Genomic DNA, 115,652 nt, shown 5'->3' with positions numbered 1-115,652 from the left:
TGCACATTTTACGTGCAGGACCTAAAGATATTGTATATCATGTGACATTGTGAGAATTACTTCATCGGCCCAGATTAATTTAACTTATAACGCCATTAATGGTAGCTGTGAAAGCAGGTCGGAAACGAGAAGCATAATTGTTCAGGGTGATATTTTGCTTGGGTGTTTCACTAACCCTGGGACCAGGTGACTTGACATTGATTATGCCCGCAGCACCTGTGTATCTGCCATGTAATAATAATCGGTTGACACATATTCGATTTTTTGTGGTTTATTTACGAGTGAATCAAAAGCACTCACAACCTTGTCACGCGCTGCATTCATTGTTAAATAGGTTGCTAAGCGAGTTGTAGATTCTAATATAAATGTCGTTATTGATCGATTAAAACAACTGGGCTCGCAGGCAGCTCAGACACTTCGAGATCAAATACGACGATATGTAACACAAGCACCATCATCAAACACGGTTCTAGTTACATTGCCATAGAGAAAATCAATGCCACCTACAACATTTAGTAAAATCATTAATGAGGTCGCTTAGCAGAGATTTTCATATTCAGCAACTGCAGATCTGGCAGTGGGGAATATATTTGCATGGTATTATAGAAAATAAAAAATGTATAATGGCCCAGTTCAAATAGGTATTAGATCCAGCATTTGACATGGGAATGCTTGTGTTAGCGGATCGAAGCAAAGCAATTTTCAGTATTACACATATCCAGCTGCAGACCTCAATCACTTATAAATATAATTACAAGTACAATACACGACTTGTTGAGAAAGGAATTATGTTGTTGTTCACGTTACTCCATCGATAAAACGGAGATCGAATCGATTTTAGATAATGTTGGTGTGGCCACAAAAACAATTATCTGCCTTACCAGATAAAATGATGATTACACGAGAACCGCTGGCCCAACAATACAACTAATGACGCAAATCATATACAAAATATGATTAGACGAGTTCGAAAGTTTGGTAGCAACGCTGATGCAGCTGTAGAATATATGTCATTTCCTAATCATATTTTCAACCCTGGATTTGCACAATGTAGATCACAACACATTCACTGAGGTTTTCGTGCGCAATTCTCCTCAGTCACATCTTCGGTTTTTTGAAGATTTGTTCGCAAGGTAATATTTGGAGCCCGAAGTGCAGTCACTTTGTAACATAAAAACTCCTCCAACCATGCAGTTGGACACATAGGGATTCTGAAGGTAAAGTTGTATTAGAAACGGTAACATTGTGGATGTCTGTGATATCCTCTTCACTTTTTACAGAAACACGTTTGTTATAGTATATGAAGATGGAATCCACTTCAACGTCGTCATTTTTTGCACATACCACAGTCGCACACTCACCGACTGGTATTGCGGTACAATTCACTTGGCAAATAAATAGCTAGCATGGATTTAATGCACAAAAACATGTGATCGTGGCATTTCAAAATGTAAATCGAGATAATATCCAAATCCATAAGAAAATTATACTTGACACGTTAGGAGTGACCAAGTTTCCTTGCGGTTAAATGGCCATCAAGAACCATCTGAATAAATTCAGCTTAACATAACAGTAGCCACTCCTCATTTTCCGTGTGCATATCAGAGCCTGTGGTCAGATATTAGTCGACATCAAAACAGCCAAATGTTCCTACAGTCCGTCGTTGAAATGTATTTTCATGCACGTCTTGCCCCCGCTGGCACTAGTTACAGATGTTATGTTGTGATACTTTAGGATAAAACACTGTTGTTGGAGCGTGCCGGTGGTGAATGAGAGTGATCGATGTACCAGTGGAAATGTCGCGGAATTCATAATTAAACCTGCTACATGTTTGAACAAAAATACTAATGTCCTGTCACAAAGTGAGGGTCGGTCTTAATGAAAATTAATTTGTCAAAATCAAAAACGCAATGCAAAAATAATTGTGGGGTCACACTGAAACTTTATCCAGCAAAATTAATTGAAAATGTCACCGTCTAGTTGACCCCAAAACAGCTTGCTCAGATTAATGCAGCCAAGAACAATAACACTTCAGTAACACTGGGATCATTACAATTATCAAAGTCAGCGGTGACACAAATGTAAAAGACTGGTGATATATTTCCTTTCCGTACAGCGATTTCAACACTGTAGGTATCAGCGGCTCCTACGGTTGCAAAAGCTTCAGCGATAGGGGCTGTCGAAACTGCATCTGGGATGGCGCTGCAAAAGGCGGTTGGTGGTCGTAAAGAAAGGAAGAGGCCTCCAGTTACCATTTAGAAGTCGTCGAATATCCTTTGGCAGAGGACTTCGATATCAAGCTGCAGAAGATCGCGTCGTTGACCCGTTCATTGATGAATCTTGATTTACTGGCGATGGCAAAATTAATTAAACATTTTCGTGGTGTTTTTATGCGAGATGAACTTACGTCGATGGTGCATGCACTGAAGCGTTCACCGATCCAGCAAACACTTATTGATTTTACATTAAAGTACGTTTATTATCATGCAACAATGTCCATTAAAACTTACGATCGTTATTCTGCTCGACGAAGATGTGCTGATGCGGATCGGAGCCGATTTGCCACTAAATTGGATTTGTCTGAGTTTACTTGTCGTGTTTTTGTTGCTGCCGATCCAGGTGAGCGTTGAAACTGGTAAACTGAAAACGTCTAATGTGGACATTCAAGATATAAGTAGCAAGCTCAAAGGCAGTATAAAATATGGTTGAGTTTACCAGCGATGGTAAAATCAGAGACAGCGGCGTGTTGGTCACGCTTATCAAAGACTATATTGATACAGCCAATGGTGGGAAGAAACAATAAGTGGATCATCAAATCTCTTAAGTTTCTATACCTGGCGTAGTACCATTTTGGAGCAAAATTACAGGAAAGAAAGAGAAATCCCAATTGAAGATACAATCATAGCGAATGGCTTACTTGTTTTCTATACTGGTATAAATGGTTTTGATAAACCTAAACCACACATCTTAGAGATGCGCAAGTCATGAACATATTTATTATCATAACCGGAAGCAAAGGCACGTGTGGTCGAAAGGCAACGTAGATAAATTATAAGCGGCATCCTGGAACTTCTTTTGTGCCACTAATATTGTATATTATGAGGCCAGATAGTAAGATAATACATTTTTACACAGTTGCAATACAGCATTATTAATCATCGAAGATGAAATTTAGTTCGAGGCACTCGATGTTTATCATGACAAGTACATAACCGTCCTTGGTGTTTAAGATTAGATTTTACCATTAGTATATAAGTAATGGAATCGAACTGCAGTAATATGGTTGAGGATTTTACTACAGACAGGATGCAAGACGTGCAGTCAGCAGATGTTAATATCAATGACAATTTTGCTCCTTTACTCGAGGAAAAGCTGCGTCAAGTGGTGTTATCAACCCCTCATATTTTATTACGGGTCAAGTAAAAATTGTTATTTGTAATCACCCTGATATAAGACAACCAACTCGAGGCCAGCTTGGAATCATCACAAGTGCACTTGAAAACTGCAGCACCAGGTGCGAAAACACTTCGGGATTGTTTTGGCAATGACGATGTGGCATTCACCGATGTATCCACCCCAGTTACGTTTACCATGGAATATTTTAAAACCAAAACCAACTCAACTGAGGGAAGACAAGTCTCGACTGGTATTTAAATGAGCGCACTTGTTTGCATCTTCGCTAGCCAAGGTTCTGATATGTTATCCATATCTACACCTTGGCGGATCGAGCAGATATGTATGTGCTTCCTGTCTGCGAATTTCACTGGATGTGGTGCAAGCCACCGTATCCAGTCAAAATTAAGTTGTTCAGATTTGAACACTGCTCCTACATGATGGAGACCAAGGGAGCACACACGTTGGACTCATACAAAAGTAAGTTTCCACTGCATTTCCGTATTAGTGGAACTAATTTCACTCAAATACACCTGTAATGACTTATCTGTGGTACGTCGTCGTTCTTTCGATGTTTAACTTACAAAGTATCCTTTTGAAATTGGTTGCCTCTACCATTTTCGGCCGATGTACAATGCACCGCTGTTACACGCTGTTTGTCTGTTGGCTTTACATACTCAGTGAGGCAATTCATGAAATTCAGTAGATGTCGATAGGACAAAGCACTAAAATATCTGCTCGATGCGCTAAAGTGTAGATAGGGCTAAAATATCGGAACCCTAGCAAGAGAAGAGTACTTTTTCGGTTAACAGTTATTTGGCAAAGATGATCTTAAATATGTTAACGGTTCTTGCGTAATTCGTTTGATTTTGAATCAGAGATGTGCCAAACCATCAGAATGCGCAATCTCGGGAGATTTAAAGTATTCCCGAGGCATAGGTTTTATTTTGTTTTATGTTTGTATAACTGCATGACGGTTGTACCAGTAAAAAGAGAATAATATGATAGACGAGATCGTGCGCATTGTGCCAGCGCGTGATGATGGGACTAGACAACGTCTGCCTTTCGTCCAATTAAAATACGTGATTATAATATTGATTGAGTAACAATGACGGACCCTCAGTGTTACCGAAGATAAAAATTAATATAAGCGAAACAACAGCTGCGAAATGAAATCATCAAGAGAACTGCGCTGAGCGTGAAATATAAACAAACGATTATCCGATAAAAGTTTATTTTTTTAACCTCTGACTGACATGTGCAAGCATTGTCAACTTTGATATGACCCCTATTCTGTGCCATGTTCTTCTTCAGCTTGCTGTACCAGACGTCATCATTTCACGAATGCACGAATAGCCATTTTATGCAAATAGAGATGTTGCAAGCGCTGTGACCTTTCAGTATTTGTACAGCATGAACAACTTATGGTGACAGTTACACAATTTAATTTTTGTCTTGTATGCTTCTTTTACAGAATACTGCCAAATTCGTCAAATAAACAAACGAATGTTCGAATACCAATTTTCTAATGGAATATTTGTTATACGCATTCTGATTAAAATGTTTACTTATACGTTTTCAACTCTTTTGAAATTAAAGCACCGTTTAGTTTAAGTCTTTATCTTTCTGACCTAAAGCAATTTATTATTTCAACCTGAACCTGACAATGAAAACCAACTTTCTATAAGAAACGCATCGCATCAACCTCACTACCAATCACCCATTTTAGAAAAAAAAAGATTATATATATATATATATATATATATATATATATATATATATATATATATATATATATATACTGAAGAGGCTGACAAATTTTTTCTATCTTACGGGAGGCAACTCAAACAACCCATAATGATGTCAATCTTTTTGTTACCTCTCCTACATTGAACATGACCGACATGAACTGGTGCATTATTGAGAAGATGGCTCGCTCTTGAGCAAACAAGGAGGAATGATAGATTCAAAGGTCAATGCAGCATCTCTGCATATTCCACTACACAATGAATACAGAGAGTGAAAAATAATAAGAACCTAGGGAGAAGATAGAACAAAAAATGAGCAGCAGCAGGCTTTATAAACTCAACTCGAAAGGTCGTAAAATTATAAGGCAAATAAATCTAAGGAATGTTTAAAGCTGTAAACAGGATGGAATCAGGAGACGTCCTGCAGTTTCTAATAATACAGTCGGAACTGAGTTGCACTGATTTCAACAGAAACAAATACACAATGTAAATTCCATCACGCTTGCCGACAATGGCGCAAATACAGAAGCAATGGAATTTGTATCTTTTGATTTTCTGTATGAACACTCAAAAAGTATTCTCCTCAGTGAAAAATGCTCTTTCTGGCTTTATCCAAGTAACACCAAAATCTGAGCGAAATAGACTCAAAAGAGAAGGTTCACACATTCATAACTGTATCAACGTCCAAAACACAGCCCTAACTTTTATACATGGATGGTATTTCGTTGTTGTTAGCGATCTGCTTGCTCATATTCCAAGTTCAAAGAATACTTGATACCTTTCAGTTATGTAAACATTATAAATGAAAATATATTACCAAGAGTGCATGATTATACAATGACACTTGGATCTTTTAACAGGATCCACGTCAAAGATTTACCCAGAAATAGACCTTATTTCTACCCAGTTTAAGCATGTACCGTCAATAAGAAAGAATAAGATATATAAATTAGAAGAGAGCAGTGATGCAGTATTGAGGCAGTTTGTCCCGTGATTTCATATAAAGTTCATCAACAATGTACACAAATGGCTTAAACTAAACTTTATGGCTTATATATATATATATATATATATATATATATATATATATATATATATATATATATATATATATATATATATATATATATATATATATATGCATGCATATCCAATAAATACTAATTACTCGAATTACACTTGTACTGTCTCTCTCTCTCTCTCTCTCTTACTGTAGGTAACACAAACCTACCAAAAAAATTTAGTTCATACATTTTATAATTCCAATTTTTATGAATTGACTGCGTTTTCTACGCTTTGATTGGATGTAAAGGGTCACGTGATACTGATCTGGAATTTTTTACACATCGGTCAGTTCTGCGGCTACTTTTGGTTCTCTGCTAGCAGATCATTTGATGTGAAGTTTTATCTATATCAACGCCTTACACCCTAAAAATAATAACAACATGCTCCCACCCACCCTGTGATTTGCGATTAAAAATTACAATCCACAGCTTAAAATCGATCATTAGAAGTTAAAACAGTGTAATTGTACAGACCTTCCTGCACTCCAACACTCACCCCTTTTGCCGAAGAAGGCAACTTGCAGGCTTTAGAAGCCAATCTTCGGAAATTATTGCATTTTACCTCGACAACATGCTACAGCAGCGGTTATTAAAGGTCAGGGTCATATGTCATCCAAGGGATGACACCAAAAATGGACACGATTTTGCTTTTGAAAGATCGAAATGCGTAGAAAGTAACAACGACGTTGCTATAACAACACGTGCCATACGCAAGCGTAATTTAATAAAAAGAGAGGAATATTCCTAGTTTAACAGCAACAACCATTATTCATATATTAAAATAATGATCATAAGAATATATCACTGGCATGACCAGCTATGACATTCTACCCAGTATCACTGTATAAAGAATCGAGGAATCTTGGCTAGCGAAGATAGGGCTATGTATTATATTGAAGTTGAGAGGCTAACGAAAGAAAACTTCGATGTATATAAAAGTGAATGTTTTGTTGGTTAAATCTCCTGATCTGATGTTAGGAAGGACGTACATTGGAATTATACGGATAAAATAATCATGGTTGGGTATTTATCGATGTGTAAATTTTTCCTAATCACTCACAAAGTTTACATGAAGTCCTTCGGACTTTGCTTACTTTGTGAGTGTTTAGGTAAAATGTACACATCGATAAATACCCAACCATGATCATTTAATCCTATAGTGATATTTTTCTTAACATTCTGACTCTGATTCAATTCTAATTACGCACAATATTTAACTAAAAAGAAAACGTTTTGTTTTCGATTCTGAAATAGCAAGGCTATTGTATATTTTATTTGTATTTTATTTGCTAAAACTAGGTTAATCACCAATATACTTTCAATCTAATATTATCCGTTTCTTTACAGGTTTAAAGTCAGTATTATAAATGTTAGCTTCGTATTAATAAGATGTTCGGGGGCCAGTTGTCGTGGCTTTTGCATCGTATTCTCATTTATAGGGGTTGAGAGTTGGCTGTTATGGTATGTTTATTCGGCGTTCGTACAAAGTGGATATGCTCCAACTTGTGTAGGAATTGTTTCCTTTTTCTTTCCTATTGCTTTTCAACGACGACTTAACCATTTCTTGTGAATTCACTTTACCCATGAAATCAACTTGTCTGCACCTAGATATTGTTGAACCAGAAAACTATTTCTACGGTTCCTAAGTAGTAAAGTATGACACTTGGGTAATATTGATTAGGAAGGGAAGCCTATGCTAGAAACGGTCTGTGGATTATAACCTCAAACTAAAGATCATATGTTGACAATGTCCATCAGATTATGATGATGGGACTGTTTGGCGGGAAATGTAACATTGTGTCGTTATCTGTCTGTTTGGCTTCAAACGGGAAATCATACGTCTATAAAGGTCCATAGTTTTAACATGCCTGGACATGTTTAGGGCACAGTAAAAATCTAAAATGTAATAGCACCCTAGACCCAGATGGAATTTAACATGGATATGGTACTTTAGTCTTTAACGGGAACTTAAAGTGGATATTCCACTTAGGCGTAAAAGGTAATTATGAGGCACGTCCGGATTAACCCATAACTAATAATGATGAAGCCTTATTCCATCATCTTATGTATTTTATTATGTAACCCTAACCCCATTCCATATTGAAGTAAATGATGAGTGATAGTACCCTCTTTGTTGCCTTAGGCCCCTCGTGACCAAGGTCTATAGAAATTTAACATTAACATAAAGTGTAGCTTTTGTGAATACGGGTTTTAAGAGAATAAAGGTATGACTACGGTCCAACGGAAAATGTAATGTTAAAACAACACTTAATAATCAAACCACAATTACCTACTATCCTTTATCGCAACTCATACTATCCAATAATCCAACACCTATTCACCCTCAAGCCGTTTTCACTGACCAAAACTCACAGTTGCTCATGTGCACAGGACAGGTGTAGGTTGTGAAAGAAACGGGTATCAAAATAGAATTTGAGTTCCTTATTAACCAAACTTAACTTCCGTGTCCCTTTACCTACCTATTATCCCCTTTAAACAAAGTATAACTCCGATTCCCTTACCATTCCGTTTTAAACAAACTTATATCGCCACGCATGATAAACTTATCTGCAGAAGGTTTTGATAAAAGAAAACAAAATGTCAAGCTGACCTGGTTTACCTAATCTTACATTTATCGTCCTAGATTTCATACGCTGAACAAAAGTGTTATTTGGTGAGAAACTTACATTGGCTACAACGTTAAAGGAATATGGAATCTGATCTGAAGGAAGCCAAGCAGAGCTTAACATAGGATTATCCATTAGGGGCCAACCATGCTTATAATATTTCACTGTTACCTTTCTAGCCACCCAGATGTTAAACCTTAGTGCATTTTCACATACGATTTCCTGTCTGAGTCTATAATGGACAGATCCTTTATAATATATAATTCTCCTTATTCCCCAAAGTGTCAGCCTATACTACTTACCTGACCCTTGTATAGCTCACGTTATATTGTTTACAGAAGAAAAAAGGCCATTTTACATATGTTGCAAAATATATCTTACTTAATGTATGCTCATTTTTTCCCCCGTTAACTTTACATTGTCAGAATCGTTCAGTATTCGCGGATACTGAACGCGCGCGACAATACACTTATAGCATTCACGTGAATAAAGGAACTACTTTCTATTGTAAACAAAAAATGGACGCAGACGCCAGCACTTTTGATTTGTAAACAAATCATGTACACTCGCTTAAGAGGCTCTTTACGTTGTGGTTGTTTATATTTGTTTCTGAATGAACTAAAACATGTTTCGTGGACTGCCAAAAAAAACCCCAGCTGTTTTGGCACATTCCGCGTTGATACAATGGTACGGATTTAGGCTAGCTATATTATATAAAAGACGGAAGATTAGGTCCTTACAAATAACATACAAGTGACAAGTCATATACTCTCTTCTTTAGCTGGTGATAAGAATGGTAAAATAAAATATACTTACAGTTTTACATCCTGAATTTCCTCAAAATGTTTTTTCTTAATTCTGTAAATCCGAATTACATGAGCCGTGTCATAGGTTTTCAATCTGGATTACACATTTCGAAATTGTGCTGTAATTTCGATGATAAGTGCAATTGCATCCTCCTTACTCCACTTAAAATGAAATAAGCATTAAATTCCATAGCGTCTTTTTGAAAATTGTAATTGAAAGACTTCATATTTTTTCCACGTTATGATTTCAAACATTCAATGACAGAAACAGAAACACATTTGCAGACGTAAACACGCTTCTCCCGCGCCACTTCAATCCGATGTATTTCATGTATAATTTGCACAGATGAATCCAGTCCAAAATCACAAACTTTCGTCGAATCGAAACAAAATAGCAAAATATATTCATTCCAGATCAAATGGAAGAGTTGTTGCAATGCGCATTCATTCACAATGTGACTGCAAATTTCAATTTTAACTAGACACGCCATTTTCTTTCGAAAGTTATGTCGAGCGCGCGACCAAGTTCAAATTTATCTGGGCGGAGTTATGTGCGAATTAATAATGATGTCATTGTGTAATGACAAATCTGCGCTTGTGTATTTAGTTTGGAATACAGTATTCATTCATTTACGTTGTTTCTTGTAGTGTATTTTGTTTATATAATTAAACCTTAAGTAGAATTAAAAAATGAGCATATATTAAAATGGTTACTGCATTTGTATGGGAAAATATGAACTCGTTTTGTCGGAAGAATATACTGCATTCCCAAAGTCGTACAGTATTCCATCCCAAAACGAGTTCATATTTTCTCATACAAATGCAGTAACCTATAAGTATAGGATAAGGATTATAATACCTGTGGATGGTGATAGGTGGGTTTTAGGAATGCAAATTATTTAAGAAGTCTGAGTTTCGTTTGTCTTAGCGCAAAATATTGACGTTCGATTTGAGCAATGTATAGCCTGTCAAAATTCTTTCAAACATGTAAGGCATATACTAGGATGACAAATACTAGAGACCTGAAATCAACATATTCAAATTGAACTAAATTAAATTTGCCACATGTCCGTGTTATTCTGACTTTGAGAAAAACGCTTCCCACAGCAAGTTATGAGATAATCACCTCATTTTACTGGACCTGTATTCAATTTATTTGCTGTTTACCGACCGTCATCGGCAATGTAGAAATTCCTTTGACTGTAGAAAGATAAATAAAGAAAATAACATTCACTCATTCAGCTGTTCCTCTGAATTCTAAACCAGCTGACTTAAGACCCTACATCGCATTTATATTAAAATGACTTAGTTAACATTGTTTTCAAAGCACCTTGACACTGTGTGTGTGTGTGTGTGGGGGTGTCACTTGATTTCAAAATCGACAAAAAGGTGGAAGGTGTTGATACCGTTGTTAACACCGACAAATATTTGAATACTATTTGGATACATTCAAATAGTATTTAGCTCTATTATAAATTGTTCACTTCCTCAAGGTCGTGTGCTCTCGACGGTCCTGCTGTTTTCGTGAGATAGTCTTTGAAGAGAAGGAAACCAGATTAGTCACAGAAGTATACAGACCTTGGAGACAGGTATATATTTAGCCCTTGCGTATGTGTATCTGCTATGTCTTGATTCATTTCCATTTCGCAGTGCAGATATCAAAATCTCAGATCAACACTTAAATAAGATACTTTATTATCACTTAGACCATTTTCAAATTTGTTTTGGTGTTTGAATACTGGATAATTGAACGTGTACACACACACACACATACACACACACACACACACACACACACACTCAACGGGTGGTTTGTAAGTGTTACAACTAACTCTTGAAGCAGTAGAGACAGGTTGAATGCGCAGTTATTTCCCTTACCCAATACCCACCCCCACCCCCCTTCGAATATTCTTGTCGACGGCTACAACAGTGACAACCACTGAAAATTCTAACTTTGAAACTTAATTCAAGCACCTTATGAATATGATCAATCAATCAATCAGTCTGTATACGTATCCAATCATACATAAATATGTATTTAAAAAAAGATGCATGCCTCCATCCAACAAACAGTCACAGTTTGGTCAATTGGATGAGAATACTTAACGCTACGTTTTATTCGTTTATCTCCATTCGAATTTTCCTAGATTAGTACAAGAACATCTTTGGTCGAATAATATGAGTTTTGCATTGAAGAGACGATTTGTATCCAGACGGCTATAATCGTTATTTGATCTTCAGGTCAGAACTACCAAGAACCTCCATTGTTATAAAATGCCAAATATTCTTGTCAGGTCAGATGCTGCAGAAGGACCGGCATCGATGCTGGATATGTAAGGAGTATTAGCTTTCCAAGATGACGTCCAGAAGAACTTATGTGAGAAGTCTGTGTCCGTCGTCCGTCATCTTTCGCCAACATTTATTGTCATTGTTATCGATACACCTCCTAAACTACTTGGACAAAGTCACGGGACGTGGCACGAGACTTGGCAAACAGCATCATCGCACTATTAGTATGTCCCCAATGCGAATAACGCCCCTTAGACATTCGACATGGCAACCACGGGGATTTTAATGAAACAGTTATGACTTGATTTAGTAGTTGAAGATATTGTTTTCGTTACACATCCTGAATGGGCAGTCTTATCGACATGGGATTTTTAGTAAATTAAAATCTTATGATGTGCATTTTGGGTCCGAAATAAAAATTAAAAATCATTCTGATCTTGAACGTCTTGTTACTGCTCCATAACTTAAAATACTTCGTATAAAATGACTTTATTAAAAATCATATACTTATGACTCCCAAAGTAGCCGTCCTGGAGGCTATTTGAAAATATCTGTATCATTGCTGCCCTCAGTTTACACACACACACACACACACACACACACACACACACACACACACATAACAACAACAACAACAACAACATTTCTCATTATATGATGCTAGTTCTAAACAAAATGGAGCGGATCTGCCATCCAACATGGCTGCCAGATCATTGGCCAACACTTATTGGAAATTAAATTGCTTATAAATTAAACAATTCCTGCAAACGAAAATTATTGATTTGAGCCAAATATGAATCAAGGAATGTATTTGCAACATCGTGGAGAAGTTCAGTGATCTAGTCATGACATCAGGTTCAATGCAAAAGGTCATGACCTTCTTTCGCAATGCACTTGCCTATTGAACATATCACTCAATATTTTTTTTAAAACTGAGTCAGTATGTTTAAGTTTCTCAGGAATATCTTATATTGTATCAATATTCAGCAGTTAACAGGAATAAAGGGAGGGAAAAAGGTATTTATCGCCGATTCATACTCATTCCTTTCGACCAATGAGTAATAGAGCAGCAGGGAGGGCGAACCGACCAAGGTATTCCGACAAAACGAAGGCTTCTACGAAAACTTTGTTCGAAGAAGGGCTGAATTCCATAAATAAAGGCTTCTACGAGCTATTAATTTTTGCCTTAACTTCTGCGACCAGTATAGGTAATGGGTCCGCCCTCCCTGCTGCTATAGTAAAAAAATAGTTTATAAAATTACTTTGATAGATGGAATGCGAACAGACCAAGGCCATTTTCCGAAATAAAGGCTTCTACGAAAACTTTGTTCGAAGAAGGGCTGAATTCCATAAATAAAGGCTTCTACGAGATGTTTAATTTTTGTTCCTAACATTTGGAAACCAACTATAGGTAGCGCTATCCCTGCTGCTATTTTTTTTGTTAAAGCATGAGTCAGAGAATTTTACACTAGGGGTTTTATTTCTGTTAAAATATTCTATCTAGACCTATTCGATATCTTGTTCTAGGATCACATAAATTTACTGTTACAAATCCATAAGGGGTAGCTTGAGCACGGCTGAAAAAGTTTTTGAATTTATTTTCATCCATGTCGCCTCTGCACCAAGTTTGATGAATATTTCTCAACGTGTGTGCGTCAACACCGTTAAAAACGACTAAAACGTTACAGTTATCTCTGATTACGTTTGGAATTTGAGTGTACCGCTGAGTTACATAAATAACGTCTGTGTTTTTATGTCTGCCTCGGGAAAATATTCTGGCTTGATTTACTTGCTTATCTAACATTACGTCGTCGTAGACAACTAAATCATTAATCGATCCATCCAGGGAATCGATCGAAGGAGCTTCTTCGATGTCTGTTATAAAATCAATAATATCATTCCCATCATTTATCAACGATGCGTTCTCGTTGATAAATGATGGGAATGATATTATTGATTTTATAAATAACATCATCCGGCCTTAATTCTGCACCAAATCCTTTATAAATCGATTTTATCTTCTCGATAATATTTTTTGTTGTGATTGTTGTTGTTTGTAATCTGGCCTCAGGAAATATTACTGAAAAATGTTTTATAAATTTTTTGTATTTTTCTACGTGAGCTGGATTAGTTAACGTCGATTTGATATCAGATACAAGTTTTTCTCGATTAATTATCACCGACGTCGTTGAAAGATTATCAGGAACAATGTCGGGTAACGAAAACATTTCAAGAACATCTCGAATAATTATTAGTTTTTCTCGTGGTGATAATCTATCTGATCGAAATATTTCTGTTATTACGGTACCGTAATTGTGCTTATCGACTATAATTCGTTGAGCTCGTGATATCTGTGTCGACTTTTTATAAAGATGTTCAATTTCATCTGAATCGAGCTTGCTACATTCGCATTGAAATAAGTAATTTAAATATTTTAATTTCTTCTGATACGGCTCCAACCGATCATTTGACCTATAATGATAATATTTTGGCATTCTATCACCGGCATCAATATTTTCACCGGCATTATTATTTTCACTGGTATTATTTTCGCTGGTATTATTTACATCAGTGTCATTATTCTCGATGTTATTCTCGTTAATATCATTATTCTCGATGTTATTTTCATCAGTATTATTATTTTCACTGATATCATTTACATCAGTATTATTTTCACTGATATCATTTACATCAGTATTATTTTCACTGATACAAGAATTTTTTATTCTAGCACCAATCGACATCTTAAGAAATTCATCTACGGCGGGATCATCATTAATTTCATCACCAGAAGCTCTCTTTAATTTTTTTTTTTTTGTCAACCAGATTTTATATTCATCAGGTTGTGTTTGAATTATTTTATATCCGGTATTGCTCATTGACGCGATTAGCGTGAAGTGAAGTAAGTTTTTCAATTATTTTCTTCGATTATATTGCTGATGAAAGCAAATCCGAATGCGGTGTTAATTTCACCAGGAGTTGGTGTTCTAAAGGACTTCTCGATCTCAGTAAGGTTTTTCTCGTTATCAATAATTGTTGCGATGATATCTGATCGAGTTAGTGGTAAATTTTTGTTACAAGACCGTGGTATTGTTGAATAATGAATCTCATCGACGCACCTGAAACGATGAAGAGCTTGTTTGGTGGCTTCTACGGATCCAATTTCAGACGAGAACACAAATAGCGTTTTAAATCGCTCATCAACAATACTAACACCAGCCTCAAGCGTGTGATTGAAAATTACAACATCGACGTCGTTAAACGCATTAATGATGTCAGCGAAATCTTTTGTTTTTTCTTCCAAATTTGTATCGGCGTGATAATATTTTATTTTATATTTCAGGTGCTGAAGTTGTTTTGCTAATCCCTCGACGGAATAAGAGCCGTTAATTTTATTGTGTGTAAATATTACTGCGCGATTGTTGCCAGAAATATTATTTCTGGATAAATGATTTAATAATTTAATGTAATTGTCCTTGTGAGACGGCTCCACAATAAACTTTTTGTCGTGATCAGGTTGATAATTATTGATAACGAATTTTATGTCAGACCGCGCTAGTTTATCACGAAAAAGTACAAGATCATCATTGTTAGCATCAGCATCGGCGACAACAACTCGTGGAGCCATTGTTATTAATCCAGCGAACTTGTCAAAGATATTTCTATTGCAGCTTGAGAAACACTGACGCATTAATCCGTGTAATTCATCGACGACTATAACATCAGGGACGCCTCGAACACGACGTATCAATGATTCCAACGGAACTATAACTTTTCGGGATCCAGCAATAATTATATCGCCGGTTACATCCGAACAAGACTCAAAATTATAATCTGACTTTATCCTTTGTGTAAACGTTTTTCGATAAGATAGATATAATACTGATTTATCTAGCTCGATTGATGAAATTGCTGCAAATGATTTTCCCATTCCACATGCTGATCCATCAAGATAATCACCGCCAATAATTTTACAGCCCGGACCGGATTCATGTAACGGTAAAGCAATATAAGTAAAACCAGCCGTTCTATCAATAATGGTTCCGGGGCAATTTCTACTTCGATATTTCGATGACATCAAATATTTTATATAATCAGGATCTCGTTGATGTTCTGGTAACGTTTTTACAACAGCATCGACAGCGTTATTATTTGATCCATTAAAATATTTTTGTATTTGATCGCCATAATCATTTTGGACTGTTATTTTACCATTACCACGAGGGCAGACAACAATAAAACAATCTGCATGGACATAAACGAGACAATTATCACATTTATCTTCGGGATGGTCATGAATATTATTCCATCCATGACGACGTTGACATATTATGCGAAAATGTCCTGGCTTTCTTTGTACCGTTAATCTGTTTTTTAATGCCGCGGTAACAGTAATTAATTAATCTGGTTCACCTGTCAGTGCCAGTGATATTTTGTCTAAATCCTGTTGAGTTATCTCGCTTGAATAATTATTAAGGTCATTTTCTTGTTGCTGCTCGTATTTAACCTCGCGGGGTTGGATTAATGTTGGACAGATTAGAAGATCTCGCGCGGACGTTATTTGGTTGGTGATTAATTTCTTACAAATTGAATTTATTTTATTCGATCTCGTTCCAGCTAATTTTATGCTATGAAGTCCTGCCTGCTTGTCAATTTTCCACAACGGATTATCGTTTGATGCTTGATTTGTCAATTTTACCTGCTCGTCAAATGATACCGGCGTGGATTTAACAATAACATGATATCCATGCTTCGTCGTAAATAAAAATATTTTATCTCGGTCACAATCACATAATTGTGCAAAATAATTAATAATTTCTTCATGAGTAATTAATTCGTTTGATTCTGTTAATGTACCCTGTTTGTCAAATTTATTTTCATATTCGCGTTGAAGATTATAAAACGAATCGATGTCAAAGATTGGATATCTTAACCTGAATCGCGGTATAATTTCTGTCACTGATGTCTGCCCGGTAAATTTATCAGCGACGCATTCAAAATCATTATCGGACGGGAAGATGTAAAATTTATTAAAATGCTGGATTATTATGCCAGGTAAATAATATTCATTATGACTATCTGATCGAAGCGCGCGAATAGCTTTTTCTTTTGAGGTTGTTGAAACGGATTTATCTAACGTCGTTATTGAAAAGACATTGTAGTAATCACGCAATATACAATAATTGGCCTCAGCAAGAACTTGAATATCTTCTTCAAAAACATTTTCAAATAAGTTTTCCAAAATAAACTCTGGGTCATTTTCGAGGCAAAGATAATTATTTTTCTCAATTGAATATTTGTCTGAAATATATACAAGTCCACCACAGCTATTTTTTTTCTGTCATTATATATATCTAGGGTTAAAATATCACTCTAATTAAAAATTGAAATTTAAATTAAAGACATAAATATATATAATCATGAACAAGTGCTCATGGTTGATCATGAGCTCGACAGAAAAATGTGGCCGTAGTTGCCGTGGCGACTATTGCTGGCTTCATAACAAATCCATTCGGCGAGGTCATTACGGTCCTCGTCCATGCAGAATCTGTCAAAAAGGCGTACGGGGCCAAATAGATCTTTGTAGAGATTGTGGCGGACAGAACTTTAGGGCTCTTTCTTGTTATTACACAACAAGGGATCCAAGTTATCTACGCCGGCATAAACCACTAACTATGGATGAGTTCATCGAGAAGAACACTAAAATGACATGAATTGACCTTGAATTTCAACCGGCGTCAGATTAATGATTTGAGCCTTCTATGATGATTGGCGAAACTATCAGAAACCCTATAAGTAATATTGTTTCTGATAGTTTCGCCAGCGAGATGATGATAACGAAAATAAAATGATCTCGCAGGGTCCAAAAAAAAAAAATTATTTCGCGATGACGAGCCGGTACAAAATGTTCACGAACCATCAGATTGTTGATTTGACCCTTCGATGATATTTGAGGAAACTTTACAAATTCCTATAATAATATTGTTTCTGAAAGTTTCCTCATACCCGTCATTGATTTTTTGTTACGTATCGGATTTGTCACGTCAATATTGAATCCAGATTGTTGTTCAGGAAGGGTTTCATTTATCAAATTAACAATTATTTTTAACTCGCGCGGGTTGATGATCAGCGATGCTATCAAATTCTAAAAGAATTTAACGAGAACGCATCGTTGATAAATGATGGGAATGATATTATTGATTTTATAACAGACATCGAAGAAGCTCCTTCGATCGATTCCCTGGATGGATCGATTAATAATTTAGTTGTATACGACGACGTAATGTTAGATAAGCAAGCAAATCCAGCCAGAATATTTTCCCGAGGCAGACATAAAAACACAGACGTTATTTATGTAACTCAGCGGTACACTCAAATTCCAAAAATAATCAGAGATAACGGTAACGTTTTAGTCGTTTTTAACGGTGTTGACGCACACATGTCGAGAAATATTCATCAAACTTGGTGCAGAGGCGACATGGATATAAATAAATTCAAAAACTTTTTCAGCCGTGCTCAAGCTACCCCTTATGGATTTGTAACAGTAAATTTATGTGATCCTAGAACAAGATATCGAATAGGTCTAGATAGAATATTTTAACAGAAATAAAACTCCTAGTGTAAAATTCTCTGACTCATGCTTTAACCAAAAAAATAGCAGCAGGGATAGCTCTACCTATAGTTGGTTTTCAAATGTTAGGAACAAAAATTAAACATCTCGTAGAAGCCTTTATTTATGGAATTCAGCCCTTCTTCGAACAAAGTTTTCGTAGAAGCCTTTATTTCGGAAAATGGCCTTGGTCTGTTCGCATTCCATCTATCAAAGTAATTTTATAAACTTTTTTTTTACTATAGCAGCAGGGAGGGCGGACCCATTACCTATACTGGTCGCAGAAGTTAAGACAAAAATTAATAGCTCGTAAGTAAAAGCCTTTATTTATGGAATTCAGCCCTTCTTCGAACAAAGTTTTCGTAGAAGCCTTCGTTTTGTCGGAATACCTTGGTCGGTTCGCCCTACCTGCTGCTGTAATAGTTTCGAGACGGACTGTGAACGCAGGAAAACATTGCAGTAACTCTTCATGCATTTTATTTTAACACAGTATAATAGTAAATGTCATACAAATTGGATATATTACACATATGATCAATATACCTTAGCAGCGCAGTGATAGAATGTAGTGCCATCAAAATACACAATTTATTTCTGCTATCACCTTGATCAAATGTGCCCTACATAAAAGTCTAGAGTGATATGGCACTGAATATCGTAAGTCTTGGATAATTCATAATAGATGACATTGTTTGAAACACAACATTTGATTGACCAAATTTATAGTAAAGTGGATTTTTTTGTCTATTATAGAATTTTTAACTTTTTCCAGCGCTATGCAGATTTGGGTATTGCAGATTATTTGCACGATAATGTGGGATCTATAACAGTTGCTTTGCAGGAGTGACTCAAAACGAACTGACCATAACCACACACTTTACAATTATAAATCTTTTTTCTCCTGTTGAAAATACAGCTGTACGGGATACCTGATTACAGTACAATCGAATCAATCACCTATCATTTGATCCATCAATCCTTTGGCACTTAATAATACTAAATATGAACGATAACAATGCAAAATTTAACAGCATTGGTTTTTTTTCTAATATGTATGTACAGTGTCAACATAGTACAGTTACTTTCATCCACTTTACAAATAATTAAAACTTTGTAACAAAACGTATTTATATGCATGATATAAGATGAGAATGAATTGCAAGGTGGACATACGAGTACGTTTACTATACAATGAATATGTTTACTATCCAATGAGTATATTTACTATGCAATGATCATGTTTACTATGCAATGAGCATGTTTACTATGCAATGAGTATGTTTACTATTCAGTGATCATGTTTACTATGCAATTAGTATGTAAACTATGCAGTGATCATGTTTACTATGCAATGAGTATATTTACTATGCACCAGTGCATATAATACCGTCTATGTGCCATCACATTTTGGTGATGTGTGTTTAGTAGCGACGGTATATGAACTGGCGCATGCAGGCAAGGCAATGAGTGCCGTTTACCTGCGTTTGGTTTGAATCACTGTAGAGTACGAATTAAACATTCCCTAACCCGTATGATAGCATTATTGGTAGTAGATATGTATTCTTCCTTGTATTATCAAGCATTCTTCTGTAGAATAATGGGACATAACATTTCGTTCTGTTTCTTTTCATTAAAAAGTGGTCCACAAATGCTCGTAGCAATACAAATTACATATTGTGTTACAACATTATAGCACATTGTGTTACAACATTATTACACATTGTGATTGTGCATTATTGCACGTTGAGTTACATCATTAATTTACACTGTATTATAGAATTATTACACATTGTGAACAAACATTATTCCACATTGAGTTGATGCATTATTACATACTGTATTACAGCATTATTACACCTTGGTGGTAAAGTATTATTGCAGGTTGAGTTAGAGCATTCTTACACACTGTATTACATCAATATTACATGCTGGTGGTAAAGCACTATTGCACGTTGAGTGACAGCATTATTACACACTGTATTACAGCATTATTACACATTGTGATAAAACATTCCACAATGAGTTGATGCATCATTGGACTGTATTACAGCATCGTTACACATAGGTGGTAAAGCGTTATTGCAGGTGGAGTTACAGCATTATTACACACTGTATTACATCATTATTACACCTTGGTGGTAAAGCATTATTGCATGTTGAGTTACAGCATTCTTACACTCTGTATTACATCATTATTACACGTTGGTGGTAAAGCATTATTGCACGTTGAGTGACAACATTATTATACACTGTATTACAGCATTATTACACATTGTGATAAAGCATTATTTCACATTGAGTTGATGCGTTATTGCACTGTATTACAGCATTATTACACATAGGTGGTAAAGTATTATTTCATATTGAGTTAATGAATTATTACACCCTGTATTACATCATGATTACACATATTATTACAACATTATTATACACTGTTATACTGCATTATTACATAGTGTTACAGCATTATTACACATAGTAACCTACATTGTGTTACTGCAAAATTATAGAATATTATGCAAGTTATCACTCTTTGCTTCGTGCCAACTAATACTTGCTCTTCGTTTTACATCTCTCCTCTTTATTTATATAGCTCTCGTGCAAACTTTGTATTAAACAGACACCAGTTTGCAATAATGTAATAGGAACGTAAGAGCCCACGTAGCATTATTTCACTTCACACGAAGGTAGCATTGTTCAACAATTGACCATTTCTGAAATTTGCTAGCTCTGTCCAGAATCATACAAGCAGATTATCCTGCATTTTTGTTCTTTCCTTGTCTATCTGCATATATTGATATATAGATAGATAGAACGAAAGAAAGAAAGTATGTATGGGTATATATATATATATATATATATATATATATATATATATATATATATATATATATATATATATATATAGATACATAGTTAGAAAGAAAGAAAGAAAGAGAGAAAGAAAGAAAGTAAAAAAGAAAGAAAGAAAGAAAACAACCGGAAACATCAATATTCCCAAAATATTAACGCATAACGACAGTTCCATTAGAACGTGTAACTTGTAACAACGGCGTACACGAGATACATACCTAATTTTTGCAGTTTTATTCGCACACCTTGACACGAACCTTTCTTAAAAATATGTTTTTATGTTTTGACTTCCGAAAAAACATTACTGTTAAAAATAACATTGTGAGGGATTTTGATATTATAATATGTATAGTTTCTTCACATGTCAGTTGGATATAGTAAAACCGAAATATGAGCAGATTACGCTTAAAGTAATGTTTGCCTGTCTGTCTGTATGTCTCCCTTGTGTGCAACGTCATCTAAATCAGGTACAAAATTTAATCTATCACCCAGTCCTACACCCATAAGATTAAGTAAATAATACATTATATTGTTGACTATCATTACTGAGGCACAATATGGATAATATATAAGTATTCAGAGTCGATTCAATTTGTCACACGCTAAAAATGTTGCTTTTGGAACCTCAATCCACTGGACGTCTATACAAAGCTATCCTCACATTTATCCTACGTTTTCACAAGCGCGAGCGTATACATTTATCACTTATAATAATCCCACATCTGAAAATATTTGTTTACTTTATGCACGCAAGTTACCGACACCTTATTCGCATAATATAAGCCAACATGTTTTACCTCGCAATATACAATACACGTATAATGCTATCCAGCTACAAAGTAATGGCCAAATAAAGGTCACACGGAAAATGTCTTCTGTGTGCCTTTGAGGTATCCGTGGACATTAATTGCTAGCCAGCGCACGAAGCAGACGAATACACGAAAACGTACAATATGTGTCACAAGACTGCAATCCCACCTTCGTTGCCATCGGATGAAATGCAAGTACACCTTGAACATAATACATACACTGAACTGTTAAAGTCGCTAATGCTTCTAAGACGAAAAACATCCTGTCATGTGACTGTGCAGTAAATTATGAAGATAAATAATGCTGTGTATGGTAGCTCGTAATAATGGTAACGTGCAACTGAGTTCCGAATGGTACTCTCCCTTGAATTGCTTCCCTCTCCCCTGTACACCGTGGCGTCTGGGTTTTCAGGTACGACGTACTCTGGCTCGCCTTCTGGAGGCAGATTTGTCGTATACGTTATCCGTTTGCTCTCTGTTGTCCATGTCACTGACTTTATCGTGGGGGCCTCTTTACAGTATTTTGTCTTCTGGCCTGCAGGTAGATAAATATATTAGTTTTTAAGCCAGTTTTGTATTCGTTGCAAACACTATAATACTCATCAATAGTGAATACTTATCATCAGGAATTATTACCAGTTTTGCATCGGAATTACTTGAGTCAATTTAGGCCAATTTCCACGTGCGAAAGGCTTCGAAAATGCATAATTTCCAAACTAAGAGAAAAAGTACTGTTGCATAAAATACTTTTAAATGCCGCCTCGGATGCGAGAGGTCGCGGGTTCAAACCCCTGTTGAGCCATACCAAACGACTTGCAAAAGTTTTACTAGCTACTGCCTCGCGTTGCGTTCAGAATTAAGAGAAGACTGGTCGGCTTGGTGTTAGGATAATGTGACTGGGTGGGACATGATGCTACATGTCTCCAGCATGATGCCACAGTGCTAGACGTCACTATAAACTGACACACACACACACACACACACACACACACACACACACAAGCACACATACATACTTTTAAGTGTTGTGAATCGATTGTGCCGTCGTTATTAACAACACGATTAAGAACACGATTGAAACGTCGCATTGACATCATTCAAGTGTGTTTCCCATTTATGTTAAGCTAGTCAAAAATAAATATATTGCATACAATCCTCCAAGGTGAAGAGTTACTTAATGCAACAAGCAGCTAAGTTAAATTTGATACTTATCTGTCAAGTCTCACCTTGGACCTGTTTCAAACATTTTATAAAAGAGTAAGAAATATATCTCTTCAAATCCATAATCAGCAATTAAGCAGAAATTCCTCAAATCATAATTTTAATTCTAACCAACATGCTAATGTAAGACTCTTTAGCGTTTCTTATTGGTCGAGTGTCTGATTGGTCGAGTGTCTGATTGGTCGAGTGTCTGATTGGTCAAACGTTAAAATTGTTGCGGTAAAATGTACGACATGCTGCAGTGTCAAAATAAGTTTCATGTGCGTGAAACTATTATGCCCTCTTCTTCTAGTAACATTTACACCCTGATACGGGACACCTTTATTATAACCCCAATGTGACCACAAATGTAGTGTTACCAATACTAGTTCCACTTGCAAGGTATAACCGATGTTCTGTACTTAATCTTTTAATTGGTCCATTGGCTATATAATCACTGCGACCTTGAAAGAGCAATTAATAAAGTGCTACGCGTTGTGGCACATTGGGATCTCACTGTAATCATTTTTAGTTCTGAAAAAGATTTTAAATGCAAACTGTATAATGCTTATACATTTTATGCAGCCTCTGTGATGGACGAAGGGAGCATACCATTCTGCTGTTGTCAGTACATCTGTACTGATGTAGATCTGAAGTCCATAGTTCGGGCCCGACTTTCTATAAACACGATATCACAGGCATTCAAATTCTATCAGCTTTTAAACAGTCATTATAAGTAAACAATTAGAATATATATGCAGACCAATACAGCATATTTGAAAAATATCTTTTTTAACATTCTTTTCTCTAAGTTAATCAAACATTGTTTGCGTGCTTGGGCACAAACTACTTGAGGCAGACAGATGAAACGTGGCAGGACTATTTGCATTTAGATCTATAAAAAAAAAACCCTGTATAGATTTTAATGCAGTTATTCGTTTCCTATATAAATTGCTTACACATTTTCTGATTTGTGAGACCTTGGTAATCGTGACTGAAGAGATTTCTTTATAGCAATAGTTGACCAAAAAAATACCTGATGCAGATGACCTGATAGGATTTCATTTAACGTTCGTTTTTGTTATGAGCATTACCCAGCCACGTGACATGTTTGATAACGAATATGCTTATAGTGTGGAAACATGCAGATTTATTTGTATTTTTACTCAGGATTATTACACGTAGCTATGTCTTTATACATCCAGGTATGTAGCAATTTTCAATTGTTCCCTCCAAAGATCTTTTGAAAGGCAAGGCTAGTGCTAACCAGATATCATTATTGACGGCCATCACCAACCCTGACTTAAGACAAAGAACCGAATTCATCAATGTCGCCATTCTATTTCAGAAGTGTGATAGATCATTACAGTTGACACAACTACATTATATTTGTATTTGTGTCCAGTGGCTTGGTAAATGAGAGTTTTAAAAAATCAAACTCTAATGGACAAGTCATGGGCGCCCACACATAGGGACAAGAGGGTGGCACACGACCCCTTTCCCGCCCCGATTTCATTCTTAACAAGTTTCGTCCTACATACATATAAATTAATAGCTAATAATTGCATGTCCCCCCCCCAAAAAAAAAAAAGAAAAAAAAAAAAAAGAAAATAACAAAAAAAATTAATAATTATGCCGGAGCCAATGGGATAAATGGAGAGAAAGTCAAACAAATGGAGTGAAAGTCATATTATGCATTTTGCCTTTTTATATTATATTCTAATATTTAACTTTATATACTAAGCGGTTGAAATGTTTGAATTAAATTTATTATATATATATGTACTAATGGCAAGGAATTCATCCTGCCGACATCATATTCATAATTCATTGTGTCGTGCATTATTGATTACTTTGATTAAATTACTTACGTTCTGACAAGAGAACTTTTCAGATTGTTCCCTAACAGTGAAATGTAAAAGACTTTCTGCAGATTAATGGAGGAACAAATGCAATTCTGAAAAATTTATTTTTCATTTTCAGAATTATTGCCTGTGGTCAGAATGACGCGAAACAATACAGTGTGGCTATACCCACACTTGTGCGGATATCTTAAGATGCTTCATGCTCGGCTTTTTTAAATGTATTCCCATGCTTTACGTGTGTGTGTCCGTATGTGTGTATGCATGTGTGTGTGTGTGTGTTTGTGTGTGTGTGTGTTGGAGGGGAGGCAGAACTAAACGTAGAATGCCGCCCCTACCCTCGAGTCAGTCAGCATCTGGATCCGTCACTGATACCGTCAAAAATGTTGACACCACTGTGACGTCAAGCCTTTCTTGTAAGGTATTGTCAGTAATAAATACATTACTAACAGTTTAAGAAAAATGATTTTGAAAGTGTTAAAATGAGATAACAGTTTTATATCTGAGTACGTCAATGCCAATTTTACTGTCCTAAATAAGCGTTTTACTGCCACGTTCATGTGTCGACTCTAAAACAAAAACAATGAAAACTCCGGCAAACATGGCTAAAAATAAAATTTTTAAATAAAAAAATATATAATAAAAATTTTAGATTTCTCAGTGATCTTCAGAGATAGAAAATTTCACTGACCATCATTCAGGTACATCAGGGCCTCTGGGGAGCGGTCAAATAAACATGCCGACTCGGCAAATGTGGAACACTGAGGGCTACTCAGTTTATACATGGCGCGGTATTTCCACGTTGAGTTGGTACAAAGAAAACTCGTGATAATCTGTGACAAAATAGATCAGCAACAAGAAAAGATAAATAGAAGTAAACATGTCCATAGTTTCCTTAATACATTTAATGGCAGTTTCTGCAGAAACATAATCGCACTTTTTTTCCAAAACGAATTTACCATATGAAGCAGATAACTTCAAGTATAAGATAAATATATACATACATTGTTGTCGTCTGGTAAAATATATAATAAAACAAAAGGTTTTGCACATTTATATCATTCTATAATATTATATAAATCTGCATTTATTTAAGAAATTACTCGTTTTAGAATTTAATGTACACAAAACATGCTTCTTCTCTGTGAGTCGTTCCAACGGAAAAGGCTTATGAAAAGCGTTTCTTTGCATGGAATTCAGAATACCTTTTAACATTAAAAGAAAAAATCCTACCCAACAGTTGTAAACTCCTGCAATCGTTTCCTTGGTAATTAGATACTTCTCCAGAAGATTGTCTTGAATTACGGCAAGACATTGGTACACTGTAATAGAACTTATATCAATTAGTGGGTAAACTGTCAAAAGTTACATTAACACTAGTATTATTAGGGGTTTGGGATTTCTGGTACTGATATAGGTCCCAGACTTTTATACTCTATGAATGTATACTTCCGACACACCCGGATGTATAGGTATGGCTAAAATTTAGGAAGAAAGATACAACGCTGACCCTAGCGTAAACGTTTTTCTTTTGGGAAGCGAATTCAGCTGAAGTAAAAAGTATATAACTATTATTAATTTTAGACGAATATCAATAATAATTTTTGGGAAGAAAAATGACCCCATTGCTTGATCGCGTAAGCGATTTTTCAAAGCACACTCTGATGGCAGTTAGACCAATACAATATTATTATTGTGACTACACAACATGTGTCCAGATACGTTTTCTTTGTTACTAATATACCACTGGAAGAATAGCATAATTGATCGCCACTATAGGGTATAAATATATTCTGTTAAAATACTAATATTAGTTTCTTTGTAAGGATATATATATATATATATATATATATATATATATATATATATATATATATATATATATATATATATATATACGAGTCCACTTTTGATGACATTGTAGAAAGGCATGTTGATTTCACTAAAGACATCTTAAATGTGAAATAATACTTGAGATTTAAAAAATTTCAAAAACATGGGGAATTTATATTGCAAATAACAAAGTCTTCTGAAATATTTTAGCCAAAATTCATATATCCCAGACGAGCCCCAATTTTCTGTCACGAATCAAGGCTCTTACAAAGAGTAACAGAACAGATTGAAGACAACAACCTCTGTAAAATTTAACAAATAATGTATTTCCCTAGAATTTAAACTGAAAAATAAAAAATAGCTTACTGTTTTACAAATCTAATCCAAAAATAATCCAAGATTTAAAAAGAGTCCTAGTAATAAAAAGCCCTGAAAGCAACTGAGTTCGAATCCCGATGAAGTCTAAAATGAAAGACGATGACGTCTGTTGTAACCTGCGAAGTGCTGTTATGTCAACAGTGTCTTGTTGAATCACAGAAAATGTTCCAGCTTTGAATTTTGCATAAATTTCAGTGAGTGTCTTTGTCCAAGAATTTTGTAGGAACACTTAGGTATTTCCAGGAATAAGAATCACTTGAAATTCGAGAAAGTAAAATCGCAACTCAAACAGGTCTCAGCATATGCTCGGAGCCCGATTGACTATTCTTTATCATAACATCAGTTATAAGACGAACTACAACGCAAAACAGATTCCCGGATGGGGGGTCAAGAATTCATCCTTCATAAGGAACAGAAGTTTTTTACATGATAATTATCACTTCGTCCAGGTATGGCCTTTATATAACTTAATAATTCTTACTCTGAGAAGAAAATTAAAAACGAGTTGTTTAAAATAAATTTAAAAAAGGGTTGTTAACCACAATTATTACTGGTTCTCAATCAAGGTCAGAAACTAGATACAATGTTTCTATAATTAGGTGTTTATAAATAACAATGAGATCGAACAGAATTGAACTGATTTCTGGACAATGTCAAATCCAGTAAAGATAGTTACATTACAATAGCATGTAATGGAATAAAATAATTTAAAGCTAACAAACTAACAATTAAATTAAAACAATAATACACAACATTTCCCCATAAAGGAAAACGAAAGATTAATTTATGAAGCTTTCTTTTTACTATAGGTCAATTACACATGTGGCTTATAAAAATAACGTAATAAGAAACCTCTTGAATAATGCAAAGTATCCATGAAATAATATATTTCTATACACGTGAAAGTGGATCTGCTATTGAATCATCTTTTCCCTTGGTATGCCTGATGTCAATATTATATTCCTGTAACAACAATTTATACCATTATAATCTCTGATTTTCATTTTTTCATACTGCCGGTGAAAGTAGGGGAGTAGTGATCACTAAACACAACAATCGGAGACGGAGATGAACTAATATAAAACCTTATGAATAATACAAAGTATCCATGAAATAATATATTTCTATATACGTGAAAGTGGATCTGCTATTGAATCATCTTTTCCCTTGATATGCCTGATGTCATTATTATATTCCTGTAACAACAAACTCTACCATTATAATCTCTTGCCGGTGAAAGTAGGGGAGTAGGGATCACTAAACACAACAATCGGAGACGGAGATGAACTAATGTAAATTTCAAAATGTTCTAATGCCAATATTAAAGCCAAACAGTCCTTCTAGATCGTATAATAATTTCTCTGGTGCTTATTTAATTTTTTAGAAAAATAGCACACTGGATGATCAACACAATTGTTTTCTTCTTGAATTAATACTCACCAACCCCAACATTTTTTTTTGCATCGATATACAGTTTTATACAGTTTAAATGATTGACTGACAATTGGAGCTGTGAAAACTGGTGCACTCTTAAGTAAAGCATTTAACGTATCAAAACCCTCCTGACAATTTTCAGTCCAAGAAAACTTGGTTTTATTGCTCAATAAATTTGTCAGCGGTCGAGCAATTATGGAAAAATCGGAACACAATTACCGACTGTATCCAGACACACCTAAAAATCGCATCAGTACTTTTTACTAACGGGCACAGAGAATTCAGAGATAGCCTTGACCTTATCATCTATAGGTTTAACTTGTGGATGTCCCAAGATATGTCCTAGAAATGTTACACGAGCACGGTAAAACTTGCTTTTGTATAAATTAATTGTCAAACGTACGTCATTTAGTCTGACCAATGCATTTCCGAATTATTGCTAAATGTTATTTCCATGTGTTGTTGTAGATGATGAAAGCATCACACTTATCTTGAACAGAGGTAATCATGTTCATTAGACGTTGAAATGTACTTGGCAAACCTTTCATCCCAAACGGCATCACTTTATCTTGATAAAGTTCATCTGGAGTCACGAATGCAGACATTTTCTTTGCTCCTTCCGACAGCTGAAGCTGCCAAAATCCTTTAAGAAAGTCAAATTTGGTGACACACTTTCCATTTCCAATTTTATCAATGCAGTCATCGATTTTAGGTAATAGAGATGAACAAGTATGCATTGGTGAATTCCAGACACTTTCACTGGGCTCTATAAAATCATTCTCCAACAAATACTGAATTTCTTTTTTCAAGTATTCCTGTTTGAGAGCGTTCATCCTGTACGGTGTTTTTTCATAGGTTTGGATTTTACATTTTCAATCTCATGATATGTTTCGTTTGTTCTTGTAGGGACATCTGGAAATAAGAGCTCATTTTCAAATAATAAATGTTTAAGTTCATTTCTTTCTTGTTGTTGCAAATGTGAAAGTTTATTAATATTATTATTCATAATGTCTGAATTCCGAAACTTTGTTACTCCAAAATCAGTAGAGTCCGATTTCATCCCGTTGCTTATATCCTCACTGAGTGGGACAGGTACAACTAAATTAACTGCATGATTAACCTGGCTATCTCTCCCAATATACTGGTCCTCCTTTAATGTTATTTTTACCTCCCAGGAGTATTATTATTATAATGTAACTTTGTAAGGACCGTAACACCTAATCTGAAGAAAAATTTTAAGAATGAGCAGGAGAGACAACTCTATTACCAGACTAAAAATGTCTCTCCATTGCAGTTCCGTCGAACCAAAATTTCATTTTTGACTTGAATTGCCGGATGCCCAATCCAGCCATAAGTGGCTGGAACATTCCAGACCTATAATTTGACCCTTGATCAGATTGGACAGATTTGGGAAGGCCAAATTGGACAAAAAGCTATATCACAGCTTTTATTATTGTTTCAGATTTAATATTCCTCAAAGAAATTGCATCTGGGAACCTTGCTGATGCACACATTATGGTCAACAAGTATTGGTAACCTGACTTGGTCTTAGGGACCAACACAATATACTATTATTCCGCTAAATGGTTTCATCAAATGCAGAAATAGGTTGCAGATGAGCCTTAGGTATCTTCTGATTTGGTTTTCATATCATTGGACAAGTATGATACTATCAGTAGTATTTACAAACATCACTTTTGGGTCTTGGCCAAAAGAAAAGATTTAAGATCTTGTGATGAGTGTTATTAATCACTAACTATTCAATGTCGTAATCAGTATGGCTTTATATGAACGTAAGCTCAGGCCCAAATAACGCACAAGCGCCGGAAATGTAAATATTCCATTGCTATATATCTTTGACTGTATGGCAGCTGTACCAGTAGACATAATTAATGGTTAAAAGCGTATGTGTTGCAACTGAATACGGCCAGCCCGTCAAGCAGTTATACTTCGTAGTTGCATTATTCATTGAAGGACTGTGATATTTCCACAATGTTACCGACGCGAGAAAATAATCGAAGCGGAAAACAACTTCAAAATGGTATCATTAAGAGAACCGCGCTGCTTATGAAATATAAAAGCGTGTGATTGGAGATAGATGCTCTATGCGGACACACTACCGCGATCACCGATGATAATGTATTGCTGGAATTGTGACCACACCAACCATTATAGGCAGACCAATCGGAGTTTATGAACAATACTAGCGTCTCTGACGGTACTGATAAAATGATTTCATTACGGCTGCATTCACCAAAACGTGGTTTTTTTTTGTTGGGTGGACTTTATCCGGCAGCACATATTAGTCTCAGCACGATCAATGAACTCTACTCGATGGCTATTGAGGATAAAGCTATTAGCATGACTCAGTTCGAAATGGTTCTGGTGGAAATGTACAAATAATCGGCGATATCGTGCACAGAATGGGAACCGAGGCTTTAGTAACCCAAAAGAGGAGCTTGATTTACAGTGAAACTCGAGTGTATACTCATCTGCCCAGTCGTGTATTATCCTAAGTGCAAGCATAATTTTCATTGCAAATCATTTACCTGACCAAATGGTAAAGTAAATGTACTTCAAAGAAATTCATGATTGTTTTGTTTGTATTTTTGAAAAAGTGCTGGTTATAAGAATGTAAGTTAGCCGCATTTGCTACTCAGAATGGTTAATCCTGCCGTTAGAATAATTTTTACTACCTAAATCTTAACTATACCGTATACAATCTTGTGTAACAGAATGGTACAGTCACGGTGTATAGAAGCCGTTGATCTATATCAGTAATGAAAATTCAAGACCCCCATAATGATACTACTATACTGAATAAAGGTGACAATACACTGCTATCGTCAAAGTTAAAGCCATAATCAAGGCAAACATTTTAATTACATAATTGATTTTCGGTGAGCTAGAAAAACAAACATTTATTAAAACCTCGTCTGCTAATCCTAAAAAAAACATTCATTTTATTGAACACTGCAAGAAAAGCATTATAAGTAATGCAATTTAAACATGGATTTTAAAATTATTTTGTACAAACATTTTGTAACTACTGCAATACATGCTAATTAGCTCCACTTGTATCTAGGATATATCATTTTACTGATCGTCTTCTACCTCTCAAAATTGAAGCGAATGCCCGCCCACCAAATAATGCAGTTTCTTTTTCTTTAAATAAGTTATGTTTCGAGAAAAAATAATGGCATTTTACAAAGGAATTTATTATATGATTAAAATTTTGTGACAATTAGTCAACTTAAAATTGCAAATGTTATGCAGTACAACCAAAATTGGTACTCCTCCGTCTCTTGGCATACTAATAGACCTACCAACTAATGCGATCAACTGGGTTCCTGAAACACTACTTGACCTACCACCATAGGCTATCCACTGGGCAGTTGGACTATGACTCATACACCTGCAGCAGAAACATGGGAGCAGCAGGGAAGTCGTACAGACCAGGTGGCTCAGATAAATTTAAGCCTCCCACACAAACTTTATCCGTAGAAGCCTCAGAAAGCAGAAATAACGCCTCCTGCGCAAATTAATCCGCAAAATTTCAACCCAAAGTGCATTTTCAGACATAAAAAAAAGGCAGCTTTTTTGGGGGGGGGGTATTGTAAAATTTGTGTGTGCCATAATGAATTATGGTGGGTTGCAATTTTATGAGTAAATTTGATCAAGACCGATTCGATACCTACTACGTGGATCATGAAGATTAATCGTGACAAAACCGTGCGGTGTCGCCTGAGCGTGACTGAAGAAATTTTTAAATTTATTTATATCCATGTCGCCGTTACACCAAGTTTGATGAATATTCCTCAGCGTGTGAGTATCAACGCCATTGAAAACTGATAAAATATTACAATTGTCTCTAATAACCTTCGGAATTTGCGTATATCGCTGCGTCACGTAAATCACATCGGTGTTCTTATGTCGGCCACGCGAGAATATCCTAGCTGGGTTAGTTTGTTTATCCAGCATTACATCATCAAAAACAACAAGATTATTAGCATCACCATCTAAACTTTCCACTGATGGAGTTTCATTGATATCCGTTATAAATTCTATTGTGCCATCCTCAGTATTATCGCTAAATTCCTTTAGTACTTTATAACATCGCTGATCGTCAACAGACGGCGCAACCAAATACAATTTGTCCCATTTTAACCATCGCATTATCAAATTCAACAACAATTGCGTTTTTCCAGATCCCGACGGTCCAATGATTATCATTCTAATCGAATTTGGTAATGCCTCGATATGTTTTACTTGCTCGCGTTTTTTTGTGGCTGAAAAATCAATTACATTCATGTTATTAGAATATTATGGATTCATATTGTGTTAAGTGTCGCACTCGAACTGCTACGATAAATCCAATCGAAGTCGTTACACGCAACAACAGAAATGCAATCAAGGGAGAATGTGAAGTTTGCAAGACAATTAAGTTTAGATTTGTAAAAAAAAAAGTAGAACCGGAGGAGACATCGCAACCTCCTTAACAAATCTGCCTGGAGCTCCTTGGGCGAAATATCCCGGAGAGAAACATTTACCAGGATATAATTACTGCGGACCTGGTACAAGGCTAGATATAAGACTTAACGATAATAATCAACCAAATCCTGGCGAAGATCCAGTAAACGCTATCGATAACGCGTGCTATTATCACGATCTTGCATATCGCAGCGGAGATTTACAACAAAGACACCTCGCTGATATTAAATTAATTCACGCAATAGATGCTGTTCCTGATAAAAATTTCAAAGAGAAATTGGCAACTTGGTTGATAAAAGGAGCAATGAAAGGTAAATTAGTTCTCGGTGCTGGTAAATTATAATGGAGCAGATATATTATTCTCCGCGAGGTTTTTGGCGAGGAAAATCAGCAATTGCCAAACTTGCCAAGGCAGCAAAAGTAAAGCAATCTGTCGCTGAATCGTGGCTATCGAGACAAGCAGTTTGGCAAATTTATCTTCCTCCGCCTAAGAAAATATCATATGCGAGTTTCTCTGTCAGCGTCCCTAATGAAGTCCATCAGGCTGATCTTATGTTTCTTCCTTACGATACCGTTGACGGAGTCACATACAAATACGTGCTAACTATTGTTGATATTGCCAGTAGGTATAAAGAAGCAGAACCATTATCGAATAAAACAGCAACGGAAATAGCAAAAGCATTTGAGAAAATTTATTCACGATCTCCATTAACATGGCCGAAGCTTCTCCAGGTTGATCCAGGTCGAGAATTTCTTGGCGCGGTTACTTCACTGATGAAAAAGAATAATGTTAAAATCCGTCGCGGTATTGTAGGTGTTCATCACAATCAAGCTATCGTTGAAAGATTCAACAAAACACTAGCAGAAAGATTATTCGGATATCAATACGCGAGAGAATTTATCCAAGATAAACGATCTCACGATTGGGTAACAAGATTACCTCACGTGATTAACGCACTAAATAACGAAGTAACACGAACAATATCAATGAAGCCCGCAACTGCAATTACAAAACCAAATATACCACTAAAGCGAGATTCTACTATTCCACCTGTGCTAGGTAGAGTCACGGTCAGATATTTATATAAGGAGGGGGAAGCCGAGGGAGGAAGAAAAAGAGCAACTGATCCAACTTGGAGTGTTACGACACATAAAATATCAGCCGTAACAAGATCATCAGGAAGACCAGCAATTTATTTCTTAGATTCATTAGCGCCACAACGAGGGTTTACCAAAGAGGAATTACAAATAATACCGAAGGATACTCAATTACCGCCATCGTCGTTAATGTGAAATCTAATTCTACCCAACTGAGATAATTTTCTTACTCGAGACACTGCTAGATAAACTAAATTTGACCAGGAAATTCTATCATCGACGATCCAAACTTGGCCATCTACTGTTAATCCCTGCGATGAATGTATCGTTGCTGCGTATCCAAGTTTCCATGGTGATCTTTCCGCGTTTATTGCATCATTGACAAGATTAATATCAACGAAAATAATATCATTCAAAACTAATATTTTTTCTTCTCCGCATGGCAAAGTAACATTAATATTTTGTTTCCTGGTATCAGCGGGCCTATAACACAACGGTACCTGCAATGTTGGAAATTTCTCACAATGAAGCTTGAATAACATTTCCTGAATAACATCGCGAACAATTTTTCTGCTAGCAACAATCAGATGATCTGGACGCCACAAATTTAGAAAATTATCCATCGGAGTCTCGTCGATTATTTTTCTCATCACATCGCATTGAAACTTATTCGGTTGCAATCGAATTATTTTTTTGAATTCGGTCAGTAAATTATCATTGGATCTATAATCAGCGTCGATTTCTTCATAATAGTCAACGAAGTTTCTAAGCCATTCATGAGGAGATTCGCCATCAATAGGATCGGGCTGACCATGATCTCCGCACATTATCACAGCGGTATTTTTTCCTTCCAGCCAACCCAGGAATGATTTTAACACAACTAAATTTACCGTGCAAATTTCATCAAATATTATAATCTTGTTGATATATTTGTTTCCCATGCGAGCCGAATCCCACAATCCACCGCTGTATTTGAAATAACTGTGATACGTGCCAGAATTAACGCCGCGTTGTCTTATTTCTCGCGCTAATCTGTGAGTTGGAGTCAACACAACCATATCAGAGTTTGAAAATAAATTTATCGCTCTTGTTGTTTTACCACTACCGCCAGGACCGTTTATGTATACAAATTTATTTCGTGAAATCGGATCAAATACGGATGCAGCTGTTGATACTTCATCGCATTTATCTTTATGAAATTTATCGCAATCTTCAACATCGGCGTCTTCACAATAATCTAGAATATCCTCGTTTTTTATTCTCCAAGTTCCCCATGAACCATCAGCGATTAAATTTTCTAATCTGCACTGATATTTTTTATCAATATAAAATGAATCCGTTGCAACCCTTACCGCGATATCAGAAAATTTATTTATCATCGACAGCAAATTAATACTCACATAAGCGAGCATTGATGATCTTAAATGAGTATACTGTGCTGATTCTCCATCAAGATAAGTGATCACTGTACCTAACTTCGCTCCATCAATAATAATATTTTCTCTGTTACAAAATATTCCACGCGATACTGTATCGGCAATAATAAAATCCATCTCGGCATCATTAATAAATAACCTAGCGTGTCGGTGTTTATGATCAACTGATCCTCCTTGAGTAAATTTACCAATTATTTTTCTTCCGATATCTTTCGCATTTTCACAATCCGTCGGCAACCACACCTTGGTCTGCTTTCTATACGATATAATCGCCTCGCTCACCGTCAACGATATTAACATCGACGAATCCAGCATATATCTCAACAATACCGTAGGGACCCATCTTCGCTGAGATAAATGCCGACCAAACCAAATATAACAAATTTTATGCAAATTTTCAGCAAGTTCGAATGAAGTAACATGAGCGAATCCGGTCATGACAAAATCGGGTAACGGTCCGTTAATTGCAACTCTAGTCATCTCGTTGGTGGGATGACCGAATTTAGCAAAGTAATCTGCACAATCGCCATACCCAAGGAAACTTCCAGGATAGCATGCGCTCATATCAACGGAAAGCATATCCTCGAAATAATATTTGGTATTCCATAATCCTCCATGGCCGTATTCGATACAACTAAGTTGAATATCATTGAGAAATTCATTTCTTGTAGGTTTCCACGAATTTCTTTCTCTAGCAGCATGAGCAGCAACAGACGAAATGGTAAAGCAATTTGTCAGTAATCGATCTGGATTTGACGAATACTTCTCCGCGATATTTTTCATCGATTCATGTAATATTTCATCTCGGTAAATATCTCCGCGTGGTAAGATAAATTGATCGTATCTTTCTTCGCTAGAAAATAACCAAATCGATATTGGATCGGACTTGGCTAATAGTTTGATATATCTAAACATTGCATCGGAACTATCTTTGGATTCCACGGGATAAAACTTAACAACACGATCTCGCGGGAATATCATTACCGACTGACTCCACGCATGTGAATTATGATCAACAATTTCGATTGGTGTTCCTCGAGAATTATACGGCGATGAATATAATATTTCTCCCGATAGTGTTTTAACCGTAATAGGAAATTTAAGTTTCTTACTTAACGCAGCAACATCATCGATTGATGCGCCATCAGCAACTGTCTTTGCCCATGAATTAATTTTATTCAATCTCAATTGAGTCAGACCAGATCCGCGACGGGCATTCCTCATATGCTCGATAACTCGCTCAGCTACACAATTTATCATCGGAGATTCCCTCATCGCAGGTAGATTTTTCACATCAGGATTATTATTCAGCCGATAAATTCCATAAACAACAGCACTAGAAGGATACGCCCTAGCATAATAAGGACCATCAATCCCCAATAATAATCCCGGTTTCGAATTTTTATCAAGAACAACATTTTTCTTACCGCCGCGTACCGGATCTCGTTTATCACGAATAATCCAAATGTCATCGGGCATTTGTGCAATAAATTTTATTCCGAAAATAAATCTCTCTTCTTTGTGTGAGTTTTTTATATGTTCGATTATCTTTTTCGCTCGCTCCAAATTCATCGTAGCATCAACAAAGTTAGTTTTCCATGTCGACCAAACATGAATCGCTCCATCATCAAAAAATTCCTTCTTCGCACTATCAACTTCAGGAATGATATATTCTGCCTCATCGAGATCAAATAAATCCATTATTATATTTTAGACAAATATCTAAATATAATGAAGCAATGCGCGTGGATAACAGTTGGATCAACAAAATCATGTGATAAATCCTGCAGAGGTGAATATTGTGGCGCTCATATATACGAAATTCGACGAGGTAACAAAGGACCACAGCGATGTTTAGTTTGCCAAGTTGGTATTCGAGGAAAGACAAGATTGTGTTTCTCCTGTGGAGGAAAGAAATATCGTGAGTTACGAAGATATTATGAAAAAAGATCCTCCTCGGTAATAAAATGCGAAGAAGATTATATTAATCGTTTCAAAGCAAATTACGATTTAAACAAAGAGAATATCATATATGGAAATGAAATCAGCGATTCCCACAATGAAAATCACATGCGAGTATAAATCGCATCCCATAATCGAAGGTTACGAAGCATCTGAGGATGGTAATGTCAGAAACATCAAAACAAAGAAACGTGTTGGTAGTATTTGTAATTCGGGATATCTCAAATTTACAGTCCATAAAAGAAATGAAAGAACAGAATGTTATTCGAATCATAGATTTGTGTTCGAATGCTACAAAGGACCAATAGAGATCGGACTTGTTATCGACCACATTGACGGTAATAAACTTAACAATAAACTTTCCAATCTGCGCGCGGTAACCCAGAGTGAAAATTCAAGATTTGGTAATAACCGTGGATTTCCTAATTATTCGAAGACTGTTAAATCAGTGAATCAAGCAACAGGTGAGGAAATCGCGTTTACATCGATGAGTGCAGCAGCAAAACATTTCTTTATTGAACCACGATCAGTACAATTTGTGGCAGAAGGAAAATACAACGCAACATTTTCTTATGATGCTGATTCGTGGATCAAATTCTCCTATGTACCAATAATATTTGATTCGGAGAGTGACGAAGAATAATTGAATATCTCCGCAAAACAAAAAAAAAGATTAATTTTGAAAATTTCCCTGGATTTTATTTATTTTTTTCGCCCATTTTTCCCACGGAGACAGATTTGGAAAATCTCACTTGCGATTTAAAAATCTATGATTTCACCAAAAGATTGATACTTACAGTTTCTCCTCGTATATCAAGTAAATTTCCTTTCTGATCCGTTAGTTTGAAATTTATTCTTGTCAATAATCGATTATGACATCGCAGGTAAAACGGATTCATTGGTTCCTTGATTATCAAGTAACCAGGAGATGCGCTAGGTGAAAATGAATACAATACAAATCCCTGATTCGCTTGATTCGACACTGACGAATCAACATTATAGCTACCCTCGACAACATCCGCGTGAAGATAAATCGCGATAACTTCCGTTATATTAACGATACCCGGCGATATGTGCCGTCCACCTTTGTCAGGATCGTTATTGTGTTTAAGAATCAATTCTGAATGTATTTTTTTGGTCCATGCGGAATGTAATTTCGGAAATAAATCATCAATGGTATCAGTGACGGATTTTCTCATCGCATCAAAATCAGAATTAGGAAATTTGAAATTTGGCAGTGTTTCCTCGGTTAATTCAAATACTCTCATGAATTTTTGTTTCTCACCCGAGTTCTTGATCAACTCGAATTTGCTAATAGGAAGAACATACTCGGCAATTGATATATCGTCGACTATCGCCCGAATAAACATATCATGATAATATTCAATATCATTCGCAAGTTGATTTAAAATTTTCACGTGCTTTATAATTTCGCTACATGAACCAGATTTATTTAGGATGCATTCATGAAATGATCCTCGCAATAAATTTAATTGTAATTCGTGTTCTTGAATAAACTCGTCTAGTGTTCTTCTTACCAAGATACCGTCTATGGGGGCTATTATCCTGTTAATGTGGGTAGCGTCGAAGATTTTCACATCTGGGGGGATTTTAGGAAGAGGCAGCCATGAGAGAATTCTTTCGTTAATAAAAGTGAAAGCGAATATTACTAGGTTAATTTTGTGGTTATTCATAAGATTGATGGCGCTGTGGATCAGAGGCTTGTGTTTGATATCTCCATACCATCCTTCGTCGGTTGTAAAATCTTCCTTTTTTGGTTCCGGTAGTTCTGGAAGGGTTTCATCATACCAACCTGGAATAATAACATCCGATTTCTTTGGTTTTATCAGAGGTGCGACCTCGGGCCAACCTAATATATTCCTGATCGATGATTGGTAAATATCTACCACGTACGGTGATTTCACTTCTATCATTGACGATAGTGTTGGATCATGTGCAGATATTTTTATTCCCGGAGTAGCATCGCCGGTTAAATTTGATATTCTAGTGGTAAACTCATTATTCAGCTGATCAATTTCGTAACTACCGGTTGGTATACCAACGACGATCCAATCGGGTGTTCCATCGGGTTTATTTTTATTTGCAAAAACAAGTGAATTATTTGGCATCAAATTACCGAATGATTTCGATCTAACATTAGGCCAGCTATTGTAGACGCGCAATTGTGTTAACGCAATTTCATTAACGCTAATTGGTGTTGAAAAATTAATACTAAACTCGGGTTTCGTTGAACTTAGCGATATTAACGTTGTTGTTGGTGGTGTCGTGTTTGTCACGATCTGGGCTAACTCGGACATTATTAATATTCATTTGTTCAATCTCCGAGTAAATACTGATCATTGAAGAAAATTCTAGATCGGATATAATACCATCGTTGAGACTTTCAGAAAGTAACAATGATAACTTCGAGTACGCATCATTGATCTTAGTTAGTTTATTTTTATATGATGATAATTTCTCACTTGTGCACGAGGATATCTTTTTTGCGATGATATTAAGAACACCCGCGATTGCTGTTGTTGACGAGATTATTATTGTTGCTACGATTGGCGCTATCATTGTTACCGCGGATAGAATTATTCCTGCACCAGCGACCACAGCAGATACCGCGTAAACAGCAACATCAATGATAACTAATTTGCGCTGGTACTTATTTATTTTTATCTGATAATCGTCAAGTTGTTTTCGCAACGAATCCTGCCATGATCGCGCCTGATTGTAACGGTAATCCGATGCTGTCATTTATTAGTTATTTATCATTCCAAATCAAAAGGGAAATATAACTCTTCATAATCCTGGGGTAGTTCGGATAAATATTCTAAAATTGCAAAAAAATGAATTGGTTGTGTTATGGTTCTATTTGGTGGTTCCAGATTGATGATAATCCTGTCTCCGTGCTCTGCGGGTGTAATAATAAAACCGGGATAATTTTCAGTGAAAAATTTAGAATGAGTTTTTACACTAAATTTTATCCTGGAGATAATATATATTCGATACATACCCATAATTGGCACTTGAAAGAAAAATGGGTCAACCCCAGGTGTCCATATACCTTTATGTGTATTTACCACAAATGGTACACTACAGGTAACATTATTTGTTTCTGCTTCTTCTGGTATCGAAATTCGCGATAATCTTCCAAGGTTCATTGACGATATTTTTGTGTTGATATTGTTAATTTTTGTGGTTGTTTCGATAATTTCCCTACCTAATTGCTTTACGTCAGTGGCGTGACCAGTTTTATCGGCGGATTGATCAATTTTTGCTGTTGCAGCAAGAAGTTTCGTGTTTAAATCTCGAATTTCTCCGTCGTACGTTGATGTATCGACTTTTTGACGAGCCAATTCACGTACCGCGTTAATTTCATCGTTGATGGATTTTATTTGTCCTTGCATCACGTTAATCCCCTTGGTAAATTCAGGAACAACAACATTGCCGAGTTTAATAATTTCCTCGTTGATTTTTTTGTTGAGATCGTCGATGGATGGTTTCTGACCCATCGAGATATTTACTTCGTTAATTTCGGCAAGAATATTAGTAATTTCCTCGTTGATTTTTTTTATTTTTTTGTTGAGATCGTCGATTGATGTTTTATCGATTTTCTGACTCATCGAGATATTTACTTCGTTAATTTCGGCAAGAATATTAGTAATTTCCTCGTTGATTTTTTTTATTTTCTCGCTGAGATCGTCATGTGATGCTTGATCGGCTTTTTTATCTGATACGGAGGAAGTATCACTGGATGTTTTTATATTCTCGTCAAATTTTTTGCTAAATTTATCTAAAACATCGTCAAGTTTTTTAAGGTCGTTATTTAGCCTATTAAGTCTTTTTGTCATTCTATCCTGAAGATCGTCGTGTAATGCTTTATCGGCCTTCAGGGGTAACTTTGCTATAATATCGGCGATATCAACAACAGATTTTAATACCATCTCCGATTGGCGAGTAAATTGACTAATGTGATCGCGGTATTCGTCTCGCTTGATTATATCAGTTATTTTAACGTTGCTAGTTTGTAATCGCCCTTCTGCATTTTGAAATACAGCAACTTCGCCAGGATCCACCTCTGACAGCGATAAAAGATTGTTAATATCGCTCTTAGTTGCAAACTTTGATGTATCGATGTCGACTGCTCCCTTTTTTTCTTTTCTGAAGAGAGATCTACCGTAAATGTCAACCATGATATTTATCTACGGTATATTCAAATAAAATTTTGCGATAAGGATTGGATGATTTTGAAATTGCATCAAGGACATTAATTGACTCCGGGCCGCATATTGGTGGATCCGCTAATGTTTGTGTTGGAAGCGTTGAATACCAAACCGGAAGTTTTAGTTTTGACACATATTTGATAAATTCATTTGGCGGTGCTAATCCATATGAGTCGAAGTAGATGATTTCGCGAGGATTAATCGCGTAAGCAACCCAGTGAGTGCCAGGGCCGGAATTTTTATCGAGGTTTATTATTCCTGTCTCGGTAGGATTTGGTTTATCCGGTAGTTGATCTCGCATAAATACGCCCCTGAAAAATTTTATTTTCTTTTTTTTTGCTTCACTGATTAAATCTAAATTTGAGGCTGGTAGGCTCGACTTAGACCGGATCCGTACGGGGGTCGTCTTAGGTAAAGGCCTGATCCTTGTTGCGGTTGCATCAATTTTGTGAGAAGGGGGAGAAGGGGGAATATCCCTCCCTTTTTTTTGCGATATCTTCCTCCAACGACCTTTTTTCCTAATGCGGAACCTATCCCACCAAGTGCACCTAATCCTACTGCCTTTGCAATCATGGGGGCCGCTGCAGCTATTAATCCTGGAATAGCGGCGAATAAAGGAAAAATACCACCTACTTTGATCATATCTCTGATTGCACCTATCGAGAGATTCAAGCGAATACCAGTATTTGCTGATCTGGCTCTGGTGAAATGTCCGTGTTGATTTTTAGTTAACGATAGTTTGTTAGGTCCACCGTGAAGTTGATTACTTTTTAAGGTTAAACTTAAACCTCGTCGCGCTGTTGTTGCTGCATGAAGTTTTTTCACCTGACCGGGGGTCAGAGTTACGCTGACGTGATCGTATGGCATATTAATAATCACTTAATCTAAATTTAGAATTTATTACATGTTCTCTACGGGAGCGTCGATGACTCTCATTCTTCCACTGATGCCTTCCAGGATCATCGTTCTATCACTAAGAATAACCGCGATTGCTCTTGCTGGTCCATTAGTGTTAATTCTGGCTTTGAAATGAATATCGACAACCGACTGCTTTACCAAATCAAGATGTTCCAGGGAAAAATAATAGATAGGATAGAGTGTATTAAAATCTAGTTGTGATATTTGCAATCCGGTATCAATATTTTGATCGCGTCCCATAAAACTTAGTAATCGATGATACGCGCGTGCCGTCGAATTGGTGGCATAATCGATGGCTATTTCCTCGGTTGGCTCCTGTTGGCCATTTATTCTTAATGATATGTTTGTTGCCCCAAATCGATCAAATATCATGTGACTATGCAGTTGATCATTTCTATTTACAGATTGAAGGGCAACAAAGATATGTCTAGGTGCGGAAGAACCTTGTTGTGAAGCAATTCGCCAGGTAAATATTCCGTTAATATCAATATCGTAGGAGTCGGTCATAGTTGTCAACCAGGACATAACGGATTTTCCACCTTGATTCATAAATGATAATAATTTTTCTTCTATGATCATCGATGGTGTTATTGCTGGCATCCACAAGGTAATTCTTTCAAGGACAACTTTGCCGATATCAAGGGGATCTGCACTTGCACCTCGCCAGATGGCTCTGTCATCATTGACATCTCGAACGAAAGATATCGTATGCTTCGCTCCGTAAATAACTTTTCTGAAATGTCTGCAAAATCCAAAAATATGAGATAACGGAATTGCGCAGGAAAATCTTAAACTCGGACCAACCAACATAAGTTTTCGCGTGGCAAATCCGAGATTGTAATCGTCATTGACGCCAGTTATTAAAGCCATCTGAGTAGCTGGTGCAGCACCAGTGTTATCCATTGGTATAGCGATGTTATACCGATTATGTTCAGCTTCATTAGAATTATCCTTGGCAAACATCATACTAGGACCGGCTGATCTGGTAAAATCATCCGAGTATCTTGCTAATCCTATGATCGTCGTTGCTATATCAACATTATTCGTGATTGACTCAATCTCTTTTCCATCGATCATGTAAGTGGCACTCTTGAATAATGACATAATGCCGTTATTGACAAATCCAACTTTAAAATCTGCTCCAAAGTTGGTATCGTTGGCTCTAACAATTTTACCAACAAATTCGATATACGCCTCAGATGGAAGAAAATATCTTGTTGTATCGTGGACTTGAATTTCCTTCCGATTTCTTGAATCTGGCTCTACTACCTCGTACGAGAAATACTGGAAATCTCGCACTGATGTATCCCTACCTACTGGCTCGTCCATGTCAAATACTTCATTTGACACTTGTGCGAACATTTATTATTAATAATATCGTCTAAAACGAAGACCATCACCTGAAACAAAACTTGTATTTGCTAGATTTGTCCTAGCAACATTCTGCGCTAGATTTGTATTAGCAACTTCCTGCGCTAGATTTGTTATAGCAGCTTCCTGTGCTAGATCATTTATTTTTTTATTTGCCGCATCATTTATGGCCTTACTGACTTCGGGTGGCATTTCGCTGGTAATGGGTAATTTAACAGGTTGCTTTTTACGTACTAAACTTAATATTTTATCTTTGATAGCGTTGAAGCCTTTACTGGCCAAATTACCGATACCAGAAATGGCAGTCTCGCCGATCTTTCCTATCGCTTTCAACCCAAATTGCTTAATCACGGGTCCAATTTTAGGTATTACTCGCGTGACAAGACTTCCAACGATATCGCCGAATCCATTACCGTGAATATATTTGTATACTGGCAATCGAGAGTTTACTATGCGAACCTGATTAGGTCTGCGTTGATGTTTATGAATAATCATATTATTTCAATTGTGTTGATTTAATCGATGAGTTCATCGACAAACTCTTTATAAATGTGAGAATCGATGATACCACCACGGAATAATCGCTGACAAATATCTGATGCTTCGTTGACTATCTCACGGGAGTTATTTCCGGCTCGCTTTCCTCCGATTAATACTTCAAGGCGAGATACATCGTTGACAACACTATCGGGACAAACTGAATATCCGCTTCCTGTTTTTTTTGTTTCTGGAGATTCCAATGGCGTTACGTAGAATAAATCGTCTGACGGCGATGAAGATGTCCCTGACGATGACTTCGGTGGCGAATCCCCTATAGGAATATCTTGTTTAGATTTTATTAAAGATAATGCTATTGCTTTTCCCTCTGATAACTCTATTCTGTAATTACCAACATCCGATGAAAATTTCGCAAAACCTTCATCAGAATATCTTACTGGTTTTCCTAAACTACCAAAATACATTATCGCATACCAATCAAGTGTGTTAACTTTATCAGCATTAATTTCTTTTCGTAAAAAGAATCTTTTATTTTCCGTAGAATCATTCGCAGCTATTTGAACTACTGAATCATAGTGGCTAAGTAAATAAAATCTTCTTGGATTCAAATAATTATCCGCTGTTACACTAGGATCAATTTTAAACACACTACTAGCCGGTGATGATTTATATTCGGGTACAACTATCGATTCATCACTCTGATCTTTTTTCTGTGGTGGAATATCTTCCTTTGGTCTAGCTCCTAATTCCTCTGGTTGAAATATTGGCTCCTGTGGTTGAATATCTTCCTGTGGTATTACTTTTCTTCCTCGTGTTTTAGTTTTTTCTTTTGGTCTAGCTCCTAATTCCTCTGGTTGAAATATTGGCTCCTGTGGTTGAATATCTTCCTGTGATGTTTCTTTTCTCCCTCGTTTTTTAGTTTTTTCCTTCTTCTCCTGTTGTTTTCTTTCTTTTTCCAGTTGTTTTCTTTCTTCTTTTTCCTGTTGTTTTCTTTCTTTCTCCAGTTGTTTTCTTTCTTCCGCCTCTTGCTTATTAAATCTTTGTGTATCTCTTGCTGTTTCTAAAAATCTTCTGTAACGCGGATCCGTTGTCTTCCTTATTGATGTTGTTTGTGTGTAAATTTTATATACCATATCATACCAACTATCGCGAGTTGCATATCTTTTTTTTCCCACTGCAGTCAAATATTCAGTTCGACCACTAAAATAGTCCTCCGCAAATTGGCCAACCTCATCTATGTTATACAATGTCGAGAGGGGCTGCGATATTATTTCCCATCCCTCATCGGTGAAATTTTCTCTTAAATTATCGATATTAAACTTCCCTTTTATCATTGAGATTTTTCTTCCTCCCGGTTTTCCACCTCCAGGTTTTCCTCCATCAGTAATTGCAAGTTGTTGCGCCGCTGCTGCTATTGCTAATCGCTCGGGTAATGTTCGTGATTGATCCTCAATACCTTTCAACATAGGAAAGATTCCACGTTTTCTAGCATCTGGATCTTTTTCGTCGCCATATACAACCTGTTCAATTGTTCCGGTCACTGGCTTCAACCATTTTGCCGAAGTTTCTGAAATTCCATGTTGCATATCTTCGTAACCACGAACATTTTTCTTAAATAATTGTTTTGTCGGAATAAACTTCTTTAATGCCGCTAATTGCTCTCGCGCTAATCTAGCAGATTGAGGTTCTCCAACTGTGCTAACTTTTCGACTCATCTTATTTTCAACTATATTGTTTTATTGTGAAATAAAATTAAAATCCGCAGTCGGAATTTGCAATCACAAACAAATTTTACAATACCCCCCCCAAAAAAGCTGCCTTTTTTTTATGTCTGAAAATGCACTTTGGGTTGAAATTTTGCGGATTAATTTGCGCAGGAGGCGTTATTTCTGCTTTCTGAGGCTTCTACGGATAAAGTTTGTGTGGGAGGCTTAAATTTATCTGAGCCACCTGGTCTGTACGACTTCCCTGCTGCTCATGGGTCAGCAGGTCATTAAAATTTGTGATCTGCTAGTGATTGATGATCCACGATATGACTAGAGAGGTCAGTTGCTTAGAGACTGATGATCCACGATATGACTAGAGAGATCAGTTGCTTAGAGACTGATGATCCACGATATGACTAGAGAGATCAGTTGCTTAGAGACTGATAGTATTTATAATATCTCACCTCTTGGTAGCATCAGATTTCGGCAGCTCTCCGAACTAATCCGAATGGCCCCGGGTTCTACACAATCTATCTCGTCCCAGTCCGATATGACACCTTCGCAAGGCTCTCCGAACACCGTTCCATTAAAGGGAATTGTCCCGGAGAATCCACAATAAGTGTCCCACAGATTGCCATCCACTGTTAAGAGAAAAGGTACTTATTATCTGGTATCGATGGTTCAAAATCAAGAAAATAGAGCCCAAAAGAATAGCACAGTAAACATTCAGAAACATTCAAAACTTATTCTGATATAAATTATTTCAAGTATCTCTACGCATTTCAATTTTCGTAAATACACGGCACATAGAGATTCAGATGCACCCCTCTGTCACTTAAACCTTCCTGTTTTAAATTGTTACCCACCTATCCCAAAAAACCGATCCCAACAATAACGCACAGACACACCAATCGAACTTACCTGTAAAACATGCTCAAAACTACACCATATTTTATGGTATCAGCATCTTGTCTGGAGACATATTTCTCTTTGGTTTTCAAACGTCTGTCAAACAGGCTTTGTCTTTTTATATTTTGTCCCGTTTCACATTATATCAAACAAAAGATCCGGACAAGCTGAATCAGGACAACCTGTCATTTGGTCCTAATATTATTGGTATATCAAATTGTGATCAGCCCATGGCGCAATAATACACAAATATAGACATTAGTGCAATTGTGTGCTGTCGATTTTAGCCCTATAGATCAATGATGCATTTCCATTCATTAATCATTAGTGACGTATGAAAATAACGATAAAAAGTATTAATAATCCCCGTTTTCTAAATGAATTTAATAAGGTACGCAATTGCATTGCAATCCTTTCTGCTAACCATTCCCTCCTACCCTCTCATGCATATTTGATCAAATACGCAGATATTAGGAGTGAGAGAGAAAAGGAATCCTTGAAACTGAACTTACACGAAGTAACCTACAAAAAGATGGTTCGTCGATACGGTATGTGTACGCCTTCTTGGAATTTATATATAGTGTTTATATAATCAATGATACAAAGTTGAAATAGCCCGTCGACTCTACGGTAAATTGCTCGGTTAAGATGCACAAATACAGTACGTGAATGCTTGTTGTTGTTGTTGTTGTTATTTCTTAAACCTATTATAATGTTATAAATTTCGAATATTATTAATGAATATGAAAATGTCCAAAGGTCCCCCCCCCTCTCTCTATACATACATATATATATATATATATATATATATATATATATATATATATATATATATATATATATATATATATCTGTGGACAAATTGTAGCAAGATACGGGCAAAAATCCGTGACAAGAAGAGAGAAGATTTTTGCTTGTGTCATACAGCAATGTCTCTGGACCTGTGAATTGTGGTAAAAGTTAAGTCAAAACGACCAAACGAAGACACAGGCAGCAGAATTTGTCAACACTTGATTTCTGATTGAAATCCTGCCTCGTGTCACATAGTTGAATCAGGTTAGCTTGGTAGAGCCATAAACATCGATTTCGATGCGAATGTTTACAAAGTTTCCACCGAGAGGGAATCAATTTCATTACTAAGCTCTCCCGTTCTTGAATATTCTCATGGTGCAGAAATTCCAGATTTACTGCGATGTATATTATTCAGAGTCGGAATTGCATCACATGATCAGAAACGTTAGTTCGTTGCAGCTATTGTACCGCGTAAAGCCGCTCTGGTTGGATGACTTTCTGTCGTTTGGGAGACTGGCATATGTTCACATTCTTCACTAAATAGGTGTGTGTGTGTGTGTGTGTGTGTGTGTGTGTGCGTGTGTGTGTGTGTTAGATACTGAAAGTTGATATTTAACCCAAACTCGGTATAAAGCGGGGTCCATGCTAGTCTTTTCCCCCATATCTTCCCCAACATTCTAACCATTGACCAATGATCTCATTTTTATTTTTAACCAGTCTTTTGGGGGTAAATTAGCCATGTTCTGATAAACGCAATCTTTTTTCCTTTATGTCCGTTGGACAACCAATTAAACAATGGTCGCAAAAATGTTGATGTTAGTAGTAAAATAAAAGTTCCAGAAGTCGTGGAAAGGATTAGTTGCACGGTCGCAGACAATGAGTACAATGAGCTACAATTTCATAGGCTTTTGTTGGCCAATCCGATTCACCTATAAGGATATGTTGAGATGTTGAAATTTTAGACAGATATTAAACTGCACACCCTGTATGTAAAGTATACCATCTATGTAGTATGTACCTCGGTACTTTGTCACTCTTTACTTTGATAGTTTCCGTTGGTAAGGAATGTACAGAATTACACTAGTAATCTTGCACGAATTTAAAGATCTATTTACAGCATGTTTTCGTTTTTCATGAAAAAAATAATTTCAAAATCATTTTTCAGTAACAAAACAGTTGTATTTGTTACATTAATTTTAAATATTACAAACATATTATATTTATGTTCCATTAATGATGGTAGACACGTGTCATGTAAGGCAACGTGGTGGTTTATTGAGATGTGAAAGAAATAGTGGCCATGCAAAGCTTTTGATAAAGTTTTGGATTTAGAAGAAAAGAAGTCAATTTTTAGTTATTTACTAGCGTGTGCTAATGAGTTTAGTATATGCATTCGGTTGTAAGACTGCGTGTGTTAATGTGTTTAGTATATACATTCGGTTGTAAGACTGCGTGTGTTAATGTGTTTAGTAAATGCATTCGGTTGTAAGACTGTGTGTGTTAATGTGCTTAGTATATGCATTCGATTGTAAGACTGCGTGTGTTAATGTGTTTAGTATATACATTCGGTTGCAAGACTGCGTGTGTTAATGTGTTTAGTAAATGAATTCGGTTGTAAGACTGTGTGTGTTAATGTGTTTAGTATATGCATTCGACTGTAAGACTGCGTGTGTTAATGTGTTTAGTATATGAATTCGGTTGTAAGACTGCGTGTGTTATTGAGTTTAGTATATGCATTCGGTTGTAAGACTGCGTGTGGTAATGTGTTTAGTATATGCATTCGGTTTTAAGACGGCTTGTGTTAATGTGTTTAGTACATGCATTCGGTTGTAAGACTGTGTGTGTTAATGTGTTTAGTACATGGATTCGCTTGTAAGACTGCGTGTGTTATTGAGTTTAGTGTATGCAGTCGGTTGTAAGACTGTGTGAATGAGTTTAGTATATGCATTTGGTTGTAAGACTGCCAAAAGTCTTACGATTTTCAGTAGAGCTTTTGTTTTATGTTAGAATGTTATGCAATTTCAGTAGTCCAAAAATATTGTATGCTTGGTTCAGTAAGTATGTTTTTATGTTTACTGTATTTATACTGACTCTCCCTTGTAGATATATTGTCCGGGTGTTGGCATTTCACTTAAACGTCCCTAGTCTATTATAACAATAATTTAATTAGTAAATTAATTATAGACTTCAGTGCTTATAACTCATACTTTTAACAACATGTTCTCTAATGTCAACACTATACCTTTCACAGTCTGTTACCATAAATGCCAGGTTAAGTATCCCGTTTTAGTCAGATTTTTAATTACAAATTATACAAATATTAAAATACAGATATAAAATACATTTACTAAAAATCGGGGAAGGGAGGCTAAGAATATTCTTTGAATTGGGATATTTTTTCAAGGTAATGTAAAGGATATTATATGCTGTTTTTTGATAAAACAACGCAATATATTTTTTCAGGTTATTGATCACGCGGAATTTCTTTCATTAAAGTGTAATAGGTCCTGTCAAAAAAACTTAAATTATTTGTCCCAAATATAACCGTGGTATACCGTGGTAAGTTTCGTTTTACCCAGCTATATCACACACACACAGATACACATAAACACACACAAACAAACACACACACACACACACACACTCATATATATATATATATATATATATATACTGACACCAAACACAAAAGCACTGAAAGTTTTAATCAATATTTCACAGGAAGGAAGCAAAGCCCAAACATTTCCATTGGTAATCCTAATAAGAAGAGGTATTCCAAAGTTTCGAATCTTATTTTTACCGAACATACACAAAACCATATACGTGCTTTGTTCCGAGTCGGCGGAAAGAACGAGTTCGATACGGCGTACAAATACGTCGAGGCCGTCAGACATATATGTATTTATTCGCTATAAATGAGTTATTTTCGCGACTGGGAACAAACGATACGTATGATTTTGTATTTATTCCATGCTTCTTCCTGAATACTTTCCATAATTTTTGTTTGGTTTGAAATATGAAAAGCGTTTATGGAGCTTTAATCGAACTGATATTTATAGATTTTCAATTCCGTACATCTAAGGCTACTGAGAACGAGACCAGTTATAACACCTAAATACGTACAGTCTGAGTACGCCATACGAAAGTATGTATTTAAACATCCATATCACACCGCAAATCAAATAAATAACATGAAATGGACATACAATAAAATCGGTGAAATATAACTTGCATTACTTGAGTCGTTAACGTCATTGAGGACGTGTATATTTTAGACTGTTGATGTGATGCATAAAACAAATCAAGTACTAACTTTCTGTGTAGTGGTTTAAAGTTTTCTTATAAATCAGAAACAAGCACCTTCTACTAATTACTCTTACATATTAAATTCTTCCAATTTGCACCCCGATATGGATCATTTACGGAGAAGACCGCCTCATCGAAGTCACAAAGTTCTTCAAATCCCACGTCAAATCGGAAACTATTTCCTAAAAAGTGAAATTTATTGACATTTTATAAGACCCTTCTAAAATCGCATTGCGCAGTTGAACACACACACACACACACACACACATATATACTCGTGGATCGCCACTTGCACAAATATTGATAAAGTATATCCGTTTTTCAATCGTTTAAAGCAATTATCCCCTCATTAGTTTATATTACATAATGATATACTAAAATATATCAGTGAAAGAAAGATGATATCGCAAAAGTGACGATATCACTTTTGAATTTACTTTTGTTTTCCACGTGGGAAATGTTTCTTGCCTTGCGTATCTCATTCAAACCCGTATTTCCATAATTATCACTATCTCGGTTTTCTTCTTCTTCATCTCCCCCAGTTTATCTGTCCACAAGGATGCACAGATCTTAAAATGTGCCAAAAATGTAGACACTCTAACATAAATGTAGGTAAACTGTTAGGAGGTGCCACCAAGAAATACCTAAAACGAACTCCAAAACAAAAACAAGTTGGCTTTAGATTTCCCGACTGGTCCGAATAGATTGCCGCATATGGCGAAACCAATTCCCGTAAGTAAAATTTATACTTGTACATTCATTTGCTGCACCTACATGCATCCAAATCTTGATTTTTGTCTCATATATACACAGGGACGGTCCGAATGCCTCTATGTGACCTGTGCACTGAGAACTGGGGAGACGGAGTATATATTTTGTATTCACATATCAAAAGACTAGTAAGCTGTTTTATATACTATACGTTAAGAACTAGAGAAGACATTAAGGTGCCAGACTCATATATTCCATATAATATTGATTCGATACAATATTGCGGGTCGGCCGGTGCGTATTCAGCCCAAAGAAGTAGTGTTAGTACAGAATGTTTACTTGCACAATGAAAACTTCTATGACTATTTTTCATAGCAACAATGATAATGCAGATGTAATATCATAAATCAAATTAAGCATACCATACTTAAAGAATAAGCTGAATTGTCTATTTCTTTATTCAAAATGAGCATATAGTTGAACATGTATAATCGAAAAATGCTGCTGAGGTGTTTACAATAATGGGAGATCGATGCTAAAAACATATAGCAGCAACCTTTTCTGAGAGCTGCAGTCAACCTTTCATCTGAAGGAAATACTAGTCGACGATAATTTGAATAGTGCGCACCTAAGTTTTAGTATTGTCATTTATAATTTCGAGAAATGTTTACAATTATGAGATATTCTTACCTACTCTGAATTGTACTATGTTATTGTTGAGTCGATGCAATTCCAAACATGTATACCGCATGGCGCTGTAAAGAAATATAAAAAAACAGAAGAGTTATTTCTGAAATAAATCAGAGAAGGAATTTTACAAACCTCTCATATAAAATGTGTGATAAATCATTCAAACGTATGAATTAATTGACAGATTTTATCAAATCTAAATAATGTCAGAAGTAGTAACAGTCTGAACTGGGGTGACAATAACAGTACACCAGTACAGATCCCTATGCATGATATGTCTGAAGTCTGAAAAGATGAAGGCAGGGATATTAAAGAGTATAAACTACATAAAAGCTTAGGATGAACTACATAAAACAGTATAAAAAACTACACAAAACAATAGTATAAACTACATAAAGCATAATATAAACCACAAAAAGCGTAGTATAAACTACATAAAATCATGGTATAAACTACATAGTGCATAGCATAAACTACATAAATCATATTATAAACTACATAAAGCATTGTATAAACGACATAAAGCATAGTGTAAACTGCATAAAGCATAGTTTAAACTACATAAAGCATAGTATAAACTGCAAACAGCATAGCATAAACTACAAACAGCATAGTATAAACTTAAACAAAGCACAGTGTAAGCTATATAAAGCATGGTTTAAACTACGCAAAGCTTCGTATAAACTACATACAAGATTAGTATAAGGTACCTAAAGCATATGAAAAACTACACAAAGCATAGCTTAAACTAAAAGCATAATATAAACTATATAAAGCATAGTATAGACTACATAAAGAATGGTATAAACTACATAAAGCATATTATAAACATAAAGCATAGTGTAAACTACATAACGCATAGTATAAACTACTTATAGCATAGTATAAACAAAAAGCATAATATAAACTACATAGAACATAGCTTAAACTGCATAAAGTATAGTATAAACTACATAAAGCATAGTACAAAGTACATAAAGCATATTATAAACATAAAGCATAGTGTAAGCTGCATAAAGCATAGTATAGGCATAAGCAGAGTGTAAACATAAAGCATACTAAAAACTAGATAGGGCATAGCTTAAACTAAATAATGCATAGTGTAAACTACTTAAAGCATATCATAAACTATATAAAGCATAGTATATACTACATAAAGCATAGTATAAACTGCATAAAGCATATTATAAACTACATAAAGCATATTATAAACTACGTAAATCATAGTATAAACTACATAAAACATAGCAAAAAATTACATAAAGCGTATTATAAAATACATAAAGCATATTTTAAACTGCATAGAGCATAGTATAAAATAGAGCATATTATAAACATAAAGCATATTATAACATAAAGCATAATAAAAACTAGATAAGGCATAGCTTAATCTACATAATGCATAGTGTAAACTACATAAAGCATAGCTTAAATTATATAAAACATAGTATAAACTACATAAAGCATAATATAAACTACATAAAGCATAGTAAACTACATAAAGCATAGTATAAACTACATAAAGCATAATATAAACTATATAAAGAGTAGTATAAACTACGTAAATCATAGTATAATCTACATAAAGCATAATAAAAATTACATAAGCATATTATAAACTACATAAAGCATAGTATACACTACACAAAGCATAGTATAAAAAGCATAGTGTAACTATTGCATAGTATAAACGTAAAGCATAGTATAAACACAAAACATAGTATAAACCACATAAAGCATTAAAAAAACCTACATAAAGCAATGATAAACATAAAGCATAGTTTAGACTACATAAAGCATAGTAAAAACTACATAAAGCATAGTTTAAACTAAAAGCATAGTATAAAGTACATACGCATAGTGTAAACTACATAAAGCATAATATAACCTACATAAAGCAATGGTAAACATAAAGCATAGTTTTGACTATATAAAGCATAGTAAAAACTACATAAAGCATAGTTTAAATTACATAAAGCATAGTATAAATTACATAAAGCATAGTATAAACTACATAAAGCATAGTAGAAACTACATAAAGCATAATATTAACTACATAAAGCATAGTAAAAACTACGTAAATCATAGCATAAACTACATAAAGCATAGTATAAATTACTTAAAGCGTATTATAAACTACATAAAGCATAGTACAAACTACGTAAAGCAAAGTGTAAACATAAAGCATAGCATAAACTACATAAAGCATAGTTTAAACTAAAAGCATAGTATAAACTACATATGCATAGTTTAAACTACATAAAGCAGAGTACAAGCTACATACATCATATTATAAACCACATAAAGCATTTTATAATCTACATAAAGAATAGTATAAACTACATAAACCATGTTATAAACTACATAAAGTATATTATGGCCAACAGCTATTTCAGATATATGCGCAGGTGATTTAGAATGAGTATCGGGATTCATCAACGAAGATCGGGTATGCTGGTGGAGCAGGTTTTGCCAAGCAGAAAGTATCTGATGCTTTCCGCTTTCCGTAGGAAGGAGGGAACAAGTTTGTGATGAGAGAGCCAGAGGACGATATCCATTACGTTATTGATTCAAGGTACATATTATACATAAAGGCTTTAATGATAAAACTGTACACATTGGGGAATAATCAGCATGGAACAAAAGAGGTTGGTTTAGTGTTTATTTTAACTCGTGTGTGTGTGTGTGTGTGTGTGTGTGAGAGAGAGAGAGAGAGAGAGAGAGAGAGAGAGAGAGAGTTCACTGTATTGCAATCTTGGTTGCTAGATCACGCCGAGGTGTCAGCATAAGAAATCAAGATAATTACGAACACTTGTAGCATCGAGACATAATCCGGATTTTTTATGCTGAAAACGAAACGTCTTCCAGCAATCAGAATCGCATTAGTGTGATAATGACATTTTAGTTATATACCTATAAATTTTGAGGTGATATATATATATATATATATATATATATATATATATATATATATATATATATATATATATATATAGATAGATAGATAGATAGATAATTTCAGTGGGGAAACTCATCAAAGTTATCAATTATGAACTTCTCTAAATGGGTTGTACAAAGTGACGCATTGTTACCGTTAGGCCACATTATATACTTTTTAAAAAATGAATGACTATTTATTGTGGTATTGGTAAAATGATGGTTAGATATTTTACATATAATGCTAGACTTTTTTTTAACTAACGTCACTGTGAGTGGTTTGTTTACTGCTTGCGCTAGCCATTGAACCTCAAAGATAAAATAGCTCCAACCTCGTTTGAGAATAAGTTAACATGGAATTAGACATCGATTCTAGTTCTTCTGGAGTAGAAAACTGATAATTATATAATACACTTAAAGACAAAATTTATTACTTGTAAATGTGAATGGTTAATTAAAACACCAATTTGGACAGCGTAACAATCTGTGCAGGCGAGCGAAAATAATGTCCATATACAGTTTAGGGAGGAAGTGATGATGAAGTCAAGCGTTTCCTCATGAAAGTACACGAGGATCTTAGTTATCAGTATGAGTGATTAGCGTGTGAGAAGAGATGTTAGCTGGGAATTTTACGATGCAATGCAGAAATGTCCAAAATATAATTTAATTCTCTAATGTTGACCTGAGTGGCTATATTGCTATATCTATAATATTGACCTGAGTTTCTGTATTGAGGTGATAGTTGCATACCATGTTTGTTTAATATCCAACATGTAATAAGAGATGCATTGAGGAGAGCGAAATAAATGAGCGTTTGACAATCAGGGGCCATAACTCCGCTTAAAGACTTGCTAACATGCTGAAAATCTAACTCTGCAACACTGATAATCAAACTCAGCCTGGTACACATCAATAACAATCTGCCTAAAAGTAGTCTAAAATATAATACGGAGTTAGGTGGTTATGGTGCAGAAACTAAGCCAGATGAATCTAACAATGAGGGGCCGTACCCTTACAAAATGACGACGAAGAATGATGACAATCAAATTTAACAAATGGCCCATTAATAGCATGTTACATAAAATATTTCATTATATTAATCAATATTATATAAGAGTTCTTATGCAGGAATGAAGATGAATAGGTCTGAATACAACATGATGTGTAATAGTCAAGGGATAAAAATGAATAGGTCTGAAAACAACATGATGTGTAATAGTCAAAGGATGAAAATGAATAGGTCTGAAAACAACATGATGTGTATCTGTCAAGGGATGAAAATGAATAGTCTGAAAACAACATGATGTGCATCTGTCAAGGGATGAAAATGAATAGGTCTGAAAGCAACATGATGTGTAATAGTCAAAGGATGAAAATGAATAGCTCTGAAAACAACATGATGTGTATTTGTCAAGGGATGAAAATGAATAGCTCTGAAAACAACATGATGTGTATCTGTCAAGGGATGAAAATGAATAGGTGTGAACACAACATGATGTGTATCTGTCAAGGGATGAAAATGAACAGGTCTGAAAACAACATGATGTGTAATAGTCAAGGGATGAAAATGAATAGCTCTGAAAACAGCAGTATGTGTATCCGTCAAGGGATGAAAATGATAGGTCTGAAAACAACAGGCTGTATCTCAACCACATAGAAAGCCAAAAATGAACCTTAACCTTTATCCAGTCACTAGCAACATGTCTACCGATGTTTAATTATGAATAAAGAAATATTGAACGGCAATGAAAATTTCGTGGAAATGATTACTTTAAAATTCCCATTTTTTCTACGAAATGCGGAAACAACGACACGTAGGGAAACTACAGTAAATTCTAGTCAATACCTTTTTCAGGAATGGCACTAGCGATGGATAATAAGTTTCAAAAATCATATTAATCAGCGTGAACTATACGATAGGTATTAATCTTCAATGGTTATATTGTTATGTATAATTAATTCGCATATTTTGTTAATTTTTTTATTCATTAGGTACTGTGGGTAAAGTAAAACTGTTTCTTGTAGTGACCTTGTCCAAAAGTAAATGCGTTGTCTACATGACCAGAATCATTGATGTTTTAATATATTTTGTAAACAACTAGTACATATTTTATATTTCTCAGTGAGTGTAGGTTGAATATTAAGATTATTTACTTAGTATGAGTCAAGGACATTATGTTTAAGTTGCATGCTGGTATAATTGTAGAGAAGAAAAGATAACGTTCTAATTTATAACTTAATTTGTTAAAAAAATACAAGTTTGGCCATCTTGCGGGTTATTAATTTTTGCATTAATTTTATATATTACAGTTTACTGGGAAATTTATTTATTCTTGTTGTAAGATCTTGAAGCAGAACAATTTGTTATGTTCAGTATTCGTTTTGGGCATGCATTTATTTAAATTATTTATTCTCTGAAAATACGAAGTTCTCATCTATAGTACTCTTGGACAGAGACATTAAGTTGGAATTACAGTGAATTCAAATAACGACTTCTTAGATTATATTATTGTGATTCATCAAAAGACTGTTGGCACGTAATAACACTTCACGCTATTAGTACACTCGAGACTACAGGTCACTTTTTATTTGAAATGCCACTAAAGTGTATTCAGAACTACGTTAATATGGACTTGAGTTAGAAATTATATGATTATTTACAATATCGTAAGGTATTTAATCATTTTAACTTCTTATTCTAGGTAAATAAATTATGTGTTGAATTTTCTATTACTTACCCGGTAATTTAAGACCATAGAGTCGTAATACTATTAATCTGGGTAAATCATAATATTAATATTCAGTGGTCTTTAATCCTCTCAATTGTCATATTAATCCTTAACGGTCATATTAATTTGAGGAAACTATTCATATTCCATGCATGTTTGAGGTAAACAATGGCTTGGACATTAATTGGTATGATCTTCACGCAAGGTCGATATTGTATCAAATGTCGTCATGAAGTATTGTAATCTTCATGCAAGGCCGACATTGTATCAACTGTCGTCATAAAGTGTTATAATCAGCATGCAAGGCCGACATTGTATCAACTGTCGTCATAAAGTGTTATAATCAGCATGCAAGGCCGACGTTGTATCAACTGTCATGGCACAAAGGAAGTATCAGTCATAAAACACATACCATCTCGCCCTGGGTATTGTCTACAACAAATAAAACTTCCGGATTTTAAGTCCTTCTTTTGTTATGGTTGACTGAATGCTTTTCTAAATCACTGTATCGGTTTTACATTTTAAGTACATCCATGTGTGAGACCGAAATCGCGATAAAGTTCTAAAGTTGTGAACTCTGTTTTTATTGAGAGTTTTTGTGTCATATCAAATGATATGTAAATAAAGCGTGGGCATTAATACATACAACTCCCGTTTAAACTTAAACTCGAATCTGCTAGAGGTATGAAAATACCAGCTTTTCACAGGACTCACCTAAACATTCAGTTACTCAGTCATATGAAGCAATGACGTCAGAGAAGGGATTCCAGAAATTGAATCATAGTGGTACAAATGTGCTTTCATCACATAAAAAGGTTGGTTTTTAAACCCTAAAATCAAATGAATGCGAAATGTTTAAAAATATATAAGTTTCGGGATGTGTCATAAAAATGGAAGAAAGTCATTGTATAAAGATATAGCGGTTGGCACTTTCAAGCAGCTTGTATCAGTAGGTATAGTTAAGTAAAACAATTTACTCACCATCCATTTTTGAAGAATGACACTGTCTTGTACTGGTCTTCGTTGTAACTATTCCACTCCTTACATAAAAACGTTCCAAACTCGGAGAAAGTCACGGCGGAATGATTAATGAAGACATATTCTTTTCCTGGTCTATGATCCATTAGAATCCATGACCCGTGAAGCTTGCCGGAAAATGGACTCAATGTTCGCAACATTTGCTTCTTCTCGTCTGTCATAAAAAGAGAATATATGACATAGATAATTCTTATGCAACATGTATTATTTGCAAATGATATGCAATTGGTTGTTAACAAAGGTAATGGAAAGTTGGCAAATTTAATGGAAAGTTGATGGAAAGTTGACAAAGCACAAAAGAGTTAGCAAAGTTAACGGAAAGTTGGTGGGAAATTGAGAAACGTAATGGAAAATTGATCAAGGTAATTGAAAGCAGCACTTAAAGTGACATCGAAAAAATACGATATATATAGCTCGTTGAGTTTATAGTTTTATTGTTCTTCCTATTTTGAAGACCTTGCGTCAGATTATTTAGTTCTGAAACCAATGTATTATCTTCAGAAAATAAAGCTGTTATTATTATTATTATTATTATTATTACTATTATTATTAATTAATTAATTAATTAATTAATTGTTATTATTATTAATATTATTATTAATTATTTTATTATTATTATTATTATTATTATTATTATTATTATTATTATTATTATTATTAATTAATTAATTAATTAATTAATTAATTAATTAATTAATTATTATTATTATTATTATTATTATTAATTATTATTATTATTATTATCATTATTATTAATTAATTAATTATTATTATTATTATTATTATTATTATTATTATTATTATTATTATCATTATTATTGCAGTAAACTAGATGATTAACATATACTAGTTTTGTATCAATAACATATCCATGTAAATGCAATACTATTTCCTCCATACGTAGAAAACTTAAGTTATTTGGAGCTAGACGTTGTCGAAGAATAGCGATTGGAATATAGATTTGTTTTGACATCCAGTTGAGACACAACATTATCCAGAATGACAGTAACCTAGAAAGGAATGTTTTTTAAAGATGAAATGTTTACCTCATAGACACGAAGTGTGAGAAAAACAGAAAAAAAGAGCGGCAAGGTTAGAAACAGTGACACAACTTAAAGCAAAAAATGTGTGTATTACCACAGAGTCCACATGATTCTTGACAATGCACGGCAAATTTGTTTTCCTTGTGACAAGCGCCTCGCTTTGCTACATGAATACATTTCTCTTTGTTTTCGTCTGCACAAGCCATGGGATCTGTGCCAGGAAAGGGACACGTATACAATTGATATGCTTATATGTTGCTTGTACTTAAGAAGATAACAGTTGCAAAAGATTCCCATGTCTACTTTGTTAGCATGAAGTAATTGGTATCAACAAGTGAAATTATGATAAATTGTAAGACAGTCTTACTACAGTTTAACTTATTCTCTGAGTTTTGAATGCATTATCCATTGACTCCTTGGTGTATTATATTATATACCACCTTGCATTCTAGCATATTACACTATAGACATTATAAACAGTAAGGAGGTCGCATAAGTATTTACCAATTTGTTTCATCCTCATTTCATAATAGTCCATTCCACTCTGAGGTTTGCCGTCTTCTTGAGTAGGACATACCACACTAAAATACAGCATAACGGTAAACTCGGCCAGCTCGTGCAGTTTTTTTGGAAAGCGCTAAAAATGAAATGAAAACAGCAAGATCCATTGTGCAGTTCCCTTCTTGCCTGACTGTCCTGCTTATCTCGTCTATACTCCTAAACTTACAATTCCAGCCCAACTGCAAGACAACATACACCCTGACCTGTTGTCGCATACTGCGTCGGCAGACCAGGGTCTATGTTGTTTGTTCTACTTATTGTTGCTAACAAAATGCAGAGATCAAGCACTTCGAGCACCAAATGCAATGACAGATCTGGGTCACTGTAATTTGTAATTGTACTCAACATATACGTGAGCATATTCGGTATATTAGGTTTCAACAACCTTGAGTTCTGACGGATAGCTGACATCTTTACGCTAACTAGATAGAAATCGTGTATTTTTGTAGTTCAAATGTGATGCGAACACTGATAGCTTACATTAAATACAATGTCAGGCGCGAGACACTATTTCCAAAGAAGCTAATTCAAATATATTTCTTCGGACACATCACAAGGCGTCCTTTATAATATTCAGAATTGAGCAGACTACTTTAATCAAAGTAAAATGAAAGTAGAGAATGGCGCTGATTTGACGGACTAGGGGCCTGCGTTGACTTGCTTGTCTTGTAAAACTTCAAATAATGTATGATAATCGTGTATCTAGTACACAATGAAGAGCTAGTGCCGTTATATTTTAGTGTATTTCTTTTCTGTTTCAATTGTGGTTAGAGCGTCGGCCCCTGATTCGAGAGGTCGTGGGTTCGAACACCAACCGAATCATACCAAAGACTTATAAAAATGGAATTAACAGCTGCCTCGCTAGGCGCTTAGAATTAAGAGGTTAGTGTTAGGACTGGTCGGCCTGGTGTCAGGACAATGTGACTGGGTGGGACATCGTGCTACATGTCTGCGTCATGATACCCCAGTGCTAGATATCACTTTAAACTGCCACATTGCAGACATCGTACCGATATGACTGGAACATTGTTAATGCTACGTTAAAAATCTAATTCACACACACACACACACACACACACACACACACACACACACTTATGTTTCACAGTAACATTCATATCATCACATCATTCATAAAAGTGAAAACAAATGTAGAATCTTATTCTTGCGTCCTCTTTCATTATACTTCTGATGACTAAACTTTGATCAAATGTTCCATGCAGTTCTTGTAAAAGTTAATGCAAGTGCTGGCATGTGTGTGTGTGTGTGTGTGTGTGTGTGTGTGTGTGTGTGTGCTTCTGTATGTCGTTTCAAATAACGTGATCATACCAGACAGTACTGAGGTATCTCGCCATCTTCTGCAACCACCAAATAATAATACTGTGAGTGTTCCCATCCAGCCCAACATCGGAGTCTTTTCTCTGAAATATATAATAAGTTTAAAGTCGAAAATGTTAACAAAACTTGGTTTTATTTCCCAACAAGGGTAACAAACAAAGCCAAAAACAACTTCAGACGAAGAATTAAACCCATCTGTTTCTTTGTCATGGTTTGAGAAAGATTACTATTGTTTAACATCATAGAATGGCCACTGTGTAGCATCAGTTTTCTACCAGATAATATGATGATAAGCAGAGATGAAGCTTTATGGCCATCCTTTATCTTAAACTAGGCAAATGAGTTTTTTATATTTCAGTGTTATACATAAAATAGATATCATAGCTTTGAAGACCTTCGATTTACTCTTGTTTAGGAAAACATGCATCATCAGATACATTTAAAGCAGTGTACAAACATACAAAGCGAGAACACATGTGGAATTTGAATTAGCAAGATCGGGCAAAATAAATGAAAAACAAAATGATCACACTGATAAATTCTAAATACTTCTCAATTTACAATATATACTAGCAATCTGATAAGCTGACGCACTTGCTATATTTATATTAGATAAGTCCTTATAATCAGCAACATAAATAAAAAGTCACACTGACAGATATAGTTTCATCTCTAGCTCACCTATTTTATATGGGCAAAAAGGTATACGTAGCTGAACCGACGCCCAAAGATTAGTATATGGAAAGACATTCTGCCAATACTAATTGCAGGATACAGTAACACCCATCATACGTTATTAAGCAGGACACAGCTTAATGAAGCAAGCAAATAATAAACAATTCACATGCGTTTATATATATATATATATATATATATATATATATATATATATATATATATATATATATATATATATATATATATATATATTGTTACGTGTTTAGGCTCCAATAAACATTAACACAGGAAAGAGTGCAAACAACAAGCTTTTTAATATTTAACAAATAACTTATTTGCCTGGAAATTTTTTTTAAAAATGAAAAAAGGAGAAGAACTTACGGTTTCCGAATCAAATCCAAACTTAATCTAAGAATAATCCACGAATTAAATTGCAAAAATCTTAGTAATATTTGTTCTGATAATTTCAAGTTCGAATCCTAATGGAAAATTCAAGATGGATGACGATAACGTATGCTGTAGTCAGTACTGTTCTTATCTACAGTTCCTTGTAGAAATACAAATAATGAAACTCCGGTGTAGGAAATCCAAATTAAATTTGTAAGCAATGTCTTTCCAAAATTTATGTGTGAACAACCCTTAAAATATTCCCAGAGAAAAAAGAATTGATCCTTTTGAAATCCAACGGATCTGAAGAAAATTATAACTCAAAATCTGGCTACAACAAAATAACTTGACATCAGTGTAAAAAGACCAAAACTGAGAAATCCCTCTCTACGCATCTCTATTAAAAATAACAAATGCGCTGTAATGGAAAAACCCAAGTTGCGAAATCTAAATGGGGGTCACGTGATCGTGTTTATGTCACGTACACCAAAAATGACCTTGACGAAAACAAATCATTTTAAAATAAAATATAACTTGTTTATCAAGGTTGCTACAAATTATGAAACAAGGTTAGGACTTAGATCAACACCTCGTGTTTACAAAACGAATGATTCAGGTCAATCATTTTTCTGGAAAAATATTATCTTCAGTGAATAAATTTACATTATAATAGCATATAATAGAATACAAAATTTAAAACTGACATACAATTAAATTAAAATAAATATGAATTAAATCAGATATATGTAACAATATATATATATATATATATATATATATATATATATATATATATATATATATATATATATATATATATATATAGAGAGAGAGAGAGAGAGAGAGAGAGAGAGAGAGAGAGAGAGAGAGAGAGGCATACAGATAACGTTGAAGAGGCTGTTATGGAGCTCCTAAATTTTAAGGTAGGTGAAATATTTAGAATTTCGAAATACAAATTAATTTTTTTTGCGAAATCGTGTCTTTCTTCCTTTAACAAAAAAATAATAATATTTCAAATCAGGCATGTAATTTTACTTTATTATTTCGCAAACTAGAAAACTTGAAAGAAGAGGATAGTTGGAATGTCTTAAGAAAACCTGTATCTATTAATAACAGACGGAATGGACTTATTCAAAGTTCGAAGATTTAACAAAAAAAAAGGAACGGACGGACGGTACAACTTATACAGTGTTTAAATGGAGGGATATGAATCACATGTTTTTGTATCACATGGATTAAATTAAATCCGCTACACCTTTAGCAGCGTGCAGATATGCATTTGACACCAATGAAATGTTCTCAGAAAGTTCATTTTGCACCATATGATAACTGAAATTATGCAACAGATATAAAAGGTACAATCATAACATGTAAACGCAGCGCAGAATGCTACACATGAAATGTGGAACAACTGATACAAGGAATGGTACAGCGAAATGCAAAATACGAGAGAAAATAAGGTTGCGTGAACGAAAGGCGATTAAACTGTTATTGCAGTAAAGGATATGAAAAATTATAAATACGTATTAAGACTGAATTAAATGAAGATGTCGTAAAACATTAAATATATCTCAATATATTTAGACAAATAAAGCCAGCCAACTTCATACTAATTTCTTGAATTTGAAAATAGACTTAACTAGGTTTGTCCTTAGACGGATACATAGTGCTTTCGAAAATCCAAAGAAACGATGCATTATTGGAGTAAATCTGATGCTTTAACAAACACAAAAAATGAGTCTTAATGGTATTTTCCACATAAACTCAGTTTTTACATACAAGCCACTAAACATTTAATTTCATATATTTAAAAATACATTGGTTATGTCAACAATAGTTATATTAGCGCCTCTGTCAATTTTTTCCGATCGTCAGATGTTCAATGGATACACAACAATTTGAAACACGAAGACACCATATTGTCCACGCCATAAAGAATACATTTTTTTTTATTAAAGATACTGTCTGCATCAGGTGTTTTAGTTTACTGTTTGTAATAGTTTTTCAACCCCTAATTTAGTAACAACGATGATCTTTTGAAGAACGACCTCAGCTTAACTGACGCACTTTCAACGTCTGCTAGTCTTCGTATTCGCATCCAATAAAAACTGAAAATAGCAAAACCGCAACTGCGAAAATAAGTAATAAAATAAATGTACAGTACGGAAAGAAGCAAATTGTCTAGCACTTCTGAGCAACAAACTTATGACACTTCCGATAATTATCGGCAATGTTCTTGCAACAGTTTGGTTAACCTATGCAGGGAATTTTATATATATATATATATATATATATATATATATATATATATATATATATATATATATATAAAGCCCGTTTCCATTTCCCTTGACATTGAACGAATCATCTTTATCACCTATAGAAGCAGACCCTCTTTCACTATCAGTTACAATACCTTCCACGAAGCTGATAATCGACCGAGCAACTATTTCTCTTTGTTTCCATAATTTTGAAGTTTTCTTCCGATTTTGGACTGGTTATTATTTTCAGATCTTTTGATATTCCATATGACTCTAAACTCATAATTTTAGTTTTTCTTGTTCATTTTGTAATATGATTCATTCACAGTCATTTGTTTCTTTCATAATTTATTATCTGTTTGTACCTGTTCGTCATGAAGTTCTAATTTTAATTCAAAACTTCTAATATTGAAGAGGGCAATTTGGCAGTATTTTTATATTCTCCATTTTTTCTTTCTAAAAGAAAAATAGTCTTCGGACAATGTGTTCGTGATCGGCAAGTGAATGTTGCATTCGTTGAATTTCATCTAAGAATTTATATTAGATTCCAATCGTCTTAAGTCAGTTCTAACCCGTGTATTTGTAAAACCCATATCTTGCACTTCTGTGTTGTCAGGTATCTTTATTGGTTACACTTGTACAGCATTTTTTTTTCAGCAGGTATTTAGCCTGTTTATAACGTTTCTTACATGTCTCAAAGTTACTTGCTAATTTCTCATTAATTAATTAAATAAGAAGAAACCAAATTTTTTAGCATCTATCTCGACAATCGTCAAACTGGGTGCATGATTGTACCTATCTGTATGGATTTAATATAAATTTCCTAATTACGTTCTCTACTAATACTTGGTTACAAACTTGTGTTTCTGTGAGCCTGTCAGTAACGGTGAATCTAATCGACAGGCACAATGACAGTCAGCCTAGTAAATAATTTGCTGCTGCAACTTCAGCACGCCGGATAACTGCAGATATATGCATGTGACGAAACATAGGTCAAGTAATAGTGACCTACAAATGCTGGAGGAAAAGAATAAATGTGATAGTGGTTAAGAACATATCGTAAAATCCGGACGCTCTACGAGTTTTAACCGATTAATTTCACAGCCGGCCAGGATAAAGATTATGGATGTAATTCTCTGTCATATCTTACAGGTTATTATGGATGTAATTCTGTGTCATATCTTACAGGTCGTTTAGAAGATGGTTGTGAAGTCACGGAAGACTATCCACATTATAGAAACAGTTGTCTAAGATAGGCAAACTGGAAGTTGTTACCTTGAATCTGAAACATTGATGAATATGTTCGATACACAGTCAGAGATATATCCGTCATCATGGGCATTAAATCATCATCTGTTGTAATATAATGAAGACTCACTTAAAACAAGATGAGCCCCGCATTTGTTGACGGCTCATCAACAACAGATTTATGTTGACTTTGGGAAGTAACTACGCGTCAAAGATGCAACGAGAGACAATTGGATGGAATTGTTACAAATGGTGAAACACGAAATGACTTTTATGAAACCAGCTCAAGGGAACATACTAAAGATTGGATGCGAGAACACATGTAAGGACCAAACGTTCCTCCACGTAATTGCACTGTGAAGTGTGTTTTATACCCATTGTTTTTCAAAACCGAAAAAGTGTTTTGCTATGCTTCTGTCCCTGGACTTTTCGATGCATCAAAATATAGGGGAACACTACCGAAGCACCGATATACGAGGTATCCATCTACTCCATGACAACACACCAGCGCGTAAATCTGCCGATGTGATAGATTTCGTGAAGGAAGGATAGCATTTAAACTTTGAAAGCTGAAATACGGCCAGTAGTGCCGTCTTCCAATGTTTGGAAAGCGATCAATAAAGTGTGTAGATGTTATTGGAAGTGCAATGAGAATGCAGTGATGAACAGTTCACTAATCAGAAACATTGTTGTTCAGCAAACCTAATATTCCAAATGGCTTTAAAATACTTCTTGTAAATATATATAGCATATGTATTGTAAGCCCATTTCATAACCAGGAAGTATGAATTGTTATATCAATTAACACTACTTGTTTCATCATCAGAACGTCTTAGACATAGATATAAGTAATATTCTCAGTGTATCATCAACTTATTTTCGGTCTCATGTTCCTACCTTATCATCGTCTCAACATTTTAAACTTCACACTTCAAATAGTCCCATTCAGCAATTTTTTTAAAAAAAATAACTAAAGAAAGAAGGGCAATATTAGTCGGAATAAGAGCTGGAACTTTTGGAAGACAAATGTGGCAATAAAAAGACCGTTCAGCTGCACAAATGATACAGTCAGCATCGTTCCACAATTGCATATATACATTTGTCGACGTGCTGCCACTAGCTTTTACGTACCTAACGTTCAAGTACCGAAAACATATCCTTTGTCGTTCAGGATCCGATAGAACCAATGATAAGCATAATACGAAACGATCAATATTTAAGACATCTTTATTAATACCTTCGATACAGATTAAGGTTTAAAATATGTTGATGGTACATAAAATACTTTTAAACTACTAGACAAAAACAATAACAAAATTCACATAGAACAAGCCAAGTCTATCAATCGAAATATCTTTCGCATCTTGCCTATTTGCCCAAAATAAAGTTTTGTCTGCTATTAAAGAATGCTGAACGCATGTCGTGAGAGACCTCGAAATTTATCACGACTAAAGAAGAACAGCAAAGACTACGAAAAAGTCATCGCCAACGATATAGTGTCATGAAAGAGCAAAATCCTCTGCATAGCGACCCATCTATAGAGTCAACAAAACCGGTTAACAGTAAGAGTTCCGGACTGTCTCTTTCATATATGTGAAGGACTAAAACTGTATCAGGGGTGCCACCGAACTTAAACTGCCGTTGTTGCTCACTACGATCTGGTTCTGTTCCTTTGGGATGGTGAAAACAATTGTCAGTCAGAGGTAAGACCAATAAACAATAGACTCAGTTATGGACTATTGATAATTAGCGAAATCAAATTTGGTTTGGTCAGAATAATTGAACGCCGAACAGGTGTAAGAGAGACGAAGCGAAAATAAACAAATCATGATTTTAATAGCTGGAGGAAGGTATAAAAACAATTCTAACTGGTATAGATATTTCTACAGATGGGAATTGGGTTTAACAAAACTAGTTACAGGTATGGTTATTGTTTTGGCTTTTGTTTGTTTTTTATACTGCCTTGCCATACTGTACAAGCACCAGTAGAAATATTGCAGAACACGCGTCTATCGAAAAGACGGACGCACTATTGGCCCAACAGAATTAACAAGAATTCAAGACTCTAAAACTAATCATACCTAGTCATAAACATAATAGAATACTGAGGTAGCCAATAAGAAATAATATATCCAAACAGTAGAAATTTCAAAGAACCACAGTGGCATTTATGAAAACAACGTACGCTTTGTAGATTTATTTTGTAGCGAAAATATCAGCGATAAAGAATGTTGCATTCACTAACATTTAAAACAAACTACACGCTGAGGTTCATCAATATAAAACAGATATAAAATGATATGTAAATAGGTAAATAATAGCGGTTGATACAATGTAGTATTTAGTAATTATAGAAGAAACGAAATGTTTAAACGAAACCAAAATTATGTTATTGATTTCAAAACTGAAGAACTGAAAACTCTCTTATTAAGTGGTAAAACTGATGCAGATAGAACAAAACACACCCACAATATTAACGGCATTGAAAACAGAATTTAACACGGATAATTATAAAATTGCCTGCTATGATGGAACTAAGACATTAAAAGATGGATATTGATAAATACAGAAAGAAGTAACACAAACTATTGACGGGAAACACACTGATGTACGATTTTCGTAGCATTAGAAAAATTATTAGTAGATACAATCAAAACAAAATCTCGTTACAAATATCAAACAACGAAACGTTTCTTGGATATTTTAAGTTCGAAACTTCATGATCATGCCTCTGCGCTAACACACATTTTCGCGTAGTCTGCCAAAACGCAACACTCCACTGGCCAATTGTAGCGTTTGTGTCGTCATTGATATTGATTAAATATGACAGTGAACTGCCAAGGTAGGCGAACGTGTTAACCGCCTGGAAATTTTGACCATTCATCCTGAGAGGACGAAATTGTCGCAAACGTAAGGGAATTCTTCATACTATGATGCATGTAGACGCTGATTTGACATTTTCAAACAGTCGTCAGCAAACAGGAGATCGCAAACTATCACATCCTGTAACTTCGTCTTCGCCCGTAGTCTCATAAGAGCGAAGAACCTGCCATTAGCCCGGTATCTCATGCCGATTCCAAGGTCATAGTTGTGGAAGACATCAGCAAACATGGCATCAGTCATCATACTGAACATGGGGGCCAACAACGCTACCTTGCCTGTCTCCATTGGTGACTGGGAACGGTAAAGATGACTCACCCTCGTCCAAGACTGAAGTATGCATGCCATCTCGAACCTGCAGAATCACTGCAAACATTTTTCTAGGAAACCAACGATTGCCATGATCTTCCAGAGGTCCCGACAAATAACTGTGGCAAAGAGTTTTGTCACGTCGAGGAATGTTTTGCACAGGTTGGAGTTTGCACAAGGTATTTCTCATGGTGTTGGCGAAATGCCTGTGGTCACTCGTCGTTTTCTGAAGCCACGCTAAATTTCATGGTAGGAGTCCTTGAATTATGTGATACATAAGGCGATTCAAACGAATTCTAGTGAGAAGCATGCTTGCTATTGAAAGCAATTTAATGATCCAATGGTTGTCGCAGGATTATATGTTGCCTTCCGCATGTACAATTGGACGATGAATTTATCCGTGCACTACGTTGACTGGAAGAGTTCAGTCAGTTTCGGTGCATGTACCATATTTGTACATACATACATACATACATACATACATACATACATACATACATACATACATACATACATAGTGAGACATAGATAGATAGATAGATTGGTTGATAGACGGATAGAGAGATATATTGATAGGCAGACATACAGACAGACACAGACAGACAGACAGATAGAAAGATAGATAGATTGGGACTTTGAAATATAATGGGTTTTCGGTTGATAGACGGATTCATGGACAGACAGATAGACATAGACAGACTGGCATGCACAGATAGATAGATAGATAGATAGATAGATAGATAGATAGATAGATAGATAGATAGATAGATAGATAGATAGATAGATAGATTGTGTGATTAGCATTTTTAACGTAGCTTCAACAATGTTTCAGTCATATCGCTACATACACACACACGCACGCACGCACGCACACATACATACACGCACACACGCACACATACACACACGCGCACACACGCACACACACACACTCTAAGTACACATGCCAGCACTTGCATTAACATTAGACAAGAACTGCATGGAACATTTGATCAAAGTTTAGTCATCATAAGTATAATGAAAGAGGGCGGAAGAATAAGATTCTACATTTGTTTTCATTTTTAGGAATGATGTGATGATATGAATGTTACTGTGAAACATAAGTGTGTGTGTGTGTGTGTGTGTGTGTGTGTGTGAATTAGATTTTTAACGTAGCATTAACAATATTCCATCATATCGCTATGATGTGTGCAGTGTGGCAGTTTAAAGTGATGTCTCGACATGTAGAATGATGTCCTACCCAGTCACATTATCCTGACACCAGGTTGACCAGTCCTAACACTAATCTCTTAATGTTGAGCGCCTAGCGAGGCAGCTGTTAGTACCATTTTTGTAAATCTTTGGATGACACTGCCCGGGTTCGAACCCACGACCTCCCCCTTCCGAGGCGGACGCTCTGACCACTAGGCCACCGGAGCGGTCGATATATGGTTAGACAGACAGACATACAAATATACAGATATATCGATAGATGGATAGCGTGAGATTTTGAAATATAATGGGTTGTTCTCTTGTTGGCACTGAACTTGTTTACCTGCAATGTGTAGTTCGGTTAACATAAAAAACAGACAGTAGTTCTATTACTTTGTAAAGCAAGCTATGTAACTACTGTACTAGTATTCCATTAGTAGCATACATTTGATGCAAGTCTTATTTGCCACGCTGTCTCAAACGCTTAAAAATATTGCAGAATACAATATAGAGATACATACCTAACGTTTGCTTGTAGAAGAACGACATTGGGGGAAAAGTTAGCACTGCTAGTTGTTGATGAAATTATGTTTATAAGGGTAATACATTTACAAATATGTATGGAATCTTGGTTTCTACGTTGCTTAAAACCAATATTGGTAGAAGTTACAATGAGCGATTTGTAACACTTCTAAAAGAAACAGGAATTAAGCTTGCTTTCATTTTCTGACAAAGATGATGTTGTTAAAAACCATTTCATGAAGAAGTCTCTGTGGTATCCAAAGCGAGTCTATGGGTAACATTATGAAGGAGTCACAGTGGTTTGCAGAGCGAGAGTCTATGCTTTTCATTATTAACGAGTCTCCGTGGTTTGTAAAGTGATAGTCTATGCGTTTTATGATGAAGGAGACTCAGTGGTTTGCAAAGTGTGAGTCCAGGTGTTACATTATATAGTTGGGTATATTATTTTGACCTTTGATTTACTGTCGTCCATCAGTGCGATACTATCAGGAATTTTCATTAATTTTAAACTGTTCATATTTTATTGTCTGCAGTCTTGAAGATTCGGGATCTCCTTGTCAAGATCATTCAAATAAATAATAGAACAGTTATGCATTCGAACTTTAGCTCTATTTTGGTATGAGTATAAGATGAAGATTAAACGTCGTGTCAGTAACTTGATGTGGTGGATTTGAAGAAGAATCAGTTTACCATATCTCTCTCTCTCTCTCTCTCTCTCTCTCTCTCTCTCTCTCTTTACAGTTAAAAATATCAAACATTTTGGCCGTTTTACTTACTTTCTTCTGTAACACTGAAAGGATTGCAAGAGCTCCCTTTCGGGGCTATAAAATGGAGGCCATCTCCGTCTACGCATTCTATCTCGAGGCTGGAGATCCGCCAATCTTCGCAAATATCCTGCGTAGGAAAACAAAATGAACAAGCAATAAAATCACAATTAGTAGTAGTAATAGTAGTAGTAGTAGCAGTAGTAAAATGAAAACTTTAAAGACTTTTACAAATATCTAAACTGACAAGAAAGCCGATTTCTGTTAAAAAGGAAAATACATTAGTTTTTTACTCGTCGGTGCTTTTCAATTTAGTTCTTTATGGATACTATATACCAAAAATTTTTGTTTTTGTTTCTATATTGTTAGATACGTATTTGTATGAATATCGTTTCATCAAATGAAGATTTATACTGTCTGAACCACTAGAAAAGTGCGCATCTAAGGGTAGGTGTATCGAAATAAATTATACTAAAACAGGGAAACAGGGAACGAGGAAACTTATTTCTTTATCAGTCATGAAGGTATAGACTTAGTTGTTTCTTTGTCAAACTATTATGGGACATATATCTTTAAAGTACCTCATTGATAAGTCTGTGGACTGTTCTGAAATGGAAGCCACCATTAATTGGACATTTCGTTGTTTTAGGTCTCCAGGGAGCTGAAAATCATTATTCAGAAAAGAGTTTTGTTCACAGTAGAACGAGGAATGTAGACTAACATTGATCACAAGTGATGATAATTAAGTTTTATTTTTTCATCTTTTGATATCACTTCAATCAATGCAATTACAGATATTTCCATAAGTGCCACGATTTGTCCTTTTAAATCAGTATTGTAATTTTCCGTCTTCTGTCCAGTATTCGTTAATTTGGTTCCATGCAGAACAGATCCCAGCAAGATGTCCAATTAACACTGAACTGCACGTTACATAAGATTCATAAATTGCATGTAATATTAGATTCATAAATTGCATGTAACATTAGATTTATAAATTGCATGTAACATTAGATTTATAAATTGCACGTAGCATTAGATTTATAAATTGCACGTAGCATTAGATTAATAAATTGAATCTAACATTAGATTCATAAATTGCATGCACATAAGATTCATTCACTGCGTGTTACGTTAGATTAATAAACTGTAGGCCTACGTTACTGGTTACAACTAAGATATTAAGACTTTCCAGAAAATAAGCAAACACAAGATCTTAGGATAAGGATGGCAAAATTAAAATGTAAATTCAAGCTTTTACGAATTGTATGGCTGAATCCGGTTGTTTAGGTATAAGTATTTCAGAGAATCCAATACAACTGATGACGTTGCTTGAACTGGAGACTGACTTTATATGTAACAATGTCAACCTTACCAATAAGCGGCCACTCGTCTAACATATTGTTGTGATCACGCAGTTGATCACATAGCTCTGGAAGATTAGCTTCGTATTTAGGCCCTATAGAAGAAGCAAAATGAAGCTATGAGGCTATAATAGCAAATCATCAGGCAATGTTAAATGAAATGTTATATATATATATATATATATATATATATATATATATATATATATATATATATATATATATATATATATATATATAATCTCTCTGGTGTATATTTTTAATTCTCTATAATGAATTCTATATACCTTGATTTCTTTCATAGGAATCCGGAATGACTGTGTAGATAGATGAAAATTAATTACTAAGTCGTCATTCGAGTGTATCTGCTACACACGAGTACATATAGCACCAATTGAGTAGCGTCATATTTTGGTGAAGTTTGCTTAATCGTCAGGGAATATGGGTTCGTGTGTACAGGCAAGGCGATTGATGCCCTTTAATCGCAGACCTGGGTTCTAATCTCCGTAGAGTACGAATTAAAAATTTGAGTTAAAATATTAATTCTGCCTACAATTATCTAACATTCTTTTATAGAATCTAGGGATAGCGCTTTCCGTTCGGTCTGATGTATATGCATGTTTCTCTCTCTCTCTCTCTCTCTCTCTCTCTCTCTCTCTCTCTCGCTCTCTCTCTCTCTCTCTCTCTCTCTCTCTCTCTCTCTCTCTCTCTCTCTTCTGAATCAACAAGCTGTTAAAATAGTTTTGTGTGGTTCGGGATTGATTTTCCCCCGTCAGTTTTCTTTTCAATGTTCTTTGTTTCGTCAGTTATTAACAGCTCTTTAATGGCTGGCATTCATCATGCCTAAACAGAGGGTACGTTTGAGACGAGCTTTCTATCAAAGTACCGTTCGAACATTCTACTGCAGACATACCTTACACATCGTAAACGAAACCCCTGTCAAGTTGTCATGTTCCATTACTTTAAGTATCTGCTGGGATTAATATACATTCCTATAACAACTCTAAAACGAATGTTTAGAAAGAAAAAAGATCACAGAAAGACCATTTAAAAGTATCCTTAAGTTGCTATCATATTGACTGGTGATGAAAGTGTCGTAACATCAATGAGCCCTGCGTCTTCCAAGATACAACGTAGACTTGAACTAATGTTTCCGGGACTTAAATACCGTTAATAAAATGGAAAGAACACTTCCAAAGTTTACTGTTTTGCATGTGTCAATCAGAGCTGCCATAAACACTTGCATATAGACTTCTATATAATTTATTAATTATCCCGTTACAAAGGAACACATAATATTGAACAACATCGCAAAGTTTCTTTTTTTTAAAGTTCCGATTTCAAATGTGAGAGCAAATACATACCTATATTGCAACGAATTTGAATTTTATATGCTTATTGAAAACTATATAGGTGTCAGAGTTCTTAACTTCAAGGCCCTCACAAGTTAAAGTGATCAATAAATTGGCATGATAATTTAAGGGAAAAACAAAACAAACAAGCAAACAAACATGGTGTTTTGTTTTAGATGCCTATTGTAATTTGTGGGAGGGGCCATTTCATCAGGACCGAGATGCCAGTGTCTGATACAAGTATGGCCTGTCTGTTACGTACCTTCCATGACTTGTACGATGTTGCCACTTCTCTTAATGAACTTCATACATAAGAAGTCAGGTTTTCTGAAGAAGAAAAAAACAACAACACATTTTACGATAATTGTAGCAACAGTTGTTGGAACAGTAGTAGTAGTAGTAGTAGTAGTATCAGCAGCAGCTTCAGTATTATCAGTATAGGATACAGTAAAAGTGGTCAGCTGTAGGAATCCTCTTCGTCCACACTTTCTGTTAAATGTTCCTTTCACTGGTAGGACATTATATTAGTTTTATTTCTTATCACGATGAGAAGAGCCATTGTACAACACATAGCGTTGGCGTCGATGTTGGCGATGTTGTACAACACATAGCATTGGCGTCGATGTTGGCGATGTTGTACAACACAGCGTTGGCGTTGATGTGTACGATGTTGTACAACACATAGCATTGGCGTCGATGTTGGCGATGTTAGACAACACATAGCATTGATGCTGGAGATGTTGTACAACACATAGCGTTGGCGTCGGCGTTGGTATCTGAGTCTAATATCTCAATCATTGTCAGCTCCAACGAAACAACTTGGAGGGAGTTCATAGAACCCATGCAGATTAAGTCAAGGGGGCTAACTTGGTATATAAATGTAAACGTGTGCAATCTTTACTATGTTTTGAATTTCCAGGTGACCGCAATACAAGTTATTTTTTAGGATAATTTCTTATTGTCAGATACTCCAAATTATGCCATAACAACGCATACAATGCAGGATCCTCCTCCCCCAGTTTCCATCTCACAGATCCCTGGCCTGCTTTTTTTGGCCGACCCTCACCTCTGATATATAGATGATCGTAAAAAATTGGCCATGGTTAAAACTGAATTTATGAAACGAATTGAATAATGTCCAGCTTTTGTGAGCCTTGGCGAGAAAAAGCTGTACATTATTCAAAGAGTTTCACAAATGTAATATTAAATCATTACCCATTTGAGATTCTTTTTTAACACATAGTTTTTATTTCTGCGGAAATTATTTAGATAGAAAGAAGAATGAACAATTTCGCTCATTCTGACACACGATGCAACTTTCATTTAGTGTGCATAAAATATAGTCCTAAACAAAACTGAACTAGTAAAAGTAGATTGTGCTTTTTTCACAAACTATAAATCAAAGAGCAAGCATCCATCCGAATAAACAGAACATTTTATAACAACGTAATCATTTTTCAAAACAGAATGATCAATGCATGCGATGTCACATTGTTTGATACGGTATAGAGAAGGCCTAGATGACATGTTTACCCTAAAATGTCACTAAAGATTACATTGTTGCGATTTTCATGTGAAATAGGATTACTGGATGCAGAAATTCCCATATTTACTGATGTGATTTGATTTTTAACGTAGCTTTAACAATTTTTCAGTCATATCGCTACGATGTCTGCAATGTGGCAGTCAGTTTATAGCGATGTCTAGCACTGGGGCATCATGCCGCAGACATGTAGCATGATGTCCCACCCAGTCACATTATCCTGACACCGGGCCGACCAGTCCTAACACTAACCTCTTAATGCTGAGCGTCAAGCGAGGCACCTGTTAGTACCATTTTTGTAAGTCTTTGGTATGACTCGGCCGGGGATCGAACCCACGACCTCCCGCATCCGAGGCGGACGCTCTAACCACTAGGCCACCGGAGCGGTATCCCCATATTTACTGCAGTGTATTTGTAAATGGATATGTGCAGCATTTGATTAGGGACAAAAGACTGTACAGAAGACATAAACAAATTTCTTTTCGAGTCGGATTTGCATCACATATTTATTGCGTAAATATGCTGTGGTTGGATAAAGTTCTATCAGTTTGGAGACCGGTTTATGTTCTCATTCTTCTGTGAACAAGGGTGAGTTTATTTACTTCTGTAACTTTACATTTAAACCACGCTTGTAAATTGGGTGAATTCTATTTCTATGCTACAGATATACCGACCCCTTCCCCACCCCACCACCCCACCACCCGCTATCAAATGAGTAAAATGAGTTTGACTTCTTTTTGTTCTTGCTTTGGTGTTTTACTCCATTTTTATTATGACGATATTGTTATACATCACAAAACAAACCCCTTTTGGGGTAAATTGTCCATATTCAGACGGCCGGTATAAGGGATCGTCCATAAATGACGTCATGCACCTGGTGGGGACGTGGTCACACATTTGTGACGATGTGTGATGAGGGGAAGGAATTTGTGTAAAACATGTGTGACGGGGGGGGGGGGGGGGGCGAGGAGTAAAAAAATCGCCCAAAATCGCGTGACGTCATTTATGGATGGCCCCTAACCTTTCCTCAGTTTCCTTTTGCAAATCGACTTGAAAAACGGCCGCCAAATTGTTCATTGAAAGCAAAACATTCTAGACTGCGGGAAGGTTTCCCACGATCGCACCCTATCAGAAAGAGAATTCTGCACAATAATGTAATTGACTTATTCTGACCAATCAGAACCAGACAAAGTGAGATGTTCACGTGTTATAATATCAAAACTGTTAAACAGCACACAGTATAGGCAAAGTGTACCGACTATGTGCTAATAAAAGATATTTCTGAATCCGCCCTATAATATCAAATTTTACCACCTTGTATACATACTCCTATAAATAACATTATGTGTTTGATGACGGTGTACATCTTGACGAGTATTACAACTACATCATAGTAATATGTCACAGTAACTCATAATTCACTGCACTGACTAAAGTTTATGTTTTCATTTATTTATCAGGCAGTTTAATTTGTCATCAATTATAACACTGTTGACACTGAAATACATTTTCAGTTTTATCGAATTAGTTCATTAGTTCTGTCTCAAAATTGTTTTATTCTTAATGTTTTGTTAATGTTGTTGGACCGCTTCCGTGGCCTAGTGGTTAGATTGTCCGCCTCGGATGCGGGAGGCTGCGTGTTCGGACTGCGGCCGAGTCTTACAAAAGATTTAAAAAAGTGGTACCAACAGTTGCCTCGCGATGCGCTCGGCATTAAGAGGTAAGTGTTAGGACCGGTCGAACTGGTGTCAGGATAATGTAATTGGGTGAGACATCATTCTACATGTCTCAGCATTATGCCACAGTGCCAGACATCACTATAAACTGCCACACTGCAGAAATATGACATCGTAGAGATATAACTAAACAAACTGTTAAAACAACGTTAAAAATCCAAATCAGAGACACACACACGCACGCACGCACTAACACATACCGACACACGTGTTGATGTTGTTCTTAACTATACCCGCGGGTTAATAGCTCTTTTACCTAGTCTCTTCATGATTCATGCAATTGTCATACTTAAATTTAAATATCAAGAAATGAAGCTGTACTCTAACTAAAAATAAATCATTCACAGATCCCAATATTTTTTTTTTACTGTACAGATCATAATGAATGCCAGTTTGCGTATAGATTCTCATTTGCAAAGTGTTATAATGCAATCGTGATTGATTTCGATAACGTTCAATATACTGGTCATAATTATCAGAGTACATGTAAAATTTTGCCAGAAGACAATTTCATACTTCCGGCCTAAGTATGCCAATTTCCGTACGAGTTCATTTGTATTAAAGATTAATTTAAAGTCTTCAGCCCCGATAATTTGTCGTTATTCAGTTATAAGTATAGGGCGGCATTAAGCTTCTGGATAAACAATAGATTCTGAGATCTGGTTGATGAAACTTCCGTGCCTATCCCGAACCAAGCAAGTTTTAGATGCGCTATTTTCTGAGTCGGAAGTCGGAGTTATTAGAAATACTTCACATGTCCGGTTGAACGCTTATAAGCTTGCGGTTTATCAACTTGATTGCAATCTAGTGCACTGATCATCGCACAAACTCAGTACACATAAACATTCCCATTTACGTTTTCTTCGGAATTATGTACGCGTAACTATAGAGGGTAACAATTAAGTTATTTTAACCAATTTGTGTTATCCGAGTTTACGGTGAGAAACTCTGTAAGGCAGTACACATTACAGCTTGAATAATTTGTTTTCTTCAAAAATACTTGTGTTCGTATTTCAAACCATTGTCAGAATTTAGCACTTGGTTGCAGGTCGTACTATTATAATTTTCATGTACAATACAGATTTACCAAAATACCAAACGATAAATCCCGAATGAGTTATGAGCAGAAAAATATGTGTTATGCTCGCAGATTAGCTGTTGAATTATTGTGGTGTTTGGAAATATAAATAAATTCATTGACTCTCAAGAAATTGTTACAAAATCTGCACACATAAAAAGAACGCAGTTCAGTCTTTCTGATAGTATCTGTATTTGTAATTTATAAGTTGATATTGCCTTAGCGTGTCTTGTTGAAGATGTCCAGATTTGGTTGTCGCATATAGAAGAAACTGCCAGGTTGCCCATCGTCAAGGTAAAATGGGCAGAAGATTGTCTACTATCTACCATATCGAGAAGTATCTAAAGGGGACAGTACAAAGTTATAATGAAGAAATTGCAATAGGGGAGCATACAAACGACATTAATGAAATTGCATTAAAGACATTTAAATTAATGATAATTTAGCAGACCGCACCGGTAGCATAAGTGTTTAGAGCTTCCGCCTCAGATGCGGGAGGTCGTGGGTTCAAACTCCGGCCGAGTCATGGCTAAGACTTCTAAACATGGTACTAGCAGCTGCCTCCCTTGGCGTGCATCATTAAGAGGTTAGTGATAGAACTAGTCGGCCTGGTGTCAGGATAATTTGACTGGATGGGACATGATGCTACATGTCTGCGGCATGAAGCCCCAGTGATAGACATCATTATAAACTGCCATACTGCAGACATTGTAGCAATATGACTGCGACATTGTTAAAGATACGTTAAAATCTAAATCACACGCGCGCACACCGCTCAACTGAACGTGTGACATGGTTCTCGCTCGATGTATTCTGTTGAAAACAGGGGCCTCGAGTGGTCCAGTGGTCTAACACGCTTACCATTAACGAATCACTGTCACCTCACCTATTTCTGCTTAGGTTCGAGTCTCAGATTTGGCCAATGTGGATATGTGAGAAAGCTTACCAGTAGCTTCTCGTAGGTCAGTGTTTTTTTCCGGGAGGTTTACCGGGTTCTTCCTCCACCATTAGTATTGGGCTATCGTATGCTGAAAAAAGGTGTTAACACAACAACAACATATATTGGAGACATCATATATTTAAACGTATCAAAATAAATAACTAAATAGTAAATAAATAAGTAGATAAATTTGAATGCATGCCTTTTAATTTCAGCTTCTATAAGTCTGATAAGTCTACGTCTGATAAGTTCACAAGGACACTTGTTTGGCAAACCACTTGTTGTCCATAATTATTGTGACAAACGTTCACGATTAAACCAACTAACTACAGATTACAGACAAGGACATTTATTCTAGGGAGATTTATCGTCATATTCCTTCGATTGAATACCATTGATTGATTGATTTTTAGCGGAACATGAAAGGCTACTTAATGCCGAGGAATGAAAAACCAAGGTAGCCGAAATGTTCTATTCTCGTATGGAATCGAACTTGTAACCCAATGATTCTGAGTTCGCCACGCTAACGACTGAGAGACCGCATACACTAGTCAGCTCGGTTATTTGTCTAAAATACAGACTTTGCCAATAAATTAGCAAATGTATTGTCTGTGCGAAACAATCAGACCCAGAGAGAAAGAAATTATTTCAAGGCGAATCAGCTAGAATATTTTAATTGGGAGAGAAATGTTTAACTCCAGCCTCACCTCATTCCAACTCACTGCACCCCTTCTTCAAGGCCATATTCCAGAAGCGTTATAGCAATTTATAGCAGGTCATACATATCTTTTTTTCATGTTTTCATCCACTTTCATATTTGTTATTGTGTAAGAGCTCGAAGTGTCATATAATTGAGTCGTATACTTTTTTGAGGTTTTCAACCATATTCGGTTTTATTGCCATACTCTGGTCATGTATCCTGTTTTTCATTATTGGCAAACGCTTTCCATATTTAGCAAAGGGTGTAGAGGCTAAACGAAACACCGGTTGTACAGTTAAAACGAAACGAAAGAAAACCTACATTTATATATTTGAGACAAATTCATTTAACTCTTTCAAAGGATATCAAAATTGTCCCAGTATTTAGTACAAGCTTAGTAAAATGATGCACGTGCCTCAGTCGATTCTTATTTTACTTTCCAAATACAAATGTGGCATGCAACCCACGTTTGGCAAGGATTATCAGACGAAATCATGTCATAAGCCTGAGGGTCGGGAGGTCGTGTTCATAACCAATAATAATAATAATAATAATAATAATAATAATAATAATAATATTATTATTATTATAATTATTATTATTATTATTATTATTATTATTATTATTATTATTATTATTAATACTAGTATTAAACGAGATAACACAATTGGCAATGAAAGACCCATCTGCCGTTTCATCCTTATTCACAAGTTATGTTATTAAGTTTAGGGTCTCAGCGAAAAACAAGGCCGTGAACTACTGATGTAGAGATTTGAAATTCCTTGAATTGATTTGCAGTGTTTATTTTGGGTGGAGGGTGTGAATCTTATTTCGCTGATCGGTAATTCTATTTTCACGTAGATATTTAGTAATCCTTAAGAAGACTCATCCTATTTGGTCAGTCAAAGATGAGGGGAGTTATAAAATAAGGAGACTTGAAAAATTAGAGGAGCTCTGACGCGAACCGATGGGAGGTCATGTTATGTTGACTCTTTAACTCACCAACCAATGTAAAACTTTGAGGTTTACAAAAGTGAATCACGTCATTCAGATCATATTTCTAACGATGACTATCCCTAACATGAAATGAATAGACAGGTCACACAAAAAACACTGTGGACAGATAATTCTAAAGATAACCGAACATTAATATTTAGGTTTGCCTGCATGAGCTGCTTGTTATTATGTATGCCTAAAACTAGCGATTAAACATGACCTTTTGTAAATGTTCTGTGTGATAGTTTCAATTATATTAGATTAAATTACCAAATGTTTTAAACTTCTGGGAATATATATGTTTAATAAGTATCGATTCATTATTTTAAAAATCATTTTCTCATATAGGTTAAAGAAAGAATGAATGCTTGTGTTACGGTTGAATTTTCTATCTTTCTTTTTATAAAATGCAATTTGGGGCCCCGAGTGGCCGAGTGGTCGAAAGCGCTCTCCGTTACGGATCACTGCTGTCTCACCTCTGCCTATGTCGGTTCGAGTCTAGGATTCGGCCAGTGTGGATATGTGAGAAAGCTTACCAGTAGCTTCTGGTGGGTCGGTGGTTCTTCCCGGGCATTTCCCGGGTTCTTCCTCCACCATGAATACTGGCCGCCATGCATAGCCTATCGTGTGCTGAAAAATGGCATTAAACTTCACAACAACAGCAACAATAAAATGCAATTTATATTGATATAAATTAAATTTGTATTATCCCAAAAATTAGATTGATTTTATTCTCAGTAAATACTAGTGTTTAACATTGTTGCAAAATAGTAAGGATCTCTGCTATATGTCACGCAAGGTAAACATTTTAGTCAGAACAACTGCACGTATTAGTAACTATTTTTACACCATACGTGGTTAATAACTCATAACAATGTCTGATAATTGAACATGCATTAGCATCATGCGTTGGCTGGAAATGTATACAGACGAGAGTGGTCATAAGGTCTGGAGTCAGGTGGCATGATATTTATCAACTTGACTAACCAGTTGTGGGAAATGAAAGGCCTTTACGGGACATAAGTGTGCGCTTAGAAATGAATAAATACGCAACACAGATAACTATATAACATTTACATCATATAAAGTACATACATTTTATTTGCATGAACCTTAGTTTTAGCTTTGGCCTATGCGTAATGCACGTGATTTTGCCATCTATGTAAATAGGTACATCAAATTCAAGTAGATTTTGTTTCTCATCTTACGCATGAAAGTAAAACGTTTCTAAGCGACCCCTATATCTTGAGCAAAAGCGTATAATTAAACGTTATCAAGATTAAACTGTATGTGAGTTTTTAAATTCACCGGAAAATTGCATGTAAAATTACCTGCTTGCGCCATACTGAATGACTCTAAATTTATTGTGTTGTTCTTCTAGCAAGCACGTTCTGTTATACAGCAAGAATTTTTCTGAACACTTCTCGATTGACGACGTTGCTCTGTTGTTGATTCGTCGCGTGTTCTGGTCACATGGTATCCGGTTGACCTGACGCTGGCTCCAGATATGACTTCTTTGAACGAATATTTCCTGCTTCTCTTTCAGCTTGGGAGAATTCCGGAGACTCAACCACCACATTTTAGTGTTCCAAGGCAAAGGCTCTCCGAATTCGTCCAACTCGCTTTGGAGGTAGTCGGGAAACACGCATTCACTCAGTGCACCTAAAAGTTAAACAACATAAATAATGGAAGAAAATTCCCTATGTCAGCACAAATATATTGTAGTCTGTTCACCGAGTAAAAGAATTCAACACTCATGTGAAGGGAACGAGTAGAGAATTGAGGGGACATGTTTGCAAAATGTTGGGATAATTGAAATGAGAAAAAACTAAATGCACAAAACGGGGAGGATTCAGCTCCAGTGAAAGAAAATGGCAAATCTATACTTTCAAATTTAATTCGTAACTACGCATGTCGTGTCGATATTTTGAAAGTTGAAGAGTATTCAGTTTTGTCAATCACTCATCATTTTACTGCATTTCTGTGAAGGAGATTTTTAATGTCGTGGAGTCTAATACAGCATTTGTCTCCAATGATTAACAAAAAAAAAGTGTGCCCTAAAACGTGAAAAGAAAGGCTTCGGTAATAAAAAGTGCATTTTGTGAGGTAATACTGCCATTTGATTTATGCCGCGTTATGGCTGTCAAATCTCTTTGACTGAATTTGATATGTGTGTGTGTGTGTGTGTGTGAGAGAGAGAGAGAGAGAGAGAGAGAGATTACTTGTGTCTACTAGATATAAAATTGCGAGCAAGACAACACACGCCATTTTTAGACGCATATTATCTGATACGCTGTAGTGTTAAACCAAATGTAAATAATGTTCAACTGTTATTTAAAGTTTCATGTAATTAATGACGGCCATGACCATTACCAAAGTTAAACCAAAAATGTAAATAAAAAATACGTTGTAAAGGACGCTTAACGAGACAAGTTAACCATATCACAATACACGTTTTATCCTTAATCAGTGTGTTGAGCAGGTTTGTGAAATGCCATTCATCTTCTTACACCTACTAACACTTATAAATCAAATTTTATTAAACACAGCTTTATGAGTATTTGTGTATATTTCACGTTAAAAATAAAATAGTAATTTCTGGATTTCTTTCCTTTTTAAGTACTTGCCGTTATTTGATGGATTCTTTCTTGAGACAAGTTAATCATGTATTAATTTTGAACTTATCACATGTAAGGAAGAATTAATTTACCGCTAAAGAAATTATATAATTCACATGCATACACATTTGTTTTATTTAACATGCATCTTATAAATATAGTGTGCGTAAGATTAGTAAATACAAAACTATATAAACAATTATTGAAATGTAGACCAGTATAAAACGCATACATTCCTGCCATTATCACCAACGATCTTTGCTGCAGTAAGATAAAGGGAGTTAATTCAGTTCGTCTCGAAGTACATCTATGGAGCCAACGTATTTCTATACTTGTATTTAGGTCTTATATCATAAATACGTCAATAGCCATATCAACGAAAAGCGGCAAAACTGCTTTTGAATTCAATAAGCACTAATATAATTTCTTAGATTTGGAATATGACTTAACGAAAGTAACGACGAGTCACAATTACTAAAGTTGACAAGAACTGACCTTGAAAGTAAACTGGAAAGACTTCACCATCTTTCGATTTGTAGACTCCAGTGACTATTCCTTGTAGCACAAGCGTATTTCGTAGCCTCATTACCAAATATTTGTCAAAAGCAAAACTTCCCAAATCAGTTCCTTTCAAAACTTTATACATGTAAGACCTCCGTTTATAAACAAATATAATATCATTAATGGACAAGTCCACTATTAATACACGTGTACTTTAGATTTGTGTCGAACGGTTATGTTCTATTTTGTATGTTTGTATGTATTTTCTATTTATTGATGTTCTTTTTGTTCCTAATTTAATATATGTCTTTGACTGTCTGGAAGTTGCAAAGCAAATTGTTAAATATTTCTCTCTCTGTCATGTTCTCTATATTTGTAAATAAACTCTTGTTATGGCGAACAAAAAATGATTGATTGATTCATGTGAGCACGCATCAACACAAAATTGCAATCTCATTGTCTGCGAATGATGAAGCATCACGATTTATAAAGCACAGAAACTGAATCTTACTGACATATTCTTCCCGATAACGCCTTCCTTCAATATTAATTGTTCTTTATCCATATTTGTTTACTTATTCAGTCATTTTTATTTACTAATCCTTTGACCAATCGTCAATAGAATAATAGAAAATCATTTGATATTATGGATGTCAGTCTCAGTCGAATAACGCTCCACGTGCTTGTCATAGTTTGTTGTATTTTTATTGCTTCCATAGATACATGATCGTGTTTTTTCCCCACTAACATTTAGCGAAGCGATGATTGTCATAATTTATCTTTGCATACATGGTGACAGCCGAGGACGATTGTTCTCAATTTTTCCGTATTGGATGGAATCCAATGTGTATATAAAAGGAATTAAATGAGGCAATGGGAACAAGTCTCGGCTAGAAACAAAGCCATCCCAAGGACTTTATCTCATAGTATGAGTATATTTCCATGACCATTGTAGTCAATATTTTTAACAGGAGAGTTGGGGTTTGTTTTCTACTTCTGTTAACATTACATTAGTAACACTATTTTCGTTTTTTGCTGATTATTCACACGAATGAAACACACAACATATCAATGATTATTCACACGAATGAAACAACATATCACTGATTATTCACAGGAAGACTCACACACACGTAATATATCAATGATTATTCACATGAATGAAGCACACACAATATCGTTGAATATTCAGACAAATAAAATACACACAAGATTTCAATCATTATTCACACCAATCGAACAAAAATAAATGTCAACGATTATTCACACGAATAACACACACAAAATATCAATGATTATTCACACGAATAAAACAAACAATATATCAATTATTATTCACCCGAATAAAACATACACAAGATATCAAGATATCAAATGAATGAAACACACAATATGTCAATGTTTATTCACACCAATGAAACACACAAGATAACAAAGATTATCCTCACGAAGAAAACTCATACTATATCAATGATTATTCACATAAATGCAACACACACACGATATCATTCATTATTTAGACGAATTAAACACACAAACGATATCATTGATTGGTCACACGACAGAAACTCAAACAAGAGCTCAATCATTATTCACACCAGCGAAACAAACACAAGGTAACAATCATTATTTACATGAATAAAACACGCACACAAGATATCATTGATTATTTACATGAAGAAGAAAAACACACACAAGATCACATTGGTTATTTACACGAATGAAGCACGCAAAATATATATCAGTCTTAAAATGAGAACCATAACATTTCGTGAATTTGAGGTTTATAAACTGTGTTCAGGAATATAAACCAGGTGTTATCAAAACTGCCTACCAGTTACCGTATTTAAATTGAACCAGACAAGATGAAGGCATACGTGACGTGAAGTCGCACGTGAGGTGAAGACATACATACACCTTTCACGATTAAGATATATACTACAGATTACTTTAATTTCCAAAATTTTCTTAGAAATCATAACAAATTCTTCTCATAAGGTCCAGTTTCGTTAATAGGTTTTCGTTTAGTAATAACTGCAAATGCACGTATTTACAATTTTCAAGTGGACGTGGAGCCCTTCTCACAATAACACTCAATTAGAAAAGCTTTTATTTGTACTCGATTATTTTTTATTAGTAGGGTTTACCTTCTTGAAAAGTTTGTTTCAATGTTACTTATAGTAGTGCTGCACATTGCTCTGTCTTGACTCTTGTCGAAAGACAATCATTCAGTATCATATGGCTATTTTGGCACAACTTGGGTAGTTATACCCTTAGCATGAATTTTAACAGCACAGTAAGGTAACTAACCAAAACATTGATCAATGAAGAAAACACGTTGGATGTGTAGGTTTTTACAACGACCGTTGTTTTGTTTGTTCGTTCTTTAAAAAGCCTTTCCCCATTTCGCTACATCGGTGTGTTAAAAGTCAACGATTCCATTATATCAAAGTCATATAGGGTTCCAATTATATTAAACAAAACCAAAACATATAAAATAAAAATGCAGTCAGTTTAATACGTATTCAAACAAGGATAAAATCAAGACTCATGAACAAATATCATTGAAGTATCTCTAGAAGGTTTCAAGATTCATATAAAGGAAATTGAAATAAGTATACATTTATGACGTACAATATTCAAAATGGTATGAATTTGTGAATGTCATTGAACCATATTTGAAAACGAGCCTTAAACATAACCATCATACATTTAAAACGACCCAACTAAGAAAGAATAAACGCTGCGCATATAAAATTGTAGAACAGGACAAAGCTTGTACATATAGTGACCGGGGAAGAAATGTATACTATCACTGAACGTTTATTGTGTATTCTAGTTTGACAGTTAGAACAGAAAATATGCAGAGATGCAATACGGAAACGGGCGGAATTTGACTATGCAGCATAAAATACACTCACGAATATATAACTGATGGGCAGACTTGACTCGTTAGCATTGGCCGGCAGCCAGTCTAGGAGAAGGAAAAGTCTGACTCCAAAACCCGGGCAGATAAAGCTCTTTAGCCTTGTCAGGCACTTCGTTTAGGAGAAGAAACATTGATTCCACACCCACCAAGTCTCAGCCATTGGATATCTTTGGGAGAAGGAGAGGCTGTTGTGGATATCTCTGGGAGAAGGAAAGGCTATTGAAGTAAACCCAGACAGAAAATCCGGAGTGGAGCCCCTAAGGCGGCTGAATGTCAACTGCGACTCCCTTCCAGAAGCTTCTGCATCCGAACTAGTGCCAAATGTCACGCTCAGCATTCCTTTGGACTTCAACAGCAAGGACGAGAGGAGGATACTGACGTCTGTGCAGCCAATGATCTCGATAATCCACCTCCAGGCTTGCGCCCTGAAGAGGTCATTCCAGTCTCGCTACTAAGCGAGGTAACAACACGGAAGCTGACGGTTTACGGGTTATAAATCCAACCCGATTGGCGTAGGGAATGGGCGAAACGGGTCAGCTTCGACGGTGGGAAGGATCATCGTGCCCCACTAGCTGACTACCGACCGCATCAAGCCGGGCATCCCACGGTCAGCAAGGTGTTCACCCGACATCGTCTGCCTGTTCCGGTGGGTGTCTGGAACTTAGTGTGTTGCTCAGCATGACAAGAAGATGGTAATTCCACGCCAGACTAAAGACACAAGAAACCAATAAAGAAGACTCCAGCTCTTCGATTCGCAAGCTGGAACGTGTGCACCATGTGCACATGCATCTCTGACGACCTCAGAGAAGTGGACGACACAAGGAAGACGGCCATCATCGATAGAGAACTCACCAGACTATATATCAGCATAGCTGCCCTCCAGGAAACCAGGCTTGCCTCTAGCGGCTCCCTCCGAGAGACAAATTACACCTTCTTTTGGAAGGGTCGAGAACCAGGGGATCCCCGCCAGCACGGAGTGGGCTTTGCCACCAAAAACAACCTCCTGGCCTCGGTTGAGCCTCCTACAGGGGGCACTGAGCGTCTGTTGTCCATCCGCCTTACCACTGCTGCAGGTCCTGTCAACATCCTCAGTGTCTACGACCCCATCCTCGCGTCTTCAGAAGACACAAAGAATCAGTTATATGGACAACTGGACGAATAGATCAAAGGATGGCTCAAAGACGAACTACTATTCCTCCTCGGCGACTTTAATGCCAGAGTAGGTGCGGACCACGAGTCATAGCCTACCTGCCACGAACATCATGGCACTGGAAAGACCAACGAAAACGGCCAGAGACTGCTGAGGTTGTGCACCTACCATGACCCGTGCGTCCCAAACACCTTCTTCAAGTGTAAACCACAACACAAAGTACCATGGAAACACCCCATATCTCATTGCTGGCACCAGCTCGACTTGGTCATCACCAGGCGCTCTGACCTTAACAGCGTCCTCTCCACCAGAACCTACCACAGTGCAGACTGCGACTTCGACCACGCCCTCGAGAGCAGCAGTGTGCACCTACAGCCACACACAAACTACACCGCTCAAAACCAAAAGGACGCCCTCGCATGAACATTGCGCAGATGCCAGTCCCCACCAAGGTGGTGAATAGGAGTCCACCCTGGACCAGGCTCTCAAGGACCTGCCAGAGCACAATGTCACAGCCAGGTTGAACGCTATGAAGGGTGCCATCTGCAGCACAGACATGTCCATGTTTGGCAAGAAGGAACGGTCCAGCCAGGACTGGTTCGACTCACACCTATCAAGAATGGAACCAATAGTTGAAGACAAACAAAAAGCCTTCATATCTTACAAAAAGTGACCTAATGAACGGACGCCTCTCAGAAGGGCCCGAAGCAACACCCAACGCATCGACAGACAGTGCGCGAATGAGTACAGATAACAACTATGTGAAGGAATCCAGCACAGTGCCGTATCCGGAAACATCCAAGCTAAACTAAAACACTTGTGTGTTCATTAGTATTTTCAAGACTGGATTATTGTAACTTAATTCTGTCTGGTTTATATCAATATCTGCCCCAGAAACTTCAAAAAGTTCAAAACACAACTACTCGGATCATACTTAGAGTACCACGATCAAAGCACACCTGCCGCTGCTATGTACCCTAAACTGGCTATTCATTCGATCCAGAATAAAAACACAAAATTTGTTCTCTATGCTATGTTTCACTGCCGGACTCTAGTCCAACATACCTATCCGACCTCACCCATGTGTACATACCAGCAAGATACTTACGCTCCTCTTTTGACAATCGTATACTCATTATTCCCACTATGAAAAGAAAGTCATATGGACAGCATTCTTTTGCATACCAGGGCCCAACAACATGGAACGAATTGCCCACTGAACTTAAACACAAAGACAGTGATCACATTCAAGAGTGCTCTCAAAACTTACTTATTTCGACTGCAAGAACAAACTTAAAGACCTAATAATGTTTCCTACCTTAAATATTAGCAGCATGTTTTTTTTTTCTTTTAATTTTTCTAATTTCATGGTGTTTGTTTTTGTAATCATATCATTATATGTATTTTATCTTATATGTGTTGTCTAATGTTGTAAAGCGCTTAGAGCTTCTAAAGATTAGGCGCTATACAAAGTCCTCATTATTATTATTATTATTATTATTATTATTATTATTATTATTATTATTATTATTATTATTATTATTATTATTATTATATACAGTGGCATCAAGAAGGCTCTAAGCACTACAGTGAATGGGGTCGCCTTCCTGAAATCTCTGACGGGAGAGAAGATCACTGACCGTGATTAACAGATGGCCAGATGGGTGGAGCGCTACTCAGAGCTATACTCCCGAGAAACGTCAGTCACCGATGCGCCTATTAGCAGCATAAAGAAATTGCCCAACATGGAGGAGCTCGACAAAGCAATCGACTCTCTCCCAAAGGATAAAGCACCAGGTTGTGAAAGCATCCCGCCCGAACCTATCAAACGTGGAAACCAGCTTTGCTTCAGCCGCTGTATGAGCTACTTTGCTTATGCTGGAAGGAAGGAGCAGTCCCCCAAGACATGCACGACACCACGATTGTGACCCCTTACAAAAACAAGGGCGACCGCAGTGACTGTAATAATTACAGACGGATCCCGCTCCTGAGCATCGTTGGCAAAGTGTATGTTCGCATCATCCTCAACAGGCTGCATCTGCTGGCGGGCCGTGTGTACCCGCAATCCCAGTGAGGCTTTAGAGCAGACAGGTCGACGACATACATGATCTTCTCCCAACGACAACTCCAAGAAACGAGCAGAGAGCAAGGTCATCCACTCTACATGATGTTCATCGACCTCACCAAGGCCTTTGACCTGGTCAGCAGGAAGGGCCTTTGTGAACTTTTCAGTAATATCGGTTGCCCCATACAACCCCGCAGCATGATAATCTCTTTCCATGCCGATATGAAGGAAACAGTTCTGTATGATGTATTATCATCAGCATCCTTCCCAATCAACAGCGATGTGAAGCAGGGCTGCGTGCTGCAGCCAACCCTTTTCGGGTTATTCTTCTCCTTGCTGCTGTCCTACGCCTTCGACTCGTCCACTGATGGCGTATACCTTCAATCCAGGTCCGATGGGAGGCTGTTTACCTGGCACGAAGACCAAAGTGAGGTCGGTGCTTATCAGGAAATGCTTTTTTCAGATGACGCGGCTCTTGTGGCCCACACCGAGGACGCTCTCCAGAGACCGTTTCGCTGATGCCTGCAAGCAGTTTGGTCTCATCATCAGCGTAGAAAAGACAAACGTCAGCGTGCAAGATATCACCATTGCCCCTTCCATCATAATTGACTGTGTCACCCTGGAAGCAGTAAGCAACTTTACTACCTGAGGTCAACCATCAGTAACACTCTCTCGCTAGATGTGGAGCTGGACAGAAGGCATGAAAAAGCAAACACCATCATGGCACGACTAACGGAGAGGGTATGGGAAAACAACGCGGTGACAGAGCACAACAAGATCCAAGTCTACCAGGCCTGCGTTCTCAGCACCCTTCTATATGTAAGTGAAACCCGGAGCACCTACATGAGGCAAGAGCACCGGCTCAGCTCCTTCCAAATACTGTGCCTAAAACGCATCCTGAAAATCAGCTGGCAAGACCGTGTCCCACACAGCCAGGTCTTGCAGCGTGCAAGTCCACCCAGCATGTACTCCATGCTACGCAAACGACGCCTTTGATGGCTGCGACACGTCCGACGCATGTAGAATGGGAGTCTGCCAAACGACATCCTAAAATGGACAGCTGTCCACGGGCACCAGAAGAGTCGGACGACCCTCACTCCGTTTGAAGGATGCGTACAAGAGGGAGACGAAGGCATGCGACATATCACCCGACGATTGGGAAGTGCTGACCGAGGACCGAGGCACCTGGAGGCTGACGTTAAACAAGGGCATAGCAGTCGCTGCTGCGAAGAGAGGCAAGATGGCGGCAGATAAACATGAGAGAAAGAAGAGCGCGGCAGCAGCCCCAGTAACTCAGAATTCCCAGTATGTATGCATCAACTGCAATAGAGACTGTCACTTGCGCATAAGCACACCACAGCATATGATGCCAACATCCCAGAGACAGACGACACTCCAATATATATATATATATATATATATATATATATATATATATATATATATATATATATATATATATATATATATATATATATATATATATATATATATTAGTCGCCATGAGGAAGCTCAAACGTACCTTTTCCTGAATGGGTTTAGTGCAAAAGCGTTTTTATAAACGTAAATGGTAAAGACGGCAGATTTATTTTTTATCGGGCTCCAAACTACCGATCTATGTATCATATATTTTCTATTTAAGGACTACATACTTATTACAATTCGTTATTTGGGTTATCAATATCATTTTAAGTTTATAAGTCATATTGCTTGTCGAATAATAGTTACTATTATCATACACATAACTCAGTGTCCTCTCCCTTCAAGGATTCCAGCTGGCAAATATACCGGATACTTGATATGTTTTTTATATCTGTTTGGTAAAGTTGGGAAAATAGGTAGCACTTTTCAAAAAACGATTTGTATTTTGAAATTCTATATCGCGCGCATGAAATTTTGGAGTTACGAAGGAATCAATTGTCAAGCAAGCGAATAGATTGACCCAGATTTCTTACATGATTTATTCCTTCATTGCTACAGTTGGATCCATGACTACAAGCTTGTTATGAGTCTTATTGTATCACCCAATTAGTATTGATCAAACTTCAACTTTTTTTAAAATTTAATTTTGACTAAAATATCATTCAAATCTATAGAGATCTACTATACCTTTCCAATACACATGTTTTCTTGTCTGAGTAAGTCATAAAGCATTCAGTTATTTCCTCTTGCAGCAAATCCCCAACATTCATGTTGCAAAACTATTTTCTTTCATCAAACTGTGTAATTCAGAGATTTGCTCTTTAAAGATTTTCTTAAAGCTTTGTGTATCTCACCTGCCTTGTTAGTTTCCACGTTTTTGCCTCAGTCTCAATTTGCAAATATATTTATCACATTAAAATTGTAATATGTGTCATATTCATATATGCCTGCATGTAAAACATATCTGTCTGCCACTGGTCGTTGAATGACAGATGTAAACTCTTTTATAGGGGAATTCCTTTCTAGATCGCGTGTGTCACATTGAATTATTGACTAAATCATGACGGAATGTTTAAGAATACATTTCATTTAGCAATTCTTTAAACTCATTGTTTTTCATTTTCATTTTGCTTTGTTCCCATATGATATGAAAGCAGCTAAATTTTCTTGATGGTAGGTATCTTAAATAATATTCTTTATCTTTGTCTGCAAAGTTTCCAGTGCGAGTCATTTAAACGAAATCAAAGTATCCTGAGAATATTTCATGTTTATAAATCTCCATTGAGTGCTATCAACAAACCACAAGACACTTATCCTCAAACAGTCTGTTAAAAGTTCTGAATATTTTGTTAAAACCTTTATGTTTCTTTGAATCTGTCAATACATTTAATACCGATCGCCCGACAAAATAACGTCTATAAAATGATTTGCAATAGTGAGTTTTAATATTTATTTTAAATGTCTCTGTATACGCGATGGAACAAAAACGAAAAAGACAACCAAAAAACAGCTGATACATTAATGGTCAGGGAACCTTACACATACTCTAAAGTTGATTAATAATTGGACCTGATACGAAATAAAATATATGCAGATAAATAAAAGAAAATTTTAAGCGAAATCTCATCGCCGGCTGTTTGTTTATGTAATATTTCTAGACACGAAAATATCCATGAATTAAATTAGTTGTTGGACACTGAAGAAATTAGAATCAAATAAAAGAAACAAAGGAGTAAGCAGGAGATATTCAGGTCAGAACTATTAGAATCTCAGGGATAATATACTAACATGTGAATTTAGTATTTACCCCATGTTTATTCTGTATATGGTATCCAAGAATGTAAATTATAAATGTCACCTTTGTCATCGCATATTCTTTTTGGTTGCAAATTAAAAAGGTTAGGTGTCAGCATCATTGCACTGATGTCTTTAACGCACACAACATAGATTTTGAATGGTTTCTTTCCTACAGTTAACATATAATGGCAACCAAATACATTTTCATACAACGCGTCATTTCTGCGAAAATTCAATTGCAAAGGAACTGCTTCTAAAAGACATAGTTAAATGAAAACACGCCTAAACTAAAACCCCAGGTATTATGGAAAGACTGACACAGTGACGTACTCTGTAAACATATGTCAAAGTAGACGGGAAGCTTTAGCAAACAGCATCATTTAGAAAGACCTTTTTGGCATTGAGCGCAATGTCAAAAGCTGTTAATTATTCCTGAGCTATGATTAATGTTCTCTGATAGCAGTGTTCAAAAGAAGTGACGAAATACATAATTTATTGCACCAAGTCTTAAAATTGTATTTAGGTTTTTGGGATGGTATTTCCATAAAAATAATCTGCCCTGCCCAGTCAGCCTCAAAATATTTAAAATTCACAAAACGATTTTCATTGAACACATTATGAGGGACAAATATACGGATTCTCCGCAAAGTGTGTTTGTGTGTGTGTGTGTGTGTGTGTGTGTGTGTGTACATATATAAATTGTATTCATATATGCTCATGAATTTGGCATTATGATATAACTCTTAATTAATAACATTAATTAGTCAGAGGTACATAAATAATTTAAGTTTTTCATTTCTTTTATAGGATTTAGGTTTCTATTGTTAAATCGCTTGGTTTAAATTCCCAAAACTTTGATGACCATCTGCGAGACAGTTGTCATCTTGTTGTGCAATTTCCATGAACAAGTACAAACGTCAGTTTGTTAAGGAATTGGACTGAAAAGACGATAATTAAAACATTTGTTTTTATCTAAACCTTATATCTATCTATCTATCTATCTATCTATCTCTCTTTCTCTCTCTCTCTATCTATCTATCTATCTATCTATCTATCTATCTATCTATCTATATATATATATATATATATATATATATATATATATATATATATATATATATATATATATATATATATATATATATGAAGAGAGAGAGAGAGAGAGAGAGAGATGTACATACACACAAGGGGATCATAGTGTTCTATCCTTGGTTCCATCTTGCGTATGCGTGATAATATGGATTAAATTATTATCTATTTAGACAGAATATTATTAATTCAGGCGCCTTGCATGTACTCACCAACCCCGGTGAAAACGCTGAAACTTGTAATATGTGGTTTAATTAGTGCGATTCTAGCAAATTCAGAAACGTTTTATTACCTACACCTAAAATAGGTCTTGCTGTCTTTTGGAACAGTCATCAAAAAGGAAAAAGATATTAAAAAAGTACAGGCTGCTATAACATTTATCAATTATTATATATTACTAGTATCATTGAGTTTTCGAACCTAAACTTTTAATATTTTAGAAACAATTTTAAATAAAGTACTGCACGTGTTTAAGAATACTTCTAAAATGAAGATTTAGATGAATCTAATGCACAATTTATTTTAGGAAATCCAATGGACTCAATTTCGCATTTAAAATGAATTATGGCATCTGTAATATTCGTTGTTATATGAAGACAGTTCTATCTGTATAATATAATTGAACGTAGACATGCAATATTAATTTATGATTATTTCTTATGTCAAACAGTGCCTTTTCAGCTGGTTAAGATAGAATTTGACAAGATACAATAAAATACAATTTGCATCGATTTTATCTGAAACAATGCGAATCAATCATTTTTATATGTTACTGATTGAAATATTGCGGCGATTAAAATGACAGCACCTGGTCCATTTAAAATATAACGTCAGGATGGGAGTATGGATCACAGCTGCGTTTATTTTGTATCTTTGCTTTGAGTGCATGTTGAAAAGCCTTTATCTTAGATTTGAGTACATGTTGAAAAGCCTTTATCTTTGCCTTGAGTACATGTTGAAAAGCCTTTATCTTTGCCTTGAGTACATGTTGAAAAGCCTTTATCTTTGCCTTGAGTACATTTTGAAAAGCCTTTATCTTTGCCTTGAGTACATGTTGAAAAGCCTTTATCTTTGCCTTGAGTACATGTTGAAAAGCCTTTATCTTTGCCTTGAGTACATTTTGAAAAGCCTTTATCTTTGCCTTGAGTACATGTTGAAAAGCCTTTATCTTTGCCTTGAGTACATGTGGAAAAGCCTTTATCTTTGCCTTGAGTACATGTTGAAAAGCCTTTATCTTTGCCTTGAGTACATTTTGAAAAGCCTTTATCTTTGCCTTGAGTACATGTTGAAAAGCCTTTATCTTTGCCTTGAGTACATGTTGAAAAGCCTTTATCTTTGCCTTGAGTACATGTGGAAAAGCCTTTATCTTTGCCTTGAGTACATGTTGAAAAGCCTTTATCTTTGCCTTGAGTACATTTTGAAAAGCCTTTATCTTTGCCTTGAGTACATGTTGAAAAGCCTTTATCTTTGCCTTGAGTACATTTTGAAAAGGCTTTATGCAGAAAACGATTGTACCAACTGACTGTAATCATACATAATCATTCTAGTATAGACACCATTTTATGACCATTATTATACAAGGCAAAGGGTTAAACTCGCGTTCTACCAATTTAATTTAGGGACACCCACTCACCCACCATTGTTCCATCCCCTTTCGCCCCCCCCCCCGCATTATGACACAAACATATATTATGAATTAAAAACAGGAACGTAAAGCAACGACACTAGTGCAGATTCAATGTGACTTGATTGTGAGATTTAACGAAAATATAAAGATATGTTCGTGTAAACATTCTAACTCTAATGAAATATATTAAAAAGCTTCATCGGAACAATGACTGAACACAACTCTGTTAAAAACTGTAACGGACATTGTAACACATCGGGCAATCATAAGAGTATTAGATAATGTAAAATGTAAAGAACAAAGGAAAACAAAAACAGATTAAGAAAAGCAGTCAATGCATTTCACAGGTGTGTAAATAATTAAGTTATTCGAAAGTTTGAAAGTATAAACATATATAAACAGGATGAAATGCAGAAAAATATATACAGCATATAATCGCTTTTACGACGAGTCCAACTGCATACCGCACAGACTCAGATCTGCAGGCGCATTAAGCGCCGGCAGATCTGGGTCTGTGCAGTTTATTAGGAGTAATCAATCGAATAAACAACACTGATGAGAAGCGCACTGTGCCACGATAGATCAGGGTCTTTGTTATTTGCAGTTTGAAAGACTTATAAGCGAGTAAATACAGTATGTCTTAATTATAATTGACTGGAGGGGGGTCAGGTCCCTAAGTATTTTTACTTACACCTGAAGGCCTTTATGCTTCAATAAACCAGATCAAACCTTCACAAGCTGCATATTTAAAAAAAAAATCCATTCACTGTGTATTATGGAGAATATTTGACAAGCATGAAAAGAGTTCATAAAAAAAAATAATAATATTCGTGCTTTGTTTCCAGTCAGCAATAGAATGTGCTTGATATGGCGACTGAACAGGTTCTAGCCATATCAAAATCATTCTTTTCAAAACAGGTATATAGTTTTGTGTATGTGTCACACAGCAGTTCCCATTGACAATGCCTAATTTACATTAAATCTTTTCAGCAACCAAGACGTTAAGTGAACTACTGCCGCCTTTCTGCCTGATTCGGTTTTCTTCAGTTAATGTAAAAATGTTTATATAATAACATGGGAATAGAAACTGAACAGAGACACTAACGACAAGTAGATCGAATACTAATAAGAAACGAAGAACACATTATACTGCTGGATTTTAGTAGACGTGGTAGAGAGGGATGTAGGTTAGTTATGAAACATTGATTTCTTGTTATAGGCTTCATATGGAAACTTAATAAAAAGAAAAATTATTTAGAAAAATAGTAGATAATGCATAGATGGCAAATGGAAAAAGGAAAAATGAACAAAAAATGTATCCCTTTAATTCTGGATCAACAACATGTATAATGAATGCACATGAACTACACATCATAGATCTAAAACATTTTATATAAGAAAATATTTCTAGCCAAAAACAGATGTTCTCAATTTTTGCTAATGTTTGAACGTTTTAAAGCAAGAAAATATGTGCAATTATCTGCAGAAGGACTAGTTCTTTTAGCGTACATCTTAATGCAATTAGAAAAAAATAAATGACCAGTAAAATTCTATAATTGCCTAAAAGTTGATTCCAATTACACACTGCATCGACCCAGATCTACAGTCACACAATGCACTGGCACATCCATCCGAATATGTGCAGTTCGTTCAGGGTAAGCAGCAGAACAAACAACATAGACCGTGATCAGCCGGTGCATGATGTTGCTTTTTTCAGTAGGTCTCGTCTTGTAAACGAGTGCAGACGGTAACATTATCACCTGCATTCGACCGCAAAATTATTAGTGGGTTAATTTTATTTCGCCTGTACAACGAATCTGGATATATTGGCAAGAAATTAAATAATTTGACCTAAGGTTACGTGGATTAATTTTATTTACAAGTATAGCACTTTCCGCCCTCTCTGATGTGGTAAGAAACTAGATTGTGTACTAGAGGAGTTTTAATTGCAGGTTCGTCATGTGGGTGTATCTCCTACGCACGAATGCTTATACCAACTTCTATTTTCCATTATTTTTTTGTGGGGATCTGTGCATGTTCGAGGGGGCATAGGGGTGGTGCGCGTAGACATGGCGATTCGCAATAAGCCACGGAACTGGGATAGCTGTATCCAACCCTATGAAAAGAGCCATGTGACTTGCAGTACTATTTTAATTTGACAAAGATATTTAATTCTAAGGAAATAACAAGTAAATCAAATTTAATTCTAAGTAAATAAAACGTATATCAAAGCATAACGAGGATGGATATACCGGCAAGAAGAAATTTCGAAACTTGACATAAAGTTACAAATGTTAATTTTGTTTATACTCATTTCAGCCTTGAAAACAGCTTATTTTTAAATTAAATATTCTGTAAACGAATCACTGCTACATATGTTGTGTGTGTATATACAATATATATATATCACATGAAATTTTGAAAAAAGATCTGTCACTTTTTAAGTAAAACGTTTATAATATCCAGATTTCACCAAATAAACATAAAGGCAAAAGAGCAAAGAAACAAAATGATTAGAAGCAAATCTTTCTAATAAAACTAAAGTCGAAAAATATGTTATCCGCAGTCATTTTTAAAACTAATGATCCCGTCTTGTATCTTTATCATAGTTGGTCATACTAATTCATTACCTGTAACTTGTCTGAGACTGAGCCAATCCTCTCTGAACAGTTAAAAACACCTATTTTTAAATATCTTTTAATTTAAAGTTTGTGCAATGGTACAAGCATCAATATGACCATGTTCTATCACCTGTCGTATTATAAGCATACGAAACGGGAAAATGTGACATTGTTCACGGCAGGAGACAAATTAGAGGGTGTTTTCGACATATCACTTACCTGTCGCCAATGAGACAAGCAGCCAGGAGATGATCAGTTGTTGGTAGTTGAATTTATGCCTAGTCTTTTTCGTATCCATGTCATATACAAAAGTATGCTCATTATTTATATCCCCTTTCCTCGTACAGGAACATAATATCTGTTATGGAATATTCTTGATAAAAGATAATCACTTATTGGCAGACCAGTTCTTAAATATCTTTCCCGATACACAACAACACTTTTCTCCCGCTACTAGAATAAGCTAACACTGATCGCAGGTAATCCAACTCGTCTGAATGCATCAGTTCACTGAACAAAATATCGTTTCTCCGAAACCTAAATACTGCAAGGCAAATACAACCTCCGATAAGTCCTGCACTATCCTTGTCTGATTCTTGTGGTTTCTATAATCCTTAGAAAACTGTAGACTTTGGTAGTTAATCGAAACCTCTCATCATTCGTACCTTTTCTCTCGCGCTAGTTGCCCTGAAAAAAATTGGAAGAAATGAATATAGTCACGTCAACGGATCATATTTGTGCCATGCGTATATTCGATAAAAGCATAATATTTCTGTGGCTCTGTTGATCGATCTTTCAGTACATCAAGTTAAAAAATAAAGTTACAAATTCAACGATGGAAATATACAGATAATTGCCAATTGAATTCATTTCCTGCCTCAATACGTGTTGTCCATTTATTGCGATTGTTCAGGAGCAGAAGACAAGAATGAGGAGCGATATTCACGCACACAAAGCGCGTGTTCCATGATAATCGATGCTTGGAGAGTCATATAGTACCACATTAGTTAGCAAAACGATCCTTACATGTAAGTGGTAAAAATATAACTGACGATCATCTGGCTTAAACTTACTAAATTCACAGGTGGCCTAGTGAATGTAGATGCAATTAGACATAGAGCCCGCACATAGGAGGAGGGGGGGGGGAGGGGCAAATGCCCACGATTTCACCTCTTAACATCTTTTGCCTACATCCGTAAAGCGTAATAGCTGACCACACGCTCGCCTTTACGAACACTGATATCTCACCTCTGTCTCCGTGGGTTCGAGTCTCGGGCTCGGCCAATTTAGGTATGTAAAAAAGCTTCGAGTGGGTCGGTGGTTCATACCGGTTTTTCCCGGATTCTATCTTCACCAGTTATACTGTCCACCATGTATTTTCTCTCTTGCGCTGAGAAATGCAGTTAAACCCCAAAACATCTATCTATCTATCTTTCTATTTACCTACCTACCTACCTATTTATTTATTGTTTTAAATATTTTTTATTTATTTATACTGCGGTATTTGTGAACTTGCTGCGATACATACAACGGTCTACAGCAATTATTCAAGAGACCAACAATTTAATTTTATGAAGCATGAGCCTGTTCTCTTTTATTTTCACATTTCCTTCTCTCAGACGCCTGTGAAAATATCGTGTTCTGATTTAAAACAAAATAACAACATATTATATTTTTCTGAGAAAAACAATATCTTGTGATCAAAGAAAAAAGATATCTCGGCTCGAAAAAAAATCCCCCCCCCAAAAAAAAAAAAGAATGGTCCGTACTGGAACGTATAGTTTATGAATTGCTATGTGTGTTTTAACTATTGCATAAACAGTCATCTAAAACAACCTAAAGGAGGATTAAGCTTACAATAAATCTGACACCATGTGAAAGACATTGTGTTCACATTAGAGGGCTGGTTGATAAATATATTGTGCTGACACTAAATCCTACAATTTGCTAACTACACTAATGTTATGGTAGGCAGGGAAATTTGGAGTGGGAGGCTAACACCCGGGGCAAGATGATTATCAGAGAGAAGAGGAAAAGATAAAACACGTTGACTCAACGAATAAGAAAACATTTAACGGACTAGAGAAATTACTTAAACTTTAAACAGAAAATATCTGCTACCTTGAAAATCTTAGGATCGTTCTTAGTCTTGCAAAGGAATTAATGCGCTTAACACAGGCATATTAACATACACTAATAAATAAAGAGAAAAAGGACATTCGTGTTTCATATTTTCCCCGAAATTGTTCCAAAAGTTGGATTTGGCCGCATTATCGTTCGCGAAATCCAACCGCTCCGGTGGCCTAGTAGTTAGAGCATCCGCCTCGGATGCGGCAGGTCGTGGGTTCGATCCCCGGCTGAGTCATATCAAAGACTTACAAAAATGGTACTAACAGGTGCCTCGCTTGGCGCTCAAAATTAAGAGGTTAGTGTTAGCACTGGTCGGTCTGGTTTCAGGATAATGTGACTGGGTGGGACATCATACTACATGTCTGCGGCACGATGCTCCAGTGCTAGAAATCACTATAAACTGCCACACTGCAGATATCGTATGACTGAAAAATTGTTAAAGCTACGTGAAAAAGTCCAAATCACACACGCACATGCCAAATCCCATTTTGCCGCCATTTTGGCATATTTGACACGTGTCAAACATGAAATACAAAGTTAATAAAAATTATTATATTTGTGAGGTTTAAAATTAATTTATGACAATACAACTATTTCGAGGAAAAAAAATCGAATTATGTTACGATTAAAGATGAAAACATTATACTGATAATAAATTCGGAATACTCGGAGATTTCCGTACCTTCCTGACTTACGGAAACTTCCGAAGTACCGTTACATTGCAAAGGTAACTGGGTACTGACCAACGGAAATAAATACATAAATAAATAAATATGGAGGCTTGCCGAACTTCCTTTAGTTGAAAAATGTACTCAACGAATAGCATATCAAGGATGCGGCGTACATGACATGCATATATTTTATCTTTTACACATACAAATACACATACCAGCATTTGAAAACCTTATTAAGATTGACTAAAGGCAACTATGAGTCGACGTAGTTAGTGACCTTTTGCCGCCTGCCACAACCCTCCTTGCAAGCTGACAAATTGCTCCATTTCGTTTTGCTTTTACTGAGATTCTAGTTTCATTCATAAGGATTAAATAAGTATAAGTTATTATATGCTCATTGTTTTACCCGTTAACTTTACATTGTCAGAATCGTTCAATATTACCCGATACTGAACTCGCGCGACAATACACATATATCATTCACGTGCATAAAGGAACTACTTTCTATTGTAAACAAACAATGGACGCAGACGCCAGCACTTTTGATTTGTACACAAATCATGTACACTCGCGTAAGAGGCTCTTTACCTTGTGGTTGTTTAAATTTGTTTCTGAATGAGCTAAAACATGTTTCGTGGACTGCAAGAAAACCCAGCTGTTTTAGCACATTCTGCGTTGATACAATGTTACGGATTTAACCTAGCTACATTATATAAAAGACGTAAGATAAAGTCCTTACAAATAACATACAAGTGACAAGTCATATACTCTCTTCTTTAGCTGGTGATAAGAAAGGCAAAATAAAATATACTTACAGTTTTACATCCTGAATTTCCTCAAAATGTATTTTTTTAATTCTGCAAATCCGAATTACATGAGCCATGTCATAGGTTTTCAATCTGGATTACACATTTCGAAATTGTGTTGAAATGTCGATGATAAGTGCAATTGCATCCTCCTTACTGCACTCAAAATGAAATAAGCATTAAATTTCATAGCGTCTTTTTGATAATTGTAATTGAAAGACTTCATATTTTTCCCACATTATGATTTCAAACATTCAATGACAGAAACAGAAACACATTTGCAGATGTAAACACGCTTCTTCCGCGCCACTTCAATCCGATGTATTTCATGTATAATTCGCACAGACGAATCCAGTCCAAAATCACAAACTTTCGTCGAATCGAAACAAAATAGCAAAATATATTCATTCCAGATCACATGGAAGAGCTGTTGCAATGCGCATTCATTCACAATGTGACTGCAAATTTCAATTTTAACTAGACACGCCATTTTCTTTCGAAAGTTATGTCGAGCGCGCGACCAAGTTCAAATTTATCTGGGCGGAGTTATGTGCGAATTAATAATGATGTCATTGTGTAATGACAAATCTGCGCTTGTGTATTTAGTTTCGAATACGGTATTCATTCATTTACGTTGTTTCTTGTAGTGTATTTTGTTTATATAATTAAACCTTAGGTAGAATTGAAAAATGAGCATATATTAAAATGGTTACTGCATTTGTATGGGAAAATATGAACTCGTTTTGTCGGAAGAATATACTGCACTCCCAAAGTCGTACAGTATTCCATCCCAAAACGAGTTCATATTTTCCCATACAAATGCAGTAACCTATAAATATACTTATGACTTATTAATATGAAAGATGGTTTAAATAACGAAAATCGAGCACTACAAACACGGCATGGTTAGCTTATTGAATACTGCGAACGTGCAGCCAGTCACTTAACGACGAATATATCTGAACGAGTGGGGAATATCAACTGAGCGAAATGATGAACCCACAAAAGGTAGTTCAAACATTTAAATTTATTTACAAATTACAAGTCATTATTATGCGTTATTTAACAGACCATTAAATATTTAACTCCCATCTCTCTCTTTCCCTTCTCCGTAGGTTGTGTTTTATTACGAAATCTTACAATCATTCACTGGTCAAGATACATATGTTGTCGCGTGACAATGCAAAACATCCGTTCCTCTCGTTAATTCAGAGAGAGAGAGAGAGAGAGAGAGAGAGAGAGAGAGAGAGAGACAGACAGACAGAGATATGTCTGCAAAGAAGACGGTGTACCCCTTTATTGATGATGCTAGCGAGGGATTTTGATTTTTATGGTATATGGACATTTTCAGTACAGAATAGCCTATACATGACATCCAGGATAGTTGGTGGTGGAAGGACCCTGAAAAAACCACTGACTCCTAGGCCGGATCAGTTCAGGTGTTGGTGTGAGGTTCAAATATTTCAAATGGGCCCTAATTGTCGAAAGAGCACCACAGCAAAAGTCTTTGTTTATATTTACCCAAAGTGTCTATACTATCCAATAAACACACACAATAATAGAACAACGTTCCAATTTAAGTTATAATGACAAAGGACTGGACGTTTTTGTATGTGTGTACGTTTTGGGGTTTTCTTTAGCCGGGGGATGGTGGGCGGGAAACTCCTCCCCCACCCCCATTCGTCCTTGGACCCATGTGAAAGCTTTTTCACACCCACATTGGTAAAGTAGAAACTCGAACTCACGCGGGTAGAAGTGAAATGTGTGAGCCAATGATGAAGAAGTGCGGCTTTGACCACTCGGCGATGGAATATGTAACTTGTGATCATAAATTGGTATGACGCATACTATAAATCTAAATAATATAAACAAGCGTGGAGATCAGAAGTCAAAATGTCAAAATAAGATGTTCCGGGAGTTTGATAGTTCGCATAATTGTGGCACTATTATTGTTGTGTAGAAGACCGGAACAGATACGGGGACAGAATTAGCGTCCCTTAGATACACACACACACACACACACACACACGTGCACACACACGAAACAACCGGAATACTACCTGAAAAGTATGTTTTCTTCACAGTTAGATGGTTAAAATTATTCCCTGGATTCTCTTGAAATGCAGAAACTTCCAGGGACTTCAACCCTTGGGCCCCCAACTGAGGTTCAGTCGCGGAACCTTCTCGATGTTAACCTCCACACAACCAATATTTCTGGATTCTCCAATGGAAGACAGCCAAATTTGTCGTCTCTTGCTGTTGCTAGAGCTACTGCGATGATGATGATGATGATGATGATGATGATGATGATTATGATGATGATGACGAAGACGAAGATTTATAGTAGTATTTATAGAAAGTACAAAAGGTGTTAGGTTCACTATTTTCATCCACAGGTTTACAGGAAAGCCGCTTATGGTAAGATATAACCATGATGCGCACGAAATTTAGTTTCATGTGTACAAGCAAATGCCACAGCTGCGATGATATCGGTTAACATATTAAAGTGATCGACCACTAACCTAAAATATACGGTCATTATCATTCCGATCTCCGCCGTATCTTGAATAAATATTTATATAGACGATCAATGGATTAAAACCCCATCAGCAAATAAAATGGAATTAATTATTCTTCGTTAAAATAGTTGCTACTTTCTTTGAAATTATTCACTTCAAACTCCTGGGCACAAAAATACATACACGTGAAATCAATTACGAGCGTCTGCAGAGACAATTTAGTGTGTAATGCTAGTTTCAGACGTATGTACCCTCGCACCATTTAGAGAGCATGTTTACAAAAGTTCATTTAGTTCAGAACTTTTAATCGAATTGCATGTCAATTTAACCTCGTATTTGGTATTGAGCATAGAAATGAATAAATACATTTATATCCGTAACCCAAGCTAGATGGATATTGAGTAAGAGAAATAATATTTACTGCCTCAAAGACGGCTTATCAAACAAACGCGTAACGTATCTCCGAATGCAACTCGTTTTCTGATTGGTTGAACGTTAACATTAGCAGTAGTAAAACCAGCAGTTTGTGTCGGAAACTGGCTCCTTTATTATGTTTTGACCTACTCCGCGACATAAACGATTTTAGCCTGTTCTTCGATACAATTTGTCTGAAGTGGTTGAGAATGGACAATAAGAATATTGCGCCAGAGTATCTGAGAAGTTTAATGATGGATTTACTGTATGTATGTGTATCTTGTTTGACACGTTTTCTACTAAAATATTATTTCACTCCATTTCAATGAATACTCCATGCAGCCCAAGGAATCACCATAAATGCCTTTCTCAAACGTATTAATAATGACATTTATGCCACAGTTATATTACGATTTAAAATGAATGTACTTTTCGTTTCGGCACCAGCATTCTACATAAAATATTGAATCTCTGCCCGTTTCTAATGAATTCATCCATAGAGACTGATAAAAACGCAACAATAATATCTCTTGATTCTTTTACCAGTTTGGTTATTGGTCTACAAGAATATGTCTTCTGTCGAAATGTACATACATATTCATCACTGATTCAGTTTAGATGTTCATTAATTCGAATCATGCAAATTGTTTTGGGGTTTACATGATGCTCCTAATGATCTTTACATTGATTGATTGTGAAGACAAACTAAATCTGACTCCATAAGTATGGAAAGAGCTCATCGAAATAGACGATTTTAAATGAATATTTGAGGTGTAGGTTTGTTACGGAATTGCGATTCCCATACTAATATTTCCCCTCATATTTTTGTTTGTAGGGCTATAATTTATTTTAGTCCTAAATTTAATTATTTGAACTTCACTAGGAAAAGACAATGAAAGATTAACTGAGCTATGTCCTTGTGTCATGAAAGTTAGTATTGATGGATAGTTATCAAATTCATTCGACAACTGCTGCAAGACTTTATAAAAAGGACAATTTCTTGGAATCAGACAGCAAGATGTCAACATTCTGTCTTTAGATTTATACTTCCATTACCAATATGATACGTCATGCATATATTTGGTGGTCACGAAAGATAAGAATGATTCGTTATGAAAAGCACATGCTAATAACCATTTGAATGAATCGCTGTAAACACCAAATACTCCTAACCATTTGAATGAATCCCTGTAAACACCGAATACTCCTAACCATTCGAATGAATCGCTGTAAACATCGAATACTCCTAACCATTCGAATGAATCGCTGTAAACATCGAATACTCCTAACCATTTGAATGAATGGCCGTAAACACCAAATGCTCCTAACCATTTGAATGAATGGCCGTAAACACCAAATACTCCTAACCATTTGAATGAATGGCCGTAAACACAAAATACTCCTAACCATTTGAATGAATGGCCGTAAACACCAAATGCTCCTAACCATTTGAATGAATGGCCGTAAACACAAAATACTCATAACCATTTGAATGCATCGTTGTACAAACCACATAGTTCTAATGATTTGAACATAGAATTGTTACAACACCACACACTCCTAACTATCTGAATGACTCGTTGTAAACACGACATAGTCCTTACCATCTGAATGAAGAATCCTTATAAACAGCGCATACTCCTAACCATTAGGATGACGAATCGTTATAAATAGCACACACTCCTAACCACTGGAATGAATCGTTGTAAACACCGTATACTCATAACCATTGGAATGAATGGTTGCAAAGACCGTATACTCATAACCATTTGAATGTATGGTTCTAAACACCGTATACTTATAACCATTTGAATGATTGGTTGTAAACACCGTATACTCATAACCATTTCAATGAATGTTTGTAAACACCGTATACTCATAACAATTGGAATGAATGGTTGTAAACACCGAATACTCATAACCATTGGAATGAATGACTGTAAACACCGAATACTCATAACCATTGGAATGAATGGTTGTAAACATCGAATACTCATAATCATTTGAAGGAATGGTTGTAAACACCACATACTTCTAACCATTAGGATGAAGAATCGTTATAAATACCACACACTCCTAACCATTGGAATGAATGGTTGTAAACACCGAATACTCATAACCATTAGGATGAAGAATCGTTATAAATACCGTATACTCTTCACCATTTGAATGAATGGTTGTAAACACCACATACTTCTAACCATTTGAATGCTGAGTAATACACTTAATCTGCTACATATATTAGAAATTACATAATTGCATTTAATATGTTGCGTATATACCCACTTGTAGGTCAGTTCTAGTTTGCTACCAATATAGACTATGAGACCGCTCCGGTGGCCTAGTGGTTAGAGCGTCCACCTCGGATGCGGGGAGTCGTGGATTCGATCCCCGGCCGAGTCATACCAAAGACTTACAAAAATGGTCCTAACAGCTGCCTCGCTAGGCGCTCAACATTAAGAGGTTAGTGTTAGGACTGGTCGGCCTGGTGTCAGGATAATGTGACGGGTGGGTCATCATGCTACATGTCTGTAGCATGATGCCCCAGTGCTATACATCACTACCAACTGCCACACTGCCGACATCGTAGCGATATGACTGAAACATTGTAAAAGCTACGTTAAAAATCCAAATCACAAACAAACACATACTATAGACTATGATATGCTGTCACCAAATGCGCCAGCAGATCAAGGCCCATATTGTTTGTTCTATTGATTACCCCTAACAAACTACAGTGACCAAGATCTGACGTCGCATGTTGCTACTACAGAGATCCAGGCCATGCAGTTGCAGATGGATACGATTTAAGCGCGAGTATATCGGTATGGTGTTTTCATGCTACATTCAAAGGAACAGACAAGAACATTAAAAAAGAAAAGAAAAACATTGTTTTCAGCGTAGAAATAATTACAATGAAAAGATTTGTCCTGGTTGGAAATCTTAAATATTCTGCGAATGGCAGCAAGTATATTTGTTTCAATGACAACGTGCTGTATATGAAGTTAAACGAATACTGGACTTATAATGTGGTCTACATAGATAAATTACATACATAAATTCATTAAGGTATTATAAATAAAAATAGAGATACGGTTGCAAGTTTCATAATTTATTTCACATAACATTTTATTTAGATTTTAAAATTGTAATGATCACAGGTTATAATGTGTAAAATATATTTCAAAAACAAAAAATATTTAATTAATTATACGAATAAAATAACAGGATTACAGACTTTATTTAAAAAGTAACTTGTATTATTGTCTGTATGATATTATCTTGTAGAAAAACATTTTACAAAATACAACAGCAATAAAATATTATCATCGCTTTGTATTCTATTGGACAGGGAAAATGACTGATTATCATAACACTTTTACTCGTTCAATTGGCGTTCTGGTAATGATTTATGTCGTTTCATTTCAATAGTGATATTGTCCTTTCGTACTGAAGAGAAATGGGATTGGGACACTTTTTTTAACACACCTCGCAATACAAGATTTATAGCACTCCAACATTCAAGGTTCCGTGACGTCTGCAGATAAATAAAATATGAAAGACAACTTTAAAAAGAAGAAAACGCTTATTTGAGAAGGAAACCAGACTAACCCAACTCGGATTACGCGTCGCAAATAGCAGTGGCATTTACTTTTTGCTCTCTCCTAATAGAAATTACGACGTTATTACAGGCAATATATTGTCAAGCCATGATAAATGTAAATAATGTTTTCGTCCCTTATCATGAGCTTTCAAATGAATAAAAAGAAAGTGAAAAATGCCACAATAAAGAATTTCAAAAACTTTATCTCTTTTTTCGAATTAATGAAAACACAAAAATTACATGTTACTTAGCAATAATTGAAGTTTCATCTCAGATTCAAATGCTGTCATATTCGTCATATAAACAACGTTTAACCGTGTTTAAGATAAGATGTAAAGGCATGTTGTTATTTAAAACCCCGAGATTCGAGCTACAAACGATTTTTATGATATATTACTCGTAGCATACATGATACTTTCATAGATGGTTTAGATTATTCCATTTGAAATTAAATTTTTTTAACATTCTTTGAATATTAAGATACCCGTTAATTAGGAACTTAATTAGTACTAGTCTGCTTGACCGAGCCTATATCTAACAGCCAGGTCAGACTATTCTTACTACCTCAAGTAACTGTAGACGCTACTTCTTGTGACTGTTGACCAAGAATGGACAGCTACACCTGGCTCCCTATGGAAAGTCCTATCTAGTGGATCAGGCAATCAAGCAACTATACTCATCCCCCGTGCTGTGAAGGTAGATGGCAAGGGATGTGTGGACAGCACATGATATCAACTCAGGCGCAGTGAAAGCCACCTATTGCATGGAGACTCATCGACATTATCGTGCCACTGGATTCAGACCGGACTGGATGTACGAGCGAGTGTGACTGCACACTCACTTTTGTCTCACTTAAATCCAACTCACGCTCAAGTCATGACATCAACTCTACCCCCAACACACACACACACACGCGCATGCACGCACACACACACACACACACACACACACACACACACACACACACACACACACACGGTACTTTCTAGTCTTGAGGGGCGGCAAATCAGCAGATGTGAACATAATGGGAAATTTAGGTGCAGACCTGCACACAGGCGGCTCTATGCACAGGCCATAAGAACCTAAGCAGCAGTGGAGCTGGGCTGGGTAACAATCTAGACGACTAAACAGCCATTTTTAGGATCACACTGCTGTCCTCCGTAGCTAACGTGACGGGATATAAAAGGTGTCCTAAACATTGCATTGTTCACCTTAACTCTGCCCAGTATACCGCGGATGCCGCGATTCTTATTTTATCGATTGATAATCACCCAAAACGACAAACGTAATGCCAGTCACCTTCGGTGAATGGTGCAGAATACTGGCCAGTACATCCGTATAAAGAGAAGACAAAAGAACAGCTCTAGCTGGTAGAGAACTATACAGATTCAACATTCAGACTGTGACCTGCGTGGAACCCGCCTAGCCTAGGATTAGGCAATTCACTGAAAGATAAGCAGACTATGCCTTTTTCAGGTGCGGCCGAAATAAAGTCGAGAGAGCTGAAATTGGTGTTCGGCTTGCAATCAAACCATAGCTAGACGGCAATTTCACAAACATATATTTCAATGAGTGTGTATGACAGACTCCTGCAAATCAGACTCAAGTTGTCTGGAAGAAAACGAAATGCAACAACCACCAACGCCTATGCAATGAAACCACCATGACCAACCCAGATGAAGTCAAGGACAAATTGAATGATGACCTTGAGTCTATTATCGAAGAAGTGCAGAAGGCAAGACTAGAATCTTCGGTGACTTCAACGGTAGAGTTAGTGCAGATCACCAGACAAGGTATTGAGTAAATGCGGTGAACACGACCTCCTAATTACCAACACATTTTTAGTCCTGCCAAATGGCATAAAACTTACTGGATGCACGCGCTTTTCAAGCAATGGCATCTCATTGACTCAATGTCATCGTGAGAGAAGAGACAAACAGGATGTTATATTGACGAAAGCGATGACGAAAGCGATGAGAAACGCAAAATGCTGGAACGACCGACCAACCCATTGTATTCAAGCTCAATATACCAATTCAGTGTAGTACGTGACCACAATGCCAAAATCTCTCACAGAAATCTCAGTGTCTCCAAATGAAAGCAGGAGCAAGTTAGACAGACGTTTGTTGAAGTACTGTGCTACAAACTAATACAAACATACAGGTACTCAGAGAACATCATTAAAAACAGGCATCTTTCAGAGGTTCTTTCCTTGACTGCATCTATTACACTTAGTCCCACCACAAGTAAACATCAAGATTAGTTCTATGAAAACGATGCAGACATATGGAGACGTCTTATCTAGAAGCATCGGCACCGATGGGACCGTTTACATGGCTCGGAAACTGATCCAACTCTTCCAGTCAATGCTAACTCAATCAGCTATACAAAATGAGTACAAGGATGTATCCATTGTCCAATTGTGCAAGCCGAAAGTCAACAGACAATCCTGCGATAAGTATCGGATATCTAATTTTGATGTCCTTTGCGGCAAAAGCGTTGCCATAATTCTGTTAAATCAAGGACTGCTGCATGAGATGGTGATGATATATTCACCAGGGCAGACATACCAAGTACTCCCACTATAATGATGAATTCACAGATGAGATGGGCCGGAAGCACGATGTTAGGTGAGCGACTACCAAAGAAGATCTTCGACAGCAAGCTAAAAGAGGAAATGTATTCTCTGCGAGATCAGGTGAAACGCTTCAAGGACTTCCTCAAGTCATCATTGAGACACTTCAGCGTTGATCCCGAGTCTATGCAAGATCTCGCACAGGATCCTTCCGTCTGGCACAGGCTCATCCATACTGTAGCTACAGCGTATGAGCTGAGGAGAATTGAAGAGTTGGTGCAGAGGTACAAGCAGCGAACTACAGGACGTCTTCTGTTGATTGGCATGATCCGCCACTCTCGAGCACATAGAAACCAAACTAGTTAGTGATGTTACTATCTTCTTGAAACTCGATTGACGAGCATCACATATTTCATATACCCTAGTAGTGCGCATTGAAGATATGCATATAAGTAATGATGGTTATAACTGGTGTCCCTAACTGATGTTGGTTTATCACAAATTACAATTTTGAATTGATGCATAATCGTTACTCCAATTGTACTGCAACACAAAACAAAAAAAATGTAATTTTTTTAAGCTTAGTATTTGCAAATCCGACAGATTAAGGAACATACACGTCAACGACAGCTTCGCCCCTTGCCTATATTTTTAAATTTGAATTAAGGTTTATCATATATGGGAAAGTTTGCAGTCGACCATGTAACTGACAACGCACTATGACCATGGGGAAACTTACTTAGATAACACGTTGAAAATATTGTTTTCTTTATTCAGAAAGTGGCAAAGAGTGGTTTATAATCAGAGTAGAAACGTGCATTTAATGACTTTCCACAAAATAATAGGCACATTCATTGCAAATATCCGTATACCAATCGTACCGACAAATACCTGTATCGCCATGCTAAATCAAGTCATAAATAAAGCATGAAAGGGCAATAACCTACGGACACTCAATACGAATAAAACCAATATTCTCGAAAGACAAAGATTACAGGAAACACTGAGAGGTGCAATACCCGATTTGAAATAACGTGGCTATATTTCGCATTTAATAAACAAATACAAAAGACTGATAATTTGGAAATGAGTGTTCTTTTGAGGTTATATAGACTGCTGTAGCATTCTCAATAGGACTACCAAAATATACATGATTCAATAAAGAACATAGACAATTCTTTATCATCCTGGACGACTACAGCAAATTTTCCCAAATGAAATACTAGTATTTTTCATGCAAGATAATAAGCCTAAGGGATATTTTAGTCAACAAGAAACACAATTTACTATCTGAAAGAAAAGAAGAAATTGCGATCAATCATTGTGGAAACATTGTGTAGTATGTATATATGTGATGAAATCAATTTCAACGCGACGAGCGAGACAGAATATAGAATCCAAGAATATATATATATATATATATATATATATATATATATATATATATATATATATATATTCCCAAAGTGAAGGACATGTTTCATCGGTTTCCTGTATGAAGCGTGGAAACAATGGTTTATGTTGGAGCTTTTTTTATATGAAAGATATGTTGGAATCATTCTGAAACTTGAAAATTATGATGATGACGTTGGGTAGCATTTTAATATAAACAACTACTATTTGTGAGGTTATTCCTGTCGAGTCTTGCCATATCATTTATGAAAATCAGCAACATAGAGTTAAATCAATATTGTATTGTATTATAATATAGATAAAACGGGTAGTCACTCTATCTTCGTATTTGAATACATACTCTAAAGTCACTAAAAAAACGTTCTGTAAGAAATGTCAAAATGAAACATTAATTTAGAGTAAAGGAGGAGTTTTGACCAATTATGTATTCATTTACTCTAGTCTAAATGTTGAAGACTATTCATTTCGAAGTTGAAAGTTCTATAATTTCAAGCTATAAAAGACTACTGTTAATATTAATTAAATACATCATTTAATTATTATCATGATTAAGTGGATATACTTATGTATCTACTATCTAGTCAGTATATTTATTTATTTATATATAGACAGGGGATTATATTATCTTTGCGGCATCGAGTATAGGGATTGAAAATCTCAATTTATAAATGCGCATATTGATTTTTTCAGTGAACGTTATGACTTGAAAAATCTACATCAATATTTCACAACAGGTTACCTTTGTCAAAATTTTAAGATTTTATTTTTCATTGCTCGTTTTGTTCGAAAATATGCAAGCATCACTCGGTTATTTGCTTAGCAGACACCTTGCTTCCTTTTCTTAGACAATAAAAGTTCCCTTCCTATTTATCGATCAATTAGGTCTAACTGGAATTTTAATCCACGTGCTGGGTGCTGGGTACTTTTAGTTTCATTGCCGCGCCATAACTGTTTGTCATGCTTTGTTAATAATAGTTTGCATTTTTCATTCATTTCTTTGATGTTTTACAAAATCTCTGAAGCTTTATATCAGTCAATGAAAAATATCATGATTCGCCACATATTTATGCATACATGTTG

General features: G+C 35.9%; 1 protein-coding gene across 1 annotated transcript; it reads right to left on the bottom strand.

Moving 5' to 3' along the window:
- Positions 1-21,601: 21,601 nt before the first annotated feature.
- On the bottom strand, positions 21,602-101,244 carry LOC149796710 (uncharacterized). The gene is made up of 16 exons (XM_089961340.1): positions 100,657-101,244; positions 83,950-84,280; positions 75,888-75,952; positions 74,285-74,368; positions 73,494-73,573; positions 72,925-73,042; positions 62,664-62,755; positions 61,278-61,410; positions 60,868-60,984; positions 59,674-59,884; positions 53,027-53,091; positions 51,700-51,807; positions 47,083-47,259; positions 26,495-26,583; positions 25,953-26,094; positions 21,602-22,734 (listed from the first exon to the last, which is right to left on the bottom strand). The coding sequence occupies exons 1-16, from the start codon at positions 100,733-100,735 to the stop codon at positions 22,466-22,468; spliced, it is 2,160 nt and encodes a 719-aa protein (XP_089817466.1). The 5' UTR covers positions 100,736-101,244; the 3' UTR covers positions 21,602-22,465.
- Positions 101,245-115,652: the final 14,408 nt, after the last annotated feature.

Source organism: Sinohyriopsis cumingii, chromosome 6, assembly GCF_028554795.1.
Source record: "Sinohyriopsis cumingii isolate HCF-2022 chromosome 6, ASM2855479v2, whole genome shotgun sequence".
Lineage (NCBI taxonomy): Eukaryota > Metazoa > Mollusca > Bivalvia > Unionida > Unionidae > Sinohyriopsis > Sinohyriopsis cumingii.
This window is presented reverse-complemented; position numbering and strand designations above follow the sequence as displayed.

Coding starts and splice junctions, on each gene's coding strand:
- LOC149796710 (XM_089961340.1), bottom strand. CDS start 100,735: ATGGATACGAAAAAGACTAGGCATAAATTCAACTACCAACAACTGATC. Junction 73,574..74,284: donor AGACGAGTGGCCGCTTATTG/GTAAGGTTGACA, acceptor AATGATTTTCAG/CTCCCTGGAGACCTAAAACA. Junction 51,808..53,026: donor CATAGTACAATTCAGAGTAG/GTAAGAATATCT, acceptor TTCACTTTTTAG/GAAATAGTTTCCGATTTGAC.